This window comes from Suillus subaureus, assembly GCF_016647635.1.
Source record: "Suillus subaureus strain MN1 chromosome Unknown BJ212scaffold_42, whole genome shotgun sequence".
NCBI lineage: Eukaryota > Fungi > Basidiomycota > Agaricomycetes > Boletales > Suillaceae > Suillus > Suillus subaureus.
This window is the reverse complement of record NW_024538598.1, coordinates 1-119185: the sequence shown is the minus strand read 5'-3', so window position 1 is coordinate 119185 and position 119185 is coordinate 1. Positions and strand designations below refer to the sequence as shown.

The following is a 119185-nucleotide window of genomic DNA, read 5'->3' as shown; positions in this document are numbered from 1 at the left end:
CCAATCTGCCCACTCATCTGGTCCAGTCCACAACTCATCCGAATCCACAACCAGTGCTCATCTCCTTTTGGTAATCTCCTGACTCTGGTATTTCAGTTATCTGTATGTCCGTCCTGCTCACTGATCCATTACCTATGCTTCATTTCTGTTTCATTATTTGTGATCTGTTTCTACTTACCAATAGACTATCCATATGCTTCATACATAGCCTTGGACCCTGCTGATTGATCATTCCATTAGATACCTATAGTATATAACCTCCTGTAAATCTCTGTAACACCTCAGTTTGAGTATCAACTTAGTTCTGCTCATTCCTGTCCTCTGGACCTGAGTATCTCTACTCTTGTCACCCTCCAAGACTTAGGATTGATTCTTATAGTCTATCCATATCTGCCTCTGTCTACAACAGTCCACTACCATTAGTTTCTAGTCTGGACTCATCTGGATTAGCCTACAATACTTATCCTGCATCCGGAAGTCATCTGGACCCACTACACTACTCATCCAACCCTCCAGATGTATTAGTCTTGTCTTCCTGAAATAAGGGGCAATACTTGGGTAAGAAGCACAGTGCATGAGCTGAGGCCAAAGCCCTTAGGATCCATTTAGCCTTGAGTACAACCTTAACAAGTCCATACATTGTTGGACTGACTGCATACTGCTGATCTCACAGAACACCTTACTCTGAACATAGCTTAGGTATGACTGAACAGCTACCCACAAACAACCACATTATCAGTCATTGGTATTTGTCTGAATCACTGACTGTGGAGGTATTTGGTTTTATAGGTGTTTATCTATAGATCATCTATCTAAGAAAACACCATGTGGCTGGAAATGAGAAGACTCAGCTTGGATAGTCACTGATGGTCATAAAATCACCTTTGCACACCTCATCACAACAGGGATTTGACTTGACAATGGTTGAATGGTGTCATTATCATCAACCTTCTCAACACAAGCTCATTTTCATACATCAGCAACTGAAGAACTTCCTAAAGCCTTTTGCTTAGACTTTGAGCTGCCTTTGTTGTGAAGATGGTGTGCATTGGAATTGGTGTTACCACCACAAAGTGGGATGGTCTTCATAGGCAACACAGCTGCAAGCTGTTACACAGTTAGAAATAATCAAAGTAAGTCATTAGAAAAACTTGCCTCCTTGTTGGAGATTGAACAGATATCAGATTCCAAGCCTGAGCCTGATGAGGATGACTCAGAGCCAGAATCAGAGACTGTGAAATCACCTTCATCAGCATCTGAGACCTCCTCAACTGGGAGGCATGAAAATGAATTGTTGTTGTCAACAGCGACTGTTCTTTTTTTTGGTAGATGATGAGAACAGCATTGGCAGCATGAGGGCTGATCAGTGCTATTGATGTTGTTGCCTTCAGCTCAGATAAGAGCATTCATGTGCTCAACATTTTTGGGATGTCTCCCTCAACCCAGAACCTCTTCAAAGGCTTGACCTCTGATAGGTACACATGCATGTTCAAAGCTAGGACAAAGTCTCAGCAGGATGTGATAATCAATGCTAATGAATTCAGTCTACCTAGGACAAAGTCTAGGATACATGTCAGCAAGACTAAGTATGAGCAACAATAACATACATACAGTGGCTCAAAAAACTGTCCACATGTTTTGACATTTTTTACTATTTACAATATTGTGAGAATACGTAAAGACCTCAGTGACATGCTGATACCATATTGTAGTGCTGCTTCAGGGCTTTGGATTGAGCACCACATTGTGAGAATCAGAGGAGATATGGTAGAGGTACAAGGCTTACAAAATCATGACTCATGCGGACAGTTTTTTGAGCACATATTAAAACTATATAAATCATCATTTATGACACCATAACAATCATGCCACCATTAAATAAATTATAAAGTGGTGTCATTATGTCATTTTAAAACCATATCTAACTATACAAACCAAAAATTTCCATGTCATGGTTATATTCACCATGAAAGCCACCCCCCTGCTCAAAGGGATAATATCCTCTCTCTTTCCTATTCTGGCCTCTCTGCTTGTCAAATTTCCTCTAGAACTGGAGTATCCAAGTCCACTGTGGCCAAGTTCATCAAAGAAAGTCACAAAGACAAGGAAAACTTCTGTGAAGGGTGTCCATCCAAGCTCACCTCTACTGATAGGAGGGCTATTATTCAACATATCACTACAGGAAAGGCTGATAATGCTGTCCAGGTCACCTATTACATCAATTCCACCATCATATTCCCTGTCTCTTCACACACTGTGAGAAACATTCTCAAGACAGCTCATCTCAGGTCAGTAACAAGGAAGAAAAGGCTCTCCTCTCTATCACACATAAACAGAGATGACTAACCTTTGCCTTAGCCCATCAGAATTGGATTACATGGACTGGAAGCATGTTATATGATCATATAAGACCACAATAAATAGGATTGGGTCAGATGGCAAGGTATATATGTGAAAAAAGAAGGGTGCTAGTCCTCTCTGCATATGTGTGATAGAGAGGAGAGCCTTTTCTTCCTTGTTACTGACCTGAGATGAGCTGTCTTGAGAATGTTTCTCACAGTGTGTGAAGAGACAGGGAATATGATGGTGGAATTGATGTAATAGGTGACCTGGACAGCATTATCAGCCTTTCCTGTAGTGATATGTTGAATAATAGCCCTCCTATCAGTAGAGGTGAGCTTGGATGGACACCCTTCACAGAAGTTTTCCTTGTCTTTGTGACTTTCTTTGATGAACTTGGCCACAGTGGACTTGGATACTCCAGTTCTAGAGGAAATTTGACAAGCAGAGAGGCCAGAATAGGAAAGAGAGAGGATATTATCCCTTTGAGCAGGGGGGTGGCTTTCATGGTGAATATAACCATGACATGGAAATTTTTGGTTTGTATAGTTAGATATGGTTTTAAAATGACATAATGACACCACTTTATAATTTATTTAATGGTGGCATGATTGTTATGGTGTCATAAATGATGATTTATATAGTTTTAATATGTGCTCAAAAAACTGTCCGCATGAGTCATGATTTTGTAAGCCTTGTACCTCTACCATATCTCCTCTGATTCTCACAATGTGGTGCTCAATCCAAAGCCCTGAAGCAGCACTACAATATGGTATCAGCATGTCACTGAGGTCTTTACGTATTCTCACAATATTGTAAATAGTAAAAAATGCAAAAACATGTGGACAGTTTTTTGAGCCACTGTACCTCAGTGGGATATGATAAGCAATACTGAGGTAGAGGTATTGTTTGAACAAACATTAAGTATTGGATGTCAAGATGTCCAAGATGGAAAGAACCAGGAAAGAAGCTACCAGTGACAACAATACTGGTAGAGACAACATGTGGTGTGGAAGGTGCAAGATGTGATAATAGAGCGAGAAAGGAAAGGAAGAGAGCTCAGAGGGTAATCCTCCAGCAAGTCTGGTGACATAGCAACATGTGAATCTAGTATCATCAACAATGCACTGGTAGTGTTTGAAGCCATTGAGCAATAATATGAGGTCTGGAAGGGAGGAACTTGAAAGCAAACAATTAGTGGAGGGAGACAATGCCAGTATGTACCTTGACTACTAGTCCTTATCATTGCCCTCCTAGGATTGGGATGAGGATCAGAACACCACTGGCAGAATGTATCTTCTGGGTGACACAGAAAATGTTAAAGCTTGATTGATTGCAGATTTGCATAGTATGTCCTCAGGATTTAGTATTGAGCTCAAGTAGGTACAAATGATTTGAAAGATCAGGTCAAGAAAGTAATTGACTAGAATTGAGGTTATTGCTAGGTTGTGGTTGTCACCAGTAACAGATCTAAGTAGAACTGTATGTCCTGTATGACAGTACATATGGCCATAAACTTACAGTGTCATATGGTACTCGAATGACCATACACCATAACTGTCAATGAGAGCTCTAAAGCCCCAATGGTACAGGTACAGTACCCGTATTATGTCACCATACAGCCCCGTAATATGGCCTATGGTGGCCAGCCCTAGCCATGGTGAAGTGGTACAATAAATCTAACTCAACCCCGCTGTCACCACAGCCACCTGCATGGATTATATAATGTTTGTTGCCGTGTCGGCAGACTCAGCAGAGATGCAACAAATTTGCTGAGCAACGGGGTCATCACAGTCGACCGACATTTTTCAAAGTTTTTCAAACCCCAAAACTTTTCTGAAAAACGGGCGAAAAACGCCTCGCCAACACAACTCCGAACCCCCCTATTAATTTGTGCACTTGTAACATCACTCTGGATTTTCTCTTGTCAGTGCTCGACAGTGAGATGAGTAATAAATCGGGAAATTTCAAAGGAAAGGAAAAAGTGATATAATTCTCAATTAATCGTAACAGTCAACAACATGACAATACCATCTTGAGCGATGCCTGACAGTGACCCTGATGTCAGACGAGCAACTACTTAACCGATCAGGCTCACCATGGTTAATACCATCAGCGCCAGCTGCAAGGAGACCAGTGATGTTTTGGGCGGTGGTATTGTATTTGACTCCATGAAACCATGTTTCACCAACCGCAGCCGACACCAGCTGGTTGCTGAAACTGGATTGGTGACCCGTTCGTTACAACCACTGAGTTACTTACCGGCCAATATCGTACCCATCTGGCACGATATCATGATGTTCTGGTAAGGGCTAAGGGTGGCGTTCAGCTGTGCAACAAAACCCTGTCGAATCACAAAACCTCTTCTCGAGACACGCTGGCACATCAAGTAAGTTACTAGTAGAACAATAGACAAATTAAGGATGCTTACGCTAGGAAGAGAGCTCCACTGTCCGCCGCAGTGCCGTTTTGTACGAAAATACTGGACGAATATTATCATCACCCTGGATTACTAGTCAATAGATTTACCGAAAACGATTTCCTCCGACGAGGCTCTCGAGACAAGTTCCGCCTCCTGGTTTTCCATAGTCCTGGCGAAGTTCAATGGTTTGATTGACCCATCCATTTCCATCTCCCAAGTCGGCAGACATATAACCACCTAAGTGAATGCCGAAACATTCTTCAGAATTATCACGAGCAAATAAGTAAGACGCAGTTCACAATACTTTCTATGCTTACAATCCAATCGCGCGGGCAAAATTGATAGCTCCATCAAGTGTGAGAACAGCGGAAGAGCTAAGTCCAGAGATGATGACCTAAAGTTTGGGGGTCAGTCAGGCTATATATGCGAGGGCGTCACGGTGATGGAAGAGAAATACATTCATAGGTTCACCGTATCCATCACCAGCATTGATGAGCATCGATCCGCCTCCGGCAGTCAGGTTATAATAAGCTACACCACCCCGCTTGTCCATCCAGGGTGATGGCACCAGAATCAATGCTAGATATGGTGTCATAAAATCAAGTAAAGCATTCATAAGATGCATCTTGTTGGTGTATGATGAACAACGTCGATTCTTATGCGCGGACCAAGAGGGAAGGCATATAACCTAGCATGACACACCTCATTGATTTTATACGCGCTAGCTCGAAGGTGGGAATGACATGCGGAAGTAGCACGCACTCAGGCTAGGTTAGGCAACAAATGCAGCCGGTTCTGCAATTGTACTAAACCACAGTGCTATTGGCACAGCTATAAGGCAACCGTTTCATTTGTACACGAATGGTTTTCGCACACACGTGCATTTATTTCAATGGATCCAAAATCAAATCTAAGCATTTGTTCAGTACATATCACATAATCATGACCTTACCAGGACGACCGAAGTCCGACAGACAGATGGGCCGCGGCTTTGATGCCGCAGGATGCGGCCAAGAAGCTCGTGGGGAGGAGATCGAGACCTGGGCCAACCCTGGGCCGAACACCACGTACCTGTGCTGAAGAAGGGCATTTAAACTTTGGAGCTAGTGTTGAGTATTTGATAGGATGTAGAATCCACGAATGTAAGCACAACATCAATTGAGGCAATCTTGTGAAGACAAGCCCTCATAACTGGACCATTGACACCAAGGCAGGCAAGAGACTGGACACTATCAAAGCGCTCTGTGATATGGATATGGAAAGCTCACAAAAAAGGACTTCCAAGAAGCAGTCGGCGTCAGGGAATGAACGTTTGAATTTCTAACTACAGATTCCAAATATGGAAATATGTTATCGCAGTCTTGAGCTCAAGGCCAAGTCGAAGCTCGAGTTATTCTAGGCTGGGACTGAGTACTGAGCGCTGAGCGCTGAGCTAAAACATCTACAAGACAGATCATCGTCGAGGAAAGTAGCCAGTGCATCGCCGTACGACACACTGGCGCTAAACACTTGTTCACGACCAAAGTCCGCGTAGCCTCCGCCATTCAGCTACTGATCTACCAGGGACTTCGAGCTCTATACTCATGGCTACCACCACTGTAGTGCCTTTAGATTGACATATTTTTATGACATGAAAACGATTACAGAGATAAAAGACTGACTCAATCATGTCCGGAAAATTAATAACTTTGCTGACCTGTTTGATTTTCAAACCACCTTGACCTAAAAAGTAGCGTGACAACAAGTGTCACATACGCAAGTAAGTTCAGGTTTCGGTGAAGGCTGGATCGTTCTTTGCATGAGACTACCTACAAACAGCTGGCCACTCAGTCAGATCGCACAAAGTGTTGGATGATTTAAAACCATCACTATTTTTCAGTTTTACCACCGTCTCTGGAGCTCACACGGAATATTGTGAATATTGTAGGCCCTCGCAGCTTTCGCACCTCTTGGGTTTATTGTACGTATGTTCTTTCCTTATTCTGTTCTCGCCTCATCTAGTCGTTTACTAGCTGCAACCCCACCAACCTTTAGCATCCATTGCTTCCTAGGATACAGATTTTTTTGTCCAGAATTTTGCTCCGTATTTTTGGGGGCTTGTAGCTAGTAAAGCACCCCCACACAGCATGTCTGAATCACCCGATGGAACAGACTCTGTTGAAGATTTGAACGATGATGGACAACTGACCATCCGGATTCCCAATCCTAAAATGTTCATGGCTCGTCAGTCGCAATGGAAAGGACGCAGAGGGAAGCCACGGTGTGATCGCTGCCGGGTGAATAACTTGAAGGTGTGTCCCAGCTTGCTGCTGGCCTCTCCAAAAATCGCTAACAGCCGGGTAGTGTGATAGGGTTCTTCCAACTTGCAATCATTGCTCATATGCGAACGGGAGGGACTGCGAATATACTCCTTTACCAACACCTGCTCACCGAGGAATCCCGCGGTGTGATCGCTGTCGTCTCAGAAATATGAAGGTATGTTTATGCTTTGATCAAATAAGTGTGTGCACCTTATTTCCCTTTCGGAACAAGTGTGACCGTAACTTGCCGGTTTGCAACCATTGCGCGGAAGAAGAGAGTGCTACTGAATGCAACTATACTCCTAAGAAGAGGCATAAAGTTCCATCCGATCATGGTATAACGCGAGACAAGCAGATAGCTCCCTATGGCGCTAAGACGGCATCTTTCCTCGTCTCTGACGTGCCATCACCAGAGGAACACACCGCCTTCGCGCACAATGGTCCCAATGAGTCTAGAGATGGCCATAGTTTTTATGGACAGAACGTGGCGTCGTCATCGCGGAGTTGTGGAGCATCTGATTCATCCACGTCACATGTTAGGGGTGGCTCCCAAGAGGGTGAAGCTTCACTCCATTCGCATTTTGGTCGATTCACTCCTGACTACCATGGCCAAGGATGGCCCTCCACTTCTAGCTCAGGGCCTCGAAAAAATATTCCACGCACCCAGCCTAATAACTCAATCTCGTTCATTTCGCATTCCTTTCCTTCTGACCAAGAAACGGTAGTCACGAAGTCCCTCGTTGAATCCTGGATACATCCGTCGTTTGCGCCTTTGCCTGACGTGGTTTCCAAGCGGATCGGTAACGTCAATTCTGTTGAGATGCCCAGTCGAGAGTCCTTCGAGGATAGCCTTGCACAGTTCCTCCACGATTTGCCGCAGGACCTTCGTGAAACTGCTGCCTTTTCACCAAATATTTACGCCGCCACGTCGCATGCGTTGTCGAAAGGCAGCTTGGACGGTCTTTCGGATCGGCTACGCATATGGGTAACAATTCATCATGTACGACTGGGATCTGAGAAATATCACCTTCTCCTAATACCACGGGACTCTTTTTTCCACCTCGAGGCAGCAGAAGAAGAGGAACTGAGGAAAGACTATATTGGACACATAGACAACTGCGGAAAGACTTCTTCAAAAGTTGATGCTGTTGATCACGATTTCGGTGGTTTTGAGTGGACAAGAGCTTTCGAACGCATCCCCGTACAAACCCAGATCTACGATATCCTTGTTTACGCCCATCGAGCTCATGGCTCATCTTCTTCGATGCTCTTTGAGGCAAGGCGTATGGGAATGGTATGTGTTCTTTTATTTTGACTATCGATTTATCCAACACTCTATAGGCTACTATAACCTGGCCGATGGTCGAAATGTTCATTCGTCTGTGTCCCTTGTGCAACCTGCGGAGCAAGTCGGCTCCCAGTGTGAAACTCGAGCCTGCTTATCCCCCATACGACACGGATCGGATTAGCCAGTGATTGTCGTCGATATGGATACAAGATGATGTCTAAGGTTGACATTCACGCGTGTATCACGATGACTGGGAAGTATATCTTAAGGAAACTGCACAGTACTTGTTAGCAAGCATGGCATAGTGGATCACATTTTTGGAAATTTAAACCGTGGATAATGGATGATTAAGTCTCTATCGTAGGTCTAGAATAAATACGTACATACTGTAACATACTGCCAGGTACACTATCCCGAATATATCTACCGGAATCGCTGCACTAGAATCGTAATATCGTCCATCCATTTATCTTCCATTTCCAAGGTGAGATTTCGGGAAACAAGCGCTGTGTTATCTCCACCAACAGCATCCCGCAGGAGCCTGAGTGCTAAATTGCTTTGTAAATCCATGTCTGTGGTGGAGTGCATGTGATGTCCGACCAAACCCACCCAGCGGTCCGCCATTTCTTGGTCCGATAATTGAGTATCGCGATTGTCATACAAGTCCTGTAAGCCATCAGATGACAGGATAAGGAGTATTTCGTGTTGAGAGACGTCAAGGGAGTGGTGGTAGACCTCAGGGAGGTTGGATATATATGGAGGAGTAAGAATACGACTGGCATACTGTGCTGCCTGACGCGGCGGTAACCAGTCTTGCAAGTGCGACGCAAAAACGCGGCGAGTGTAAACCGAAGGAACCTTGAGCCATGTATCCCCTAACGCTAGCACAGAGTCTCAGGATTAGGATATGCCATGCAAAATATCTCAATTAAAGAAATACCTCGAGTCGGAGCCAGATATCCGAGTACTCTGTTGTCACACACACAAGCTTGCTCTGATGGATGCTCTTGTTGTATACGCTGACTTTCCGAGGGATTGTTACAATTATGTACAGAATTGACGATCATCGCGGACCATTTCCCAGATGGCAATGATCTGCTGCCGAGAACTGTGATAATGTCAGGAAGGAGATATGAGATGATAAGGGCTGCACTTACCCGCGATGGAATCTCCCAGATTGAGAATCCATACATTTTTCTTCAGTGGGTCGGATAAAGCCAAAAGTACCGTTGAGCCTTGAGTGCAACGTGTTGATATAACATTCCATTCAGAATAACGATGTGAGACATGTTGGTTGACTTGGACGTCGCTCATTTTTGTAAGGTGATCGTGGGGTAAGAAGTTCAAAAGGTCTGAACGAATAGACTGGTCTAGGTGCCTGACTGCACTACACAGTACCTCCGAGACGAATTCTGGCTTCAGGGATGTAGTAGGTGCGCTCTGAAGAAGAGCTTGCAGTGATGTCCTGACCATCGAGGGAAGCTGCTTGTGGACATAATTTACAGTGTCATGGCCACAATGACCTACAAAAATTCAGCCGTTAGCTCTGCAAGGGGTTACGTATGACGTTCATAAAGAATCTAGAGCACCATCATAGATTGCCGTGAATTGCCAAACTCCGCCAGGGAGCTCCCACTCCTCAATGCTGTACCGGTCTTGATTGAGATCGGCATAAGCCGCACATGGCTGAAAAGTGACGCTGTCTACAGATGTTGATGAGGTCGCATTGGACATGCGATGCAGCTCAACATCAAGTGCGGCCTCTGGCAGCATGTGATAGGTCCACCGTTCCTTACCCCCCCGTCCGAGATCTGTCGTATAGAAATCCTTGACTTCCTCAAGAGCCCGGAGATTTTCTGTGGACGTGGCCGCTTGAAGGTTGACCATATTGTAAACCATCGCTGGTGTGAAGTGCTGCCGCTTAAGCAGGAGCGGGAATTTGGGACATTGAAGCTAAATTTTTTGGATGAATTTATATGCAGATTGATGCTTCTGATACTCCTGAGGTTGGGGCATGTGGCAATGGATTCAAACCCGAAGACAGTTGGTCACGAGAATATCTCGACGTCCTCCTCGGTCGAAAATATTAGGAACTCAACGACGGATAATCCAGAACTGGGAAACCTAAGAGGCAATAGGCCTCGGCCCGCCGACTTCAGCACACGATGGCTGCTAGCGCGGTATTATCACCCATCCACGAATAGTAGCCAGATTAGTCCAAAATGCATAGACGCTAATTGGCCCAGGGCCACGCCGGTCACCCTCCCTAGTATAGTGCGTCATTTCGAGACCACAAACTTATGCGGACCCCCAGTGAAGTATGAGAGCATATGCTTGTCGTATAGATGGAAATGAAATTTCTCATGCCACAAACGGCCTCCCAAACTGCACTTGGGTTCTGTCGATTAAAAACGTGAGCAATAAAGAACTTTGTTCTGACACTTACATACTGGTGGTGTGCAGCGGAACGCTTAACATCCAGCAACCGTGGTGTTTTGTTCTCCAAATCTATCTTGGATCTCCCATGGGCATGAGCAATATCCCATGATATCGCGCTTCGGTATACGGACATTGCCGATAACCAAATACGCATTAGGACAGCATTAGGAATTAGATCTATTATATCAGACACCAGGAACCTTCAAAGCTTATGCCCTGAATATGCCCTGACCTTGTGAATCGAGAATTGTGCACCTGACAGTTCATAACAATCCAGGTAATGATGTTCAACACCATCATGTGTACAAGGTCGACAAACGGTAATCCGAAATCTGGGTCGTATAGCGGAAACGAAGGTAGCAAAAAGTAGATTGACAGGCAAGTACGAGCGCATCTAGATAAGAAAGATATCTTCAGCGTACAACCTAACACCACCGAAATGACATCTTCATCGAAGCTCGAAACTCGCAAACGCAAGATTGTAACCACCAAATTGATAATTAATCTTGTCCGTTCTCTTGTACAACATGCGATCATTTTGTTCACTTCCATCACCCGTTACCGAATCACCAGAAGAACATGACACAGGGCGTTGAGCTGTCAGAGCAGACTTGAAAGTCCGCTGAGCGACTTCAACAGCAGTCTCGCCCTCGTCCTCCTCGGCATTGTTGTTGGCGTTGGATATGAAAAGGGTCAGGCTGAGTCTTCCTGGCTGAAAGATGTCGACGACGCGTCTGATCAGCGTATGTAAATCGGGGATATTTTTGGCCGAAGAAGACGAAGAAGTGGACAGTGGCACGTTGCACTCGAAGCTGGCATATGACCAGCCTTCTTCAGGAGTCACATGGATTGTATAGTAGCCCTCCCCGCTGTGGCCATCCTCAATTCCGTCGCCCCATTTCAAGAGAGCGTTCGAGGAGTAACCACAAGGGTCGAACGCATAAGCATCCAATGTAGTAAGGTGAGGTGGGAAAAGATCTGAAATCCCAATGGTAGAGGACACAGTCCTCCCAATGACCGACGGAGACTCCGATGGGGCATCTTGTACTGGAGGAGCTAAGAAGAAGGACTCGCGAGCCTTATGAGACAGGTTACTCATGAGGATCTCAATTGTGTAATCTTGAGTGAATGGAGTGTCGGTTTCAACATTTTGAAGGGTCTGGTTAATCTCATTCTCCTCCCCATTCTCGGACTGAAGAGGTGACAATGAAAAGGAATTTGGAGAACTTGGAGTAGTTTCCCCATTCGCGCCATATTGTCCAGGGGTCGTTAAGTAAAGCAGCCAATGGTCTCCATTGACTTTGCCTACAGTGTAAGCAGCTCCATTTGGAAATATGGCGTCAAGGAATGACACTTCGTCCTTCCATTCTCGATGCGGACCGAGTTGGCGCTCAGGAAACATGAAGGATTTACGTGAGTAGAAGCATCGATAAACCGATGGAAGTGAGGCAAATTTATGCGCGATCTCGAGGATGCGCGGAAGGCCGAGGAGGTTTAATGTTGTGCCGCATGTCTTCAGGATAATGCGATGTGAGAACACAAACAGAGACGATTCGCTAAATTGAAGAAAATGAGCGATAACGATCTTCAACTGTGAAAAAGTATTAAATTAAGGGCTCTTCTAGCCATACAAGAAATAAAAAAGCGGGCGATGACCAATTCACATACCTCAAAAGATAAGCATCAGTTTCTTCGCCCTCAATAACACTGAGGACCTTGCATTTGACGATGTCCAGCATGTCCTCCCAGACTTGCTTTGGAACATTCCTCAGGCCTATACGGCCATTTTTTGGTGCATGTGCATCTGGCACACAAGCAGGGGAAGGAGCGAACCAGATTTCCAGTAATTTCTCTGGGCCTTCAAAAGGCGTCGATGTGTATGGAAGGTGGTAGTCACCAACGGCCATCGATTTCAGGAAGGGAGAAGAAACGGTTGCAGGATCTTGGGTGCTTTAAGCTATCGAGTTGCATCAGGAGTGGATTGGGGACAAGTAAGCTAAAGAAAATCTTTTAAAGCTTTGGACTTAAGCTCAGTATTCGGTGTTCGGCATTTTCCATTCAATCGAGTCAGTTACTAACGATCTTATGTACGATTTCTTATCTGATCCGGGCTCCGACTAGGATCTTTCCTACTCGGTGCTCTCTCCCTCAATATAAGTGCCAAATTCATCGTCCTTGGCAGAAATTGTTCCCCCCGTCGGATATCTCCAGACGGGCTCGTTGAATGGAATAATTTGCAGTCAATATCACTTAGTAAGTAACAGTTTGAGACAGTGCCACGTAACTTCTCGCTGTCCTACTAGCAGACCTCAGACATAAAGTAATTAATCCCTACAGCTTCCTCCACCGATTCGCAGCTTGACAGCGATTGGATTCTATAGGGAAGGTCATGCGTCATGCACCGACCTTAGCCTGTTAACTAAAGACAAGCCGTGTCTGCGAGGGGTCCTGTAACCAATATCGTTAGGTTCTTCGGTTTAAATTTGAGTAATATTACAAGGTCTTGCGTTCGGATTTGCTCACCTATCACGACCTTAGCAGAGATAATACAATGCAACACATAGGAGATACGACAGCTTAAAAACATAGGCCTGCAGTCCTTGAGAATCTGAGAATAGCCTCTCGGCACCAGCGTCCTCGCTGCTAGTAAAGATCCTCCAATGTCTCTTCCTCACCCTCGGGAACAACTGGAATTCATTTTAGAGTGAGCGCGGCTGATGCAGTGCTTGTTCTCGGAATACGTGGTCTCCACCCTTCCGTTTGGAGTACGACCCCCCGTAGACTTCGTGACACACTTCTTTCTCGCAGCCGACCGAATATGCAGTTAACCTTACGATGCGAACCGACTTGATTAAGCGTGAGTGTACGTCGCACCTCCGGCCGGCTACCTCAAGTCAATAATCGCCCCACAAGACAACACGTGTCATTTAACTACTGCCCAGATGAGTTAGTTGTTGAATGCCTGTTTTGAATGAGCCATTAGGTGTCTGCCTGACGCCCCTTCAAAGATAGGTTGCGAATTGGCTGTGTACGAATATAGTTCTGGTTTGAAATTAGCGCCATTGGCAATGAAGGGGGCCATGATTGCCGTGCAAGTAGTATGTAATTATGGTCTGAGTAGTGTGAATAAAATGACGTTGCAGTCTGCCTCTCACCCAGATCCGCCGATCGGCTAATTTTAATCCTTTCTTTGGATCCTGTCCCTCATGTCGCGAGCTGCTTTCCTCGCGCCCTCACTACCTGCCCACCCTCTTGTACGCAACCACCCCACCAATCTGGGAGTTAAAACGGCTGTCAAACCAACTCTGACAGGCAAAAATAGCGTTTTGTGGATGGTATAAGCCAATACCAAGGTGGCATACAAGCCCTCGCGGCTCGCATCTCCCGCGGAAATGCCATCCATTTCGTCCCGCCCAGGCTCTGGTGGTTTGGTATGGATGAACCCGATGGCGATCTCTTTAATGTAGGCAGCGGCAGATGCGACCTGCTCGGCACCCAACAAGTTAATTCCAGCAAACGCGACGGTGAAGTCCAGTGTAGAGAGGACGATATACACTCCAAGGGCATACCATCCATAAGATTTGATGAGGTGTTTTAGCCTTTGAGAGAGGGTAGCGTCTGGAGGTAACTGTGATGCTGGATCGTTTTGAGGTGGTGGAGTTGACGTAAGACGAGCAGGGACGTGGTGAAACAACCTCGGGCTCGACAAACGAGGAGAGCCGGTCAGGGACATTGCGGGTACTGGGCGAGCACTTAACCGCGATGATATTGGAAGTATGGGTGCAGATACTCGGAAAAGCGGCAAGCGTGGTAGTACACGTCTTAGCATGGTCTGGTTATGTGCGAGTCCTACAACAAATTTAGTTGATTTTTCTGCTAGAAAGTAATTGCATACTCTGGTAGAATAAGGGTTGTTCGAGGTCGAATGAATAGTATTAACGATCAACGATAATAAATCAGCACGAGTAAGAGCCGAAAATACTTGTAGAAGCATGAAACACGCAATTGTGCATGAACAGCCTGATCCGAACTTCCAAGTCCGCAAGTAAATTGCCGAGGCGGCACGAGCAACTCTATCCATAACCACAATGTCGCTGGCGAGAGCGAGCCTGCTTTTGCGCCAAAAGCACACAGTCGGGAGTGTTTCGCTCATTCAGCGGAGATTCGCATCGCACGATAGTCATGCTCATGATGAGCACCATAATGACACCCATTATTCACGCGAAGGTATGCTATTCCGGTCGTATCCGTAAACAAAGTCACAACTCATTTGCGCATTCTAATTAGCTGGGTTCTCCACACCTTTCTGGCGCAACACAGTCCTGCTTTCTCTGCTGGCAGTCGGATTTTACAAATGGGCACCGTCGCCAAACCAAGACGTATATCTGACTCGGTGGCTTGCTCAGTACATGACGCCGAGTGAAATCTGGGCAGCTATCAATGAGAAACACTTGTTGCTGTCACAACAAACTTCCGACAATACTATTTTGCAGGCCGATGCAAAGAGGCCAAACGTGCACCGCTATAGATATCCTCAGTGAGCGACTTTGATTGGACATGCGCCATAGTATACGACTGACGTTGTGCCGGATCACAATCAAATAGAATTCTAGATACAGGCTCTCCTCACCTACAGCCAGTCGGGACGCGTTGCCGACATGAGTTCAACTACTGCTAGATCTGGATGAGGAGTAGTAGAAGTGGGCACTGCTGTGCTCGGGTTTAGTTGATCCTCTCGATTGCTATGTAAAATTTTCTTGATACACTTCTTCCGGTTCGGAGATGGGTGCACAGACTCGGAAATGAGCTGCAAGTTTCTAATTTAACGGTCTGTGTGAGGACTTCGTGAGGCAGTCAAGGCAATTATAAAGTCCAGTCAAAAGTGTGGTGCACCGCCTAGGTCCATGACCTGGTCCACGTGGACGTGTTGGTTTATTGGAACGCGTTTTGATGGGAAGATTCAAAGTTTCAAACCGTCTTTCCTTTCAACGTCGTTGGGCTGATACTTAAACTCTGGTTTTCTGTAGAGGACTCTAGGTTCCATCAGGGTTTATACACCCTGGAACGTTACCGTGGGGACTACTGATACTCAAAATGCATTCGCAGTCATCAAATTCGATACGATGGCCCTTGACATTCTTCCTCGCAACTCTTCTCGCTAATCCCGCGTTCGCGTCACTACCAATGGTCGATTTCAGTCGTATGGGTCAAGTAGGCCTTGCAGGTGCATTTGCGGGTCTCAGTCTGTTCAACAATGCTACTGCTGTCACATTTGACCCTTCTGTGTCTTCTTTACTCGCTCGCACCGGCGAAGGCGCCCTAACTACGCTTGGCACTACGAATGCAGGCGGCTCAATTCAATCAGGTTGCGCTATCAATGATATCTTCTACTTCGCCGGATCCTTCTCATCTATTGGCAATACATCCGTGTCCGCTAGCAACATCGCATCATACACGCCTTCTTCTGGCGTATTTGCTGCGCTCGGCTCAAATGGTCCTAACGGTCCAATATACTCGCTTTACTGCGATGTATCCACCAGCCAGCTGTGGGTGGGTGGCTACTTCACATCACCCGGTTCATCTGTAGCTATATGGAACACCAAGTCCAACTCTTGGTCCGCACCCCCATTCAAAGGTTTTATAGGTGATGGCGGAGAAGTCTTTTCCATCACTTCTAACGCTTCAGAAAATAGCCTTTTCTTTGCCGGCTCATTCCTCACTTCCTTCGCCGCGAATGCCACTGCATTAAATAACACCAACAATCCTAATATTCCTTATTCTCCTGGGGCTACGCCGTTCTCTTCATCACTTGTCCCCGTTCCTCTTGAAGGCGCGGAAATATTGGGACAACCATCATCATCTGACCCTCAATTCAGCAACATTTCGAATATCCTGTGTCCTGCTGGTCCGGATGGACCTGGCAACACGTGGTTGGCTGCGAACGGAAATGGCGCTGTAATTACTGTTCGTGACTTCTCGTCTATCAATGCCTACGGTGTTCGCCTTGGCAACACGTTCCAGAGTGGATTTGGCACGACGACTTTTAGGTATGTGCTTTTCGATAGATAATTTGTGATCTCATTTTGCGTTTGTCAGTGTCACATCCATTCCAGACAATACAGTACAGACTTTGTCATATGTCAACCCATCAACTGGACAAAACATGACATGCACAACTACCTGTCCTCTGTCGACCGACTCATCAATCTTATACCAGGACTTCATTTTCACCGCTCCGGTGACGTTGACTGGTATACAGATCACTCTGTCGGGTTGGACGGGTGAAGCTCCCGGTTTGCACATGTTACAGCTGCTGTCCTCTGGCGCATTTGCATCTAGCAACGGGAATATGAAATCCTGCTTTTCACCTAATCCATCCAACACCACTAGTACAGGCCAGTGGACCACGAAAGATGCTGTCACCAATATCCCCGCAACACTCCAAACCGTCCTAGTCACCACAGTAGCTGTTGGCACATCCCCCTCTCAGGCTCCCAGTTTTACCTGGCAGCCCTACGTCTCTGCGTCTGGCCAGTATGACGTATACCTTGTCATTCCGGGTTGTACAGACTTCCAGGATTGCCCCCTCCGTACATCTGTCCAAGTCACCGTCTTTCCGGGCGGCGGAAGTCAACCCTGGGTTTCTACTGTTTCACAGCAGGTCCAGTCCGATACGACCACACTTGTCTACAGTGGTCCTATCATCCCCTCATCCACAGACTTTGTGACCACCGTATCCATGACGCTTGCAAACAACCCTGAAGGGACTGGTCAGGATGGGCAGTACGAACTCGTCGCCGGTGATGTTGCATTGGTGTTGACGTCAGCCAGCGTGACATCCGCTGCTGGGTCTGGGTCGTCTGGGTCCAACGCAACTAGCAGTTCACAGCATGGTTTCGGTTTCTTTGACTGGCCATTGAGCTCCAGTGCGAGCATTGATGCTACCGGAACTATTCCCAACACAAGTGAGACTTCTTTGAACATGATATCCATTGATCTCTATAACGCCCTGGGAGCTACGACTTCTACCACTACGTCCGTTACAGCTGTCGCACAGCACCCCTCTGGCACTGTTTACCTTGGTGGCAATTTCCAGCTTATCTCCGGCTCGACAAGCGGTGTCTCAAACATCGTTGCATTCAAGAGTGGATCGTTCATTTCCCCTCCTAATAATGGTCTGAATGGACCTGTGACCTCTTTCGTGTTGAGCGGCAACGAGCTCTACGTTGGCGGCTCTTTTACGGACACCAACACAGCTTCCACCCAGGGCAAACTCAATGGCGTTGCTATCTACGACATCAGCTCGAATTCATGGAAGGCCATGGGCGCAGGGGTCAATGGTGTGGTCAATAGTCTTGCGCTTGCCAATGGGCAAATCGTGGTTGCAGGCAATTTCACCGAGACCCTTAATTCGTCGGCTGCTGGTGTTCCCGCTGGTGGATTAGCCACCTGGAATGTTAGCACCGGTTCGTGGGTGAATAGTGGTGGATTTGTAGTGGGCAACATGACGTTCATCGGTAACGGTACTTTACCTGCTTCGGGTCAGAAGCAAACACAGTTCGTCACGGGCAATGTGCGTACTATGGCAGAGTACGGTTCCAGCGGCCTTGTGATGTTGTCCAGTGGTGGAAGCGCAGGCCCTCTGGTGACACCTATGGGTATCCAGCTTACCAGCAGCGTTGCGAATGTATCTTCCCCGACCACCGTAACGAAGCGTCATTCCCACGTCCGTCGCGGACCATCTGCATGGATATCTCACCTCAATATTGGAACCTTGTTTACTCGCCAGAGCGCAACTTCAAGCGCCCTGCCGCCCTCCCCGCCCGCTCCTGCTCCCGCTGTCCTTGCTGGGGCATTCTGGACGAATGTTTCCACTTCCCACCAGGTAGCCATAATTGGAGGCAACTTTTCATTTTCTTCCTCCTCTACGACTTCATCCGCCGTTGCCATTTATGATCCTGTTACGTCTTCAATATCTGCGCTCGCTGGCGCTCAGATCAATGGTGTCGTTCGTGCAGTCTATGTTGATCAGAAGCAACAGCTTTTCGTTGGCGGTGAATTCAACCTCACCGGAACCTCGGCGAGTGGATTGGCTCTTTATGATCTATCTGCTCAACAGTGGGATACATCATCCATGCAACCATTGCAACCCTCTGCAGGATCTTCGGTCGTCGTTCGCTCGATAACGTCGTCAATGTATAAGTCCGACGCTGTCATTGTCGCTGGTTCGTTCGCGCAGGCTGGTTCTGTGTCTTGCCAAGCGATCTGTCTATTTGACACCACCTTGAATCAATGGAGCCTGCTTGGGAGTGGTATTCAAGGAGATATTTCGTCTGTCTCATATGCAGGAGTAAGTACCGTTCCTATGGTCTTGGCTGGTATGTTATTGACTGGGTTTTGGTAGAACAACCAAGAAACCTTGATTGCTGCTGGATCTATCACATTGGGTGGATCGACCACCAATATCGCACAGTATAATTTTGCGAATTCCACATGGGCCACGATCGGCAACAGCGCTGAAATTCCAGGACCAGTTACGGCAGTGGCGGTCAACAATGGCAACTCTTCCAGCATCTTTGCAGCTGGTCGGTGAGTGGCACGATGTTACTGCTCATAGGCGCATTATCTGACTTATCTCGGCCTTCAGCACCGATGATGGTTCCTCACCGTTCATGATGTTCTGGGATGGTATTTCGTGGAGTAGTGTTGGATCTTCGCTTCAGGGCACCACCAACATTTCCCAGCTTGTCATGGTTCCCTTGCTGAACACACACTCGGCTAACAGCATCATTGAATCCGACCGGATGTTGATGATCTCGGGTGCGCTGTCCGACTCTTCGTTCGGTTCTGCGTCCTCTGTCCTCTTCGATGGCTCGTCATTTATTCCTTATATGGCCACTGTAACTGCTCAGGGAGCGCTGGGTTCAATTTCTTCACTGTTTTATTCACTCGCAAACTTCAGCTTCACTCAACAACGTAGGTAACTTTCATGTTTTCTCGAACCATAGCTCATGGATCTCTCACAGAGTTCCTCGCAACTGGTATTGTCATTCTCATCTCCATTGCCATCGCAGCTGGGGTTGTGTTCCTGTTGGCACTCATCGGCATTCTCTGGACCCTACTGTCTCGTCGCGATGATAGAGTAGCCAAGTATAATGCCAGCGACGATGACGACGATGATAATTCAGTTCAACACCGACCATCGTCATTACTAGAGCACATCAACGCGGCTACACGAACAACAATTCTTGGTGCCCCGGGCCCATTAAATATGATCGGCGCTGAGAAGGATGAGACCGCGAGAAAAGCCACCACTGCAGAGCCTGATCCATTTGGACCAGATGGTAGTAATTACTTGCGAGCAGAAACTCCCTCAGACGCGGTAGTGGGTACGATGGCTGCCGAAGAGGAGTTCACTCGCCCTGCACACGCTCGCTACTCGTTCGATGGGACAGGTGAGGGAGAACTACCTTTGACGGCTGGGCTCGAGGTAGAGGTGTTGGATGATCGGGACACTGCGTAAGAGATAACATTCAGCCTTATGGTCCATGTGCTCATATTCTTTCTCAGGTGGTGGTATACACGAAATCCACAAACAGGCCAGGAGGGCGTGGTGCCCGCGGCTTATCTGTATTAATTGATTTCCTTCTCGTATCTTGTCTTCTTGCTATCGGTCGTACATCATTATACCCTACTTAACCAAGATCGACCTTTTGGTCGCTCTTTCAATTCATTGATATCATAGCATTATTTCTTATGTTTCCGCCTTCTAGGGACGCTTTCATGAGACAAAATAAAAGGAAATAGTGGTTTTGGGAATGCCAAAGGAATATCATGCAGTTTACCATGCACAGTAAAACTCTGCATTTTCACTGAGGATGAGAATGAGCAACGATGAAGGATGAAGGATGGTCAGGTACAAAACACTGACCTGCAGAAGTGGGTCCCGGAAGTGTTTCTGACTGTTGTGTATGAAACCTACTCGTGTCTTGAAATCTTCCCTACGCTTCTGATCTCTGAACTCTCGTACATGCCTCCCCGCCTCTCTTGCCTCACCACGATTCCTCGCTTTCACAGTCTCCATTCCTTGCCCATGTGCGCCAAACCCACCCTTGCGGGGTACAAGGGCAGAATTCTTGTCTGCGAGCAATCTGCGGACAAGCGCGATCCCGGAGTTGCGGTCTTCATTACTCTGGACGCGCATAGGCTGCAGGGATTGTGCATAATAGCGCTTCATCGACCGATGGCCGATGCGTGCACCTGATGGGAGAACAAGCTCATACTCGGTATCGCCATAGGTAATCTGGTTCTCGGGTATGCTTTCATCAAAATCTGATTCAGAATCAGGAGGCTCTGAAGCAGCTTCATCGACGACCTCTTCAGCATCCCCACTGTCATCATCGGCGTCCTCCCACTCCTCGTCCTCCGTACGTGGCTGTTTAGACTTCTTCTTCTGTGTGTCAGCGGGATATGAAGTTGTGAAGTCGTAATAGTCTGACACCTCAAGTCGGTCGTCCTCGGAATCGTAGGCGATCTTGCAGTGAGCCTTATCTAACATGTGTTTCCGCACGGCCTCGAGCGTCCGAAGCTCACGTCCCTTGCCGTTGCAGTAAATGCAGACATTTCCAACTGCGATCTTCTCACCAAGGTATGTGATGAGACCAGGGAGATCAACGAGATAGTCAGCATCAGGGACGAAAAAGGAGTGCGAAGAAGACATGTGCGTTAGATTTTCTGAAAGGGTGGAGGAAGTATGCGTGCAGAACAGGCAATGCGCTGGAGAAAGACGTGAGCGGGCAGCAGCTATCTTGGCGTCTATGCTTTCGTTGATGTCGTCCTCAGTCGCGGCCGCGGGTACACCAAGGGTCGAGTCTCTAGGTATGGGAGTTTCGGAGATGACGGGGAGTGTGGATGACGGTGGGAGATCTACAGGGGCGCTAGCAACTTCGTCTGGATGGGCTACTGGTTGACTTTGCTGTGTAACAGTCTTAAGCTCGTTCTCTTTGTGCTTCTTGGAATTTATGTGGGATCTATATGCATTTTCTGTTGTGTATGTTTTCCTGTTCGTATGTTAGAGAGCTTCGATTCAAGAACTATATCGAGAAGATAATATCAACGCAGAAGAAAGAAAAAGAAAGCGGTTATTGTGATCAAAAGGAACGTACCCGCACACCTCACAGGCGCTCCCCTTCAGTGAGGACATGATCGCGGTCTCCTGACGCCGTTCGAGCACCTTTTGATTGAATATAGCAGCGCTAACTGGTGGCAGGGATGCGACGCGACGCTTCATGTTGTACCTGTGGTGGTCTGAGCGGTAGTGCGTGCCTGTGTGCCCATGCATTAATTCATCAAGTCAGGAGGGGGTGTCAGGACATACGCTGCTCCTCCGCGGAAAGAAAGGCTATCGAGCATGACAGGCAGGTGAACAGGGGTTGCTCGTTAGCTGGATCCATGGATGCTACTTGGTGTTTAGTTTCAACAGGTATCGTCCCCGTCGAAAATTATATTTCGGAGGTGTTAGTGACTCAGAATCGGCAAAGATTATTATTATCAGTAGCACAGCCGCAGCCGATGACTAAGTGGCGTGCGCGACGGGAAGCAGTGAGCACACCCGGGTCGTTTGTAAAGTGCTTTCTCAGGTCTTTGCCTCTCGCTCGCGTTTGCAGGAATGGCCCATTCGTTATCTCCAGAATGCACGCCGTTGAAGCACGAATATGATGCGTGCTTCAATACTTGGTTTGAGGGCTACCTCGAACCAGCTATTGCGAACGCCAATACCAAGGGACACTCACAAAGTCAAAGAATTGATTACTCAAAGCTAAAGAAGGAAGAATACGATCGTAAATGTGGAAGTATCTGGGCCAAATACAAAGATTGCGTGCAGGTAAGCTCCAGCTCTTTTCTCTACATTGCGGGGAATGATTTCCCGAGCAACATTCATTTCAATTCACTAGATTGTCTGCTCGTTCGATATTTGATCATGTTTCCGATGCTGATCTCTTCCAATATAGAAAGCTGTCACGGAGAAAGGTTTGGGTGAGCTACTTAGCCAAGCACGGCAAGAGAACCCGCTTCGCGAACCGCCCCCACAAGACGCATCTGGATCATCATGACGAGCCTGCCAGCTTTATATGTTGTAGCCCCGAGTTACATAGTAGAGAAGAAATGAAGCTTGGTCACGTTCAGCAATTATGACGCTGACATCCACTTGCGTGCTGCGCCAAGGAGCGATATTTCAATTCATAAAACCGACCAATAACCTCGCACATCGTGACGAATCGCACACCATGTGGCGTTATGGATACCGAGGGTACGGACATACTTTCCTGGTGCATTTTGTCATCAAACCCGCTTTCGGTAATGGTCAATGGGTGAAGCAGCTCTGCTGTGAGAAAAGAATGCATGTCCTGAGGCAGAGCTCTCTGACGATGAGCTGGATGACGTAGGGTTCCGCAATCAGTTTGGGAGTGGAGAAGTGTCGACAACGGTTGGGTTGCGAGGGTGAAAGGGCATTAAGATTTTCCGCGCCAAAGTTATTTCATTGTCCCTGATTAGTAGTATGGTAGAGCTGGTTTCTCCCAATTGCCAGCAGGACATGTGGTTAGCCGCAAGAAGTCTTGTTACAGTGCAAAGCAAGTGTGGGACATAATAGACCACAGTGCTACACCTATGATCCAACTGCCCATAGATATTATAAATGAGCTCCACGGACGTATTAAAGGGTCTGGACAAGCACGGTCGTATCATCCATCCACCGACAGGGTATCTCCACCGTGAGCATCTGTGTGAGGCGGTCTGAGTTATCCACCCCTCCGCCCATCAACGCGTGTCTGAGCAGTACTAGTGCTGCATTCTCCTTGTCCGCCTCGTCACTGACCTTGGCACTTATCCTGTCCATACGCTCGCCGAGCATATGGACCCATTGTGTGAGAATCTCCTCCAAGGTAGAATTCGTATGTTCGTATAGATCTATGAGACCATCTGAGCACAAGATCAAGAATGATTCAGATGTGTTAGCTGTGGTTGGCTGGAGAGCGACATGTTTAATATCGGCAAGAGCAGATAGGTAGGGCGGCGATTTGTTATGCGGGAGGAAATGTTCGAGTTTGGAGGAGACGGAAAAGCCGGGGACGCAGTTCATGAAAACCCGTGTGGTGTAGGATACCGGAAGCTTGAAGATGTGGTCTCCGATGGCTAGATGGTGGTGTGAATAGGTTTATGTTTGATGCAGCTTATGGGAGATGGGAATGAGAATGAGAATGGGGAAAGTACTTGCCTCGTGTGACGGCGATTGCGCCAAGAATTCTGTCGAATTTGATACATTCAGATTCGTTTGGATGTTCTTTGCGGATACGCGCAACCTCAGCGGGGTTCCTGCCACTGTGGTTTACACTGAGGATCGTTGCATCCCACGCACCATTGGAGTCTTTAGTGCCGAGCACTGCGCATAATATCAACCTGGTATGTTCAGGCGTCGTGGAAAGGGCACGCACCAGCCTGACAATCACCGAGGCTGGCTACCCAGAGATTCTCCTTCTTTGAGTCCACGAGCGAAACAAGGGCAGTCGTACCACGCATGCAGCGCAGGATCGTGAGATTGTTGGGGTTTGTGGGGCCGTTAATGATGGACTTGATTTGCTCGTCTGTGAGGGCGGCGAGGGTTGCTTCATCGGGGAAGAGGTGTTTGACTCCGTCGGTTAGGGCGTCATCAACGGCTTGGATAGAAGACTGCAGAAGGGTGGAGATGGCCGAGGGTGCAAGGGGTACAGTGCCTGCATTGGCCAGAGCCTTGGTGAGAGCTGCGTGGATTAACGAGGGGAGCTCCTGAACGACGTAGTCTACAGCCTCCTCCCCTCCATGGCCTGTTATAAGTATCAGAGACAGTTATTTCGGATCCAATTAGGTTACACATAGTACCATCAAACACAGCAGAAAACGACCATCCATCCCAGTCCAGGACGACAAAGCGGTCCTGGGAGCGGTCGTCTGGATCTGGGCTTGGCTGCAGGGAGACGCAGCCTGTCGTGGTTGTTTTACTGTTGATAACGTGTGCGGAGGCCAGACGTGCAAGCTCGGATGAGATCAAAGGTTCTGGGATAGCACGATAAGTCCAAGGACCATAGCCTGGGGGGAACTCAAGAAACTCAAGATACGTAGAACGCTGGGGATAGGACATATAGGACATGGTCGATGGGTGTGGAATGCAGTACTGTAAAGGGGCGTGGAGGTCGCGTTGATCAAGATGCTAGCTATAGGGTATGAGTACTGTTAGCCTCGGATTATGCATGTACTGCCGCCATCACCGATGATCCGGATCAACTTCCAATGTGTACAGCAGAATAACAGTGAGTATTCGAGTTGAGAGGACGAGAATACAACTTTAAGCCGTCTACATGATACACTCCAAAAAAGATATGCACTTATATACATGAACAACAACAGTGAGAATAAATAAAAGCTGTTCAAGAACAACAAGTCCAACAATACTTACGCCTTGCCCTAAATCAGTTTATGAGTGAATACAGCACTGACCATGAACATGGGACTTACGGATAGTGGCAAGCCAAACCGTTCAGCGCGTTTCCTCCTACGCTCCTGCTCCTCAGGATCAACGTTTTCGACAGGTGCTGTGCGCTTTCCTCTACCCTTGGCGACGGAAGCGACAAAACCAAACCGCTCTGCTCGGGCCTTGAGTATGTCGGGTTTCTACAAAGTAGAAAGTCATGAAAGAGTAGAAGTCGGTAGATGATGGTACTCACCTCGCCAGCAGCCTTTTTCGGTTGTTTCTGAACGGGTTCAACATAAGCTGTGCCAAAACGAGCTGCACGAGCTTTGCGTTTATCCTCTTCCGACTGCACGGCAGGTGCGGGTTCGGGTTCAGGTGCGGGTGGAGCGGCGACGGCTGGTGCAGGTGATGGAAGAGGCTTAAGTAAAAGTTAGAGATGATACACTCGGTTCAAAAAATAGGGCCAACCTGTTCAGATTCTTTGGGCGGAGATGCAGGTTCTACTGTAATAGACTCTTCTACCGTCCAGTCGATTCTATGGAAAGGGTCAGAGTGAGGACACGTGGGTATGTGACGACGTAATACTCTTCTGGAGGAGCGAGCTGTGTGAAAATTAGGATATGAAAGATGAATTAAAAAGAGAAAAACGCACGAGATCATCGTCAGTAGATGGAGGTGGTGCTGGTTTAGAGTTCTTTGGTTTAGTACCAGGATGAAGAGTGTGAAAGACGTCTATAGCAGGAGGGTTTGCTAAAATTTTATTGATAAGGTCCTGCTTCTTTGCATTTCCTGGAGGTATAGAAGCCTTTGAAAGGATTTCTTTCAGTTCTTGAACTTTTAATGCTCTCCTATAACGATGATATTAGTGAATTGTTAATGAATTTGATGAATATATGAATACAGTTTCGTGTCCATGTTGTTGATTTGAAGAAGAAAGAGTTTACGTAAAGTAACGTGACAGGATGTGGGGGTGTGACCGTTGTGGATTAGTTTGTTAGAGTCAACGCTTGTGCAAGCAGCCAATCAATGGGCGATCCTGTCGATCAGCTGCTCGATTCCGCTTACCATTACGCAGCTAGTCATCCTACTCATCCTTCTTCTCCCTTTTCTCGTCAATCTTCTGATATTTATAATCATCATTTTTATCATCATTCCCGAAACCCTTCCCCAGGTCCTTCTTCACCCGCTCTCACAACTCATCGCAACTCTCCTGCAGACGACTTATTCCTACATCATCACATCGAACAAGATCAAACTTCAACTCCAACAGATGATCACCAAGTAGATGAGGAACCCCTCTATGTAAATGCAAAACAATATTTTCGTATTCTCAAGCGTCGTGTCGCTCGTGCTCGTTTAGACGAAGTACACAGACTATCAAGGCAAAGAAAGGTAGATTCATTCTAGTCTCATATAACCAAAAATTTTATCCTATTTTAGCCATATTTACATGAAAGTCGCCACAAACACGCAATGCGTCGTCCCCGCGGTCCTGGTGGCCGCTTCCTCACAGCAGAGGAAATCGCTGCTCAAAAGAACCAGGTCGCCAATGCTCGTGACATTGCAGACGACGACGTAGACGACCAACCTCTCGTTGACAAAGAGGAGAATAACTCTCCTCCTACCATCGATGATCCTGTCCTACACGTTAACCCCTATGCTCAACCCCCCTTTTCTACCCAGCATCATTTTCAAGATCAGCCAAACACCACTGTCACAACCAATCCTCCAAAGCTCTCCGCCCCTTCTTCTGGCTCCGTTACCCTCCGTCCCCCATATACCCCCGCTCAAATGCACCATGTTCCCCACCCTCACGCCCACGCCAGGCACCATCATTCTCACCTCAACTACTCAGAAGGTCTATATCCTACTGAAGAGGGTCCCTCTGGGACCACTATGTTATCTTATGGTACCCGCAATCTTGACGCCCGTTGATTCAGAAGCTTTCACCTTTCTCTCTAGTTCTTCGTTCCTGTGCTTTGCTTGTTACCTACATAGATGGGCAGTTCTTGTTTTTCGTAAAGTCGATGTGTCGTTTTAGGATATTAATAAGTACCAAACCAAACAAATGAGTGGGCGCATCGTTCTACTCTATGTCCATCGCGTCTTCATCACGTTCAAGACTCGCAGCACCGGCCGTGGTAACCTCCTCTACCGACTCTGTTTGTTCATCGACTTGATGAGTGGGGGAAAGTGGCCGCAACGGCCGATACAACACAAGAGCACCCCCTCCCGTACTGGGCGACGAGATGGGAATAATAGGCTGCGGTGCCGTCTGGTGTTTTCGTAGGCGCCGAAGCAAAGGCGTCGATATCGAATAGTGACGAGTCGCCTTGATCTTGCCAGTGTCTGCGTAACCAGTCAGGACATCTGTGATAAACTCTAAAATATGCTTACATTCTCCCTCGTCCAAACTCTCCATGTTCACCTCGGGCGCCACCGCTTCAACTTCATGCGGCGGTTCCTCGACAGAGCTGGGGAGGACGATACTAGAAGGTGGAAATGTCGTAGATTCGGAAGATGAAACAGTGGAATTAATGGGTGTAATCACCAGCCCACTCGTTGAGTTGGGGTAGACCGGCGCCGATGCGAGCGTGAGGTGGGCAAACCCATGCTCCAGTGTATTGAACTTGCGTCGTTTGGCGCGGCTCGTGGGGCTTGGTGACGAGCGCTGATAGGGTGTTGCACGGCGCTCGTCATCCGCGTTGGACAGTTTACGCTTCGCAGGTAACGGATCGAACCAGGGATGGTGAATGGCCTGAGCCCAGGTGGTCATTGTTAGTTATGCCTACTTGCTGAATTCTAGACCAATGTAAATATATAATTCCAAGGTTACCTAAGCCGCCGCGAAGATTCCAGAATTACCTTTTTAGAATGTTACAGCGGTTTTCATAAATATGCGGAATCGCAAAACGCGCATCGGAAATATCCGACGAGGACCCCGTAAGCACTTCTAAGCCGCTGGCAGCGCTCTGGCTCGTCGCTATCACAGTTAAGTCTACAATGCCACCACGCGCTGTTTCAGCAGACTTGAAAGCTCGAATTCCTGTTCTATGTCGACTCAGGCATTCCATCAAGCATATATGTCATCTGCTTGGGGTTAAGAAGACCCTTGTATACAAAGTCTCACAACTCTTTCCCTTGGTTTCACAGTACCACTACAGCAGTCAAGGCCAGCATTGCAGCCTCACCATCAATGACATCACATTCATTACCACAATCCTTCATCACTGTCCTACCATCTATCTTGATGAGTTACAACATGAATTGTGCTCTTGCTGTGGTGTGTTTGTGTTGATACCAACACATTTCATTGGCTACACTTCCATCGCAGGTGTATTTCAGCCTATGGTCTCAAAAGGAATGAGGAACTTTTGCCATCTCTGCATTATCCTCATTGTTGTTGGCATCCATAGCTTCAGCATGGCTATAAAAAACCACTGTGGGATAAGATCAAGCCCTTGGATCACACAAAGATCACTTGCCCATGAGAATTGTCAAGGAGGTACTTGAAACTATACTTTTTCCTCTCAGTTACTAACCCCTGTATTGTGATTTGTCATGTTTTGCAAGGATGATAGTCAAAAAGTCAAGATAGTTGGGCTTGGAGATGTGGAATACAAGTTCCTTGACTTTCATAGATTTGGCTTCCTTGGACTTTGCTTTACCATTAGTTTCAGTAGTAGTCTTTGTGTATGTATCAAGATGGACTATGAATGTAGCCTTCAATTGAGGTATCTTGAGGGATGGAGGAAGATGCTGATGATGACATGGCCAACAGTAGATCCCTGCAAAAGAGACCCAGAAGAGAGCTAGGTCCTTCAACAGCACATGAAGGGACAGTGGTCCCACATGCAATTCCAAAGCCTCACCTGGTCAAGCCAGTGAAAATTGGTGCACTGCTGACATCATGAATGGGCAACCTCCTGGCTGGGTTGACTGATGGAGTCACCAGCAGTGTTGAGGAGGATGTTGCAATGGAAGGAGGGCACACGTCTCCAGCGCTAAAGAACATATGAGGAAAAAAGCAGTGATTGAGCCATTGGTGAGGACAACCTGGAGTAAGTCAATGCAACAGCCATTAGACAGTACCCCTCGAGTGACTAGAGCAAGGGGAAAGAAGTAATGGACTTATACTACACTGCCTGCCTTTATGTACATGTCAATGTTATTCAATCTCTATTTGATGATCAATACTCATGACTCAGTGATCCTCAGTAAAGCGAGAATTGAACTTCAGTGTTCAACACTCAGGAATTCCTCAGCCTCAGTAACTCAATTGGAAATGGAAGAGGAATGTGTTGCAAATTTGGTTGTTTACATGATGTGGGTATGTTAATGAAAATTTGGAAGTTTACATGTGATTTGACTACTATCAGAAATTTGGTAATTTACATTTGAATTTGATCTTCAAACCAATTGATCAGGGAATCTACTACCTTGAGCATTTCAATGCTCATCTGTTGAGCTCTTTGCAACCTCTGGAGGTCTGCATCAGCTCTTCTGAGTTTGTTGGAAGTTTTTGCCTAAGCCATCTGGAAAGGTTGCTTGGCCTTGAGTAGTAGTGGAATGGAAGGATCAGGAAGATCCCCAGTACAGCACTTGTAATCACCAAGTCAATCTTGAACAGATTGCACTTGTAGAAAAATTAGCACAAAGATAAATGATCTACTATGTCAGATACTCACACCCTGTGTGTTCATATGACCCAAATGGTTGGAACTCCTGGACCATCAAACATAAATCTTTGTTAGTGAGCTCCAGCTGTTCTGAATGAAGTTCAGTAGATGTTTCATCTGCTTGGGAGATACATTAAGGATCAATAATCCTCTGGAATGAATGAACTCACATGACATCGACACTTCTGATGCAGCCAGAGCATCAATCTCAGGATCAGCAGAATCCAGCAACTCATCAACATTGATGATATCATCCTCAGACCTGAGGTACAAGTCTGGATTGATGGGAAAACTTGGATGATCAGCTTGAGCTGGAGGTGATTGATCTGCAAGGTGTTAAGAACCATGTTGCTCAAGGGAGAGAGAGACTGACTCAGAGGGGCTTGGCCTCAGCTCATACACTGTGTCCCTTACCTGAGTATGTGCCCTTCATTTCAGAGGAAGTCTGATGATGGTCCGTGTTAAGAACCATGTTGCTCAAGGGGGAGAGAGACTGACTCAGAGGGGCTTGGCCTCAGCTTGTACGCTGTGCCCCTTACCCAAGTATGTGCCCTTCATTTTGTATGAGGTCCAATGATGGTCCAACAAAGTCTGGAGGACTTCTGGAGGCTGGCTACTCTGCTGGAGAGCACTAGAGGACTTCCGGAGGAGCGTGGGAAACGTCCGGAGGAGCGCGGGAGAGTTCCGGTGGAACACAGGAAGTGCTCAGGAGAGTTCCCACTGCAAGGTAATACTTCTACAGGAAACAGGATGGAAGGATAGGAGGTCTGAAGGTCTGGAGGACAGGAGGGCAGGAGGACAGGAGGACAGGATGATGGAGGACAGAAGGACAGGATGTCCGAAGGTACAGAGGGCAGGATGTCTGGGGGTTAGGAGGATGGAATGTCTGAAGGTACAGAGAGCGGAATGTCCAAAGGACAGGATGCCTGGAGGTACGAGGGACAGGAGGTCCGGAGGTCTGGAAGGAATAGGGGCTACATTGGACGAAGTCCGATGTAGAAGCAAACAGAGGTAGACTACCCTAAGGTAGAATTGGAGAGACAGGGGTTGGACCTAAGTCCAGAAAGAGGGTAAGTGCCAGAAAGGCGGAGCTCTGGCCTAGGGAATCAATCCCTAGGCCTGATGGTAGGACAGACTTAGGTGGAACAAGGTCCGAGAGAGGATTGGGCAAGTCTAAGATGATATTCAAACTGAGGAACTACAGGAGTATCTACAGGGGTTATATACTGAACAATATCTGAGGGGATCAGTAAGCAAAGGAGCAAGGCTATGTATGAGCATGTGGAAACACATTAGTAAGTAAGTCGGAACATAACTAAATGAACTTGGAGATGAAGACTCATACAAGGATCAATAAGCAAGATGGAAGAAGAGGTAACTGAATGCTGGAAAGGCAGAGATGCCTAAATGGGGATAGGCGCAGGATATTGGACAGAGGGTGGGAATAGGTCTGGAGATCTGGGGATCCAGAAGACAAGGTAGATACAGGACTGGGATATGAGAAGGTGGATATAGTCTGGAATCCAAGATGAGGTGAAGTCTGGATGTCTTGCCAGATGGAGTGTGCATAGGGTGGACAGGATAGGGTGGTATGGATCAGGCTAGCAGTGAGGATCCAGAGGTCCAGAGCTCAGGGGTAAATCTGGAGTGGAGTCGATCCTACTGAGGTGTGGAGCACACAGTGGAAGGGGATCTGGGAATGAGTTGGATATGAAGTGGGGTCTGGATGTAGGCTTGGAAGGTATGGGAATATGATGGAATGTGGGTCCAGATTGTGGGATATGACACAAGGGTTTAGTGAGCATGCATGGTGTTCCTTGATCCTAATGAATGTATAAACTTACTGGGTATTGCAGCCAAGACATCTGGTGATCCAGATGACACAGAATCATATTCTATGTCATCATCCAGCCCAAGGTATAGATCATCTAAGGGATATCTGGTAAATAGATAAGGCATGATAAAAATACAACATACCTAGTGATACCCAGGACACAGAGGACTCATCCACATCCATTGAATTGTAGTCAGTCACTGGAGGGTCATTAAATTGAATGGCTGGCTGTGGGCTCATGTTGTGTGAGGAATTGATTGATTTGTTGACTGATAATTGAAAAAAACTTCAAAGTTCAACACAAAACCAGCAATTGCTGAAAGTTGAACCATGACCAAACAAAGACAAACAATCAATGATTTTATAGATTGTCCATCAAATGTCTTGTTTCTTTTGAAACTTCATCCTTGTGATAACTGATTTCAACCTGATTTCAAGATCTTTAAATCTCTCAACTCAATTATCATGTCCACTCCAGGTTAACACCTCTTTGACCAGTCTCAAGGCATCCACTGCCCAGATCATGGCCATCATCAGTGGCACCTGGCAAATTGCCCCAGGTCCCAGCCACTTTGCTCTGACATTACAGGTCAGTTCACTTGTGATATGTAGCATTCTTTTTTTTTCTTTTTTTCTCTCTAACATCCAGGCAGGCTCATGTAGTCAAGGAGTATGGGGCTGGACCCCTGCCTGGCATTGTGCTTTTGTGCTCCAAGGAGCTAATGCATGTCCAGAGCATGACTCCCCAGGTCTGGCCCAACTGGCACAGCATTTGGTATGATGATTCCCATCTCTTGAAGCACATCTGGCACACTAAGCTCCTCACCTAGGAGGTCTTAGGTGACCATACCTTTGATCTCCCAGTCACTGCTCCTCCTTCCACAGGTCTGATTCCAGTTGACCTTCCCTCCCCACCTGTCCTCACCAGCAATGTCACTGGTCCTTCCACCAACACCACCACTGAGTACCAGGACAAGGGGAAAGGTGAGGCCATCATTGCTGACCTGGAGCCTAAGGCAGAAGGGAGTAGGAAGAGGAAGTCTTCCATGATTTTGGCACTCTCCTCCCAACTACTGAAGCCTGTGATGAAGACTTGCAAGCATGTGAAGTTGTCTTGCATTGTAAAGTCCAAGCCCATCATGGAGTCAGAAGATGAGGAGAACATGATTATTCAGGTATGTCATCTGGTTCATCTTTTACTTGTCTCACATTTTCTTGTAGCCATTTTTGGATGGAGTGCCAGAGGTCATCCTTCCCCAGCTCTCCCCAATTATTGCAAGGACACCTAATTTGCCTTGATCACCCTGGGTTCCAATGAAAAACTCTTTGACCCTGCCACAGTAAGTCACATTTATGTGTCTGGGACTCAGGTGTATGCTTACAATATAGCAGGTGATTGCCAGCAGTCACCCAGCAGTCATTGAGCCCTCCCAGCCAACTCCCAAAACCCTGGTGCAGGCACCCCCAGTCATTGATGCAGGTGATATTCTCATTCCCAGACTGGTGAGTACTTTGATTTATCTGAAGTGCATCCATACACTAACACAACCCACAGAACAACCCATGCTAGGCTTGCAAGAAGCTAGACTGGCCCTGCACAACTTGGTTGGACAAGAGGACCAGGAATCTGTGTATGTCATGCATCTACTGCATGACAAAGAAGATCAAGTGCATCTCTGTGACTCTGGGATCCCTGCTGAAACACATTCATGCTTCCTCTACCATCCAGAAGATAAAGTCCAGGATACCCTCCAAGGCTCCCTCCAAAGCTCCCCCTGCCTCTCAATCCAAGGCCCAAACTTGCAGTCAGTCTGATTGCCTGTCTGGAACTCTGGGTGTCACTGCTGTGACAACCCCAAAGACCCAGATGTGTGGTCACAGCAAGACCATCACTGCTGTCAAGGCACCTGCACCTGCACCAGCTTGTAAGTCACTCAAGTTTTTTTTCATCACCATCTGACCTTAATTTTCCCTTGTAGCACTTCTGTCTTTGAGTTCAGCAGTCCCTGCTGCAGCACTCGACATGCCCATGCTGGATCTCCATGCCATGGCAATTGCGATTCGAGATGGTGCACCTCAAATCACTATTCTCAAGGCTCATGTGGCAGAGCAGGATAGTAAGATTAATACCCTGCAATGCCTCAATGAAGGCCTTAGGCATGAAATCATCAACTGGCACCCCTCATTCCCAATTCCTGACCCTCCTGCCAATGCAACATCCTTGTGCTTGATCAGTCTATCTCCATGTCCATGTCACTCCCTGAATCTGCACTCCCTCCTCTCATTGATCTCTCAGTGGCAGGGATGGCACCCACACCCCTGAAATTCAAGGATGCCTCTGCCATTGAGGGTCTCCTGTTTGAGTACAACCAAGTTGTTCATCCAGAGGATCCAGATATGTCCAGTGAAATTGTGGACCTGGGTGATCTAAGCAACCTTGTCCCAGAATACAATTCTTCCAATGACATGGATGTTGAGGTGGATGTTGAGGTGAAGGTTGAAGCATCTTCTGAGGAGGTTGACATGGCTACATAATTGCATAGTGATAGACATATATACAACTTTTTCAATGAATGTTACCTCTACCAGTCCATTTATCAAATCACCGAGTTTCAAAGACCAAGTACCAAAACCCAAAACTTGAAACTTGCACATCAAAACTCATACATTTTTATGAGTTTTGAGTTTGAGTTTGAGTCTTGAATCACCAAGTACCAAGTACTGAGTACTGAAACCCAAGTACTGACACCTGAAATTTGAACATCGAAACCCAAAACTTGAAACTTGAGACTCAAATCTTGAATCTTGAGAGTTGAAAATCAAATCTTGCAAAAATGTATACAACATGAAACTTCGGGTGTTGGCATTTGGTACTCAGCACTTGGTGAAGAGTTTTGAGTTTTGAGTTTTGATGTTCAAGTTTTGGGTTTTGGTACTCAGGTTTTGGTACTCAGTACTTGATACTCGGTGATTCAAGACTTGAAACTTGAAACTTGTAAAAATGTATGAGTTTTGAGTTTCAGGTTTTGATGTTTGGGTTTTGGGACTTGGTACTCAATACTCAGTGATTCAAGACTCAAAACTCAAAACTTGTAAAAATGTATGAGTTTTGAGTTTTGAGTTTTGAGTTTCAGGTTTTGGGTGTTGGGTTTTGGTACTTGGTGAATGTCAGACATGGTGTATTCAGGCTTTTGGGTTTTGGGTTTCCATGGTCAATGGTAGGTATATGCACTCATATAGGGGTATGTACTCCAAGTCTTTGATTCTCTGGTGCTGTTAAGGTTGCGTGCTCAAGGGGGGTTGGATCACAAGGGCTTGGCCTCAGCTCATATGCTGTGCCCCTTTGCTGAGTATGTGCCCTTAATTTCCAGGGGCTGAATAGTCATCTGGAGTTTCCAGGTTTTGACTAGGGTGGACAACAGATGTCCGGGTATAAAATGTGAGATAAATCTGGTGGATGTCCAGATGTTGATTGGACAAGGAGGTAAGGCTAATCCAGACAAAGTCTGGACTAGAAACTGACAGAGGATAGACTACCCTAAGGTAGAACCAGAGATGTAGTCTAGGATATAATTCTAAGACTTGGATGATGACAAGAGAACTAACTCAAGTCTGGAGGGTGCAGGAATGAGCAGGAACTAAGATGATATTCAGACTGAGGACTCTACTGTAGTTGTACAGGGGTTATATACTAGAGGCTATCTGAGAGGATCAGTAAGCAAAGGAGTAAGGCTATGTATGAGCATGTGGAAACACATTAGTAAGTAGGACGGATCACCAATAATGAATACCAGAAATGAAATGTATGTAATGGATCAGTAATCAGAAGGGAAACATAGTTAACTGGAGTCCAGAGACAGGGGAAGTCTAAATGGGGTTGGGCACTGATATAAGGTTTGGATTCCAGAAGGGAGATAAAGATCCAGATCTCCAATGATCTGATCTATCTTTATCTTCCTTCCGGAATCCAAACTCTATATCAGTGCCCAACCCCATTTAGACTTCCCCTGTCTCTGGACTCCAGTTAACTATGTTTCCCTTCTGATTATTGATCCATTACATACATTTCATTTCCAATATGCATTATTGGTGATCTGTTGTCTTGCTAGGATGTGAAAGGCAGAAAAGTCACCAAATTCACTATCCTTCTATGGTCAATGGTTCAGACAAATACCAATGGTTGATAATGTAGTTGTTCGTGGGAGACAAGATTTTCTGTTGAACTTTTCAAGTGAATGCTAGTGACATAAAATGGGCAAAGAAGTGTGGAAATCAATAACTGGCTTGAGGCAGTGCTATGATCTCAAGTAAAGTCAGTAACTAGCATGATGCAGTGCTATGACCTTCAGAATAATATGTTGCAGCTGTATGCAATGACTAGAGCTATAATATATCCCTGTGGATATTTCTTACTTATCTTCAGCAATGGAGATCAAATTCACTAGTGAAATTGTCCCAATACATGGCCTCAAAACCAACTCTCTGCTGCTCAGGCACTCACTATGAGTATGACACAGTCCAGAACAGAGTACATCCTTTGATGTAGTCTTAAGTGGCCAAGCTCTTAATATTTGTTGACAGATTGTAGGTCTTATTTGTCTTCCCTAATTGATGAATAATATGTGTGATTCTCCCCACAGAACTTTTCCTGTGTCTAAAAGAGAACTAGAATGAATACTACTTGTGTAATCAAATATGGCTCAAGTGTGGCCTCAAATACTTCTGAATAATGTGTGAAGAATGTGGTAAAAGAATGGAGTAAATAAGCTAATATTTCTCCTAGTTGTCATTTGTTCACTTAGATAATAGGGGTAAAGAAACTTAGGGGTGTATGCACTAATCCCCCTTTGATTCCCCTAAACTTTGTCTCACCCTGATTGGATGATTGATACTTGGGAATGAAATTGATTACTTCACAAGAGGGGAAAAATGAGCCCCTTATATACTACTATACTAGTGGCTATGCTATTGATTACTAATGTACTTAAATTAAATTGGAGTCATATTGAGTCATGCTGAGTCAGTATGAATCATTATGAGAAAGGACTATAGAATGCTCTGGAATTTTACAGAATACTTGGTAAGAATGCTTGGCAAAGGCTGTGTTAGCACTGTCTTGTTGTTGTGCTTTACCAATCATCATCTTTCTAATCATAGTATCAATTTGTCAGGTTCCACAGCTTTGGATACATAGATACAAATAAAGTGGCATAAAATGTTGACACATATTTATTTCATTATACAAGAAAGATAAGTGTTTTACATGGACAGCTAAGCCATTTCTTGGTGAAACATGCTTTGAAATGTCCAAATAAAATTAATATTGTGAGAAAAATTCAAGTGACTTCATAGTTTGAAAAAAATAAAGTGACATAAATCATAATATGGTCATGACCATGTATGAAACAAGTTTTGTGCATGTCACCATCTTACTTACTAATAGACTTTGCATATGCTTTGCACATAGCCTTTGTGTTTGCTGACTGATTCCTATATGATACCTACAGTATATAAACCTCCTGTAACTCTTGGAAATACTTCAGTTTGAATATCATCTTAGTTCCTGCTCATTCCTGTGTCCTCTGGACTTGAGCCAAGTCTCTTGTCATATTCTGAGTCTTAGGATTGTATCCTAGTGTTAAGAACCATGCTCAAAGGGAGAGAGAGACTGACTCAGAGGGGCTTGGCCTCAGCTTAGTACGCTGTGCCCCTTACCTGAGTATGTGCCCTTCATTTCAGAGGAAGTCTGATGATGGTCCTGACAAAGTCCAGAGGACTTCCAGAGGCTGGCTACTCTGGTGGAGAGTGCGGGAGGACTTCTGGAGGAGCGCAGGAGAGTTTCTGGAGGGATGCAGGAAATGCTCAAGAGAGTTCCCACTGCAAGGTAATACTTCTACAGGAAAACAGGATGGAAGGATAGGAGGTCTGGAGGTATGGAGGATGGAACATCCAAAGGTACTGGAGGGCGGAACGTCCAAAGGACAGGATGCCCTGAGGTATGAGGGACAGGACGTCCGGAGGGACAGAATGTCCGGAGGTACAGAGACAGGAGGTCCGGAAGGAATAGGGGCTACATCAGACGAAGTCCGATGCAGAAGCAAACAGAGGTAGACTACCCTAAGGTAGAGTCGAGGGACAGGAAGTGGACCTAAGTCTGGAAAGAGGGTAAGTGCCAGAAAGGCAAGACTCCAGCCTAGGGAAGCAATCCCTAGACTTGGGATAGAGACATAGGGGACAAATCCGAAGGTCCAGAATTCCAGCCTAGGGAATCCTTCCCTAGGCCTTATGGAAAAGGATGAGACTCAGACGGACTGAAGTCCGGAAGATGATTGGCAAGTAGAACAGGATCTAAGATGAGAGAGCAGGAACTAAGATGATATTCAGACTGAGGACTCTACTGTAGTTGTACAGGGGTTATATACTAGAGACTATCCGAGAGGATCAGTAAGCAAAGGAGTAAGGCTATGTATGAGCATGCAGGAAACACATTGGTAAGTAAGACGGAACATAAGCAAATGAACTCAGAGATGAAACTAGTACAAGGATCAATCAGCAAGACAGAAACAGAGATAACTGAGAACTGGAAAGGTGGAGATGCCTAAATGGGGATAGGCAGGATCTCAGAATGAGGGTGGGAATAGGTCTGGAGATCTGGGGATCAGGAAGGCAGGGCAGAAACAGGACTGAGATATGTGAGGTGGTGGATGTAGTCCTGAATCCAAGAGGAGGTAAAGTCCAGATGTCTTGCTGGACGGAATGTGCATAGGGTGGACAGGATAGGGGATCCAGGAATGAGTTGGACATGGGGTCCAGAAACAGCTCCAGAAGACTGTGGGAATATGATGGGATCTATGTCTGGCATATGGGATATGACACCTAGACTACATCTCTGACTCTACCTTAGGGTAGTCTATCCCCTGTTAGTTTCTAGTCCAGACTTTGTCTGGATTAGCCTTATCTGCTTGTCCAAGTAACATCTGGACATCTGTCAGATTTATCTCATGTTTCAGATCTGGACTGTCCATTGTCTACCCTAGTCAAATCCCAGAAATTCCGGATGACTATTCTAGCCCCCAGAAATTAAGGGCATATACTCAGGAAAGGGGCACAGCATATGAGCTGAGGCCAAGCCCTTGTTATCCAACCCCCTTGAGCACACGACCTTAACAGTATATTCAAACTCACACCTTTCCAAGTATATTTACATCTATCATGGCTCCTACCAAAACAACAAACCCTCTCTGAGTGGCTGGACTAGTTTCTGCCTGCTGGGATTCTACTCCTATCATCGAAACCTTCAATAGCTTCTCTCAGCACCTGTGTTAGCCAGCATGCTACTGCTAGAAGCATCTCAGAACTCCTGAGTCATCAACACCTGGAAATCCCTACATGACTCCAGCCTTAGCCCCTATGGGCAAACCAGATCTGGATGACAATGACAATGATGATAATGATGATGATACCCCTGGTGGAAATCTGGACAATGATCCAGATGATGATGGCAATGATGATGAGAATGATGGCCTTGGTCCACAGGATCATGTTATGGTACTCCTATCCAGAGCTATCAACAATCTCGCCTGAAACAATCATCGCACCACCTTTTCTGAAGACCCTAAAGTCAAAGTCCGTGAGCCAGATGTCTTTGATGGCACCAAGCCCCAAAAACTACAAGCATTCTTTGTCCAGTGCAAGCTCAATTTCCAGAGCAAACCCAATGCTTTCCATACTGGAAGGTCTAAGGTCAACTTTGCCCAGTCCTATCTCAAAGGCATGGCCCTTGAATTGTTTGAACCAGACCTCCTTTCCAACGATGAATATTGATCATCTGGACTGGATGGATGATTATTCTGAGTTCATACTTGAGCTCCAGACCAATTTTGGACCCCATGACCCCTCCAGAGATGCAGAAATGCAGCTCAAGCAACTCAATATGCATGATGGACAGTGTATCAATAAGTACATTGTAGAATTCCAGCAGCTTGCCTCACAAGTCCACAGATGGGGCGATGGAGCCCTATGCTGACAATTCTATAACAGACTTCCAGCTTATATTGTTAAGAACCATGCTCAAAGGAGAGAGAGACTGACTCAGAGGGGCTTGGCCTCAGCTTGTACGCTGTGCCCCTTACCTGAGTATGTGCCCTTCATTTCAGAGGAAGTCCGATGATGGTCCGATGAAGTCCGGAGGACTTCCGGAGGCTGGCTACTCTGGCGGAGAGTGCAGGAGGACTTCGGAGGAGCGCAGGAAACGTCCGGAGGAGCACGGGAGAGTTCCGGAGGGATGCAGGAAATGCTCAGGAGAGTTCCTGCTGCAGGTAATACTTCTACAGGAAAACAGGATGGATGATAGGAGGTCCGGAGGTCCAGAGTATGGAGGACGGAACGTCCAAAGGACAGGATACCAGGACGTCCAGAGGTACAGAGGACAGGAGGTCCGGAGGTCCAGAGTATGGAGGATGGAATGGTCCGAAGGACAGGATACCAGGACATCCAGAGGTACAGAGGACAGGAGGTCCAGAGGTCCAGAAGGAATAGGGGCTACATCGGACAAGTCCGATGTAGAAGCAAACAGAGGTAGACTACCCTAAGGTAGAGTCGGAGGGACAGGAAGTGGACCTAAGTCTGGAAAGAGGGTAAGTGCCAGAAAGGCAAGACTCCAGCCTAGGGAAGCAATCCCTAGACTTGGGACAGAGACATAGGGGGCAAATCCGAAGGTCCAGAATTCCGGCCTAGGGAATCCTTCCCTAGGCCTTACGGAAAAGGACAAGACTCAGACGGACTGAAGTCCAGAAGATGATTGGGCAGATCTAAGGTGATATTCAGACTGAGGACTCTACTGTAGTTGTACAGGGGTTATATACTAGAGGCTATCTGAGAGGATCAGTAAGCAAAGGAGTAAGGCTATGTACGAGCATGTAGAAACACATTGGTAAGTAAGACGGAACATATGTAAATGAACTTGGAGATGAAACTAGTACAAGGATCAATTAGCAAGACAGGAAACAGAGATAACCAAGAACCGGAAAGGTGGAGATGCCTAAATGGAGATAGGTGCAGGATCTCGGACAGAGGGTGGGAATAGGTCCGGAGATAGTACAGTTAATATCCAGAGGTCAGAGATCTGGGAATCCAGAAGGCAGGGCGGAAACAGGACTGAGATATGTGAGGTGGTGGATGTAGTCTGGAATCTGAGAGGAGGTAAAGTCCAGATGTCTTGCTGGACAGAATGTGCATAGGGTGGACAGGATAGGGGATCCAGGAATGATTTGGATATGGGGTCCGGAAACAGGTCCAGAAAGCGTGGGAATATGATGGGATCTATGTCTGGCATACAGGATATGACATATATCAAAGATGAAATCAGCCACATGGGAAAGCCTGCTATGCTCCCAGAATATAAGACCCTTGCACAAACCATTGATGCCCATTATTGGGAATGCAAGGGAGAGATCTCCCACAAAACCAAACCCTCCTCATCCACTCCTCCTAAGCAGTCAGCCTCTGACCAGACCAGCTCCCACTCATCCAGATCCAGAAGTAACAAATCCAGAAATCAGAATTCTGGACATAAACCCAGAAAACCCACCACGTCCTCCACCTTGTCCACTCCAAAGGCCCTGGACCTTACCTCCAAGTTGGGTAAGGATGGAAAACTAACTTCCAAGAAGCACCAGAGGCATTTGGATAAGAAGCTCTGCTTATTCTGTGGCAGACCCAGACATACTGCCCAGGACTGCAACAAATCGATGTCACACGCTGCCAAAGGCTGCACTGCTACAGTCACTCTGGAAGCCAAACTGGAAGCCTCGTCTAAGGCAAAAAAATAGTCTGTGACCCTCCTGACTTCATATGGGATGGGGGTCGCATTATCTCAACCCATACAAAGGAGTTACATCTTAATGCTGTCTCTGTTTCTGATCTGACTTCACTCTGTCCATATATCACAATTCTGACATATCCCAGTATTTCCAAATTTCTGTCTCTTGTAGATTGTGGTTCTTCTCACTGCTTCATAGATACAAATTTCATCTGAAAATATAAAATCCCTACATATAGAATCCTTCTGCTTCCTCTCTGTTTGTTTGATGGTACTTGTAATAACAATGTTTCTGAAGCCATAGACCTCCCTGTCTGATTCCTGTCTGGTGTAGTTACCTCTGATACGTTTTATGTTACCCCTTTGGATTCATCTTGTTTTATTGTTCTTGGATATAGCTGGCTCACCCGACACAATCCATTGATTGACTGGGTTTTGGGCAGCATCAAATTCCAGATGACTTCTCATGGAATGCCATCAACCCCTCTGATGTCACTTCTGCCTCTGGAACCCCTTCCTCTGGCAGAAATCCCTCCTCTGACTACACCAGGACCCTCTGCTGATAAATCCAGTCCACATATTTCCCTCATTAATGCAGTTGCCTTTTGCCAGGCCTACAAGATGGAAGGATCCAAGCAGTTCAGCATCTATCTCTGCCCTTCCAGACTGGATCTCCAGTCCACCTCACTCTTGTCCAAAGCCCCTAACATTTCTGGAATACCTCTGGAATATCAGGAGTTTGTGGATGTCTTCAATAAGGGCAAAGCTAGTCAACTTCCTCCTTATTGTCCATATGATCTGAAGATTGATTTGGAAGAAGGAGCTAATTGGCCCATTGGAACTATCTATTCCCTTTCTCCTGTCGAGCTTGCAGCTCTCCGCAAGTTCCTTGATGAGAACATTGCAACTGGACTCCTCCAATTCTCATCCTCTCTGCACAGAGCCCCTGTTCTGTTTGTAAAGAAGAAGGATGGCTCCCTATGACTTTGTGTGGATTTCCGAGGTCTCAACCAGATCACCAAGAAAGACTGTTACCCCTTGCCTCTCATTTCCGACCTCTTAGACTCTCTGAGCTGCGCAAAATTTCACACCAAAATCGACCTCCAGTCCACCTATCATCTTAGGTGGACTGGAGGTCGATTTTGGTGTAAAATTTTGCACAGCTCAGAGAGTCTAAGAGGTCAGAAATGTCATCTTGTCCAGATAGCAGAAGGAGATGAGTGGAAAACTGCTTTCTGGATGCACTATGGCTCCTATGAATGGTTGGTTATGCCAGAAGGTCTTACCAATGCCCCAGCAGCTTTCCAGTGCTTTGTCAATAGTGTTTTTGCAGATATGCTGGATATATGCATTGTTGTGTATCTGGACAACATCCTCATTTATTCCCAAGATCTTGCAACCAATAAGGAACATATCTGAGAAGTACTATGTCGACTCTGGAAGCATCGCCTATATGCTAAACCGGAAAAATGCGAATTCCATTCCTCATCCGTGGAATTCCTTGGATACCTCCTATCTCTGGATGGCCTTACTATGTCATCTGAGAAGATCCAAGCTATTACTGACTGGCAGGAACCCCAGAAAGTCAAAGATGTCCAATCTTTCCTTGGATTCACAAATTTCTATCATCAATTCATCTTCAACTACTCGGATATTGTAGTCCTGCTCACTCGGTTAACCTGCAAGAATGTCCCTTGGAACTTTTCTGAGGACTGCCAGAAGTCCTTTGAAACACTCAAGAAAGCCTTCACTTCCGCTCCAGTGCTGATGCACTGGATGCCAGATGTTCCTATAGTTGTGAAAACAGATGCCTCTGATTATGCTATTACCAGAATACTCTCCATTGTATGTCCAGACTCAGAGCTTCATCTGGTAGCATTCTACTCCTGCAGCTGTATTAATGGATATAGAATGACTCTGGACTAACATCTTGACCGCACTCCCTGATGACCCTATTGCCTCTACATATCTTCTGGAATCCTCAGATCTGAGATGGACAGTGGATGTTGATGGTCTCCTCTGCTGTGACAACCATATATATGTTCTGGAATCCAATGATCTATGACTTTGCATGCTCTGGAATACTCATGACCACCCCCTATCCAGACATTTTGGTCAAAACCGGATGTTAGAACTCATCTGACACGAATATACCTGGCCCAGAATACACACCTATGTCAGGGACTATGTTAGATCCTGCACTACCTGCACCCAAGCCAAGGTTCCAAGACATAAGCCCTATGGATTGCTCAAACAGCTCCCTATCCTGGAAAAGTCATGGAACTTTATTTCCATGGATTTCATAGAGCAACTTCTGGACTCATCTGGCTTTACAGCCATCCTCATTATCATAGATTGATTATCCAAGCAAGCAATATTTGTTCCAACTCATGACACCATTCCCTCTCTGGACCTTGCACGCCTATTCCTGCTCCATGTATTCTCTAAGCATGGCATCCCACCCATGTCACTTCCAATCGAGGTACAGAATTCATGTCCCACTTCTTCTGGTCCCTAGGGAAAGCACTGGATATGGTTCCCCACTTCACATCTAGATATCATCTGGAAGGAGATGGACAGACAGAAAGAGCCAACCAGACCCTGGAACAATACCTCCAGATTTACTGCAACTACCAGCAGGATAATTGGTTGGAATTATTACCCTTGGCAGAATTCGCGTACAACAATGCTCCAAGTGCTATTACCAGAGTTTCACCCTTCTTTGCCAACAAGGGATACCATTTGAACATTTCCATTCATCTGGAGTGCAACCTCTCTTCCACCCATGCCCAGGATTATGCTGTAGATCTCAACAAGCTTCACCAATTCCTCCAAGAAGAAATGTCCCATGTGCAGGAGCACTATCAGGGCCCTGCAGATGCTAAGCAGAAACCCACTCCAGACTTCAAGGTTGGAAATCTAGTTTTCGTCAAAGCACAGTATTTTCAGTCCACTAGACCCTCAAAGAAACTCTCGGAAAAGAATTTGGGACCCTTTGAGACTCTAAACTTGACCACTGGAGACGACACTGTCAGCTTCTATACCTCATCCGGTGGTCTGGATATGAGGGAACAAATGAGGAAACATCTTGGCTACTTGCCATGGAGCTTGGAAATGCCTTGGAATTAGTATCTGGCTTTCACTCTGCATACAGGGGGCAAGAGTGGAAATCTGGAATCAGGCATCAGTCTCCATGTCACCTCCAGATCTGCCAGCCTTATTTCTGGCCTCCTTTTCTGCCTCTCCCATTCCCTCATCCTCCTGAGCACTCTCCTCTCCAGATCCAGAATCCTGGGATCCACCTTGGATATACTCCATAAGGGTGTTCTGGAACTCCCTCTGCTGATCCAGGAATCTGGCCATACCAATACTCATCTGGTCCACTGCAGCTCTACTCCCTTCCACCACCTGAATGCTCCTCTCCAGAAGTCCATTACTCTGAACCAACTCAGCCACTATGCTGTTGGCTGCGGTGACCCAAGCTTGATCATCATACTCCACATGTGCTTCTTCTGCCTCTATAATAGTAGCTGGATTGGAAATAATAGTCACCTCATCTCTGGAATCTGGATCCAGACTATGCTGACATCTCTTCCCCTTGCCTTTGGGAGAAGGGGTCCCATCTGGATGAGTCCTCTTCTTGCTGGAAGATGTGGATGAGGCCTGGTTAAAGTATTTCCAGTTCTCCTGAGGCCCCTTAGGATGTCCATAGCACTTTTCCTTGGTTTTCCAGCAGGCATCACAAGCCTTTATCTGTCTGGATGTCAAAATACCGGATCCAGACATCCAGAAAAGTCACTTACAGTGGACCTACTACCAGGCATATACCTACCATTGACCATGGAAACCCAAAACCCAAAAGCCTGAATACATCATGTCTGACATTCACCAAGTACCAAAACCCAACACCCAAAACCCAAAACTCAAAACTCATACATTTTTATGAGTTTTAAGTTTTCCGAGTATTGAGTATTGAGTCCTGAAACCCAAACATCAAAACCTGAAACCTGAAACTTGAAACTTGAAACTCAAAACTCATACATTTTTAGAGTTTTGAGTGTTGAGTCTCAAATCACCAAGTATCAAGTACTGAGTACTGAAACCCAAGTATCAACACCTGAAACTTGAACATCAAAACTCAAAACTTGAAACTTGAAACTCTTCACTGAGTGTTGAGTACCAAATGCCAACACCCAAAGTTTCATGTTGTATACATTTTTGTGAGATTTGATTTTCAAGATTTGAGTTTTGGGTTTCAATGTTCGAGTTTTGGGTGTCAGTACTTGGGTTTCAGTACTTGGTACTTGGTACTCAGTGATTTGAGACTTGAAACTTGTAAAAATGTATGAGTTTTGAGTTTTGAGTTTCAGATTTTGGGACTCAAGACTTGAAATTTGTAAAAATGTATGAGTTTCAAGTTTCAGGTGTTGGGTTTCGGTACTCAGTACTTGGTGATTTGAGACTCAAAACTCAAAACTCATAAAAATGTATGAGTTTTGAGTTTTGAGTTTCTGGTTTCGGTACTCGGGCCTGAAAACTCAGTGATTCAATAGATGGACTGGCAGAGGTAACATTCATTGAAAAAGTTGTATATATGTCTATCACTATGCAATTATGTAGCCATGTCAACCTCCTCAGAAGATGCTTCAACCTTCACCTCAACATCCACCTCAACATCCATGTCATTGGAAGAATCGTATTCTGGGACAAGGTTGCTTGGATCACCCAGGTCCACAATTTCACTGGACATATCTGGATCCTCTGGATGAACAACTTGGTTGTACTCAAACAGGAGACCCTCAATGGCAGAGGCATCCTTGAATTTCAGGGGTGTGGGTGCCATCCCTGCCACTGAGAGATCAATGAGAGGAGGGAGTGCAGATTCAGGGAGTGACATGGACATGGAGACAGACTGATCAAGCAACAAGGATGTTGCATTGGCAGGAGGGTCAGGAATTGGGAATGAGGGGTGCCAGTTGATGATTTCATGCCTAAGGCCTTCATTGAGGCATTGCAGGGTATTAATCTTACTATCCTGCTCTGCCACATGAGCCTTGAGAATAGTGATTTGAGGTGCACCATCTCAAATTGCAATTACCATGGCATGGAGATCCAGCATGGGCATGTCAAGTGCTGCAGCAGGGACTGCTGAACTTGAAGATGGAAGTGCTACAAGGGAAAATTAAGGTCAGAGTCCAGACCCCACTTCATATCCAACTCATTCCCAGATCCCCTTCCGCTATGTGCTCCACACCTCAGCAGGATCAACTATGCTCCAGATTTACCCCTAGGCTCCAGACCATTGGATCTCCACTGCTAGCCTGATCCATAACCCCCTGTCCCATCCACCCTATGCACACTCCATCCAGCAAGACATCTGGACTTCACCTCATCTCGGATTCTGGACTCTATCCACCTTCTCATATCCCAGTCCTGTATCCACCTTGTCTTCCAGATCCCCAGATCTCCGGACCTCCAGATATTAACTCCAGACCTATTCCCACCCTCTGTCCAATATCCTGCACATATCCACATTTAGGCATCTCTGCCTTTCCGGCATTCAGTTACCTCTTCTTCCATCTTGCTTATTGATCCTTGTATGAGTCTTCATCTCCAAGTTCATTTACTTATGTTCTGTCTTACTTACTAATGTGTTTCCACATGCTCGTACATAGCCTTGCTCCTTTGCTTACTGATCCCCCCAGATATTTTCCAGTATATAACCCCTGTAGATACTCCTGTAGTTTCCTTAGTTTGAATATCATCTTAGACTTTGCTCTACCTGCCCAATCCTCTCTTGGACTTTGGTCCAGCTAAGTCTGTCCTATCACATTGGACTTCATCTGATGTAGCCCCTATTCCTTCCATACCTTTGGACATCCTGTCTTCTGTACCTCCAGACCTCCTGTCCTTTGGATGTTCCACCCTCCATACCTTTGGACATTCCATCCTCCTAACCCTCAGATGTCCTATCCTCCTGCCCTCTGTACCTTTGGACATCCTGTCCTTCTGTCCTCCATCATCCTGCCCTCCTGTCCTCCTGTCCTCTGGACCTCTGGACCTCCTATCCTTCCATCCTGTTTCCTGTAGAAGTATTACCTTGCAGTGGGAACTCTCCGGAGCACTTCCTGCATTCCTCTGGAACTCTCCCATGCTCCTCTGGACGTTTCCCACACTCCTCTGGAAGTCCTCTAGCACTCCACCAGAGTAGCCAGCCTCTGGAAGTCCTCTGGACATCATCAGACCATCATCAGACCTCATATGAAATGAAGGGCACATACTTGGGTAAGGGGCATAGCATATGAGCTGAGGCCAAGCCTCTCTGAGTCAGTCTCTCTCTCCCTTGAGCAACATGGTTCTTAACATTCAGCAGGGATCCCAGAGTCATGGAGATGCACTTGATCTTCTTTGTCATACAATAGATGCATGACATACACAGATTCCGGGTCCTCTTGTCCAACTGAGTTGTGCAGGGCCAGTCTAGCTTCTTGCAAGCCTGGCATGGGTTGTTCTGTGGGTTGTGTTAGTGTATGGATGCACTTCAGATAAATCAAAGTACTCACCAGTCTGGGAATGAGAATATCACCTGCATTGATGACTGTGGGTGTCTGCACTGGGGTTTCAGGAGTTGGCTGGGAGAGCTCAATGACTGCTGGTGTCTTCTTACTTGAGGGTCTTATATAAGTTGAGGTGAAATACAATGACTATCACAATTGTACTTCAATGTCATATCTGCATATCTGGATCTCAGATCTGATCCTTATCTCATCTCAGATCTGATCCACATCTTATCTCTGATCCTATCCACATCTTATCCCCCTCCAACATCTCATCATCCAATCTGTCCACTCGTCCAGTCCAGTCCACAATTCATCTGAATCCACAACCAGCACTCATCTCCTTTCAGTAATCCCCTAACTCTGGTATTTTGGCTATCTGTATATCCGCCCTGCTCCCTGATCCATTACCTATGCTTCATTTCTGTTTCATGATTTGTGATCCATTTCTACTTACCAATAAGTTGGCTGAGATCTGGAAGGAAAGGGCTGAGAAGGCCCAGAAGGCAGAAAAGGTGAGTTTCCTGTGGTCTGGATTGGTCCAGAACTGAAAGTGTGCTTATCCTCAGATGCAATATGATCCGGAGGCATGCAGGAACTGTGTGACTAAGAGGAGGGACTGTTACTGGGTTGAGGACTCATATAGGGGTATGTACTCCATGTCTTCAATTCTCTGGTGCCTACATCAGCAAACTGATTTGTTTGTTATCCAACTATCTAAGCCCAGTTATGTTTATATGTGATAACAACTACCTTGGCCCACCCATCGATATAATATATATCACCACCTCAGCCTATATGTCCATACATCCATATAGTATACCAATACCTTGGCCCTTGCATCTATGGACCATCTTCTGAGGTATCACTGGATTCTGAGTTGACAGGGCACTTGGCTGTGTTGACTTTGATTGATGTTGACAGGATCTGAGTCTGAATGTCATTGATGACTCAGATCAAAACTAGTGCAACAGCATTGCTCATATGTCCATATAGTATACCAATACCTTGGCCCATACATCTAAATGATATGTATCTGGGCCCACCCATCTATATGACATTCCCCTATGTCAGCCCACCCATCTATGTAATATACCCCCAGGTCGGTTCACCCATCTATGTAAAATACCCCAGGTCGGCCCACCCATATATATAATAAAGATTTCACCACTCCCTCAGCCCACCCATCTATATAATGATATCTGCCTTACATCTCTCTTCAGCCCAGCTGTCTATAATATATGTCTATCCTACTCTACATACAGTGGCTCAAAAAGTGTCTCAATGTTTGTGACTTTTCATGTAATTGCTGTATTATGAGCCAGGGGATGAGAATATGACTAAGCCATAGGGAGGTGTGGGAAAGCTCTGCTTCTAAGCTTCATGTTTGATTCCTATAGTGTGTGGGAAGATTGTGTCATCAAGTGAAGATATGGTTGATTTAATTTGATGACTCATTGGGACACTTTGTTGACTTTTAGTTTGGCCAACACAATCTCTATGATTCTAGTACTTGGTGCTTCCTCCTGTTGCTCTAATTACTTCCACCACTCTTCTATGCATACTATCTATCAATTTGAGGCATTCCTCATCAACAATCTTGCCCCACTCTGCTGTAACTCTCTCCCACAGCTGAAATAGCCCCTATTATTATCCTCAGCTCTTCTAATCTGTATACCAGGCAGATTGCTACCAAAACTGGTCTGAGCAGGGTTACTATCATTAGGATCATAAAAAAGTCATGCCAGATAAGAAAAATATCAAACTAGATTGTCCTTTCAAGCTTACACCATATAACAAAAAATCTCTTGTTCATAATATTCCAACTAGGCAGGCTGCCAATGCTACTCAAGCCACCAAATTTATTAATTACATCATCTACACTGCTCTCTCCACTCAAATAGTCAAGGATACTCCTAAGGCAGCCAATCTTAAAGCTGTAAACAGGTAGAAAAAACCTTTCCTGTCTTCAGCCTATAGGAGAAGAAGACTAGCCTTGGCTTTAAAGCCTCAATATTGGATTGTTGAGGACTGGAATAGGGCTACCTGGTCAGATGAGACAAAAATCAAGAGGATGAGGTCAGATGGCTAGGAATATATGTGATGCAAGGCAGAAGAACTACTAGAAGAAAGAAAAGTCAAGAAAACACTAAAGTATGTAAAGTAGGAAACTTGATGGTATGGTGTTGTATGAGGTGGAATGGAGTAGGAATTCTCTGTGAGGTGTGGGGGAGGATGAATGCAGAGTAGCATATTTCAATTTTGGAAAACTATCTGCTCAGAAGCATGCAAGAATCAAGAATTATTGAATAAGACAGTACCTTCTATCAAGACAATGTCCCTAAGCATACTTCAAGTTGACCATAAAATGGTTTGAAAACTATGGTATCAGTGTGCTATTATGGCAAGTCCAGTCCTCAGGCCTCAACCCTATTGAACAGCCCTGGTAATTACTCAAGATATCACTTGCAGTCTATCAAGATCCTCAATAGGGGCTATTTCAGCTGTGGGAGGGAGTTGCAGCAGAGTGGGGCAAGATTGTTGATGAGGAATGCCTCAAATTGATAGATAGTATGCATAGAAGAGTGGTGGAAGTAATTAGAGCAACAGGAGGAAGCACCAAGTACTAGAATCCATAGAGATTGTGTTAGCCAAACTAAAAGTCAACAAAGTGTCTCAATGAGTCACCAAATTAAATTAATCATATCTTCACTTGATGACACAATCTTCCCACACACTATAGGGATTAAACATGAAGCTTAGAAGCAGAGCTTTCCCACACCTCCCTATGGCTTAGTCATATTCTCATGCCCTGGCTCATGATAAAGAAACTACGTGAAAAGTCACAAACATTGAGACACTTTTTTGAGCCACTGTATTACCCAGATGAGCCCACCCATCTCCATTGGTAAAAATATTTCTCCCAGCCCATCCACCATCATTGAGGATATTTATAACATCAGCATAGATGGGCCCACCCATCCCCATTGGAAATAATATCCCTCCCAGTCCACCCATCAACATCGAGAATATACATAACATCAACCCATAGTCCACTGGCCTGTTTTATATGGGATATTATGTAGGTCGGGTGACCTGTATAATACAGAGTTTGTCACTGAAGGGGCTTGAGGAACCTGGATAGTGTGAACACTCATCACTCACATGACACATTCCTGTCTTCAAGGTACACTGTCCCTTTGGTTATAAACTGATAGAATGCCCTAGAGTCCTCTGCACCATCATACTCAGTGGGTGGAATGAGTTTCAAGGTGCTATTCTTTCTTGGTGACTTTCTCTTTTTGCTGCTCTTGCACTTTTTTGAACATTTCCTCTGCTTCTTGGCAGTTGAATCAGAGGACTCAGACAAGTTGCTGGACTCACTTGACATGGAACTGTCTGTAGTCCCACTGGATGACAAACTCAGATCCTTGGGCAATTCTGACTCCAGAGAACTCAACAACAAAGAACTCATTGAGCCTTCACTCAGTGAGTCCTTAGCATCTCATCCTTTCCATTTCCTGGTGCTCTTTTTCTTAGGCTTAATCTGCTTGAAGGCATGCCCCAGGTAGCTTTTGGGGGCTATCTGGATAACTGCATCCATCGTAGGTGGGGTCAATCTTTCCCCATGTCTAGACAGTTTGCTTCCCATCTTTTCTAGCATCTCCTTTACAGGGTTAGAGCCCCTTGGCTCTTTTGCTGCTTTTGCTACTTTATCCTTCTTGGGAGGTCAGATCTTCACCTTTTTAACTGGTGGTTCCTTCCTTTTCTCGAGTTCCTGCTTTAGTTGCTGGATTTCACTTTTGAACAGCTTCATCATTCAGCTCTCAGTGGCTTTTACCACTGCCATTATTGAATTGATTAGGTCCTCCCTGTTCTCCTGCTCTGGAACTCTCCTAGACCATTCATGGGTCTGAGCCCAGTTTGCAAGTGCTTCTCTCTGGGCTTCCAGGTCTATTTCAGACTCATATAGGTTGGCATTCCCCCAATTGCATGGGTCAACTTCCTTCCCTTTGGGGTTAGAGGGTCCCTCCTCTTGAGATAACATTGTTTGATCTCAAGAGTCAGCATTTATTTCTATGTTCTTCCTTTCTAGGATTCTCTGTTTCTCCTCTGCAGTGAGGAGCCTCTCTGCTTCTCTTACTAAGTCAGCCTTAGGTGGCTGACTTTTCTCAGGTGCCTTCTTGGCTGCCCTTTTAGATTTCCTGTGATTGTGCTCAACTGTCATTCAAGGTGCATCCACCTCAGACTCATCTGACTCACTTGAGCTGATGAAGGGGTTATCTAGTATCTTAGTTGCAGAGGATGCCAAGTTTGGGGCAACCAAAGTCTTATAGTTACTGGGGGTATCCTCAGTGCCCAAGGTACCAGCAGATACAGCCTCAGCACCAGGCTGAGGTGTGTCTGCTCTCATCCTTACCACATAGTTGAATGAGCAGATGGGTTTCAGCACAGGTCCATCAACATGAGAGTCATTAGACTTCTCCACCATCAAGGTATTATGATTAGCAGGGACTGAGGTTAAGGAAGCTATGTATGAGCATGTGGAAACACATTGGTAAGTAAGACAGAACATATGTAAATGAACTCAGAGATGAAACTAGTACAAGGGTCAATCAGCAAGACAGAAACAGAGATAACCAAGAACCAGAAAGGCAGAAATGCCTAAATGGGGATAGGTGCAGGATCTCAGATGGAGGGTGGGAATAGGTCCGGAGATAGTACAGTTAATATCTGGAGGTCCGGAGATCTGGGGATCCAGAAGGCAGGGCGGAAACAGGACTGAGATATGTGAGGTGGTGGATGTAGTCTGGAATCTGAGAGGAGGTAAAGTCCAGATGTCTTGCTGGATGGAATGTGCATAGGGTGGACAGGATAGGGGATCCAGGAAAGAATCAGATATGGGGTCCGGAAATAGGTCCAGAAAGCGTGGGAATATGATGGGATCTATATCTGGCATATGGGATATGACACCTCTTCTCTCAATGATATCTCACGGAACATATTGTATTTTATGGTGCAGAATAAAATGTATAATCTATTCATGTTCTGAGGAGTATTGTCATATGCCATTCCAGACCCTCAACTCTAAATCCACTTCTCCAGACATCCAGATCCGAGATCTGGATCTCCAATGATCTGATCTATCTTTATCTTCCTTCCAGAATCCAAACTCTATATCAGTGCCCAACCCCATTTAGACTTCCCCTGTCTCCAGACTCCAGTTAACCATGTTTCCCTTCTGATTATTGATCCGTTACATACATTTCATTTCCAATATGCATTATTGGTGATCCGTCTTACTTACTAATAAACTTTGCATATGCTTCGTGCATAGCCTTTGTGTTTGCTGACTGATTCCTATATGATACCTACATTATATAAACCTCCTGTAACTCTCAGAAGTACTTCAGTTCAAATATCATCTTAGTTCCTGCTTATTCCTGTGTCCTCCAGACTTGAGCCAAGTCTCTTGTCATATTCCAAGTCTGTCATATCCCATGATCCGGACCCATGTTCCATCATATTCCCATGCCTTCTGAGCCTATGTCTGGACCACACCCCATATCCGACTCATTCCCAGATCCCCTTCTGCTGTGTACTCCACACCTCAGCAGGATCGACTCCACTCCAGATTTACCCCTGAGCTCTGGACCTCTGGATCCTCACTGCTAGCCTGATCCATACAACCCTATCCTGTCCACCCTATGTGCACTCCATCCAGCAAGACATCTGGACTTCACCTTGTCTCAGATTCTGGACTATATCCACCTTCTCGTATTCTGGTCCTGTATCTACCTTGTCTTCCGGATCCCCAGATCTCTGGACCTATTCCCACCCTCTGTCTGATATCCTGCGCCTATCCCCATTTAGGCATTCTCTGCCTTCCGGCTTTTGGTTACCTCTTCTTCTGTCTTGCTTATTGAGCCTTGTATGAGTCTTCATCTCCAAGTTCATTTACTTATGTTCTGTCTTACTTACTAATGTGTTTCCACATGCTCATACATAGCCTTGCTCCTTTGCTTACTGATCCCCTCAGATATTGTTCAGTATATAACCCCTGTAGATACTCCTGTAGTTCCTTAGTTTGAATATCAACTTTGACTTGCCCAGTCCTCTCTTGGACTTTGGTCCACCTAAGTCTGTCCTACCCATCAGGCCTAGGGATTGATTCCCTAGGCCAGAGCTCCACCTTTCTGGCACTTACCCTCTTTCTGGACTTAGGTCCAATCCCTGTCTCTCCAACTCTACCTTAGGGTAGTCTACCTCTGTTTGTTTCTACATCAGACTCTGTCCAATGTAGCCCCTATTCCTTCTGGACCTCCGGACCTCCTGTCCCTCGTACCTCCGGGCATCCTGTCCTTCAGACGTTCCGTCCTCCTAACCTTCAGACATCCTGTCCTTCTGCCCTCCGTCATCCTGCCCTCCTGTCCTCCTGTCCTTCTGTCCTCCATCATCCTGCCCTCCTGTCCTCCTGTCCTCCTGTCCTCCAGACCTTCGGACCTCCTATCCTTCCATCCTGTTTCCTGTAGAAGTATTACCTTGCAGTGGGAACTCTCCTGAGCATTTCCTGTGTTCCTCTGGAACTCTCCCATGCTCCTCCAGAAGTCCTCTAGCACTCTCCACCAGAGTAGCCAGCCTCTGGAAGTCCTCTGGACTTCATCAGACCATCATCAGACTTCCTCTGAAATGAAGGGCACATACTTGGGTAAGGGGCACAGTGTATGAGCTGAGGCCAAGCCCCTCTGAGTCAGTCTCTCTCTCCTTTGAGCATGGTTCTTAACAGTATATCCAGACTCATGCCTTACCAAGTATACTTACTTCTACCTATGGCTCCTTGTGATCCAACCCCCTTGAGCACGCGACCTTAACAGTATATTCAAACCCACACCTTACCAAGTATACTAATCCATTGCATCATACTTCATTCTGGTCTGACCCCTATCTCTCGGAAACTATGGATTCCTCTCCCAACTCCTCTGCATTTGCATTTCCAGACACCCTCCGGAAAGTCCGCATTTTTTCCAGAATTCATTTCCACTCCACTCCATCATCATGACATCCGCTCCTGAAGCCAAACAGGAATGCCACCCTCATGGCAGAACAAATAGGTCGCAGGATTTTACACCCTGCAACTCCCTGACTCAATTCCATTACATCCGATGTCCTCCAGTTCCCTCCAAATCCAAAACCTCATTCTTTCCGTCCCACTATGGCTCATCCTAGATGGATCTGCCTATGTGTTGCTTCAGACTGGCTCAGTCACCTCTGGAATGCTTCACCATTCAACTCCTTTGGATTCTCCTTGTGCCACTCAGGATATACACTTGCTTACCCACTATGATCTGTTGATCAACAGGGCATTAAGCAAAACCTTTTTCTGGGTGCTACTATAGGAAATGCCATTGACTTCCAACATCTCTTGTTCACTTTCCTGCAGAACCCCTATCTCTGTGCTAGCCATGTCCATTCCACTGGATTATGTCCAGACCATCACCCAGTTACCTTGTATTGGTTTCCATTACCCTCCTTGTAGAGAAATCTGTCTTTCATGATAGTTTTCTGCCAAGTGTTTGGGTTTGGTTTTCCTCTGACAATGTTTCCATTGGGTCCCTGCCCTTATTTCCACTCCTGCATCCTTTTCTGCTCCACACCTCTATTTCCACTCCATATCTACTTCCTGCTCCAGAACCCTTTCCCACGGTCCAGAGTACTCTCCATGTATTGTCCTGAACAATCAGAAATGTCTCCCATAAAGGGGGGATAGGGACTCTGCTGACTGCTATGTCCCATGCAAGTTCCTGACCAACTTCCGTCCTCATTCTCCTCATCTGATGTTTTATGCCTTTCCACCACTAAGCCTTCAGGCTCCAGAAAGCAAAAACCTCTGGAAAGTGTTTCCCACACTCTCCAGCAGTAGAACTTGGAAAAACCCTCTGTTCATCCAAGTCTCCAGAATCTTGTTGGTCCTTGCCAGCCCTTGTTCCTGCCCCTCTGAAGTACCAATTTTCCGACCATTTCCAGGACAGTCATACCCCTATATCTCCAGACCTCAACACCCCAGATTTCCAGTGGCTTCTTCATGAAGGCCTCCACTCCATACCTCCCCTCTGCAACTGCACAACATTTTCCATCCAACCTCCATCCTTCATCCTCTGTCCTTTGTCCTTTCTGCTGTGCAGTAGCAAATCCTGACTTCCATTCAACCCTATACCTCCGGAGCTCATAACTCTGGATTTCTGGAAGCTTCTTTGATGGATGCTCTCATTTATACTTCTGAACAACTCCATATCATCTCTGGACCTTTCCAGATCAGCATGGATATGCTTTGTGCTTACTCTTTGTTGCTGCTGATACCACTTCCACTCCATGTCCTATCCAGTATTTCCTCACCAATATGTTTTCCGGGATTCCCTCCAAGTCCAGGATACTCACTGGTGACACTTCCAGACCTTCGGAATTTTCAGCACCAAAGCTCCTGCTTTGCATTGCAGCTCGTCCATCCATTCCTGTCCAAATCTGCATCAAACCTCTGCCATCTGGTCCACTGATGATCTGTTCACACTATCCACTTCATTCCTCTGAACCTCTGTATCACACCTCTGCTCTGTACCTCTGCTTCAGACCTCCACTCCGAACCTCTGCCCCACACATCCGTCCTCATCCTCTGTCACTTTTCCACTCTGCAACATTTTCCGTCCGTCCTCTGTCCTGTTCCTCTGTAGTCCATTTCCAGCATCCGCTCTGGAACTCACAACTCTGGATTCCTGATTGTTTCCTTGATGGAAGCTCTCACTCCTACCTATGACACATCCTTCGTCTCTGGACCCTTCTGGATCTTAATGAATATGCTTTGCATTAGCTCTTTCCTGCCTTCATAATCATTTCTGCTCCTGTCCTGAATTCTCTCACCATGCAATAAGTGTCTTCTCTCAGATCCACTCCATGTCCAGAAAAGCACTGGTGACACCTCTGGAAATTTTTGTACCAAAGGCTTGCTTTGTGTCATAACTCCTCCATTCATTCTGTCCATTTCCGTGATGCACATCCAGTTTCTCCAAAAATCTGTCCATCATTCCACTCCACCATCCAGTCCATTGACATTCTAAAACTCCTGCTGGAACCCTGTGCCTAATTTCCTCCACCAATTTTTTTTTGGGACATCTCCCAAAAGGGGGGATAGGGACTCTGCTTGAGTATTCACTTTACCCCATTTCCACCTGGAATCACTTGCTCCATCCCATAGAACATTGTCCACCAGATCCGCTCTGGAAGACTGTGGGAAAACATGCGCATAGCATCGCACATCATTGGAATATGTCTGGACTCATCCATCCATCATCCACCTTGCATTAATAGTTTTCCAACAATTCCTGCATGACACCCCTAATGTTCTATTGCACTTGGTTGGATTTCATGACACTCTCATCCGAGATACACACCAATCTGTCTGCATCCACCATCTCCAGTGGAAATCCCACTCCAAAACTCCCCTGAGTCACCTTTGCTGATACAACCACTCTAATATCCCTAGTTAATGCAGTCACCTGTTGCAGGACCTGCAAGCTAGAGGGATCTGGTCCAGTTCAGCATCTTACTCCTATCTGACCAGTGTTGACTCCTGGACCACTCCACTCGCCTTGGAACTTCCTAGAACATTTCTGGAGTTCCATCGGAAAATCACATGTTTGCAGATGTCTTGAATCCATCCAATCCCTGGACCATCAAACAGCTCACTCCATCCTTATGAGCCTCTATACTAGCTACTCAGTTGCTCCAGCAGCTGTACTTATGGATATTGAATAACTCCGGAAAGACATCCCCTCTGCAAATCTAAATCCTTCCTCCATGTGTTTTCTGACCTCCAGATTTCTGACCCCCTGTGTTTTCTGTCCCTCCATGTTTCCAATGCTCCGCATATCTGACCCCCTGTGTTGTCTGACCCTCCAAGTCTCCTCCACATATCTGACCTTCCGCATTTCCAACCCCCTATGCTTCCGATACTCCTCTGCATTTCTGACCCTCTGTAGTTTCCAAACCTCTGCATTTCTGGACTCCCTATCATGTTGTCCAACCCACCCAAACCTCATAGACTCATGTGTCACATCACACTGATCTCCATCCACCACATCCACCTTATCATTGATTGTGAGCTGGTGTTAAGGTCGTACTCAAGGGATAACTGGATCCAAAGGGCTTCAGCCTCAGCTCATGTGCTGTGCCCCTTACCCAAGTATTGCCCCTTATTTCAGGAAGACAAGACTAACATGTCCAGAAGGTCGGACAAGTATCATAGCAGATCTGGATGACTTCCAGATGTGGGATAGGTATCATAGGGCTAATTCGGATGAGTCCAGACTAGAAACTAATGGTAATAGACTGTTGGAGACAGAGGTGGATATGGATAGACTATAGGAATCAATCCTAAGTCTCAGAGGGTGACGAGAGTAGAGATACTCAAGTCTGGAGGATGGGAATGAGTAGAACTAAGATGATATTCAAACTGAGGTACTACAGAGAGTTACAGGAGGTTATATACTATAGGTATCTAACAGAATGATCAATCAGCAGAGTCTGAGGCTATGTACGAAGCATGTGGATAGTCTATTGGTAAGTAGAAATGATCACAAATCATGAAATGGAAATGAAACATAGGTAGCAGATCAGGGAGCAGGACAGATATACAGATAACCAAAACACCAGAGTTAGGGGGTTACTGAAAAGAGACGAGTGCTGGTTGTGGATTTGGATGAGTTGTGGACCGGACCGGATGAGTGGACAGATTGAATGACGAGATGTTGGAGGGAGATAAGATGTGGATCTGAGATGAGATAAGGGTTGGATCTGAGATCCGGATATGCAGATATGACACCTATCCTGTCCACCCTATGCACATTCTGTCCAGCAAGACATCTGGACTTTACCTCCTCTTGGATTCCAGACTACATCCACCACCTCACATATCTCAGTCCTGTTTCCACCCTGCCTTCCGGATCCCCAGATCTTTGGACCTCCAGATATTGACTGTACTATCTCCAGACCTATTCCCACCCTCCGTCCAAGATCCTGCGCCTATCCCCATTTAGGCATCTCCACCTTTCTGGTTCTCGGTTATCTCTGTTTCTGTTAAGGTTGTGTGCTCAAGGGGGTTGGATCACAAGGGCTTGGCCTCAGCTCATACACTGTGCCCCTTTCCCGAGTATGTGCCCTTAATTTCTGGGGGCTAGAACAGTTGTCCGGAGTTTCTGGGATTTGACTAGGGTGGACAATGGACATCCAGGTCTGAAACGTGAGATAAATCCGATGGATGTCCAGATGTTACCTGGGCAAGTGGATAAGACTAATCCAGACAAAGTCCAGACTAGAAACTAACAGAGGATGGACTACCTTAAGGTAGAGTCAGAAATGTAGCCTAGGATGCAATCCTAAGACTCGGAATATGACAAGAGACTTAGCTCAAGTCCAGAGGACACAGGAATGAGCAGGAACTAAGATGATATTTGAACTGGAGTATTTCCAAGAGTTACAGGAGGTTTATATACTGTAGGTATCATATAGGAATCAGTCAGCAAACACAAAGGCTATGCACGAAGCATATGCAAAGTCTATTAGTAAGTAGGATAGATCACAAATAATGAACACTGGAAATGAAATGTATGTAATGGATCAATAATCAAAAGGGAAACATGGTTAACTGGAGTCTGGAGACAGGGGCAGTCTAAATGGGGTTGGGCACTGATATAGGGTTTGGATTCTGGAAGGGAGATAAAGATAGATCAGATCATTTGAGATCCAGATCTTGGATCCGGATATCCAGAGAAGCAGATTTAGGGTTGAGAGTCCGGAATGGCATATGACAGTATCTCCCCCTGTAGGCTGAACCCTTGAGGCACAGGGGGTCGGAAATGAGGGTCCAGAAGAAATGAGTGTGAGACAATGGAGAAGTCGATGGGGGATTCCAGGGGATGGATTTCACAGATATAGTGTTGCCAAAGTGTCCTATTTGATTCTTACCCCCCATATTCTTCCATCAGCTTATTCACTATGTCTAGCAACTCTTCAAATCAATCTAACAAGCCCAAAGCTGCCAGGGAGGAACTGGAACTGCGTCAGGCCTGGATGAGGGCGGAATTAGCTGAAGTGGAGGCCAACATCCGTCTGGCTGATGAAGCAGAAGAGCACCGGAAGGCAGAAGAGCTCTGGAGGGCGGAGGAGCAGAAATGTTAGGAGGATGAGGAGAAGAAGCAGAGGGAGTTGGCTGAGATCTGGAAGGACAGGGCTGAGAAGGCCCGGAGGGCAGAAAAGGTGAGTTTCCTGTGGTCTGGACTGGTCTGGAATTGAAAATGTGCTTGTCCTCAGATGAAATATGATCTGGAGGCATGCAGGAACTGCATGACTAAGAGGAGGGACTGCTGTTGGGTTGAGGCTGGTAGTAGGTCCACTGTAGGTGTCTATTTTCTGGATGTCCAGATCCAGTATTTTGACATCCAGATAGATAAAGGCTTGTGATGCCTGCCGGAAAACCAAGGAGAAGTGCTACGGACATCTGAAGGGCCCTGAGGAGAACCGAAAGTACTTTGACCAGGCCTCATCCACATCTTCCAACAAGAAGAGAACTCGTCTGGAGGGGACTCCTTCTCCCAAAGGCAAGGGGAAGAGATGTCAGTGCAGTCCGGATCTGGATTCCAGAGATGAGGTGACTATTATCTCTAATCCGGCTACTTTTATAGGGGCGGAAGAAGCAAATGTGGGGTATGATGATCAGGCTTGGGTCACCACAGCCAACAGTATTGTGGCTGAGTTGGTCCAGACTAATGGACTTCTGGAGAGGAGCATTCAGGCGGTGGAAGGGAGTAGAGCTGCAGCAGACCGGATGAGTATTGGTATGGCCGGATTCCTGGATCAGCAGAGGGAGTTCCAGAACACCCTTATAGAGTACATCTGAGGCAGATCCCAGGATTCCGGATCCGGAGAGGAGAGTGCTCAGGAGGATGAGGGAGTGGGAGAGGTGGAAAAGGAGGCTGGAAATGAGGCCAGCGGATCTGGAGGTGACATGGAGACTGATGCCTGATTCCGGACTTCTGCTCTTGCCCTCTAAATGTACTCATATATCTGCATGTATCTCAAAGTAGTGAAATGGGACTGGGTTTGTCTGGGTATGCAGAGTGAAAGTTGGATACTAATTCCGAGGCATTTCCAAGCTCCATGGCAAGTAGCCAAGATGTTTCCTCATCTGTTCCCTCATATCTGGACCACCAGACAAGGTATAGGAGCTGACAGTGTCGTCTCCAGCGGTCAAGTTTAGAGTCCAGAATTTCGGAAATTTCATACTCAGGCTCTCCGTCAACTTCCACTGGAGGTGGGGGTGCTTGGATGCGATTGGGGATGGTGTTGGGAGTTGTGGGTTCTAACTGGGAGACATGGAAGATGGGGTGGACGGATTTCATGGATTCCAGAAGATGTAGGGTAAAGGAGTGGGATCTGGGACAGGATATGATCTCAAAGGGTCCTAAGTTCTTTTCCGAGAGTTTCTTTGAGGGTCTAATGGACCGGAAATATTGTGCTTTGATGAAGACTAGATTTCCGACCTTGAAGTCCGGAGCAGGTTTCTGCTTAGCATCAGCAGGGCCCTGATAGTGCTCCTGCACATGGGACATTTCTTCTCGGAGGAATTGGTGAAGCTTGTTGAGATCTATAGCATAATTGCAGGCATGGGCGGAAGAGAGGTTGCATTCCGGATGGATGGAAATGTTCGGATGGTATCCCTTGTTGGCGAAGAAGGGTGAAACTCTGGTAGTAGCACTCAGAGCATTGTTGTATGCAAATTCCACCAAGGGTAATAATTCCGACCAATTATCCTGCTGGTAGTTGCAGTAAATCCGGAGGTATTGTTCCAGGGTCTGGTTGGCTCTTTCCATCTGTCCATCTCCTTCTGGATGATATCCAGATGTGAAGTGGAGAACCATATCCAGTGCTTTCCCTAAGGACTGGAAGAAGTGGGACATGAATTCCGTACCTCGATTGGAAGTGACATGGGACGGGACGCCATGCTTAGAGAATACATGGAGTAGGAATAGGCATGCAAGGTCCAGGGAGGTAATGGTGTCATGAGTCAGAACAAATATTGCTTGCTTGGATAATTGATCTATGATGACGAGGATGGCTGTAAAGCCAGATGAGTCTGGAAGTTGTTCTATGAAATCCATGGAAATGGAGTTCCACAGCTTTTCTGGGATAGGGAGCTGTTTGAGCAATCCGTAGGGTTTATGTCTTGGAACCTTGGCTCGGGCACAGGTAGTATAGGATCTAACATAGTCCCTAACATAGGTGCATATTCCGGGCCAGGTATATTCGCATCAAATGAGTTCTAACGTCCAGTTTTGACCAAAATGTCTGGATAGGGGGTGGTCATGAGTATTCTGGAGCACACGAAGTCGTAGATCATTGGATTCCAGAACATATATACGATTGTCACAGTGGAGGAGACCATCAACATCCATTGTCCATCTTGGATCTGAGGGTTCCAGAAGATGTATGGAGGCGATAGGGTCATTAGGGAGTGCGGTCAGGATGTCAGTCCAGAGTTGTTCTATATCCATTAATACAGCTGCTCTAAGAACCAGAGTTGCTAAGGATGAGGCTCGTAGGGATGAAGCTAGCTGTTCCATAGTGAATACTGGACAGAAATTATGAGGGTTAACTTGAGCGTAGTCCTTATCCCCCTCTTTGGGATAGATGTCCCAACATCTAGTGAGGGAATCTGGTTTAGCTCCAAGTTTTCTGGGACGGAAGTGGATAATGAGGTTGAACTGATGCAGGAATTCTGACCATTGAGCCTGACAGCGGGAAAGGAGTTTTGTGGTTGTGAAGTACTCAAGGTTTTTGTGGTCCATGACAACATCCACAGGCTCAGAAGAGCCCTCCAGGTAGTGTCGCCAGGTCCAGAAAGCTTCATAAATGGCTAGGAGTTCCTTGTCATGGGTGTCATAGTTGAGTTCCGGAGCAGAAAGTGTATGGGAGTAGAATGCTACCAGATGAAGCTCTGAGTCTGGACATACAATGGAAAGTATTCCGGCAATAGCATAATCAGAGGCATCTGTTTCCACAACTATAGGAATGTCTGGCATCCAGTGCGTCAGCACTGGAGCGGAAGTGAAGGCTTTCTTGAGTGTTTCAAAGGACTTCTGGCAGTCCTCAGAAAAGTTCCAAGGGACATTCTTGTGAGTTAACCAGGTGAGTGGGACCACAATATCCAAGTAGTTGAAGATAAATTGACAATAGAAATTTGTGAATCCAAGGAAAGATTGGACATCTTTGACTTTCTGGGGTTCTGGCCAGTCAGTGATAGCTTGGATCTTCTCAGACGACATAGTAAGGCCATCCGGAGATAGGAGGTATCCAAGGTATTCCATGGATGAGGAATGGAATTCGCATTTTTCTGGTTTAGCATATAGGCGATGCTTCTGGAGTCAACATAGTACTTCTCGGACATGTTCCTTATGGGTTGCAAGATCTTGGGAATAAATGAGGATGTTATCCAGATACACAACAACGCATACATCCAGCATATCTGCAAAAATGCTATTGACAAAGCACTGGAAAGCTGCTGGGGCATTGGTAAGACCTTCTGGCATAACCAACCATTCATAGGAGCCATAGCGCATCTGGAAAGCAGTTTTCCACTCATCTCCTTCCACTATCCAGACAAGATGATAGGTGGACCAGAGGTCAATTTTGGTGTAAACTTTAGCATGGCTCAGAGAGTCTAAGAGGTCGGAAATGAGAGGCAAGGGATAATGGTCTTTCTTGGTGATCTGGTTGAGGCCTCAGACATCCACACAAAGTTGTAGGGAGCTATCCTTCTTCTTTACAAACAGGACAGAGGCTCTGTGCAGAGAGGATGAGGATCGGAGGAGTCTGGTTGCAATGTTCTCATCAAGGAACTTGTGGAGAGCTGCAAGCTCGACCAGAGAAAGGGAATAGATAGTTCCAATGGGCCAATTAGCTCCTTCTTCCAAATCAATCTTCAGATCATATGGACAATGAGGAGGAAGTTGACTAGCTTTGCCCTTATCGAAGACATCCGTAAACTCCTGATATTCTGGAGGTATTCTGGAAAGGTTAGGGGCTTTGGACAAGAGTGAGGTGGACCGGAGATCCAGTCCAGAGGGGTGGAGATAGATGCTGAACTGCTTGGATCCTTCCATCTTGCAGGCCCTGCAAAAGGCAACTGCATTAATGAGGGAAATATGTAGACTGGATTTATCAGCAGAAGGTTCTGGTGTAGTCAGAGGAGGGATTTCCACCAGAGGAAGGGGTTCTGGAGGCGGAAGTGATGTCGGAGGGGTCAATGGCATTCCATGAGGTGTCATCCAGAATTTGATGCTACCCAAAGCCCAGTCAATCAATGGATTGTGTCAGGTGAGCCAGCTATATCCAAGAATGACAAAACAAGATGAATCCAAAGGGGTAACATAAAACATATCAGAGGTAACTACACTGGACAAAAATCGGACAGGGAGGTCTATGGCTTTGGAAATATTGTTATTACAAGTACCATCAAATAATGAAGCAGAAGCAGAGGGATTCTGTATGTAGGGATTTTATATTTTTGGATGAAATTTGTATCTATAAAACAATGAGAGGAACCACAATCTACAAGAGACAGAAATTTGGAAATATTGGGATATGTCGGAATTGTGATATATGGACAGAGTGAAGTCGGATTGGAAACAGAGATAGCGTTAAGATGTAACTCCTTTGTATGGGTTGAGATAATGCGACCCCCATCCCATATGGAGTCAGGAGGGTCACAGACTATTTTTTCGCCTCGGATGAGGCTTCCGGTTTGGCTTCCAGAGTGACTGTAGCAGCGCAGCCTTTGGCAGTGCGCAACATCGATTTGTTGCAGTCCCGGGCAGTGTGTCTGGGTCCACCACAGAATAAGCAGAGCTTCTTATCCAAATGCCTCTGGTGCTCCTTGGAAGTTAGTTTTCCATCCTTACCCAACTTGGAGGTAAGGTCTGGGGCCTTTGGAGTGGATGAGGTGGAGGATGTAGTGGGTTTTCCAGGTTTATGTCTGGAATTCTGATTTCTGGATTTGTTACTTCTGGATCTGGATGAGTGGGAGCTGGTCTGGTCAGAGGCTGACTGCTTAGGAGGAGTGGACAAGGAGGGTTTGGTTTCACAGGAGATCTCTCCCTTGCATTCCCAATAATGGGCATCAATGGTTTGTGCAAGGGTCTTATATTCCGGGAGGGTAGCAGGTTTTCCCATGCAGCTGATTTTGTCTTTGATACAGGCCAGAAGTCCATTATAGAATTGTTGGCATAGGGCTCCATCGCCCCATCTGTGGAATTGTGAGGCAAGCCACTGGAACTCCACAATGTACTTATTGATGTGTTGTCCATTGTGCATATTGAGTTGCTTGAGCTGCATTTCTGCATCTCTGGAGGGGTCATGAGGTCCAAAATTGGTCTGGAGTTCAAGCATGAACTCAGAATAATCATCCATCCAGTCTGGACGATCAGTATTCTCGTTGGAAAGGAGGTCCGGTTCAAACCATTCAAGGGCCATACCTTTGAGATAGGATTGGGCAAAGTTGACCTTAGACCTTCCAGTACAGAAAGCATTGGGTTTGCTCTGGAAATTGAGCTTGCACTGGACAAAGAATGCTCGAAGTTTCCAGGGCTCGGTGCCATCAAAGACATCTGGCTCATGGACTTTGACCTTCAGGTCTTCAGAAAGTGCTTCCAGCAGTAGCACGCTGGCTAACATGATGCTGAGAGAAGGTATTGAAGGTTTCAATGATAGGGGTAGAATCCTGGCAGGCGGAAACTAGTCTGGCCACTCGGAGAGGGTTTGTTGTTTTGGTAGGAGCCATGATAGATGTAAGTATACTCAGAAAGGTGTGAGTTTGAATATACTGTTAAGGTTGCATGCTCAGGGGGGTCAAATCACAAGGGCTTGGCCTCAGCTCGTACACTGTGCCCCTTTCCTGAATATGTGCCCTTAATTTCTGGGGGTGTTAAGAACCATGCTCAAAGGGGAGAGAGACTGACTCAGAGGGGCTTGGCCTCAGCTCGTACACTGTGCCCCTTACCCAGAAGTGGGGGGAGAAGAAGAGGAATGGAATTGTGATGTCATGGAACCAGAAGCTGAATGAGCAATTGTGCCCTGGGTAACAGATGGGAGTTCAGGAGGCAGCATCTGTGTTTGCCACCCTGAATGATGGGGCTGAACACCAGCATCCTGGGCCATAGCTTCAATATGAGGGGGTGGGAGAGAAGCAGGAGGGAGAGAAATGGGGTGATGAGGATGTGTGGGGAGAGGAAGAGAAGTAGGGGAAGGAGTGGCAACAGATGTCGCTGGCAAAAACACAACACTTTGCAATGTTGGGGTACCTGGTATACTTAGAATTCTCTCCAGACCCTGTTGCATAATTTTGAGGATTTCTTTGTGGGACAAGTCACATTCGTTGTGCAGTGCGTCCCCGATTGCCTTGCGCCATTCCTCAAGGATGGGGCAACAAGCTTTAAAGTATGGTGTTGGTTTGTAGGGCGGATGTTTCTCTGTGAGAAATTCTTTCTTCAATGACCCACTAGTCCCCAGACCATCTCCATCCATCATCAGGTAAGCCTTGCACCACCTAGGGGCATTGACAGGGTGCACTCCTTCGGCTGATGTTTTACCACTGGGTCCTTCATATGTGGTTGTGAATTCGAGGAGGATGTAAAAGAGAGACTCTAGGTCATCAGAGGCTCTGTGGTCAATTGTGGATGGACACGGAACATCTCCCATGAGCTTGAGAAGACAGCAGGAAATATAGGGTACAGTTCCCTTCAAGGTTGAAGCATATGAGATATGTATACATGAAGAATGTATTGAAATATAACTTACAGTACCACACAAATTGACTGCTGCATTGGTTTTGAGGAATTTGGCATGATTGAAGTCGATGAAGTAAGCCTTTCCATCGTGGATAATTAAATTGTTGGGACTGAGGTCACCATGTAGAATGTTCTGCTGGGTGACCATTGCTTTGTGAGCTGGTAGCAGCTGTCATTACAAAGAAAGACACTCACTGACAATAAGATCTCAAAAAACGTTGACTAGCTCAGGGAGGGACTTGAAGGTTGTCAGTGGAAGCCCGCAAGGGGTCAATAGCATGCGATGGTGAACCTTATTAGAGTATATCAGTGCTTCCGGAAGGTTTTCACTAATGTGTTCGCGAATCCTCTCTGTGCAATCTGTTTGTCTGGCATACTGGACATCCCAATATTTTTTGAGACTGACCACATTTGGAATGCCATCGACTGCCTGGAGGAGCATCACTTCATGATCCAGGTTTTCCATGTCGACCCAACAACACCTCACCGTCATTGTCCATCACCCAGCCTTTTGTTCCTTCCAGCATTTGATCTATACCCTCAGGAAGATCATTGTGAGAACCAGTGGAGCAGAGGTTGGTGCAAATGTGAATGGTAGGGTCGAACCCAAGGGAAGCTAGGTCTGATAGTGTGATTGTGTTTAAGACATCGACAAAACGCATGGCATTGGCACCAATTGGGAGGGGTTGAGAGATAATCATTCCAGAGCGGTCCATATAATGAGCACGGAGCTGGAGGTTTGCAATGCTAAACAAAATGATGAAATGGCACCATGGCTGTTCTTGCATTATAAGATATCCCTTGTTGGCGACCCTAAGAATATAGGGATATCTTTTCCTTGAATCAATTCCGACTTGGTGATCTTGATATTGGTGAGAACATCCCTTTTCAGCCGTAGTCCTAGGCAAATCAGCTTGGCTGGTCATTCGGAGACCGTACCTGTCTGGGACAACATTGAAGGGAAGGGGTTTTGCGTGAGTCTTGTTGGGAGGACTTGTCATTGCCTCCAGATGATGTTGTCACCTCCGCAAGGCATCCGGCTTTTTCTTCGATTCTTGACGGGATGTTGATGTCCGCATTGAATTCTGCGAGCTGTGTCTGTGTCCATCAGAATCCTCATTCATCTCCTCCAGGTCTGTGTCTGTCTCATCATTCCCCAACTCCCGCCGCCACCTTAACTTCTTCACAGGACCTGAAAAGGCACCATCAAGCCTCCACTCTAGACCAGACCGCAGTTTCTGTAATAAAGATGCTCCCTGTAAGAGTGCTTGACCTTTTTTTTTGATGTATTTGATGCCCAAGATATCTTTGGTTGTGAGGTCTGATCCTGGAATAAGGATATCCAGGATGGATGATTTCCTGCCTTTTATCCCCTCCTCCCATAAGACTCATCTGCCTCCTGCAAGCACGCCATCCCTACCCATAGGTAAGAGTTCGTTTTTCATCAATAAATCCATATCTTCCTTCATCCAAGGTAAAAAATCACCACCAGCAGGGATGGAGCTGGTAACTGTTGCCAGCAGATAGTGATTGGTGAAAGACTGTGTCATTGACATGTTTTACACAGCAATGTTGTGCTCAGACCTCGCACAATGCACAATGCACAATGATTCATGTTCATTCATGTGATAAGTAGGGCTTCTAAATTTGTCCCTTAATGGAGCAAAAATATTCTCAAACCAACTGAACAATTCAGTTCAACAAGCAGATATTGTGAGTACTTGTCATATCCTGTATGCCAGACATAGATCCCATCATATTCTCACACTTTCCAGACCTGTTTCTGGACCCCATATCCAACTCATTCCTGGATCCCCTATCTGCCCACCCTATGCACATTCCGTCCAGCAAGACATCCAGACTTTACATCCTCCTGGATTCTGGACTACATCCACCACCTCACATATCTCAGTCCTGTTTCCACCCTGCCTTCCGGATCCCCAGATCTTCGGACCTCTGGATATTAACTGTACTGTCTCCGACCTATTCCCACCCTCTATATCCTCTCAGATAGCCTTTAGTATATAACCCCTGTACAACTACAGTAGAGTCCTCAGTTGGAATATCATCTTAGTTCCTGCTCTCTCATCTTAGATCCTGTTCCACTTGCCAATCATCTTCCGGACTTCAGTCCATCTGAGTCTCATCCTTTTCCATAAGGCCTAGGGAAGGATTCCCTAGGCCAGAATTCCAGACCTTCGGATTTGTCCCCTATGTCTCTGTCCCAAGTCTAGGGATTATTTCCCTAGGCTAGAGTCTTGCCTTTCCAGCACTTACCCTCTTTCCGGACTTAGGTCCACTTCCTGTCCCTCCGACTCTACCTTAGGGTAGTCTACCTCCATTTGCTTCTACATTGGACTTCGTCCAATGTAGCCCCTATTCCTTCTGGACCTCCGGACCTCCTGTCCTCTGTACCTCCAGACCTCCTGTCCCTCATACCTCCGGGTATCCTGTCCTTCGGACATTCCACCCTCCGTACCTTCGGATGTTCTGCCCTCCATACCTTCGGACGTTCCATCCTCCATACCTCTGGACCTCCTGTCCTCCATACTCTGGACCTCCGGACCTCCTATCCTTCCATCCTGTTTTCCTGTAGAAGTATTACCTTGCAGTGGGAACTCTCCTGAGCATTTCCTGCATCCCTCTGGAACTCTCCCGCACTCCTCCGGACGTTTCCCACGCTCCTCCGGAAGTCCTCCCGCACTCTCCACCAGAGTAGCCAGCCTCCGGAAGTCCTCCGGACTTCATTGGACCATCATCGGACTTCCTCTGAAATGAAGGGCACATACTCAGGTAAGGGGCACAGTGTACGAGCTGAGGCCAAGCCCCTCTGAGTCAGTCTCTCTCTCCTTTGAGCATGGTTCTTAACAGTACTAATACTATTATCATGAAGCATAGTAAATGGCATCGTAGATCTCTTTATCAAAGTATTTATTCAAAAAAACAAGTGGGAGTAATGTGTAGACATTGCTTTCATTAATTGCGCATCCATCACATCCCCCAGTTGAGGGATAATGCTGATGAATGCACAAAGTTGATTCAACAGAATGAAATTACCAACAGGAGAGCCATCAGCATACTTCGTGCGTTTCAGTGTATGCATCCTGGTGGCTGGATCAATTGGCCCAATACTCAAACACTGTACATAGCAGAGATATTGATCTCGCCATTTAATGCAAGAACCTCGCCAAGCGATTGGACATATGATAAGATATAACTCGCAGATTGCATGACCTTCGAAGGGTGCATCAATTTTGTATAGGTGAATAAATATATGCAATGTGAATGTGCTAACCTGTTAGGCCTGATTTGGGCCATTCAGCAGCTCCGCCTATATTAACCAGGACAAAATCCCATCGGCCTTTGGGCCATCCAGGGCCTGAAGGAGAGGCATGTACAGTCTGGGCTGGTAATATGATGCTAGAATTGTGGAAGGATGTTTGCTGTAGACGAACTGAATGCCAGACTTGAATGTGATCAAATGGCAGGATTGGAGGACGATTGATCAATGGTCTCCTTCTTGAAGTGACCTCATGAACTACTCCTCTGCCCCTCGCATCATGCTGCAAGAAATCCGAAAGCAGGACATGCAATCCAGTATATTGTAGTCAACAGAAAAGTCCCCAACTTTGACTCCATTCCGAGATGGATCATAGTTGAGATGGATAGCAGTGGTACCACCTATAAACGTTCGAGGGGGGTAAGCAAGTTCTCTGCAGCTGAGGGTAGCAAATTGCTTGGCTTTGCTGAAATAATGTGTGGTAATGCATGTTTGATTCATCTCCTTGAGGAGGGCAGTCCATGGATCAGATGGCTCCCACTCATCAGGATCAATATCATCTTCTTCCCCTTCATTCTCCTCAGCAACATCTACAGGATTGTGACTTTGAGTGTTGTAGTGATTGTGAAACATCGCAGTTTCTCCTGACGATCCAGATAGCAACATATCTGTGGGTCATAATCATTATTGTTTGTGTGTTGCGCAGGGTCCTTAATTTCAGATACATGGGCATGTTCAGTTGCATCTGTGGACCACTGGATGAGGGCACCAACTTTGCGCATACTAGACGTGATGCTCTGCAGGAGCTCCAACTTGGGGATGAACCAATTGTCAATTGGTTTCTTTGCTCCCATCCATGCACCTAATGTCATGATGACATTCTTATTTTCATGAAATGTCAAAAGGGATTGGTCAATACATGACAGTAAGTCGTCATCAGGTGCAGGGCACTGCGCCAAGTACCAGACATCCATGAGGGCATGTATTGCAATCACAAAGTGATGAGGAGCTACACCAGATATCAGGCCAACAATATAGCGCTGAATGTCATGATGAACTCTGCCTGTGACCTGCTTGAGTTTTGAAATTCCACCTGTGAAGTGGTGATAGCCTGTGATGGGCTGTAATATAGAGAACCTGAAATCTAACTCCTGGGTGCCAACAACCTTGAGACACCACTGAAGGTCATGGTCATAAAATTCCTTATGCCAGTGATGTAGTGGTTCTGGCATCAGGAAGATGGAGGGATCAGTGTGGGGGAAGCCCTTCCAGAAAGGTGCATGAACACCATTTAGCTGGTGTTCAGAGCATGCCTCAAAATACACCTCGAGATCATTTGGATCAACTGCAATACTGGCAAGCTGAGCGAGAATTATTGCATGCGTACGAGCAGGGTGCCAGAAATGATCCCCAAACTGTAGATATGAAGCCATGGTGAAAGGAGATGTCTTCCCATGCATGCATGCAAGCATGGCTGCCTCTGGGGTATCAATGATGTACACTGCAAGAGGCATAAAACAGTGTCGAACATTTCCCACCAGATCAGACATCATGATGCCAACTTCCACCGCTATCATCAAGGGCTTCAGGACAATTGAAAGGCACTCATGCACCAGGCAGTCTTCAAGCACACCATGCATCCGTTGGTTGGGGTGTAGGTACTTCAGAATGGGGAGAAGAGCTGTGAGCATGAATGCTTTGGATGAGAGTTTCATCCAAGTATGCATATGTATGTTGGCAAGGCCAAGAAGAAGTGGATGGGCGATCCTGGCACCAGTCATGGTAGTGATATTTGTTTTATCAGAAGATAAAACAGCACTGAGGATCATAGCACCTCTAGGATATTGGCTCTGCAGGAATGATGGTAAGACAGCACAAAATGAGTAGACTGAATCTGCACATACCTGCACATCCCATGCAGAATTACCTGTCAACCATTCAGAATATACCCTCAAAAGCCACGCTGCCATTTTGTACATGCGACAAGGGACAAAATCGAGCTTATCATGAAACAGAGGATTGCTGAAAAGGCTTTCCAGGCATTCAATGGGATCTCGCCAGAATAAGCGGATAGGAAGTTTTGTAGGATGAAGTGAGGGAATGGTCTGGCATTTCCAGCTTGGTCTGCTGGGGAGCATCTTGGCATGACTATGCAATTCACTAGCATTGCTGCATGATAGTTGTAAATTTTGGATCTGAAAGATAAGTTATATTATAATAATCACTGTCAGAGTACAAATCCATACCATGTGAAGCTTCAAGAATTCATCAATTGCTGCCATACTCAGGGATGAGTGAAGGAGATAGTCAGCAACTTCCCATTCCTCCTTGGATGCAAAAGGGTAGAAGAGATTGTCCTTCCTGTACTCCACAAATTCATCAGCATCGAATACATCCAAAAAGGTTGACCCATTTTCCAAATAACAAGCCCCGGCACCCTCATACTTCTCCTCCAAAGACTCCCCAGCTGCTCCAAAATCATTGTTGAGTGAACTGAAGTCATTGCTGATGTTCCAAAAGTCATTAGATTGTTGTTAATCCTCAATGCGAGTATCTGGGTCAGGTTCTGGAGCTGAAGGTGAGACATCGCGCCATGGTGGTTGCACCTGTGTAAACTGAGAGATATCGACTATGTCATGCAAGTAGCTGTGGCACGACGTTTGGGGCTGGCTGAGATGTCAAGTAACACTGCTTTCCTTGGTAAACATTTTCCTGCACTTTGGACATGTTGACATCTGATTCAGACTCAAGAATTCACACAGTGTAATGCTATTGGTTTTACTCTATCATCATATTTGTCACTCGCATAGTAGTATCCATATCACTCATATATTGTTCATGAATGTTCTGAACTCTCACAGCTTCAACTTGGAAACCTCTCCTCTGTCATATCCACATATCCAGATCTCAGATCCAACCCTTATCTCATCTCAGATCCACATCTTATCTCCAATCCTATCCACATCTTATCTCCCTCCAACATCTCATCATTCAATCTGTCCACTTGTCCAGTCCAGTCCACAACTCATCCAAATCCACAACCAGCGCTCATCTCCTTTTGGTAACCCCCTAACTCCAGTGTTTCGGTTATCTGTATATCCGTCCTGCTCCCTGATCTGTTACCTATGTTTCATTTCTGTTTCATGATTTGTGATCCATTTCTACTTACCAATAGACTATCCACATGCTTCATACATAGCCTCGGACTCTGCTGATTGATCATTCCATTAGATTCCTATAGTATATACAGTGGCTCAAAAAACTGTCCACATGTTTTTGCATTTTTTACTATTTACAATATTGTGTGAGAATACGTAAAGACCTCAGTGACATGCTAATACCATATTGTAGTGCTGCTTCAGGGCTTTGGATTGAGCACCACATCGTGAGAATCAGAGGAGATATGGTGGAGATACATGGCTTACAAAATCATGACTCATGCGGACAGTTTTTTGAGCACATATTAAAACTATATAAATCATCATTTATGACACCATAACAATCATGCCACCATTAAATAAATTATAAAGTGGTGTCATTATGTCATTTTAAAACCATATCTAACTATACAAACCAAAAATTGCCATATGTCATGGTTATATTCACCATGAAAGCCACCCCCCCTGCTCAAAGGGATAATATCCTCTCTCTTTCCTATTCTGGCCTCTCTGCTTGTCAAATTTCCTCTAGAACTGGAGTATCCAAGTCCACTGTGGCCAAGTTCATCAAAGAAAGTCACACAGACAAGGAAAACTTCTGTGAAGGGCATCCATCCAAGCTCACCTCTACTGATAGGAGGGCTATTATTCAACACATCACTACAGGAAAGGCTGATAATGCTGTCCAGGTCACCTATTACATCAATTCCATCATCACATTCCCTGTCTCTTCACACACTGTGAGAAACATTCTCAAGACAGCTCATCTCAGGTCAGTAACAAGGAAGAAAAGGCTTTCCTCTCTATCACACATATGCAGAGAGGACTAGCACCCTTCTTTTTTCACATATATACCTTGCCATCTGACCCAATCCTATTTATTGTGGTCTTATATGATCATATAACATGCTTCCAGTCCATGTAATCCAATTCTGATGGGCTAAGGCAAAGGTTAGTCATCTCTGTTTATGTGTGATAGAGAGGAAAGCCTTTTCTTCCTTGTTACTGACCTGAGATGAGCTGTCTTGAGAATGTTTCTCACAGTGTGTGAAGAGACAGGGAATGTGATGATGGAATTGATGTAATAGGTGACCTGGACAGCATTATCAGCCTTTCCTGTAGTGATATGTTGAATAATAGCCCTCCTATCAGTAGAGGTGAGCTTGGATGGATGCCCTTCACAGAAGTTTTCCTTGTCTGTGTGACTTTCTTTGATGAACTTGGCCACAGTGGACTTGGATACTCCAGTTCTAGAGGAAATTTGACAAGCAGAGAGGCCAGAATAGGAAAGAGAGAGGATATTATCCCTTTGAGCAGGGGGGGTGGCTTTCATGGTGAATATAACCATGACATATGGCAATTTTTGGTTTGTATAGTTAGATATGGTTTTAAAATGACATAATGACACCACTTTATAATTTATTTAATGGTGGCATGATTGTTATGGTGTCATAAATGATGATTTATATAGTTTTAATATGTGCTCAAAAAACTGTCCGCATGAGTCATGATTTTGTAAGCCATGTATCTCCACCATATCTCCTCTGATTCTCACGATGTGGTGCTCAATCCAAAGCCCTGAAGCAGCACTACAATATGGTATTAGCATGTCACTGAGGTCTTTACGTATTCTCACACAATATTGTAAATAGTAAAAAATGCAAAAACATGTGGACAGTTTTTTGAGCCACTGTAACCTCCTGTAACTTTCTGTAGTACCTCAGTTTGAATATCATCTTAGTTCTACTCATTCCCATCCTCCGGACTTGAGCATCCCTACTCTTGTCATCCTCCAAGACTTAGGATTGATTCCTATAGTCTATTCGTATCTGCCTCTGTCTCTGACAGTCTATTACCATTAGTTTCTAGTCTAGACTCATCCAGATTAGCCCTACGATACCTATCCCGCATCTGGAAGTCATCCAGATCCATTGTGATACTTGTCCAACCTTCTGGACACGTTAGTCTTGCCTTCCTGAAATAAGGGGCAATACTCGGGTAAGGGGCACAGCACACAAGCTGAGGCCGAAGCCCTTTGGATCCAGTTATCCCTTGAGTATGACCTTAACATCCTCAATCTTCATTCTCTGAATACAGTTAGCATCACACTGTTCTTTTTAACACATCTCCCAATTACCTCAGATCCATTCAAAAACCTCACCAGTCAATGACCAATTTTTCACCACACACCTCATCAAGCTTGATTGGAGGGGAGGCTTGTTTTGCTATGGATACTCACCTTGTAAGCCTCAATTATTCACTGTGGTATATTATTATTCTTACCTGTCTTTGGTAGGATGTAAACTACTCTTTATTCAAGTCCAAAGGTGACTCTGACCTGTTAAGGTTGCGTGCTCAAGGGGGTCGGATCACAAGGGCTTGGCCTCAGCTCATACGCTGTGCCCCTTTCCCGAGTATGTGCCCTTAATTTCTGGGGGCTAGAACAGTTGTCCGGAGTTTCTGGGATTTGACTAGGGCGGATAATGGACGTCTGGATCTGAAACGTGAGATAAATCCGACAGACGTCTGGATATTACCTGGGCAAGCAGATAAGACTAATCTGGACAAAGTCCGGACTAGAAACTAACAGAGGATGGACTACCCTTAAGGTAGAGTCAGAAATATAGTCTAGGATGCAATCCTAAGACTCGGAATATGACAAGAGACTTATCTCAAGTCCAGAGGACACAGGAATGAGCAGGAACTAAGATGATATTTGAACTGGAGTATTTCCAAGAGTTACAGGAGGTTTATATACTGTAGGTAACATATAGGAATCAGTCAGCAAACATAAAGGCTATGTACGAAGCATATGCAGAGTCTATTAGTAAGTAGGACAGATCACAAATAATGAACACTGGAAATGAAATGTATGTAACGGATCAATAATCAAAAGGGAAACATGGTTAACCAGAGTCCAGAGACAGGGGCAGTCTAAATGGAGTTGGGCGCTGATATAGGGTTTGGATTCCAGAAGGGAGATAAAGATAGATCAGATCATTTGAGATCCAGATCTTGGATCTGGATATCCAGAGAAGCGGATTTAGAGTTGAGAGTCCAGAATGGCATATGACATGACCTCACCCTGGAGGCAGCTAAGGCGAAACAGAAAGTGTGCGAGGCAGAGAAACATCTGGCCGATTGTATTCTGGAACATCAATCTATACTCCTCAACCTGTGGCACTGTCGTGCGGAGGTAGCAAACTGCCATTTATTGAATGCAGATCTCAACATTGGACACATGCACATGGAGTGCAAGAAGAGTGGTATTGCAGCATTCGCTCACTCAGACTCAGGTTTAATGGTAAGTGCTCATTTGTTGGTTTCATTATAACTTATCGCCATTGAGATGATTGCAGACAACCTCTTGACATACATCTTCGTCACAAACAATCCTGGCTACATCAAGATATTTTTATTTTTCACACTTCTAGTATGATATTATCTCGAGCACTACTAGTACATACTTTGTTACTTTGTTTGTTTGTGCTGCTTGTATCGCTCTGTAGCTATTTGTAATGTCAAATGCTTGTCAGCTTGTGTTGTTTGTGCTGCTTGTATCGCTCTGTAGATATTTGTAATGTCAAATGCTTGTCGGCTTGTGTTGTTTGTGACACTTGTGTAGTTCTGTAAATGTTTGTTATTGTTGTGACACTTTGTCACGAAATCAGTAGTTTGCTGATGTTCGGCTCACCTTTTTAGTTGGAGACATCGAAATGGACTTCACCCTTTAACTCGTTCAGAGTTCTTATGTGCATTAGACCATGCTTCTGTCAAACTTGGGATTGCACCACTGAAAGGGCATGGATTACAGATTGGAGGTACTCTGGAGTACCTTTTGAGACCATGGAGTCAATGGGTAGATGGGGTGGAGATGCCTTTGCTGGGTACCTCAGACAGCATGTGGTTGTGCTGGCACCATATCTCCAAGACACTCCCATCCTCAAGCTGTTCAAGCGATATGCCCTACCTCCTGTCCGTTGAAAGAATTTTGTGAGTGTGCTACTCTCCCTGTGTTTGGGGGCAAGCCTTTGCTAGCTGTGTCGTTGTGCTCCTAACTTCAGGGAATCTCTGCTCATACTTGCCCTGTTTTGTCTAGGTCATGAAAGACTTGTTTCAGTCAATTGAACCTGGAAGTTTCCTTCCCCAAAAAACCCCCATTACCCTTACTCGTACTCGTTCCCACCTCTCGATAGCCTTGCGTGAAAGTTTATCAATTTGGAATAAAATATTTATAAACTTCTGTCTTGACTGAGCCAATCTTCGAGGTCAGAAAAACATAGACTTAATATTTTGGATTATGCACAAAACACTGACAAAATTTGAAGTAATGTACCCATATTTATGTCAGTTTAAATTTCAAAAATGTTCTTTGCATTCTGGACAACATTAAAACCCGTCTTAAATATCTCTAGCCCCGCTGTGACTGCCGATGGTTTAGAGTCTGGTGCTAGCCGTTATAATTTTATTTGTGGAGCAGAGTAAACAAAAGCAGTAAGGGGCACAAAATAACTCATGTAGACTCTAGAATCTCATCATGATCATAGCCATGGCCCATGAGGTTGCTGGTCTAGCGATCCAAAGGGTCTCACATGTTCATTTTGTTTCACGAAAAGCGTTAGATAGGGATAGACACATCTACAATTCTATCATGATACAGAGCGACCAACCGGTCGACTTTTTCCTTGCCAATCAAAGACGACCTCATACAACAACAATTTTATGCTGCAGCAGCAACAGCCTCTGGCTGCTGACGTTCTCTCGAGGTCTCACGGTGCTGCTGGAGCAATCGGTCAAGTGCCTCCTTTTGACCGACTGCAAGCTCTCCAGACTGGATGCCGGAGTGGTATATACGCAGCAGGGAGTCGACATCGTCCATGGATTGGGTGCGGACATCAGCGAGCTCCTTGATCTTGGCAGTTGCATCCTTGACCTATTACAATCGTATTAGTGAAGTGGGGAAGGGCAAGGCAAAGATAACATAGCAGACCTGGTCATCGGTGAGGTTGAGTCCGAGCTGCTCAACTCTTGACTTGACAGCATTCCAGCCGGTGAGACGGTGTCTAGTGGCAGACATCAACCTCTATCACGAGTCATGGACGACTAGAAAAGGTTCATACCCAATCGACACATATCGGGTGAGCCCAAAGTCCTCGGGCTTCAAAATTTCGTATGTGCTGGGGTTGTTCAAGATTGCCTTGGCATGGATACCAGCCTTGTGCGTGAAAGCACAGTAGCCGGTGATCGGGTTCATGAAAGGCACATTGACCTCTACTGCCTCTGCGACGAGGTTTTCAAGCTCGCGCAACATGGGGAGATTGTACTTGGCCTTGACGTATTCAGGGTTGGCAGCGTACAGGCATGCTACGAGACCGCCGAGAGGCGTAATACCTACACGCTCGCCAATGCCAAGGACCGCTGAAAGAGATTTAGCCGCTACCAGTGAGGAGAACACGAAGGTACGTACAGGTATCGATGTGTGTTGCACCAGCCTCCAATGCGCAGTAAGCGTTAGCGATGGCCATTCCGGTGTCATTGTGCAAGTGAATCTCAATATCACAACCAACGACACCACGGAGGGTACGAACGAGGTCGTAAACTTGTCTGGGGTTCGCGCATCCGACAGTGTCAGCTATACCCACACGGTTGACACCGATCTTGTCGACGGTCTGGTATATGGAAAGCAGATCGACGAGGTCGGAGCGGAAGGAATCTTCTGAGGAGAAGCGAACTTCGATGCCCTTGGACTTGACGAATGTGATGACTTCGATAGCGGTCTTAGTAATGTACGTCATGTCCTTGCCGTGGGAGAATTCACGCAGGAACGAAGATGTTCCAATCACAACGTCGACACCGTCGACACCTACGAGTACAAATAAATCAAAAAAATAGAGTGGAAGTGCTGTGGAACTCACCGGTTTCGACAGCGATCCGAGCATCGTCCATGTGGCAACGAATGTGGGTAAGAATCTTGGCCTTAAGACCAAGCTTGCAGATAGCCTCGCAGTCAGCGCGTGACTGCTCAGATGCAGCGGGAGAAGTGAGCTCGATATATTCAACACCGAATGCATCAAGAGCCTTGGCGATAGCGATTTTTGTTTTGGTATCGAAGAAGGCGTTGGCAAACTGCTCACCCTCTGCATCACCTGTTAAACTAGGCCACGGTGCAAAAAAAAACTTGCAAGACGTACCTCGAAGAGTACTCTCGATGATGGAGAAATTCGATATGTTGTTTAGAAAGTCTGATGCGCGCGGTCCATACGGATTCCTGTGCTGTGCTTCACCAGGGTGATTGTTATGTCCATTGGCACCGTTTGCCCCGTTGATGCCGTTGGTACCATTCAGGCCATTAGCACCATTCAAGCCGTTAGCACCGTTGACCTGGATCATCTGAGTCTTGTCAGGCATCGATAGGGATTCTGCATTTTTATGTGAGCAGGAGCAAGGCATTTTATAGTGTTGAGTGTATAATTCGAGGAGAGATCGTAAAGATATAAATAACAACGACAGTCAGAACGAGTCACGATCGATCACAAGATATAGCTGAATCGGAATCAGGCTCCTTCTACTGCCAGAGGGGTGGTCTACGAGTGCAAGAGAACCCGGAAACTTCCCGCAACTTCAAACCCAGCCCAACCGCCGACGTTTGTTTACAGATATTTTGTTCCAGCCACTGAGAATTTTTCAATTTGTCCCTGGCACCGTGTCCCTAGTCCCTGGTAGCTTGTTCTGGTCCCTTGTACCTTGTCCCGTGTCCCCTGTACAAATTATAGAGAGTAAATAAGTCTTGAAGTCTCGAAGGAATAGAGACTGCCTGGTCTCTCGATTTGGCTCACCAGCACTGCGTTGGCTGAAACCTTGCTCAAGCTGTTTTCATGATCTTCATTGTAGCGACGTGATCCAATACCCGACAGACTAATGGAAATCGAGCAAAAACGAACGAACGGTGGAAGAATATGACAAAAGATAACGAAAAGGATCTCTACGGTAGTGGCAGGCTCTGCATAGAACAAACACATTACACTTATCACACTTAGTCGTCATCGTCGATGTGATTGACGATGTTGGAATTACTGAAGATTGCGGACCCAAGCATTTTCCTCATCTCCAGGCTCTGGTTGTGATGGTAGCTGAGAAGAAAGCTGACTCCATGGAGCGCACCTTTGTGTGCAAGATAAGGAAGGATGTAACGAAATGTCAGTCCGTGACAATTACTGTGTAGTGTACGGTAATGGATAGGCTGCCCTTCGATACTCGGTTACAAGGAGTGGGTACAGAGTTGCTGCTACCCACCGCTGCATACCATTCTAGGTCTCCTTTGCAAATTTAGATTCTTATAGACATACCTGATCCGTTTGTAGGTAAGACCAGAGTCATAACCATGTCATGTCTGGGTTGAGCAAATTTTGGGATGTCGTTACACACTTAGCATAGGAATAAGGCGAGAGCAGGTTTCGTTCTAGCGTTTTTGCAGACGGTCCAATCTCCCGAGTGATTGTGTGGGTAGTATCATATGAGAGCAAACATAGAGGACATGAATAATGCAATAACACCTGTCTAACCCCGTTTCTTCGACACACCGACCGTTTTCCCGCGACGGCCTGCACCACGCTTCAAAAATGAGATAGCAGAGAGCGGAAACGAGTAACTTACCAGTAGTTTTTGTGTGCTGACCACGCACCCGCAGGCCCCAGAAGTGTCTGAGACCACGATGGGCCCGAATCTTCTTCAATCGCTCGAGGTCATCACGCAACTTCGAATCGACACCGTTGGAAAGGATCTGTGAGTCCTTGCCATCTACGATATCCTTCTGTCTGTTCAGGAACCATGTGGGAATTTTGAATTGAGTGGGATTTTGGATAATCGTGACAATACGCTCAAGCTCATCAGAGTTCAATTCACCGGCACTATACAATTATATGAGCAAGCTGCGTACCGCAGAGTGGAAGTACATACCGCTTGTTGAGATCAACATCTGCCTTCTTGCAAACAAGGTTGGAGTAACGACGTCCAACACCCTTAATCTCCGTCAGAGCGTACATAATCTTGCGCTTTCCGTCAACATTAGTGTTGAGCAGACGGAGAATGTGCTGTGGATGGCGTAAATCGAAGGAAGATACAAGGCCCAAGGTAAACGGACCTGGAACTGCTGGTGTGCTTCAGGAACAACGAGGGACATGGTGGTGATCTGCGGGTAAATATTCTATAAGTCTGTTATCCAAAGGGGAATCCATCCATCCAGCGGAAACCTGGTCTCAAAATCTTCTGATTCTTCCCGGCCAAGCCAAGCGCCTCCTAACGAATTGGTGCGTGCATGAAAATGGGCTCACCTTCGTTTTATCGTTCCTCAGGATAGCCTTGACGCTGGGTATGACAGTGAGCGATGGGTGAATGCTGAGACACAATTTCCCGGCAAATTCCGCTATCCGCGATCACGTGGCCTGTAGTACAGTCGCGTGTTGTCAGTGCGGCCATGTCACCGTGACGGGATTGGTTTGAACTTGCTCGTCACTTCATTTTCTAACCACATCCTCATTACAACGACCTGATACATGTCCAAGAGAAAGGTGGGAGATGAATTAACTGTCGTCCTTGCCACTCTCTTATATATCCAGCAGTGTAGCTCTCCAGCAATTTTGAACGCAGAACTTGAAGCTGTCCGTGGGAAGGTCTCCCTTGAAGAGACAGAGGAGTCATGGGATAAGATCGAGCAGGGCATTGTGCAGCTCACCCAGTGCTGCAATAACGGTGGATGCGACTTCGCCACAGAAATGGTTGCTGGTATACGTTCACTTTCCAGACCCATCAACCACGCTATGAATTCGGAACGCAGTAGACTGTCAGGTTCTGCTATTGAACTTGTGAATGCTCTGTTAGCCGGTTTGGGTTCCTCGTTTGAACCCCTCGTCTCGCTGTTTATGCCAACTCTTCTCGGGCTTTGTGGCAGGACCAACAAGGTATTCACAAGCCGAGCAAAGGCGTGCATTCTCGCTGCGATTGAAAATACCCAATCGCCTTCCATTCTGCCGTATCTCGCAGACTCTTTAACCCAAAAGTCAGCTTTTCTGCGTTTAGCGGCTGCAGAGGGTGTCCTCGCTTGCTTGAACTGCTTCAATCCTCCTGATATTGAGAAAGATATCCGCGCCCGACTTATCGAAGACGTTATCAAGTTAACTGCCCGGGATGCCAGCGCAGATGTTAGGAGAGCGGGGAAATTGATTTTTGAGGCATATAAAGCCCTTTTACCCGATCGCGTAGAAAGGTTGGTCTCTAAAGCTTCCACTCGTGACATCCATCTCTGACATACATAACTCAGTTTCATTGCACCCTTAACCCCTGTCATAAAGAAGTACTTAGATGTGCAAGGGACAGTTACTTCGCGGTCGGCTTCACAAGCACTTTCTCGTGGTCCTGCAGCGACAGGAAGAGTGACCTCAAGGCCAATCGGGTCCCTCCAGACTCAGAAGATGAGTTCTCATTCTAGAGCTCCATCCACGCAGTGCGCTGCCGCCACTCGTATTTCTGGGAAACATGCAGAGAGACCAACACATCCTCCTAGCTCTGAGCCGCCGCGGGAGGTGCCTGCAGCAAGGCTGCGGGTTGTGTCAAGTCAAACAACCTCTAGTGCAATTGCGGGGCCCTCAGTGAGGGAAACATCTCGCAAAGGTGCACTCCGTCCCCCGTCGGTGGAACCAGTTCCATCTACTATGCAGAGTGCAAATCGACGGAAGGATATTCCGTGTCCTCCAGCTCCCATTATACAGGGCCCTCAGCGGGTAGGCACTGTACTCGTGAAGTCGCACGACGAGAAGCCTCGTGTTGGAGGAGGAGCTCGAAGAGTTCTCATTCCCGCAACTCCTTTACCAGAAACTGATGATACCACGACAACGCGCGCGGTCTCAAGGACTGGTCCTTCAACCAAGCCGATTTCGGTTAACTCACTCGCACAATCTCTCGCTTCGAAACGAGATTCACAGAACGACCCCGTAACCACAAAGGTTCATTCAACTGCCACAGCTCGCGCTGCGTCGTCAGCGGCCACTACCACCACCAGACCGTCATCTCGAACGGGACCACGACCAATGACAAAATTAGAGCATCCGACGACCAAGGGTGCAATTTCTCGGCCTGGCCAGTCACGGTCACCGACCATGGGTGTTGAGCAACAGCAGACTTCCCGCAAACCGGTTGCTGAACCAGGTCGTTCTAGCCAGCAAGCTGTAGGTCAGAAAAAGCCGGTGTGGGGAGGACGGTCATCGGGCAAAGCATCCAAGCCCATCGTCAAGGGACTTTCGATACGTCCCAAGCCGGGCGGGTTGAAGAGTTCTGGTACTAGCAAGCCCGCACCGGAACACGTGCCATTGCCTCCCAGTCCCACTGTATGTCCTGCTGCAGTGCCTCTGCCATCTTCCCCAGTCTGTAGTCCCCGTCAATCACCCCAGCTCGAGCTACCAGCGTCAGAAGAGTTATCTGCGCAAGTCACTGACGATGATACAGGAGATGTTCGTCCTCCCTCCACCTCCATTGAAGCTACACCTTCACGCAACGTGAACTTTCAAGAGTCCCCGTCCAAAACACCCATAACAGCTCTCCTTTCATCCATTCAACGCGGATTCCTATTTACACCTTCATCACCGCTCTCACCTCCCCAAGCTTATGTAACTGAGATCATTGCTCACACATACCGCCCAAACAGCCCAACAGCTCACAAAAACATAGCCTGCGTTGATGTCATCCAGGACGGTACGGCACGACAGGCATTAGAACTGATGGATGTCAACTAGACCATATATAGTCTCATAGTACTCGACTTTAGATTAATGATATCCGTATACTAGATCACGGTGTGGAACTTTGGAAGCATCAACCGTAATACGGAAGGTTCGGCTGCCTTCCTCGTATTGGGTCTGCCTATGAGACCACTGCCTATCCTAGTTCGCTAATCTAAATCTATGGTCAATCAGTGTGTCTGAGACCAGAAGTGAAAGACATGCCATCCATCAATGACTCAAGAACCTGCGTCCCTTGAGTAGTCGTCTGGCTAGAATCTTTCTACCAGTTGCGGTCTTTTTCCGAGCAAGAAAGCCGTGCTTTCTTTTGCGCTTTCGCTGTGAAGGTTGGTACTCGGTACCACGGGAGGCAAAACGCCTCTGACCGAGCGCGTCATACAGTGAAGGTAGCGAGAGTATTTGTGGTCCAAGTAGTGCACGATTGATTAGAATAGAGCGCGACGCCGGAATGATTGAATTCACCGCAGTGAAAGACGGTATATTGAGTAACGGTCTACGAAGTGCTCCGAGAAGTTGAAGAAACATGTTGAAGACTCGAAGCGCTAAAATTTAGACTCACGGGCGATCATGCTCATCCAAGTCATGTGACCATTTAATAGTTCAGGGTTGTACTCAACAAGTGCTTACAAGTAACTTTGGATCCTTCAGAATGTCGACAACGCCAGGAAAACCCAGAATATCAGGTATTCCGACTCCTGGGAAGTCTAGCGGAATCCCTACTCCAGGCAGATTTCGTTCTTCATCGTCCGCCAATTCTCAACCTGCCTTTGACTCTGATGTGGAGTTTATGTCCCGTGCATTCGCAAACGCGATCAAGGCCAATGATCCTGCACAGCATCGCACCAGCACTACTTCGAATACTTCCCCTTCGTCATCTTCTCCAAATTCAAGTTTGGCGACATTGCAATCAGGCCGTCGTTCTGTAGCTGGTCGTCCTCCCTCGGTCGCTTCAACCTCTGCATTTGCACAGAGCAGAACAAAGACTCCTGCACCACGCGCTCCAAGCAGACAGTCAGATGTTTTTACCCGTAGCGTAAGTCGAGCCGGGAAAACATTCGAAGTCGGAGACAATGTCAGGATAGAGTCTTTGGGGTTCGAGGGCTGCCTGAGGTATATTGGAGAGATCGACGGTAAATCCGGCCTGTGGGCAGGGGTCGAACTCAGTGGTGGTTTTTCAGGCAAAGGCAAGAATGATGGATCTGTGGGGGGGTGAGTTTTCTGTTCCCTGTTGACTGCTAGTGCCCGTGTACAATAACAGCTGCAGAGTTCCTTGCTGAGAGTATTTCTGCAGGAAACAATACTTTGTGTGTCCTCCAAATTGCGGTGTATTCGTTGCTGCTATGAAGCTCTCTGCCCCCACAATGCCTTCAAGCTATCGGCCTCCCTCAGTCGCCTCCTCTCGCGGTGGTCGCATAACACCATCCTTTTCTGGTAGAGTCACTCCCTCGCATTCACTATCTTTTGGAAGTGGACGTATCACCCCGTCCAACCTCCTTAGCCGCTCCAACGCTGGCGCAACTCCTGCAGCTCGTAAAACAAAGCCAACTCCACAGTTAGGCTTGTCACAATCGCCAAGACCCGGATTAGACACTCAAATTACCTCAGGTTCGAGGGCCTCCAAATATATTGGTCTCACAGCCAAACAACTGAAAGCTAGTGGCGATGGTACCCCAGAGTATAGTCTTCGTTCTCCATCTTCGCCATCACGCGGACCCTCAGCTGTTGATTTGAATATACACCCCTCGGATTCTCCATTTACCACGCCAAAGGCTGGTGCTGCTCCTCGTGCCCCCAATGTGTACAGCGGCGCACTCACCCCCGGCCTTAAAGGCCGCACTTCTCTAAACACCCCACGCCCAAGGATACCCAGCGCAATTGCTATGCCACCTCCAGCCTCGCCTGCTCGATCAGCATCTTTTACGTCTACTTATTCCTTGAATGATGGCCCCGACCTCACATATGAGGACCCAACGTCGCGCGTTCGGCTGCGTTCTTCGATGGATCTGACTGCTTCTTCACAGGCTTTGCAGGATAAGATTAACCAAATCCTCTTAGGGCAGTCTATTTCGCCACCCAAGATCAGTGGCACCAGTCCATCTCGGCCGTCCTCAGTTGCCTCCCTTCGATCTGCTTTCCCCGACAATGACTTGCAAAAGGACGTTCTGCATTCTCGCCTAGAATCTCTCGAGCGCGAGAATGCCTCTCTTCGTGATGCGGCTGATGCGGCTCGTGCAGACGTTGCGCTAGTCCAAGTACTCGAATCTGAGCGCGATACAGCTCTCGCCTCTGTTACTTCTACAGAGAACCAGCTCCGCACTCTCGAGCGTAAACTCACTGAACGAGAGTCGAAGATTGAATCTCTTGAACGCGCTGCGCTGAAAACAACGTCTGAACTAGAACGTATCAAGAACGAGAACGAGGCCCGTGTCGCAGACTTGCAGGCCAAATTTGACACGAGCGAGTTACTCGTCAAGAGTCTCAAAGAGGCAATCGCGGTGAAAGAGGGCGTCGAGCACGATAGGGATGCGTTACTTAAGGCTAAGAATGACGAAATCGGGCTTTTAGAAGGTCGATTGGAGAAGGTGTCGGGCGAATTGGAGGCGGACAGAAAAGAATTAAACGCACAGATTGATGAACTACGTCAAGCCGGCCAGGTCAGCTATGTTGCATTTGAAACTGACATGAACTTTACCATTATCTTAGGAAACAATTGCGTTGTACGAAGAACGTCTCAGCACGGCAGATTCGCGCCGATACGAGCTCGAGGACCGAGTTATGTTTCTCGAGGACCAAGTCAAGAAAGCCTCGACTCCTCTCTCTCCAAGCGCCGCCCTCCAACGCGCCACTTCCGCTGCTGAAATCGATAACGAGAATCTTCGCGAGCAAGTGCAACACTTGCAACGCAAACTTGCCACGCTGGAGGACTCTCTCGAAGATGCTCATGCGGTATCTGAACGGGAGGAAGCTGCCGTGCGCGAGCGAATCAAACGATTCAAGGACAAGGAGGATGTGATGCGAAACGAACTCAACGAGGGGCGCAAGACTGTTGAACAGGTTCTCAAAGCCGAGGCCCTCGCTAAAAGTCGCGTCGAAGAGGTCGAGGAGGCCTTGCGAGAAAGTACTCTTGCCCTCGAAAACGCCCAGGCCGAAATCGAAAATCTGAGATCCGATGTCACTGCGAGTGGCTTGCTTCGAGCCACTTCACATCTTAACTTAGTCCATCAGGTAGCCGGGCTAGAAACAGACGGTGTTCCCGACTCGCAGAAACTCAAAGCTGATGAGCGCACGCGCCTTATGGAGGAGATTCAAGAGCTACGTGACGAACTCAATCAATTACGATCATCTGCAGCAGAATTTGCGTCGGCTTCCTCAACAGCTGATGTAAGAAACCACTCTGGTTTCATATATGGTCATTGACAACTGCGAGTGTAGGACGACACCAATTGGCAAGCGAAATGTGAGCAAGTGCAAAAGGAGGTGCTTGTTTTGCGCAAGGGTCTCGAGGAGCGTGCTTCGGAGCTCGACGCTATGAAGAAGAGACTTAACCGCGACATTCCTGTCAATGGCATCCAAGAGCCACCGAGGACACCAACCTCATCTAAGCAGGAATCTGCTGAAGTAATGGGTCTCAAGTCGGTTCTGTCCGTAAATTCTTCTTCTTGTGCTCATATTTCACTACAGGCACATTGTTCAAGACCTGCAACAAGAGACTTCAGCAGTGACTCAGCGAAATAAGTTACTAGAGTCTGAGAACAGACTCTTGGTGTCAGAGACCGATCAACTTCGCCAGGTACGACTCATGTGAAGCAACCGACGAACTATCCTTTACCTTTCATTGTAGGAACTGAAATTACTGGAGGAGAACATCGAACAGAGTTTGTTGCGTGAAGAGGCTGCTCTTGGAACACAAAACACACCGGCATCTGGTGACGAGCAGATGGCTCGGTTAGAAGTATGTCAACGCATAAGGTATCCAGCTTGTCGAACTGACTTGCATCTCAGAACGAACTGGAACAGTTGCGCAAGCGTTTAGCTGAAGCTGAGATAAAGACCGCCCGCGTCACACACGACGTACGTGCCAGTCTCTCCTGTTATACCCTCCTAACCAGTGTACAGCTGAATAAAGAGATTGGTGAGCTAGAGGCGCTTGTGGAGTCAAAGGTACGTGTCGTCAATGGATGTAGAGCAGAGTCTGATTCAATTTATAGATCTATCGCGAAGTAAGTTTCCGCAACATATAAGTACGCTACCATACTTATCTAACTTCTTGCAGGATGAACTCGAGCAAGAACTCGAGCGCCTTAAAGAGAAGCTGTCGCGGAACAACAAGAAATTGTCAAAGAATAGCCTCGAACCAACAGATTTACCTCCTCGCAAACGTTCATCCACCCCAAACAGCTTTAATCGAAGTTCTAGCGAAGACGTTTGTGAGATCTGTGAGAGACCGGGGCACGACATATTCACTTGCGACCTTTTGGGGGACGACACGACCTCCGCTCGTGGCCAAAACGCAGTCAAGAAGACGAAAGGAGATCCGTCAGACTTATTTTGCGTTGACTGTGAGGGGCATGGGCATGTAGCTGCTGATTGTCCACACTCATTGGATGTATTCTGAATTTCGTCAAACCTTTTTATGCACCACTGTCGTTTCTGTATAGGATACACCTACAGTACATACTAATCTGCCATCATATACCCTTGACGAGAAAGGCAAGTGTCTCCTATGACGCAGTAAAGTGACGTCATACTGCCTGCATTCCAAAAACATGAGACCTAACGTTTGAACCAACTTGGACTCCTATAATATGTCTTACGCCTCCGTTGTTGCTCACGATGCTCCTCCCTCGTCTGAGCAGGTATGTACTTGCAAAATTTAGAAGACTACTAAGTCGTGCTTACTATGACCCTCAGCCTCGTCCAGATCCTGCGCTCCTCACGACCGAACGCTCCGCTGCAAGTAATGTTATCGACGACACTTCTAAAGTAACCAGCGATTTTAAAGAGAAACCTGCCACATACACATCCGAAACATATGTTCCAGAAGATGTCGATGATGATCTCATCAATCCAGGCAGGAAACAGGTGAAAGGTAAAAGGAATAGGCGCCTTCAGGAGGCTCGGGCGGAAGGCACTTATTTGTGGGAGGTCACAAAACACTATTTGTTTCGCCCAGGTGTTGCTGGTGGTCTCATTGGCCTGGGTATGGTCGCTTTTGTCCGAATCTCTGTGTTGGTTAACGATATTATCCCAAAGTGAATGTCGGTCTTCTGTCTAGCGTGGGCTACAGATTCTACACGAAACCTAGTCTTCGTCAGAATCCCACTGCCATAAGCTCGGCAGCGGCAGGAGCACTGCTACTGATCGGGACTGAAGGTTACGCAGCAGAGAAGTATCGACAGACCCCTATCGGTCGCCAGGAAGAACGACGCGCACATGAGGAAGGCACCCTCATCTACATGCAACTTCGAGAGCACGTCTTTCGTCCGGGTGTCTTGGGCGGTTTGGTCGGACTAGGTCAGCGAAATACCATCTGCCAATTTTTTGAGATGTTCAGCCCCTCCTTGTTTTTTTTTAGTAAACACAGCGATCCTTGGAGCAGTAGGGTATTACAGCTATGCAAACTGGTACAAACCTAAGTGGAACCGGGATGTCGTCACGGCTGTTGCATTCGGCCTTCTCACACTTTGGGGTGGTGAAGGGTGAGCAGGTCCATAGTGCTGCCTTGCATCTCCTGATATTAAGATTTACTTGCAGGTATCTTGCAGAGCGCTATCGTGCAGAACGGCGGAGACAGTGATGTCAATAGGCTATATCTGCGGTTTGGAAGAGCACTTGTACACTATGTCAGCTTACTTTGACGATGAATTCTTTATGTACTGAGCGCCAAGTGCGTTCACTGGCAGACTAGACGAGTCACTTAAGAGAGATTTCCACAGGTCGCTATTGCAAGTCACCACTGAGTGCAGACATGTTAAAGGGCAAGGAATGGCTCACGTATCACTTCATATCGTACATAAAACAGAATTGAAAATTCAATGATATCAAGCTTGACGGTAGGGCTGGGGTTAGTGACAAGGTGGTGGGCCAGCACAGAACGTTGACAAAGGGGAGACAGGACATGAGAAAGCCTACGTGAGGATCACAATCTGCATAGGTCTTGTAAATCAGACGAATGATGTTCACATTGTCTATGCACTGTACACAGGCCATCCACCAAAAGTACGTGGTTCTGGCTGGTTAATCTTCGTCTTCATCGCTTTCTTCCTCTCCTGCACTGCCTTCAACATCGCCTTCGCTGTCTTCCGGCTGCGCAGCCCAGTCTGAAATGTCAAGCTTTTCGTGTCGCACTGATTCTGTCAAGAATGTTTAGTTGTGCTGTTGAAGTGAGCGGGACAGTGGGGTTCACCATTATCTTTTACTTCGTACCCGGCCTGGGTAACGCATCCTACCAACACTGCTTTCGATCCTACAGTAGTACTGTTACCCAAAATGCATCCATCCAGCTTCGCCCTGGAGTAGGGTATGTCATTGTCAGATAATAAATTGAAAATTACACACCCATCAGAAATCACACAATGGTCCAGAAGAACGCATCCCACAATCTTCACCATCTTTCCGATGACACAATGTTTTCCTATGGTAGATTTTTTAATAGTTGACTTCTCTTCGACACGTGTGAAGTCTCCAATGGAGGTGTCAGCTACGAACTGGTGCATCTCATTTTCAGTGACGATCTGATCAAGGCAGGAAGAAGACAGACGTGACGATTTGCTTCGAGGTATGCTGGCAGATTGTTGACGCGAATAGCGAACCCGTCATCCGCTCGGTGAATTATAATTCCTATTCGAATGCTCGTAGCATATTTTTCTCGCTTAGTTGATTGGTACTGCAATTTGCATAACCAAGGAAAGAAGTCTTCTCTGAGAGAGTCAAACCGAGTTTTCTGGGCCAACAAGTCGAGCACAGCGCGTTTACAGACGTAAACATGCGAGTCTAGCAGCCTCGAAGACAACTTCGCCTGTGGGTATCTAAGCAATTGAGTCGCCACACACGACTACGGAGCGATATAAATCACCTTGAGAGTAAGGACATCCGCAGCTCCAGCTCATCGCTATTTTTATCAGTTTCGTGAGGACTATCTACATATAACAGGGTGCCAGTGAGGTGATCCCATACAATCGGAGTTGGCTGTACTGGTGAACCCCACTCATCTGGAGTGGCTAGCTTGTCTGGTTTATGTTCATACCAACACGAAGTCACAATGGAACCATCCGATATCGTGTCCGTGCGGAACTTGTTGAGCAGCTTTGACAGGGGTAGGGAAGGTGGCGGTATGAAGTCGCAAGGGATGAGAATGAAATCTTCCTTGATGCGGTTGGCGAAATGGCGAAGTACGGAGCATGTCCCTGCACTTAGTTCCTGCGATTCATCGAAAGTCTGAAGGTCAATATGAACGGAAGAGAAGGATGCAGATGAAGACTGTGAGTGGATATAATGCGATATTGCAGGGCGGTGGGATGAAGGACAGATCAAAAGGACATCTGAGACTCGATAAGCTATCGTTGATCCGAACAATTTGTATGAAGTTATCAAGTCCACCTTTGATGCCAGATTGCTCGACCCATGACAAGGGATAGTCGAGCATAGGTTTATTTGAAATCGGAAGCAAACCCTTTGGACAGGGCTCATCACCATGTTCGCCAGTCAAAGGGAGTAGTCTACAAATTAATGATGATGTAGTCAATCCATAATTCACGAGTGTCAGGACTTACTCGTTCCCAAATCCTGCGAGGATGACCACTACGAATTCGCGAGTGACTACTTCAACTGGAGTAACGTCAAAGTTCATCATCGCACGCAGGGATACGAAACGAAAGGTTCTGACTCGGACTTGACAGATTCATTGTGATCAGAGTCATACATACCTTCCTGCTGTGACATTGTGACAGTCACGTACAATTGAATCCATAGGCTCCCTGTGACACCCTTAAGCTTCAACCCAGCCAGCCTCATCGATCATCTTCAGGACGCCTTGTCAGCGTTGTGGTCGTCCTTGCCGCAATGGCTGCTCAGCCAACCGTGCATCAGCTATTCAGACGTTTGGAAACTGTAGGCAAGGGTGCCTATGGTTCCGTCCATAAAGGCGTCCATATACCCACAGGAAATATCGTGGCCCTAAAAATCATTAACTTAGACACTGCCGACGACGACGTGGAAGCCATTCAACGCGAAGTGGCTCTTTTAACCCAACTTAGGGATGCCCCCAACGTCACCAAGTATTACGGTTGTTACCTTGACGGCCCGCGCGTTTGGATCGCCATGGAATTCGCCCAGGGCGGAAGTGTCCGCACTCTTATGCAGACCTCTAAAGACCGTGTTCTTGAGGAGCGGTTCATTGTACTCATCACCCGTGAAGTTGTCATTGGGCTCAACTACCTACATAAATCCGCCATCATCCATAGAGACATCAAAGCCGCTAACATCCTCATCACTGCCACTGGTAAAGTTATGATTTGCGACTTCGGTGTCTCCGCACTCTCTGCCACAACTACGAGCAAACGAAACACTTTGATGGGCACCCCAAATTGGATGGCTCCCGAAGTAGCACAACCAGTTCCAGCGTACGATAGCAAGGCCGACATTTGGAGTCTGGGCATCATGATTTATGAGATGGTGAAGGGCGCACCTCCTCACTCAGATTTGAGGGATGCAATCAAAGTCATGCAATTGATAACCAAAGTACAACCTCCTCAATTGGCTGAAGCGGATGGCAGCAAAGAAATGCGAGAGTTCGTATCGCACTGTCTCAAAGTCTCTCCAAACGAGGTGAGTTTTTGGCTTTTGATGTCGCCCTGATTGATGGCATAATTAATTCGAGGAACAAGCGATTTTCCGCTGATGAATTAATAAGAACGAAGTGGATGAAATCGGTGTCAAAGGCAAACGTGTCTACTCTGCGGGAGCTGATACTCCGGTATGATGCTTGGATGCAAAATGGGGGTACTCGCAATAGCTTAGTGGAACCACTCGACTGGGAGAATGAGGAGAAAAGAGAGTGAGTGCCATTTGTCCAGCGCTCCTAATTGCTTAAAGTTATTCCCCAGCTTGCAAGGCGTGGTAGATGAAGAGACGGACCTCTGGGAATTCGACACCATAAGACGTCGAACGTTTCAAGCTGCATTAAAGGAAGATTTATTGCCGGATACCTTTCCAGTTGACTCGGCACTATCAGTTCCTACTGTCAAACCTTCAGCACGGTTACCTACGTCATTGCGTGGCCTTTTTGATGATGACCCTGTACATCTTGGATTTGAAACCTTGCAGGCCCCAATGCCACCTCCACCACTACGTGATACTCCGAGCCCAACACCTCTAGCCCCTTCCTCTTCATCACCATCACGTGATCGTACACCGTTCAAACGTACATTAGCCAATGCAGACAGCACAGATGATGTTCAGATGGTCAAGTATAACGATTTCGCGTTTCCTCCCAGGACAGCTTCTCGAGCGAAATCGAAACTTTCTACCAATGTCCCAACTTCTATGAATGTGGAAATTAAAGAGGAAAATATGCCTCCAGAGGAGAGAGCCGAAGGTATATGCGTTGTAATTGACATCAGCTATTGTCGGCTTATTCTTTTCGCAAGCCTCTGTTACTGCCATGGAGACTACTCCGACCTCTCCTCTTTTGCCACCCGTTAGGCCTTTCGTGGTTCGGGAGAGGAGTGGCAGCTCGTCAAGCAAAGGCAGTGACGGCAGCAGCTCTGCAGCAAATATAATTCTGCCAGGACTTAAAGACGCAGTGAAGGTAGCAACGACGGTATATTATTGAATTGTTCGCTCATGTCATTCTAGGTGCCTACCATTACGTCGGAGCACCAGTTGGGTCTAACAGATTTGCTCCCGCCTTCGCCTATGGCCCTTGTCCACAATAAAAGCTCTTACGTCCATTCTCCTAGTGGATTTGGATCGCCCGCGATGACAAGCGAAAAGAGCTCCATCGGTCTTGGGTCCCTTCCTGCAGCGAACGCTTCCAGTGCTTCCCTTACACTTGCACGGAGTCATTCTCCCTCCGGGCCTTCTAACCTATCTCACTCCGCTTCATTATCTCACTCTGGTCCATCAGCACAATTGTCGACTGTTGGGCCTCAAGTATTGCCGCTGGATCTCTGTAATATCATGAGTCATGACGCCACGAATGTGCAGCTGGTACGGTCCGTGAATGATTTAACAAAATGGCTGTCTGTGATCGAAGTTGGTTTTACAATGATGCTCGAACAAGCCGCAGGGGACTCTATAGCGGAAGAGCAAGAAGAAGGTGCTATTGAAAGGGACTATTTTACGGAAGACACGGACACATGGAAATGGGATTCTGTAACTGATATCGTCTTGGAGTCCAGCTAGTTTTCAAAATTTGATCATCTTGATACCCTAATGGCATTCTATTTTCCTAAAATTTTAGCTGGTAATTGGTAGGTATATGAACTGTATTGATTCCTTTTTGCTGTCCTTGGTAACTACGAAATATAATCATGCTTGGTGAGGTATTCAATGATAACCTCAACTGCTCTTGTTACATCGCATTCGTCTGTTCTGATATGTATATCAGGTTTCTCGGGAGCTTCGTATGGCGCAGATATGCCAGTGAAATCTACGCATAAAATTTAAGTAACAGTGAGGATGTCGTGGGGTGACTTACCCTTGATTGTTCCTGCACGAGCTGCTTTATAGAGCCCTTTCGGATCACGCTGTTCAACCACACTGAGAGGAGCATCAACAAACACTTCGATGAACCCGAGGCCTCCTTTCTCATGTAGTTCGCGGGCTACTTGTCGATCTGCTCTGTAGGGCGATATAAAAGCTGTGATCGCGATGCAAGCAGAGTCCGCGAATAATTTGGAGACCTTCAAAGAAAGATGAGGACATAGCTGCTCCATAATCCTAAACTTCTATGCAGTACCTCGCCTATGCGCCTGATATTTTCCACCCGGGACTTCTCGTCGAAACTAAGGTCCTTATTGAGCCCTAAGCGAACGTTGTCTCCATCGAGCCGGTAGGTGAATTTGTGTAAGTGAAGTAGATGTTGCTCCAGAGCACATGCTATCGTTGACTGCGAGGGAATCAGCGCACCAGTGGTAAAATGAGAGAGTAACAGACCTTTCCGCTAGCACTGAGTCCAGTCAGCCAGATAGTTACGCCCGTCTGTTTGAGCAGGCCAACGCGTTCTCGGGCGTCAACAGATCCTATAAACCTTGGTATTTATTTCTGTGTAAAGACCATTCCATGAACACACCTGGATGGAAAGTGATGTTTGTTGACATCTCGGTAATAGTGGAGGATGGCTTGAATTCAGTGACTCACTGTGTTATATCCAGCTCTCGACTCCCGATTCCCCACGTAAGGTTTTGGGACATGTCGCAATCTAGGCGTCAGTATGACAGCATCACTTCATACATAGACTGGAGCTAAACATAGTCGCTTACTGTTCAGTGTTGTCTCAGCAGCAGTTGGGAAGATTTTTTCTACTGTATCATATTCACAACCAAGTGTTTCTACATACCACTTGTGGAGTGTACTAGGTATGGTTGCTGGATGTATCAAACATGACACCAGTAATGTTACTCTACTCATACTGCTTCACGCCTCCGAGGCGATGCACGTAAAATATCATCCACCCTGTTCACATCCAAGGTTAAATGACAGATCATGGTCCGGAGGGCGCACTGCATACCTTATTATCATCTCTGCTGCTTCACTTGCACTGAGCACAACCTGTCGCTTCAGTTTATAGCTCTCCGTAACACCTAATTGTCTCATCGAGCCAATGGTGCCCTGGTTCATATCTGAAGATCCTATAAGCTCAGCTCGCGCCTGAAAAGTACACAGTCATACCGAGTCCGGCATCTGACTGTCCCTCGTAATGTGCAGCTCTTAGCTTAGCGACAAGGTCGCTTGAGTCATAGCCAGCATTGTCCGCGAGGATAGTCGGTATTTGTCTCAGAGCACGGCTGAATGCCTCGGCAGCTATCGCCTTCTTGCCTTTGACCTTCCGCGCGGCCTCCTCTACGGCGCAGCTCATTAACATCTCGGAACATCCACCGCCCAAGACGATGCGTGTCTCTTTGACTGTTTGTGATAAGACAGAAAGCGCATCATGCAACGAGCGCTCGGCCTCGTCGACCATCTGATTGGTTGAACCACGAAGCACAACAGTGCAGGCTTCGCCCGCAGCAACACCAGAGAATTTTATAAGCTGTAATTCTTGGTCAACTCAAATCAGCGAGGAGACAATGACGCTAACCTTATCCTCGCCAATGATGATTTCCTCAATTAAATCGCACTTCCCAAGCTTCACCAGATCTGGTCTGTCAAACGTGCTTGCAATCTCACCACCGGTGACGAGTGATAGCCGCTCAACACCCTCAAAATCGGCGTGCTCAATCACCAAGATGCCTTTCTCTGCCAAGAGAGACTCGGGGTAATTGTAGATGAGCTGCCGGTTGACAAAGCAATTGATACCATGTGCGGCGATCGTGTCGACTTTGGCTTTCATTTTTTCCTACAATGCGTTGTTAGAAAATTAAGAAGACCATAAAAGCGTGCAAGTACCCGTTCAGCCCGTTCAAGCTCAGCAAGTTTTCCAGTCGAGTCCACTTTTACTCTGGCTCCAAAGATCTTGATTTTATCGGTGTCCATTGCTTTTGAGGAACTCTTTAGTCCTGGATCAATGCGAGATGAACCCACACGTACAGGTGTTCGCAATGAGAATTTTTGTATTCTCCATCCGTTTGGGCGAGTTCACGGCAATGGTTTTGTCGAGAATGAAACCTGTGAGGTACGTTCGTGAGATGGATAGGATTCATTGTGTCTCTCAGCCAACCTTCATCAAGGTATGAGTCTGTGAGTTTGCCTCCAACCTTCTTGATTACCTGAATATGCTCCAGATCCGTTGACCCCTAGAAAATAGTAAACACTAGCACTGTCATATATAGCGCTTACAATATACCTTTAATCGAAGCACAGCATCTACAGCTAGGTTGGCAAAGTAATCTTTTTCTTGTGATAAAACTTTTGATGACAGGGTCGTACGCGCAATGTTGAAAAGATCCTGGCGGAACTGGGCAACATCGGAGCTGTTTGAGAGCACAAACCAAGTCGTTCCCGTGAGAAATCAGAGAGCGACGCCAAAAAACGCGAAGACATACGCGTGATCGACTGCTGCATTTTCCAGTGCCGCAAGCGCAGCAATGCTTGCGATCCGGTATCCCTCCACAATCGTCTGAGGATGTATTTTCATTGCAACCAATTTTTCTGCTTCCCTTAGCAGTTCTGCCGCTAGCACACACACGCTCGTCGTTCCATCTCCGACTTCGTCGTCTTGGACTTTTGAGATGTTGACGAGGATCTTGGCTGCTGCATTGTCGAGCTGGATGGACTTCAGAATCGTTGCACCATCATTAGTCACCTGGATATCTCCTGAAGATGCCGATTGCAGAATCTTGTTCATGCCTTTTGGCCCAAGCGTTGATTTCACGAGGTCGCCGAGAGCGAGGGCGCCAACGAAAGAGGATAAACGGGCATTTTCAGCTTTCTCCTCCGTTGCCTGCAGAACACTAGATGTCACATGAAATGCAAAAACATCAAGCTGCCGGAGCCTACCTGTTGACCGAAAATATGCATGGACATGACTGCAGTTTGGAAATTGTGGGATGACAATCGTGCTCCACAAAGAAATGCAGATTAGAATCATGAAAACAAGATTTCCAATTGTTCCCAATGTGAACAACACCCCTGTCCAGTATTCATTTTCTATGTTCTACATATACTGGTGCAGAGATCGTGTACATCCCCGGTATTTACATAGTACTCCAAAGTCCCATGTCAGCTATGTAACTTTGTCGAGTTCCCCTCTACTCCCGTCACGGTCTGTTAATTAAGTAGACAGAATCGCGGACTTTGTTGCAGCCCCACACAACCAGATGACAGACTTCTTGATAGCTTCCGTTACCTCTTCTGTGCTCAGAGGCTGATCAACAGGTGGGCAATGCAGGAAAATGACTTTAGTGGTCGACTTATCAGTCTTTCCGCTTGCCCGTTTACTCTCAGCTAGGGAGCAGTAATAGATGAAGTCGCAAAGGTAGTGTCCTGCGTCCAGGGACGAATATATTTGCTTCCAAAACTATGTCAATATTGCTGACAAGATACATGCAGATCGCTCTCACCTCGATGCCAGACCTCTTGAGGTGATGTACAAGCTTCTCGACATCAATTTCTGTGAAAATCTCCTCGGGGAACGACTCGTATCCCTTTCCAAATCCACGTTTAGGTGGTTCTGTACCATCAACAGGTGGTTCAATGAGGTATTCACTTAAACGTGCTCTTTCCATCCTCTCCATCTCCGAAGGTTCTGATTGTCCGCGATTGGAATTAGAATTTTCCTCACGCGTCACGCGTACGATCGGCGCATGACTACCAGTGGCATCCTTCATATTATAACCAAACTTATGTCCAACCCTCTCCATTCGCAGTGGTCCTCTCCCAGCGACGCCTACGTGAAAGATGAGATCGAATCCATCTGCTGGCAGTATGGTATCTGGTAGGTCAGGATCTACAGGAGGAAGGACAGGTGGCCGCGCGTGTAGTCCGGGTACAATGGCAAGAACGTCTTCGTATGTTACGGGGACTTGAAGGGTCGATAGATAAATGTCGCGTGTGTCTTGGGTAAAGCTGTTTTCTTCGGCCGCGGGGTCTTGATCATCAATTATAACGGGTTCATCAAGCGAATCGATGGTCAAAACGGTGTTGTGAAGTGGCTTGACAGCCAGCCATGATGGATTGACCGCATAGCGAGAGAACGGCTAGGCTCACTGACAGTTAGGCGCGCGTTTGAAAGGGTGAGAGCGAGTAAGGCCCCAAGGCAACTCACACCAAAGCCAGTTATAAGAACATGATAAGGTCGCACTTCTGATGCAGGAATATCGTTTATATTGATAGCTGGCATCGTTAGCTCGAGATATGCGAATCAACAAGGATGAGGTGTATATCCTGTGATCGAGAGCAGTGCTTCGCCCACGAGCTGGGACCCGGGACACTGTCAAATGGTCTAGTGGGTCCAGGGTGACCCACTGGTTAAACGGAAACTTTCAACCTTTTGCTACTAACACGCACTTGACGGAATCTTGTTATTGAGCTTGAATTCAAGTTTGAAACCAACATTTCCGTAGAACTTTGAGCGCTGTATCTTGATTAACGTATCGACGCTTTGGCAGAGCTTTGATAGATCTGGCTTACCTCTGCTCTGAATGACCGCATGCCTTCAGGTGCGCTACCGTACTCGCCATCTCACTCACACCGACGGCTAATGTTCCTGACAGTATCTTGGTCAGTCATCCGATCTACCCTGAGCATCATACTCCTAACATTTTATTGCAAGTCCAATATGTCTACAACCTGTTTTGGAGGAGAACATCAATAAACATCTAGACAGTGGCTGTAGTATTCATGTGGCGCCTCAAGGGGAATCCTCCTCTCAACCCAAAAACATGGCACCCAAGAAGTTGGCGCCGATATTCAGCAAGACCCGTGACAAGCACACCAGCGCTCTGGCTGATGGCCCTTCAGTACCTCCATCGATGACCCAAGACACGCCCACTACCTCCAAGAAACGAAAGTTTGAGATGCCATCACTATCGGGTAAACGCTTCAAGGGCATGTCTTCTAACTTCAAGTCCGCCATGCCTCTTGCGGAAAGGCTTCGCCCACAATGCCTGGACGAATTTTTCGGGCAGAAGCACTTAATTGGCCCCGACTCTATTCTGATGAGTATGCTAGACAGTGGTATTATTGGCAGTCTCATATTATGGGGACCACCTGGGTGAAAGAATTTGACTATATTATCATTAAATTCGTTATTGACATTCTTCGAGCTGCGGAAAAACCACTTTGGCAAGATTATTGGCACGGCACATGGACTGCAATTTCAGAGAGCTAAGCGCGACTTCTTCTGGTACGAACGATGTCCGCGCAGTGTTCGAAGAGGCTAAAGCAACTCTCTCATTGACTGGAAGGTAATGCAGAACTTTTCTCGCATTTTACTTCGTTGACTTCACTTGTGCCAGAAAAACAATACTGTTCTTGGATGAGGTACATCGTTTCAGCAAGGCGCAACAGGTGCTATTCTTCTGAACACATTTGCAGCTATTTCTGAAGCGAATGAACAGGATGTCTTCCTTCCATGTATTGAGCAGGGCCAAATACAGGTATGTAATACAATGGAAGCTCCTCAACTATTAACAAAATAGAAGATGATTGGAGCGACGACTGAGAATCCGTCATTCAGGCTGACAGGTGCCTTGCTGAGTCGTTGTAGGTGAGTAAAGATGTTAGTTTTATTTCAAGCACCGACTTCTGCAGAGTGTTAGTACTTGAGCGCTTGACAAACGATGATATCCGGAGTATTATCACTAGTGCTGTGGAGCGAGTCTTGACATCCGTCCCCCGTGAACAACCAGAAGCTAATCCACTAGTGGGTACAGAACCCATGGCATCGCAAAATGTGCTGTCTCGGTCTCAACCTCAGTCTCAGTCCTCGCAGGCGCCTATCAGTTGCGATGGTCCATTTCAGCCGTACGCCCAACTCACAGACCGCGTCATGTCTTCCATTGTATCTCTTTCTACGGGAGATGCACGGACTGCGTTGTCTTTGCTAGAACTCGTTCTGGCTTCTAAACCTGATAGAGATGAACATACCCTTCTCGTATCATTACGCCAAAGTGTCTCTACTTCTTACGATCGAGTAGGGGAGAGCCACTACGACATGATTTCAGCGCTCCACAAGAGCATCCGCGGTAGCCACGGTAGTGCTGCGATGTACTGGCTAGCACGGATGCTGACAGTAGGAGAGGACCCATTGTATATCGCGAGAAGATTGGTTGTCTGTGCAAGCGAAGATATTGGGTTGGCTGATGCGCATGCCCTTCCTTTGGTATGTCAATCAATAACTCAAGGCAAATCCCAATCGAGCATTTCCAGGCAATGGCAGCTCTTCAAGCTTGCCAGGTTATTGGAATGCCCGAGTGCCGAATCAACCTAGCGCACTGTGTAGGTTATCTGTCAGAAGCGCCGAAATGTACCCGTGCGTACGAGGCATACAACCGGGCGGAGGTAGCGGCAAAGTTAGACCCGACAATGCCTGTGCCCATGGCGGCCCGTAATGCTCCGACGGCCCTCATGAAGGAGCTTGGCTATGCTGAAGGCTATAATTATAACCCAAGCTTTCGGTGCGTCAACGTTTTCGGAATGCTCACTGAAGTGTCGCTAAATTCACCTGTAACCATAGGCATCCCGTGCACAATGAGTACCTCCCGATTGCGTTTCGCGGCGATGAATTTTTAAAGGAAGTTGGAGACCTGTCTGACAAGGATTGGAATGAAAAAGAGTTATTGCGTTGGGAGCAAGAAGAGAATGGCGGACGGTTATGGGAAGGTCGCTCATCTGCTCAACAGCGTCGTTGAACTCTGTATCGTTTGGCTGCGGTTGATCCCTCCCTTAATAAGTTACTGTGCCATTGAACAACGAGTCTCTCGGATCTGCCGTTGCAAAGAATCACATGCCTCGTTCACACGTTTCATGAAATTCCTCGATGCACTAGGTGGCATATGTGAGCGCGGATAATCTTTTTAGTCGTACATGTACAATTTAGGGTTAAATCACAGAGATAGAAAGGTCGGTACTGTGTGAGTGTTGAAGCACGTGGTTTGCGGCCTATTGAATGACAAATGCAACGTGTATTCACCTTGATGCGACCCACTATGCACATGCGCGCATCCTCGGAAGTGAGAACAGTACCGTCAGTTCCATGCGAGTCTTACACAGGTAACTGATAGTTCGGCCGCCGGTATTGCCGCATTACAGACCCACCCATGAACCGGTGCCATCCTGCCGGAAAGATTGTACATGCGTAACGAAAACGTGATACCCTGCCAGCAAAACCAACATCATAAAGCCAACTTAGGTGCGCAATATTCAGTGCAAGATTGGCCCAAGTAACTTCCCCCAGGCACGTATACTATGTTATGGCACTCCAAATGCCGAAATAGACCTATTTTCGCTAGACTGATCGCTCCAAGGTACCTCCTTATCTTGATCACTACTAGACACGAAACACACATGGTCACGATACCACGCGTGCAGGTCCGTACACACCACAGACATGGCCGTACCGAACAGCTGGATTTCCAATTACGAGAATAGTCGCTTACCTGGTAAATACTTAATAGTCTGCTGAGTGCTGAAACTTCTCGCTTCTCTTGCAGTACTGTCTTATCAGTTACGATGAGTCTGACCACTGCAGGGGCGATCAGCGATCACGCTGTGCCCAGCGAGAAAGCTCTTAGCACTAGTGACAAATCCTTCGATGGGAAAGGCGACGGTGAAACTGCAACAGTTGATGTTGACTCGAACAGCGAGGAAGGCGTGCTCTCCAATGAACGTGATATTGCTACGCACGTCATCTCGGTGGACGATGACCCTTCTCTGAACCCGTGGACATTCCGTGCATTCTTTATTGGTCTTGGCCTCTCAACCTTTGGCGGAGTACTCGGTGAGCTTTTTTGACTTCGTTTTTAGCCAGTATGATACTCATTAATGTCAATTTGTAGCGGAAATCTATTATTTCAAGCCTGTGCGTAATAGAGCAAGCATGACGACTTTATGTGCTCATATCATTACCGCAGCAAACAGTTTTAGTGTCATTGATGTTCCTCGCGGTTGTTTCTTATATCTTGGGCGTCTTCATGGAGACTGTTATTCCTCGCCGCGGATTACTGCGCTATCTTAACCCCGTAAACTAATTCACCCACCGCCGTTGCTTCATTCTAAACATCTTTCACAGGGGCCGTTCAACAAGAAAGAAAATGCTTTCGTTGTGATCATGGCAAGCGCCTCTGCCAACTCCGCCTTAGGTACCGAGGTTCTTGCTGTCCAGCGGTCGGTGAGCCTTACTCATATTGATGGAATTTACTGATCTTTGCTAAAGGTTGTATTACAATATCACGCCCAATGCCGGTGCCTCAGTATTCCTACTCTTCTCATCTCAACTGCTTGGGTACGAGAAGTTTTGTTAAAGTTCTAGCGGACGCTGACAAATTTCTCAGTTATGGAATTGGTGGCATGATGAGAAGTATGTTCACAATTGAGTCTGTGTTTGAACCCGGTGTTCACATACCTCTACTAGGCATCCTGTTATATCCATCGAAGATGTTGTACCCCGGTGTGCTACCATTGCTGTCCATGTTCGATGCTCTCTATGAGGGTGGGATGGCAGCACGGAAGAAGCTCAGAGTCTTTTACATTGTGTTTGCTGCGTAAGTCCCTCGATTAAGACCGGCAATGATCAAACATGCTGATCAACCTAGTATCTTTTTTTGGGAGCTTTTCCCAGAATGGATCTTCCCGCTTCTGACCGGGTTTTCAATTATCTGTCTTGCAGCTCCCAACAATGCCGCCGTCTCGCGAGTGTTTGGTGGTACAAACGGTAACGAGGGTCTAGGGCTCCTGTCTATCTGCTTTGACTGGCAAGTAAGTGTGAACACGAACTTCGAAGTGGATCGCGTTACTGACTGGATCTGCGACAGTATATTTCTGGCGGGGTGAACCCTATGACTATCCCGCTTAAAGCACAGGTATGACCTCTTCTCAAATCCGTAGGCCAGAAGCCTTACATACTTTTTGAATAGGTCTCGAATTTGCTGGGCTACATCCTTTGCATGTGCGATCACTCCGCCTTGATTCAAGACCTTGCATTTACTTATGTCTAGGGTCGTGTTTGTGGCCGTATATTACAACAACATCTGGAAGGCCCAGAACTTCCCATTCGTTAGTCTACATTCATGTAGAATGGCATGAACATTGACGCCAACTCCCCACAGCTTTCTCAACTCTTGTTCTATGAAAACGGAACACAGTACGATCAAACACTCATTCTCAATGCCAACTATGAAGTCGATCCCACACTCCTTGCTGAACAAGGCGTACCTTACTATTCCAGCACTTGGATAGTGTACTTGCTTTCCTCAAATTGGCAAGTTCACCAAACATTAGTGAGACTCTGCGGACTGACAGCTTGAAATCTTAGGGTTTGGCGGCCACGTTCACTCATCTTCTCCTCTGGAACTGGGACGATTTGCGCTCTGCATGGAGTTGGATGAATTTGTCAAGCATCAAAAAAATATGGGCGAATTTTAACTGGAAGTTCTGGCAATCCGACGGAATGCGGAAGCAAGACGTCGACGATGAAGATATCGATCCCCACTACAAGCAGATGCTGAAAGTTAGTTTTACATTTTTCTGCATTCAGCTTACCAACATGAATATTTCTGTATAGTATCCCGATGCTCCCAATAGCTGGTACTTCGTCGTTTTCGTCTTGGCCTTTATTGTCGCCCTGGTCGTTTTATACAAGACCAATTCGACTTTGCCATGGTGAGTAGCTGTGATTGGAAATGTGGTTCAGGCTGATGAGCGGTGAAGGTGGGGCTTCCTTATCTCGCTCTTGCTGGCGACAATTTCTATTCTATTCTTCTGTGCACTCGCCGCGATTACAGGATTGATGTTTACCATCCAGCCGTAGGTCTTTGAATTCAATTTCGATCTTCGATATTTAAATTTGCATCAGGTTTGTCCAGATGATTGGTGGTTACCTTCACAAGGGGTTGCCAGGTGATTGCCTTGCTCGTTGTTGGTTTCTAATGTGCTTTGATTGACGAATGCGACAGTGGCAAATATGTACTTCGTTCTATATGGATATAGTATGTGTCAGCTTTGCGTTCCAAGAACAGGTCGGCTAACCCAATGTTACAGACACTGTCAGCCAAGCCCAACTACTACTCCGCGACCTCAAGATTGCTCAGTGTGCGTATATTTCAAGCGTGCTTGGGGGAGGACGGGGCAATCTGTATTGACCGTAATTTACAGATGCAAAGCTGCCACCTCGCGCTGCATTTACCGCCCAGATTCTTGGAACGCTGCTTGGTGCAGTATTGAACTACAGTGCGCACGCCGCTTGTTACATGACTACAAAAATCAACTGACATTGGACTTGCAGTCATGATGAATTCAATCATAGATAACCAACGTGAAATCTTGTTGTCTGTTCAAGGAACCAATATCTGGTCTGGCCAACAGCCACAGATGTACAACTCTCAGGCAATTGCATGGGGTGGACTCAGTCACGAACTCTTTTCCATAGGCCAAAGATACCAATGGGTTCCTTGGGCCTACGTAATTGGACTTTTCATACCTGTTCCTTTCTGGGTCATTCACAGGTACTGGCCGAAGCTTCGCGCTGATTATCTTTATACTCCAATTATCGCGTACGTTTAGTGTTCCTTAAATTACTGACAGTATGCTCACATGTTTCACAGCTACTTCATTGGATGGCTTTGTGTTGGGATCAATTCATCAATCCTGTCCTACTTTGCTATCGCATTCCTCTCGCAATGGTGGCTGCGCACGCGCTACCCTCGCTGGTTTGCTAAATACAACTACATCATCGGAGCTGGTGAGTATTCTTGAACGTCATTAGGGACCCTGGACTAATCAAGCGATGTAGCCCTTGACGGAGGCACTCAAGTCATGGTGTTCATGCTGTCGTTTGCGGTGCAAGGCGCTGCTGGGACCTCTCACCTGTTCCCTGCATGGTGGGGCGCGAACCAAGGAGGTAATTATGACCACTGTCTCATGTTAAACTGAGATCAGTGATCATTGGGTAATTATGGGACTTATCGCACGTATCATTACTAAGTGGCTCGTATCCATTGTGTATCAGGATATAGATCATATAAGAGAATGTACAGTATATATGCATGGTGCAGCACTATTTCCACGCCTTCAACTATGTAGCTGAGACGAGCGGCGGAGGAAAACGCCTCATTGAATGCGTGCCACAAGTGTGAAATATTGCACTGCCACCAATGCTTCTCACCCGATCACTCCTGCAACTGGCATGGCTCCGGCTAGTGTTGTTGGCAGAAGTCTGCCATTCTGCCAATGGCAATTGCCAAGCGGCAATTGCCGGCAGTAGGTCGAGGGCGTTGGGCAGAAGTCGGCAGAAGTCAACGTGAATCTTATTTGTATTATCATCAAATAGAATATGTTTGACTTCAAATAAGTGTATCTGAGCCTCCGTGCACGCCAATATGTCCTCGAAAAAGTCTACGGGCCGCCCTACTCGAAAAATCATCACCAACCACTTTATCCAAGATCAAAAAGTCCAAAATTCATCCAACCGTTATTTTTACAAATGCAACTACTGTTCGACATCTATAGAAGGTCGCGATGACAAACATCTCAAGCATATTCTTGACCGGAATATTTGCCCTACAGCTCCAGATCACGCTCGCACAGAAGTCCGTAACTATCTCGCTACAAAGAATGGAAATCAAGCACTACTACTCCCACCTATTGTGGATGCAGATTCTTCTTCATCCCCATCAACTTCAGGAGACACAGCTAAAGCTCCACAGAAATGGAAGAACCTCTTTGGATTTGTGGATCTTCCGGTCACTCCAGAGCAAGCAACATGTGCAAATTTCAAATTGTTTCAGTGAGTTCAAGTGTCACAAATCATTGACTGTGTACTGACTGCATGAATATTAAACTGTTAAGGTCATACTCAAAGGATAACTGGATCTGAAGGGCTTTGGCCTCAGCTTGTGCACTGTGCCCCTTACCCAAGTATTGCCCCTTATTTCAGGAAGGCAAGACTAGCGCATCCGGAAGGTTGGACAAGTAGCATAACAGATCCGGATGACTTCCGGATGAGGGATAAGTATCATATGGCTAATCTGGATGAGTCCAGACTAGAAACTAATGGTAGTGGACTGTCAGAGACAGAGGTGGATACAGATAGACTATAGGAATCAATCCTAAGTCTTGGAGGGTGACAAGAGTTAGAGGTACTCAAGTCCAGAGGACAGGAATGAGCAGAACTAAGATGATATTTGAACTGAGGTACTACAGAAAGTTACAGGAGGTTATATACTATAGGTATCTAACGGAATGATCAATCAGCAGAGTCTGAGGCTATGTACAAAGCATGTGGATTAGTCTATTGGTAAGTAGAAAATGGATCACAAATCATGAAATGGAAATGAAACAATAGGTAGTGGATAAGGGAGCAGGACAGATAACGAAATACGGCAGTGGGGTTACTGAAAAGAGATGAGCGCGTATTTGGAGAGGTGACGGAGGACGACGTGGACAGGAATGACAGATTTTGAAAGATTGGACAGAAATACCGGAAGTATAGATATGGGGATGATCAACGCAGAGTCTGAGGCTATGTACAAAGCATGTGGATAGTCTATTGGTAAGTAGAAATGGATCACAAATCATGAAACGGAAATGAAACATAGGTAGTGGATCAGGGAGCAGGATGGATATACAGATAACCAAAATACCGGAGTTTGGGGGTTACTGAAAGGAGATGAGCGCTGGTTGTGGATTTGGATGAGTTGTGGACCAGACTGGACGAGTGGACAAATTGAATGACGAGATGTTGGAGGGAGATAAGATGTGGATCTGAGATGAGATAAGGGTCGGATCTGAGATCCGGATATGCGGATATGACATAAACCCACAGATTCATTATTCATGCTAATATACCTTTCTTGGTTGCAGAGAACTGGTTTTTCCGTAACTTCCTTGATGAAATTTGGCCCTCATATCAAGCACCATCATGTTATGTGCTGTCACATTCAATTATGGATAGTGAAGGTGTGTGCATCCAAATTGAGGACATTGCATGTCTCAAGGAATGTAAAAAGCTTATGTATTTGCTTGATGGGTGGGAGGATTAAATAAAACAAAGCTTGTATGGGTCAGTTGGTGTTAAGAACCATGCTCAAAGGAGAGAGACTGACTCATAGGGGCTTGGCCTCAGCTCGTACACTGTGCCCCTTACCCAAGTATGTGCCCTTCATTTCAGAGGAAGTCTGATGATGGTCCAACAAAGTCTGGAGGACTTCTGGAGGAGCATGGGAAATGTCCGGAAGAGCGCGGGAGAGTTCTGGAGGAATGCAGGAAATGCTCAGGAGAGTTCCTGCTGCAAGGTAATACTTCTACAGGAAAACAGGATGGAAGGATAGGAGGTCCAGAGGACAGGAGGACAGAAGGTCTGGAGGTATGGAGGACAGAAGGTCTGAAGGTACTGGAGGGCAGAACTGTCCAAAGGACAGGATACCTGGAGGTATGAGGGACAGGACGTCCGGAGGTCCGGAAGGAATAGGGGCTACATCAGATGAAGTCCAATGTAGAAGCAAACAGAGGTAGACTACCCTAAGGTAGAGTCAGAGGGACAGGAAGTGGACCTAAGTCTGGAAAGAGGGTAAGTGCTGGAAAGGCAAGACTCCAGCCTAGGGAAGCAATCCCTAGACTTGGGACAGAGACATAGGGGACAAATCCGAAGGTCCGGAATTCCAGCCTAGGGAATCCTTCCCTAGGCCTTATGGAAAAGGACAAGACTCAGATGGACTGAAGTCCGGAAGATGATTGGCAAGTGGAACAGGATCTAAGATGATAAGATATTCAGACTGAGGACTCTACTGTAGTTGTACAGGGGTTATATACTAGAGGCTATCTGAGAGGATCAGTAAGCAAAGGAGGAAGGCTATGTACGAGCATGTGGAAACACATTGGTAAGTAAGACGGAACATATGTAAATGAACTCGGAGATGAAACTAGTACAAGGATCAATCAGCAAGACGGAAACAGAGATAACTGAGAACCAGAAAGGCAGAGATGCCTAAATGGGGATAGGCACAGGATCTCAGACAGAGGGTGGGAATAGGTCTGGAGATAGTACAGTTAATATCCAGAGGTCTGGAGATCTGGGGATCCTGAAGGCAGGGCGGAAACAGGACTGAGATATGTGAGGTGGTGGATGTAGTCCGGAATCCGAGAGGAGGTAAAGTCCGGATGTCTTTGCTGGACAGAATGTGCATAGGGTGGACAGGATAGGGGATCCAGGAATGAGTTGGATATGGGGTCCAGAAATAGGTCCGGAAAGCGTGGGAATATGATGGGATCTATGTCTGGCATACAGGATATGACAGTTGGCTGCTGAAGTCAATCAGCCTCCAGTCATGTTGAACCTTGAGGATATGACAGGGCACTGAGGTTCTGCAGACAAACTCCTTGACATCTCAGTGAAAGCTTTGGAAAGAATGGAGATCGGAGATGGACGTAACATAATCACAGCAACAACTGACAATCCCACCATGATGAAAGCATTCCAATGGAAGTTCCAAGAGAAATTTTACTGGGTTCTCATAAGATCTTTCCCCCCTTTAGTCAAAGTATTCCAATGAAATGACGAGTCTAGACCTTCCCATGCTTTCTCCATGGCCTCAATACAATCATCAGAGAAATTTGTGCACACCCATTTATGAAGCAGCATGTGACAAAAGCTACTTGGGTAGTGACATTCTTCAATGGGTCCCACTACTGGGGTGGTCAGTTGAAAGAACAGGCGAAAAAGGATGGCATCAACCATGGATTGAAGAAAAACTGCGAGTCTTGTTGGTATGCGCTTGTTCTCCAGTCAATGAGTGTCTGTGATCATAGGTGTGAAAAAATATAACTACTATCAGTTTGAGCAAAGAATTAAATGAACTCTAGACAATCACTTTCCCATTTATGTTTGCGGGAAGATGCACAGAAGAAGATCGGAGGCCTCTCACCTGTTGCCCCAGATGTTGTCACCATTGTCCTCTGCAATGCAGATTTTTGGCCCACCATTGAACAAGGGATCAAGGTTATGGAGCCAATTGTTGACCTTATTGGAGATGAGGAGTCCCACAATTTGTCACTCACTTCATGCATGCTTGGGCTAATTCAGCATGCGAAAACAATCTCTCAGTTGCCAATTGAAGGAGATAATGTTCACTTCTGGCAACACACAAAGGCTGTCTTCAACCAGCGTTTTTTTCGCAATGAACACAAAAACTCACAGTCTCACGCTATTCTTACACCCAATGTGCCAAAAACTCGTGATTTCGCAAGCCATAAATGGATGTTCATTCAAATTTATGGTGGAGGTAGCTTGTGACATTGCTAAACAGTGGCAATGGAGCAAACAGCTTGCAAAAATGCTTGTTGCTGACTTAAAGGATTATCACAAATGCTCTAGAGTATTTTCAGGAGGGCAGGCCGATGCACTTGATTGGTGGGAAACCCTCCCTGTCAGTGCCAAGCACTGTCCATTGAAGGCATTCACGATCATAATCCACTCAATTGTACCTCATGCTGCTGATGTTGAGTGTTATTTCTCGGGTCTGGGTGGGGTACAATCTGTGAAGTGCTGCAACCTATCAGTTCAGACTTTTGAGTCTCTGAGCAAACTCCAGGCAAGCTATGCAAATTTCTTGCACAAGGTGGATCACGAAGCCAGCAAGCCAGTACATTGCAAACATGCCCATATGCACACTCGGCCAGAGCATGGACTTGACACAGCCTTTGCAGACAAACTTCAAAGGTCATTTGCATGGGTGCCACCACTCGCTGGTGCCTCTTGTAACTCAGATGATGAATTTCTTGCAGGTCCTGAGTCAATTACAGATGAGGAGCTGCTTGAAGAATTTGACAGGTTTGAAAATGAGATGCTGGAGTCACGAGGCTTGCAAGAAGGTACTGGTGAAGTCCCAGATATTTTCAAGGGAGATATTATTGATTGGGATGAGCTGGAGAAAGTCAATAAAGGAATTACACCTGCAGGGTTTGTTGAAGAGATTGATGTGGTTGGCTGTGGGTCACAAGGCACGGAGGCAGGCTGGAACATCAATGCACTGTTGACGTCAGAGGGTGTAGCATCCATGCAATAGCTTAGATAATTTTTTGCTGTTATCTTAGAACACACAGAAACCCTCAGAACAATTCTGCTGACTTTTGCCATTCTGCCATTTTTTTGGCAGAACTCACCCCAAAATACTTCTGCCCCCTACACTAGCTCCAGCTTATTGCCAGAGTTAGGGTTAGCTGAACTAAGCATTAGTTCTGGCTTATATAATTTATGGCTCGACTTGGCTAAAATAGCCGCTCAAAGCCAGCTCAAAACGAAATACTGCAACACTTGTAGGGCTGCTCAATTCTAAAATGTTGTTGTCAATGTTGACTGAGTACTGTACATGAACATGATTGTTGTTGCTTATCCAAGGCACATGCTGATTGCCAAAGTTCAGTTAGTCATTGTTGGACCCTGTTGAACTGACTGCTGATTCATACATAGTATTGCTTATCATCAATCAACGTCATTGTTGACTGCTATCACTCCCACACAGACAAATGCCTTGTGTGTGACTGTGAAAGAGAGATCTAAATGAGCTTATGAGCTTACACTCTGTACAGGCTAGTGCACTTGCAGTATCCTGGTGTGAGCAAGGCCATTTTGAGCAGCCCTTGAACAGGCAAGATCACAATGAAGATGAAGATAATCATACCTCGTGTTTTTTCTCACCCACATGAGTGCAGGGCTTCATGCACTGTCCATTATATTATCAACTCAATCCCATGGCCCTTACAATCAGTGGCAAAAGTGCACTGAGTTTTTCAAAATTTTGATGTGCTGGCCAGATTGTGATTTCCACCATGAGTATTGGTGTGGACATTTTCCTGTCTGTCAAAATGTACTGACACTGAGTCATTGTAATATCAGCCACCCTACTTTTGACCACTTGGTACATCTTTGAGAGTGAAATCCCATCTTTGAGGCCTTCATTTTTGCTGTACTCTTTCACTTAGACACTTTTGCACTGGCAGGAGCAGACTGTTTCAGGGGTGACTTGATTTCTGAGTCTTTCTGTGGCTTCTTGTTGTCCTTTGGTGGGTTATTCTCAATTTCTTGGATGTTCTGCCTATCCTCATGACTGTAGTCTGTGTGAGGTTCATGTTTGCATGCACCATGACTGAATGATGCCACTGGTTGGTAGATTTGTGGAAGCTTTGACAGTTTGACCAAAACTTGTGAGTACATCCATGTATTTTCTCAATGGCTACTGACCTGCAGACATTGCTGACTTGGATGTGGTTGCTCAACTTGCTCTTGCTGAATAACATATTGGTTCTCCCTAGTGTGAGGGACCTATGTGTTTTGACTGTGTTGAGAATCAGTGCTGACTGCAGTTTGAACATGAAAAATACCTAGTACTGTGCATCATACCAGTAAGCATCTTGGTGCACAGGGTTTATTTGCCACTGTTGCCACTGATCATCAGTGTATCCAGTCATGAATTCCTGTGGTCTATTTCCACCTTTCATGGACATGTAATTTAAACCAGCAAATGACTGCTGTTCTCACTGACTAGGGACTGCAAGGCCATTTTGTGAGGCCTGAGGAACTGGACTGTAGGGATGATATCCAGCATTACTATGAGCAAAGTAGTTCTTCACATAGTGTCAACTACAACTTCAAGCTTGTTCAACTTGTAATAATATTAAGCTACAGCAAAGGAATGTGGTAGTGGACAAATCAGGAAAGGTTTAGGGTCTGTCTGAGTAATTTATGAAAGGTGACTGTAAGGCCAAGTTGACATTGACAACAACATTTTAGAATTGAGCAGCCCTACAAGTGCTGCTGTAGCTGTAGCCTACTCAAGAATCAGAATCTCAGTGTTGCTGCTGAGGCAAATCAAATCAAATTGAGGTAAAACATCAACAGCTTGGACTAATGAGTTTGGGAGTGATATGGACCAGTAGTCCAGCCAATAAGAAGCTGGCAACTCTGCATGCCAACAATGACAATTACTTGCAAGTTACTGGTACACAACCAGCAGATACTGTCATATCCCATATGCCAGACCTAGATCCCATAATACTCCCATGCCTTCTGAGCCTATGTCCAGACCCCACCTTCAACTCATTCCCAGATCCCCTTCCACTGTGTGCTCCACATCTCAGCAGGATGAGCTCCACTATGGATTTACCCCTGAGCTCCAGACCTCTGGATCTTCATTATTAGCCTGATCTGTACACCCCTATCCTGTCCACCATATGCACATTCTGTCCAGCAAGACATCCAGACTTTACCTTCTCTTTGATTCTGGACTATATCCACTGTCTCACATATCTCAGTCCTGTTTCCACCTTGCCTTCTAGATCTCCAGATCTCCAGACCTATTCCCACCCTCCATCTGAGATCCTGCACCTATCCCCATTTAGGCATCTCCACCTTTCTGGTGAAGGTTCAACAACTCTGCTGGCTTGCAGAGCTAAAGAAAGAAAGATGGGCTCTCACTCTGGGGTGAGAGGAAAGCCTACTGACTCTCTAGGTGTTGGTCAAAGTGTGCCAAGTGATATGTTTGACCCTTAGGGTAAGCAAGGAAAGCAAGTATTCATGAAGTGACGCCAGGCCAACTCTGGTGAAGCATGCTGGGAGCACACACATGGGAATGTTGAGTGCGTACAGTGGCTCAAAAAACTGTCCGCATGTTTTGACATTTTTCACTATCTATGATATTGTGTGAGAATGAACAAATGCCTCAAGGACACGCTTATAGCACATTGTAGTATGGCTTCAGGGCTTTAATTTGAGCCCTACACCGTGGGAATCGGTGGAGATATGGTGGAGATACAAGGCTTACAAAATCATGACTCATGTGGACAGTTTTTTGAGCACATATTAAAACTATATAAATCATCATTTATGACACCATAACAATCATGCCACCATTAAGCAAACTATAAAGTGGTGTCATTATGTCATTTTAAAACCATATCTAACTATACAAACCAAAAATTTCCATATGTCATGGTTATATTCACCATGAAAGCCACCCCCCCTGCTCAAAGGGATAATATCCTCTCTTTTTCCTATTCTGGCCTCTCTGCTTGTCAAATTTCCTCTAGAACTGGAGTATCCAAGTCCACTGTGGCCAAGTTCATCAAAGAAAGTCACACAGACAAGGAAAACTTCTGTGAAGGGCGTCCATCCAAGCTCACCTCTACTAATAGGAGGGCTATTATTCAACACATCACTACAGGAAAGGCTGATAATGCTGTCCAGGTCACCTATTACATCAATTCCACCATCACATTCCCTGTCTCTTCACACACTGTGAGAAACATTCTCAAGACAGCTCATCTCAGGTCAGTAACAAGGAAGAAAAGGCTCTCCTCTCTATCACACATATGCAGAGAGGACTAACCTTTGCCTTAGCCCATCAGAATTGGATTACATGGACTGGAAGCATGTTATATGATCATATAAGACCACAATAAATAGGATTGGGTCAGATGGCAAGGTATATATGTGAAACAAGAAGAGTGCTAGCCCTCTCTGCATATGTGTGATAGAGAGGAGAGCCTTTTCTTCCTTGTTACTGACCTGAGATGAGCTGTCTTGAGAATGTTTCTCACAGTGTGTGAAGAGACAGGGAATGTGATGGTGGAATTGATGTAATAGGTGACCTGGACAGCATTATCAGCCTTTCCTGTAGTGATGTGTTGAATAATAGCCCTCCTATTAGTAGAGGTGAGCTTGGATGGACGCCCTTCACAGAAGTTTTCCTTGTCTGTGTGACTTTCTTTGATGAACTTGGCCACAGGTGACTTGGATACTCCAGTTCTAGAGGAAATTTGACAAGCAGAGAGGCCAGAATAGGAAAGAGAGAGGATATTATCCCTTTGAGCAGGGGGGGTGGCTTTCATGGTGAATATAACCATGACATATGGAAATTTTTGGTTTGTATAGTTAGATATGGTTTTAAAATGACATAATGACACCACTTTATAGTTTGCTTAATGGTGGCATGATTGTTATGGTGTCATAAATGATGATTTATATAGTTTTAATATGTGCTCAAAAAACTGTCCGCATGAGTCATGATTTTGTAAGCCTTATGTCTCCACCATATCTCCACCGATTCCCACGGTGTAGGGCTCAAATGAAAGCCCTGAAGCCATACTACAATGTGGTATAACCATGTCCTTGAGGCATTTGTTCATTCTCACACAATATCATAGATAGTGAAAAATGTCAAAACATGTGGACAGTTTTTTGAGCCACTGTAGGTGCACAAAGCATGGGAATAAGGCACGTGCTGTGCACAGACATATAATAGACTGGTAGAAGGCATGAGGACGTGAACTGAGGCTGCTGAGTGGTAACTGGTGATAATAATGGACTGCTACTGAGGACTAGGGTGACGACTGATGCATGCTAACTGAAGATAGATTCTCACTCTAGAGACTAACTGACATGATGGTGGTAGGTGTATTATGTATGAAAAACTTCCTAGGCAACAGGTAAGCTGTGCCTAGGCACACTCCCAGGGCTTGGAAGCGAACAGGGAGCACTCTATGTATGTAAGTGATGTAAGGACAGGGTCCATAATGAAATAATGTCATACATATGCTAAATATGGTCTGATGGTGAGAATAAACGAAAAGGGACTCACTAGGGGACTGGTTGGACGATGGATGAATGCTCCAGGATGCTGTGCAACAAAGTGTGACCAAGCACAGGAAGAGTGCACTAAGCACATGTGCGTGAATGTGTTGTGTAGTGCGGGAAAGTGTTGTGCCTCTGGCGCGTTTCATGGGAAAGTCATAGCTAGTGAGTTGCACACTGTACCAATCATCATGAGTTGAAATATGGGCAATCTATGCCTGGAGAAATCTCATTCTCTACACCGGTTCTCAGTTATCTCTGTTTCTGTCTTGCTGATTGATTTTTGTACTAGTTTCATCTCTGAGTTCATTTACTTATGTTCTGTCTTACTTACCAATGTATTTCCACATGCTCATACATAGCCTTCCTCCTTTGCTTACTGATCCTCTCAGATGTCCTCTAGTATATAACCCCTGTACAACTCCAGTAGAGTCCTCAGTCTGAATATCATCTTAGTTCCTATTCTCTCACCTTAGACTTGCCCAATCTTCTTCTGGACTTCAGTCCATCTGAGTGTGTCCTTTTCCATAAGGCCTAGGGATGGATTCCCTAGGCCAGAATTCTGGACCTTCGGATTTGTCCCCTATGTCTCTGTCCCAAGTCTAGGGATTGCTTCCCTAGGCTGGAGTCTTGCCTTTCTGGCACTTATCCTCTCTCTGGACTTAGGTCCAATTCCTGTCTCTCCATTTCTACCTTAGGGTAGTCTACCTCTGTTTGTTTCTACATCAGACTTCATCTGATGTAGCCCCTATTCCTTCTGGACCTCTGGACATCCTGTCCTTTGTCCCTCTGGATGTCCTGTCCTCTGGACCTCTGGACCTTCAGTCCTCCTGTCCTCCATACTTCCAGACCTCTGGACATCCTGTCCTCCTGTCCTCCTATCCTTCCATCCTGTTTCCTCTAGAGGTATTACCTTGGGGTCTCTTCACTTTCTGTGTAGTGAGAACTCCTCCAGAACTCTCCCATGCTTCTCCAGAAGTCCTCCCGCACTCCACCAGAGTAGCCAGCTTCTGGAAGTCCTTTGGACTTCATTGGACCATCATTGGACTTCATCTGAAATGAAGGGCACATACTCAGGTAAGGGGCACAGTGTATGAGCTGAGGCCAAGCCCCTCTGAGTCAGTCTCTCCCTCCCTTGAGCATGGTTCTTAACAGATACACTAACTATGTCATATGCCATTCCAGACTCTCAACTCTAAATCCGCTTCTCTGGATATCTGGATCTGAGATCTGGATCTCAAATGATCTGATCTATCTTTATCTCCCTTCTGGAATCCAAACCCTATATCAGCACCCAACCCCATTTAGACTGCCCCTGTCTCCGGACTCCGGTTAACCATGTTTCCCTTTTGATTATTGATCTGTTACATACATTTCATTTCCGGTGTTCATTATTTGTGATCTGTCCTACTTACTAATAGACTCTGCATATGCTTCATACATAACCTTTATGTTTGCTGACTGATTCCTATATGATACCTACAGTATATAAACCTCCTGTAACTCTTGGAAATACTCCAGTTCGAATATCATCTTAGTTCCTGCTCATTCCTGTGTCCTCCGGACTTGAGATAAGTCTTGTGTCATATTCCAAGTCTTAGGATTGCATCCTAGACTACATTTCTGACTCTACCTTAAGGTAGACCATCCTCTGTTAGTTTCTAGTCTGGACTTTGTCTGGATTAGTCTTATCTGCTTGCCCAGGTAACATCCAGATGTCCATCGGATTTATCTCACATTTCAGATCCAGACGTCCATTATCTGCCCTAGTCAAATCCCGGAAACTCTGGACAACTGTTCTAGCCCCCGGAAATTAAGGGCACATACTCGGGAAAGGGGCACAGTGTATGAGCTGAGGCCAAGCCCTTGTGATCCGACCCCCTTGAGCACACGACCTTAACAGTATATTTGAACTCACACCTTTCTGACTATACTTACATCTATCATGGCTTCTACCAAAACAACAAACCCTCTCCAAGTGGCCAGACTAGTTTCCGCCCACTGGGATTCTACCCCTATCATCAAAACCTTCAATAGTTTCTCTCAGTGTTGTGTTAGCCAGCGTGCTACTGCTGGAAGCATCTCAGAACTCCTGAGTCGTCAACATCTGGAAACCCCTACACAGACTCCAGCCTTGGCCCCTCTGGGCAAAGGAGATCCAGATGACAATAACAATGATGATAATGATGATGATACCCCTGGCGGAAATCCACCGGATGGGAATGGTGGAAATCCAGACAATGATCTGGATGATGATGACAAAGAAAACAATGGCCTGAATCCGCAGGACCATGTCATGGTACTCCTATCCAGAGCTATCAACAACCTTGCCTGAAACAATCATTGCACCACTCTTTCCGAAGACCCGAAGGTCAAAGTCCGTGAGCCAGATGTCTTTGATGGCACCGAGCCCCAGAAACTTCGAGCATTCTTTGTCCAGTGCGAACTCAATTTCCAGAGCAAACCCAATGCTTTCTGTACCAGAAGGTCTAAGGTCAACTTTGCCCAATCCTATCTCAAAGGCATGGCCCTTGAATGGTTTGAACTGGACCTCCTTTCTGATGAGAATACTGATCGTCCGGACTGGATGGATGATTATTCCAAGTTCATGCTTGAACTCCAGACCAATTTTGGACCTCATGACCCCTCTGGAGATGCAGAAATGCAGCTCAAGCAACTCAATATGCGCGATGGACAGTGCATCAATAAGTACATTGTGGAGTTCCAGCGGCTTGCCTCACAAGTCCGCAGATGGGGTGATGGAGCCCTATGCCAACAATTCTATAATGGACTTCCAGCTCGTATCAAAGATGAAATCAGCTGCATGGGAAAACCTGCTACCCTCCCGGAATATAAGACCCTTGCACAAACCATTGATGCCCATTATTGGGAACACAAGGGAGAGATCTCCCGTGAAACCAAACCCTCCTCATCCACTCCTCCTAAGCAGTCAGCCTCTGACTGGACCAGCTCCCACTCGTCTGGATCTGGAAGTAACAAATCCAGAAATCAGAATTCTGGACATAAACCCGGAAAACCCACTACATCCTCCACCTTGTCCACTCCAAAGGCCCTGGACCTTACCTCCAAGTTGGGTAAGGATGGAAAACTAACTTCCGAGGAGTGCCAGAGGCATTTGGATAAGAAGCTCTGCTTATTCTGTGGCGGACCTGGACACACTGCCCAGGACTGCAACAAATTGACATCGCACGCTGCCAAAGGTCGCACTGCTATTAGTCACTCCAGAAGCCAAACTGGAAGCCTCATCCAAGGTGAAAAAATAGTCCACAACCCTCCTGACTCTGTATGGGATGGGGGTCGCATTGTCTCAACCCATACAAAGGAGTTACATCTTAACACTGTCTCTGTTTCTGATCCAACTTCACTCTGTCCATATATCACGATTCTGACATATCCCAGTATTTCCGAATTTCTGTCTCT

General features: G+C 46.3%; 33 protein-coding genes across 33 annotated transcripts; 14 read left to right on the top strand and 19 right to left on the bottom strand.

The window, feature by feature from the left end:
- Window positions 1–4336: 4336 nt before the first annotated feature.
- On the bottom strand, window positions 4337–5357 carry BJ212DRAFT_1449249 (uncharacterized protein; the record flags this gene model as incomplete). Its single annotated transcript, XM_041338667.1, has 9 exons — window positions 4337–4386; window positions 4439–4554; window positions 4603–4652; window positions 4702–4717; window positions 4772–4822; window positions 4870–4999; window positions 5062–5065; window positions 5127–5156; window positions 5220–5357. 9 exons carry the CDS (start codon window positions 5355–5357, stop codon window positions 4337–4339), a joined length of 585 nt encoding a protein of 194 aa, XP_041188168.1.
- Window positions 5358–6888: 1531 nt separating this feature from the next.
- BJ212DRAFT_1281630 (uncharacterized protein) lies at window positions 6889–8538 on the top strand (the record flags this gene model as incomplete). Its single annotated transcript, XM_041331630.1, has 4 exons — window positions 6889–7053; window positions 7106–7237; window positions 7295–8356; window positions 8404–8538. The coding sequence occupies 4 exons, from the start codon at window positions 6889–6891 to the stop codon at window positions 8536–8538; spliced, it is 1494 nt and encodes a 497-aa protein (XP_041188167.1).
- A 138-nt stretch (window positions 8539–8676) lies between these two features.
- On the bottom strand, window positions 8677–10439 carry BJ212DRAFT_736871 (phosphatase 2C-like domain-containing protein). Its single transcript, XM_041343950.1, has 4 exons — window positions 9940–10439; window positions 9508–9873; window positions 9291–9458; window positions 8677–9231 (listed from the first exon to the last, which is right to left on the bottom strand). The coding sequence occupies exons 1-4, from the start codon at window positions 10247–10249 to the stop codon at window positions 8774–8776; spliced, it is 1302 nt and encodes a 433-aa protein (XP_041188166.1). The 5' UTR covers window positions 10250–10439; the 3' UTR covers window positions 8677–8773.
- Window positions 10440–10957: 518 nt separating this feature from the next.
- On the bottom strand, window positions 10958–12960 carry BJ212DRAFT_1386224 (S-adenosylmethionine decarboxylase). The gene is made up of 3 exons (XM_041336829.1): window positions 12912–12960; window positions 12458–12856; window positions 10958–12345 (listed from the first exon to the last, which is right to left on the bottom strand). Exons 2-3 carry the CDS (start codon window positions 12694–12696, stop codon window positions 11238–11240), a joined length of 1347 nt encoding a protein of 448 aa, XP_041188165.1. The 5' UTR covers window positions 12697–12856; window positions 12912–12960; the 3' UTR covers window positions 10958–11237.
- Window positions 12961–13967: 1007 nt separating this feature from the next.
- BJ212DRAFT_1281737 (uncharacterized protein) lies at window positions 13968–14522 on the bottom strand (the record flags this gene model as incomplete). The annotated part of the gene is made up of 1 exon (XM_041331637.1): window positions 13968–14522. One exon carries the CDS (start codon window positions 14520–14522, stop codon window positions 13968–13970), a length of 555 nt encoding a protein of 184 aa, XP_041188164.1.
- Window positions 14523–14845: 323 nt separating this feature from the next.
- On the top strand, window positions 14846–15713 carry BJ212DRAFT_1386213 (uncharacterized protein). Its single transcript, XM_041336828.1, has 2 exons — window positions 14846–15016; window positions 15077–15713. The coding sequence occupies exons 1-2, from the start codon at window positions 14878–14880 to the stop codon at window positions 15328–15330; spliced, it is 393 nt and encodes a 130-aa protein (XP_041188163.1). The 5' UTR covers window positions 14846–14877; the 3' UTR covers window positions 15331–15713.
- Window positions 15714–15883: 170 nt separating this feature from the next.
- On the top strand, window positions 15884–20426 carry BJ212DRAFT_1485481 (cortical protein marker for cell polarity-domain-containing protein; the record flags this gene model as incomplete). The annotated part of the gene is made up of 6 exons (XM_041340989.1): window positions 15884–16836; window positions 16886–19139; window positions 19194–19378; window positions 19437–19765; window positions 19816–20308; window positions 20360–20426. The coding sequence occupies 6 exons, from the start codon at window positions 15884–15886 to the stop codon at window positions 20424–20426; spliced, it is 4281 nt and encodes a 1426-aa protein (XP_041188162.1).
- BJ212DRAFT_736460 (C2H2 type zinc-finger-domain-containing protein) lies at window positions 20360–22357 on the bottom strand. The gene is made up of 4 exons (XM_041343946.1): window positions 22167–22357; window positions 21955–22114; window positions 20721–21849; window positions 20360–20661 (listed from the first exon to the last, which is right to left on the bottom strand). Exons 1-4 carry the CDS (start codon window positions 22240–22242, stop codon window positions 20659–20661), a joined length of 1368 nt encoding a protein of 455 aa, XP_041188161.1. The 5' UTR covers window positions 22243–22357; the 3' UTR covers window positions 20360–20658.
- A 100-nt stretch (window positions 22358–22457) lies between these two features.
- Window positions 22458–22875, top strand: BJ212DRAFT_1207360 (mitochondrial distribution/morphology family 35/apoptosis; the record flags this gene model as incomplete). The annotated part of the gene is made up of 2 exons (XM_041329171.1): window positions 22458–22673; window positions 22801–22875. Coding segments are annotated over 2 exons (291 nt in total), but the record flags the coding sequence as incomplete, so codon positions are not given.
- Window positions 22876–23348: 473 nt separating this feature from the next.
- BJ212DRAFT_736674 (phosphatase 2C-like domain-containing protein) lies at window positions 23349–25125 on the bottom strand. The gene is made up of 4 exons (XM_041343948.1): window positions 24707–25125; window positions 24283–24651; window positions 24066–24230; window positions 23349–23983 (listed from the first exon to the last, which is right to left on the bottom strand). The coding sequence occupies exons 1-4, from the start codon at window positions 24972–24974 to the stop codon at window positions 23505–23507; spliced, it is 1281 nt and encodes a 426-aa protein (XP_041188159.1). The 5' UTR covers window positions 24975–25125; the 3' UTR covers window positions 23349–23504.
- Window positions 25126–25276: 151 nt separating this feature from the next.
- BJ212DRAFT_1485477 (uncharacterized protein) lies at window positions 25277–26210 on the bottom strand (the record flags this gene model as incomplete). Its single annotated transcript, XM_041340988.1, has 7 exons — window positions 25277–25288; window positions 25340–25495; window positions 25549–25713; window positions 25764–25830; window positions 25881–25897; window positions 25948–26143; window positions 26197–26210. The coding sequence occupies 7 exons, from the start codon at window positions 26208–26210 to the stop codon at window positions 25277–25279; spliced, it is 627 nt and encodes a 208-aa protein (XP_041188158.1).
- A 354-nt stretch (window positions 26211–26564) lies between these two features.
- On the top strand, window positions 26565–26831 carry BJ212DRAFT_1200946 (CCAAT-binding transcription factor (CBF-B/NF-YA) subunit B-domain-containing protein; the record flags this gene model as incomplete). Its single annotated transcript, XM_041329072.1, has 2 exons — window positions 26565–26687; window positions 26736–26831. Coding segments are annotated over 2 exons (219 nt in total), but the record flags the coding sequence as incomplete, so codon positions are not given.
- Window positions 26832–27305: 474 nt separating this feature from the next.
- Window positions 27306–28201, bottom strand: BJ212DRAFT_736513 (uncharacterized protein). Its single transcript, XM_041343947.1, has 2 exons — window positions 28161–28201; window positions 27306–28097 (listed from the first exon to the last, which is right to left on the bottom strand). The coding sequence occupies exon 2, from the start codon at window positions 28069–28071 to the stop codon at window positions 27382–27384; it is 690 nt and encodes a 229-aa protein (XP_041188156.1). The 5' UTR covers window positions 28072–28097; window positions 28161–28201; the 3' UTR covers window positions 27306–27381.
- A 4130-nt stretch (window positions 28202–32331) lies between these two features.
- BJ212DRAFT_1485473 (uncharacterized protein) lies at window positions 32332–34343 on the top strand (the record flags this gene model as incomplete). Its single annotated transcript, XM_041340987.1, has 9 exons — window positions 32332–32397; window positions 32458–32583; window positions 32639–32983; window positions 33030–33053; window positions 33201–33315; window positions 33364–33476; window positions 33538–33733; window positions 33788–34054; window positions 34105–34343. The coding sequence occupies 9 exons, from the start codon at window positions 32332–32334 to the stop codon at window positions 34341–34343; spliced, it is 1491 nt and encodes a 496-aa protein (XP_041188155.1).
- Window positions 34344–52005: 17662 nt separating this feature from the next.
- Window positions 52006–52677, bottom strand: BJ212DRAFT_1485467 (uncharacterized protein; the record flags this gene model as incomplete). Its single annotated transcript, XM_041340986.1, has 2 exons — window positions 52006–52220; window positions 52449–52677. 2 exons carry the CDS (start codon window positions 52675–52677, stop codon window positions 52006–52008), a joined length of 444 nt encoding a protein of 147 aa, XP_041188154.1.
- A 3449-nt stretch (window positions 52678–56126) lies between these two features.
- On the bottom strand, window positions 56127–57219 carry BJ212DRAFT_1303340 (uncharacterized protein; the record flags this gene model as incomplete). The annotated part of the gene is made up of 6 exons (XM_041333399.1): window positions 56127–56417; window positions 56525–56560; window positions 56622–56705; window positions 56813–56905; window positions 56942–56988; window positions 57099–57219. 6 exons carry the CDS (start codon window positions 57217–57219, stop codon window positions 56127–56129), a joined length of 672 nt encoding a protein of 223 aa, XP_041188153.1.
- A 9065-nt stretch (window positions 57220–66284) lies between these two features.
- BJ212DRAFT_1485463 (uncharacterized protein) lies at window positions 66285–67863 on the bottom strand (the record flags this gene model as incomplete). The annotated part of the gene is made up of 3 exons (XM_041340985.1): window positions 66285–67025; window positions 67086–67234; window positions 67563–67863. 3 exons carry the CDS (start codon window positions 67861–67863, stop codon window positions 66285–66287), a joined length of 1191 nt encoding a protein of 396 aa, XP_041188152.1.
- A 3082-nt stretch (window positions 67864–70945) lies between these two features.
- On the bottom strand, window positions 70946–72769 carry BJ212DRAFT_1281805 (uncharacterized protein; the record flags this gene model as incomplete). The annotated part of the gene is made up of 3 exons (XM_041331646.1): window positions 70946–72205; window positions 72260–72550; window positions 72602–72769. Coding segments are annotated over 3 exons (1719 nt in total), but the record flags the coding sequence as incomplete, so codon positions are not given.
- A 3985-nt stretch (window positions 72770–76754) lies between these two features.
- Window positions 76755–77497, top strand: BJ212DRAFT_1303337 (uncharacterized protein; the record flags this gene model as incomplete). Its single annotated transcript, XM_041333398.1, has 4 exons — window positions 76755–76817; window positions 76863–76946; window positions 77023–77044; window positions 77328–77497. The coding sequence occupies 4 exons, from the start codon at window positions 76755–76757 to the stop codon at window positions 77495–77497; spliced, it is 339 nt and encodes a 112-aa protein (XP_041188150.1).
- Window positions 77498–77989: 492 nt separating this feature from the next.
- On the bottom strand, window positions 77990–80098 carry BJ212DRAFT_1386172 (homocitrate synthase). The gene is made up of 6 exons (XM_041336827.1): window positions 79705–80098; window positions 79429–79650; window positions 78981–79376; window positions 78634–78931; window positions 78504–78576; window positions 77990–78446 (listed from the first exon to the last, which is right to left on the bottom strand). Exons 1-6 carry the CDS (start codon window positions 79961–79963, stop codon window positions 78234–78236), a joined length of 1461 nt encoding a protein of 486 aa, XP_041188149.1. The 5' UTR covers window positions 79964–80098; the 3' UTR covers window positions 77990–78233.
- Window positions 80099–81070: 972 nt separating this feature from the next.
- On the bottom strand, window positions 81071–81692 carry BJ212DRAFT_1485460 (ribosomal protein S13; the record flags this gene model as incomplete). Its single annotated transcript, XM_041340984.1, has 4 exons — window positions 81071–81114; window positions 81167–81420; window positions 81470–81603; window positions 81654–81692. 4 exons carry the CDS (start codon window positions 81690–81692, stop codon window positions 81071–81073), a joined length of 471 nt encoding a protein of 156 aa, XP_041188148.1.
- Window positions 81693–82006: 314 nt separating this feature from the next.
- On the top strand, window positions 82007–84462 carry BJ212DRAFT_736345 (clasp N terminal-domain-containing protein). The gene is made up of 3 exons (XM_041343945.1): window positions 82007–82080; window positions 82129–82775; window positions 82830–84462. Exons 1-3 carry the CDS (start codon window positions 82066–82068, stop codon window positions 84295–84297), a joined length of 2130 nt encoding a protein of 709 aa, XP_041188147.1. The 5' UTR covers window positions 82007–82065; the 3' UTR covers window positions 84298–84462.
- A 51-nt stretch (window positions 84463–84513) lies between these two features.
- Window positions 84514–84828, bottom strand: BJ212DRAFT_1281709 (ribosomal protein L34-domain-containing protein; the record flags this gene model as incomplete). Its single annotated transcript, XM_041331635.1, has 1 exon — window positions 84514–84828. One exon carries the CDS (start codon window positions 84826–84828, stop codon window positions 84514–84516), a length of 315 nt encoding a protein of 104 aa, XP_041188146.1.
- Window positions 84829–84952: 124 nt separating this feature from the next.
- BJ212DRAFT_1485458 (uncharacterized protein) lies at window positions 84953–88918 on the top strand (the record flags this gene model as incomplete). The annotated part of the gene is made up of 10 exons (XM_041340983.1): window positions 84953–85512; window positions 85595–86957; window positions 87007–87684; window positions 87736–87935; window positions 87985–88093; window positions 88145–88255; window positions 88306–88374; window positions 88420–88464; window positions 88512–88523; window positions 88577–88918. The coding sequence occupies 10 exons, from the start codon at window positions 84953–84955 to the stop codon at window positions 88916–88918; spliced, it is 3489 nt and encodes a 1162-aa protein (XP_041188145.1).
- A 190-nt stretch (window positions 88919–89108) lies between these two features.
- On the top strand, window positions 89109–90091 carry BJ212DRAFT_1207441 (uncharacterized protein; the record flags this gene model as incomplete). The annotated part of the gene is made up of 5 exons (XM_041329173.1): window positions 89109–89159; window positions 89215–89503; window positions 89557–89817; window positions 89879–90002; window positions 90058–90091. Coding segments are annotated over 5 exons (759 nt in total), but the record flags the coding sequence as incomplete, so codon positions are not given.
- Window positions 90092–90540: 449 nt separating this feature from the next.
- Window positions 90541–92152, bottom strand: BJ212DRAFT_1449234 (nucleotide-diphospho-sugar transferase; the record flags this gene model as incomplete). Its single annotated transcript, XM_041338666.1, has 7 exons — window positions 90541–90656; window positions 90710–90813; window positions 90862–91037; window positions 91064–91331; window positions 91379–91844; window positions 91903–92021; window positions 92076–92152. The coding sequence occupies 7 exons, from the start codon at window positions 92150–92152 to the stop codon at window positions 90541–90543; spliced, it is 1326 nt and encodes a 441-aa protein (XP_041188143.1).
- Window positions 92153–92260: 108 nt separating this feature from the next.
- BJ212DRAFT_735928 (kinase-like domain-containing protein) lies at window positions 92261–94837 on the top strand. The gene is made up of 5 exons (XM_041343944.1): window positions 92261–93129; window positions 93189–93358; window positions 93408–93898; window positions 93951–94111; window positions 94159–94837. Exons 1-5 carry the CDS (start codon window positions 92365–92367, stop codon window positions 94705–94707), a joined length of 2136 nt encoding a protein of 711 aa, XP_041188142.1. The 5' UTR covers window positions 92261–92364; the 3' UTR covers window positions 94708–94837.
- BJ212DRAFT_1449232 (adenylylsulfate kinase) lies at window positions 94821–95624 on the bottom strand (the record flags this gene model as incomplete). The annotated part of the gene is made up of 5 exons (XM_041338665.1): window positions 94821–94954; window positions 95003–95207; window positions 95264–95413; window positions 95461–95546; window positions 95597–95624. The coding sequence occupies 5 exons, from the start codon at window positions 95622–95624 to the stop codon at window positions 94821–94823; spliced, it is 603 nt and encodes a 200-aa protein (XP_041188141.1).
- A 306-nt stretch (window positions 95625–95930) lies between these two features.
- On the bottom strand, window positions 95931–97989 carry BJ212DRAFT_1386124 (chaperonin Cpn60/TCP-1 family; the record flags this gene model as incomplete). Its single annotated transcript, XM_041336826.1, has 10 exons — window positions 95931–95979; window positions 96035–96146; window positions 96196–96556; window positions 96605–96862; window positions 96913–97001; window positions 97054–97131; window positions 97184–97259; window positions 97310–97436; window positions 97509–97906; window positions 97963–97989. The coding sequence occupies 10 exons, from the start codon at window positions 97987–97989 to the stop codon at window positions 95931–95933; spliced, it is 1575 nt and encodes a 524-aa protein (XP_041188140.1).
- An 83-nt stretch (window positions 97990–98072) lies between these two features.
- On the bottom strand, window positions 98073–99440 carry BJ212DRAFT_1386118 (uncharacterized protein). Its single transcript, XM_041336825.1, has 3 exons — window positions 99230–99440; window positions 98526–99161; window positions 98073–98473 (listed from the first exon to the last, which is right to left on the bottom strand). Exons 1-3 carry the CDS (start codon window positions 99302–99304, stop codon window positions 98237–98239), a joined length of 948 nt encoding a protein of 315 aa, XP_041188139.1. The 5' UTR covers window positions 99305–99440; the 3' UTR covers window positions 98073–98236.
- Window positions 99441–102030, top strand: BJ212DRAFT_1467916 (uncharacterized protein). Its single transcript, XM_041338989.1, has 10 exons — window positions 99441–99623; window positions 99678–99684; window positions 99737–100177; window positions 100230–100370; window positions 100422–100473; window positions 100524–100562; window positions 100605–100672; window positions 100717–101287; window positions 101335–101582; window positions 101642–102030. Exons 1-10 carry the CDS (start codon window positions 99614–99616, stop codon window positions 101814–101816), a joined length of 1752 nt encoding a protein of 583 aa, XP_041188138.1. The 5' UTR covers window positions 99441–99613; the 3' UTR covers window positions 101817–102030.
- A 399-nt stretch (window positions 102031–102429) lies between these two features.
- On the top strand, window positions 102430–106285 carry BJ212DRAFT_1386080 (OPT oligopeptide transporter protein-domain-containing protein; the record flags this gene model as incomplete). The annotated part of the gene is made up of 22 exons (XM_041336824.1): window positions 102430–102904; window positions 102963–102985; window positions 103038–103145; window positions 103196–103290; window positions 103340–103408; window positions 103458–103483; window positions 103538–103667; window positions 103719–103881; window positions 103938–103985; window positions 104040–104071; window positions 104121–104178; window positions 104232–104383; window positions 104437–104632; window positions 104687–104784; window positions 104833–104928; window positions 104978–105021; window positions 105078–105110; window positions 105163–105213; window positions 105277–105351; window positions 105407–105674; window positions 105726–105862; window positions 105914–106285. Coding segments are annotated over exons 1-22 (2305 nt in total), but the record flags the coding sequence as incomplete, so codon positions are not given.
- A 4165-nt stretch (window positions 106286–110450) lies between these two features.
- Window positions 110451–111182, top strand: BJ212DRAFT_1485448 (uncharacterized protein; the record flags this gene model as incomplete). Its single annotated transcript, XM_041340982.1, has 1 exon — window positions 110451–111182. The coding sequence occupies one exon, from the start codon at window positions 110451–110453 to the stop codon at window positions 111180–111182; it is 732 nt and encodes a 243-aa protein (XP_041188136.1).
- Between the last annotated feature and the right edge of the window lie 8003 nt (window positions 111183–119185).

Bases quoted from the DNA above. Each gene is read 5' to 3' on its own strand.
- BJ212DRAFT_736871 (XM_041343950.1), bottom strand. From the start codon at position 10,249: ATGGTTTACAATATGGTCAACCTTCAAGCGGCCACGTCCACAGAAAAT. The intron at 9,459-9,507 runs GTAAGTGCAGCC...ACATTATCACAG, and splicing joins TCTGGGAGATTCCATCGCGG to TTCTCGGCAGCAGATCATTG. The intron at 9,232-9,290 runs GTATTTCTTTAA...ACTCTGTGCTAG, and splicing joins ATATCTGGCTCCGACTCGAG to CGTTAGGGGATACATGGCTC.
- BJ212DRAFT_1386224 (XM_041336829.1), bottom strand. From the start codon at position 12,696: ATGGCCGTTGGTGACTACCACCTTCCATACACATCGACGCCTTTTGAA. The intron at 12,346-12,457 runs GTATGTGAATTG...TCTTCAATTTAG, and splicing joins ACTGATGCTTATCTTTTGAG to CGAATCGTCTCTGTTTGTGT.
- BJ212DRAFT_1386213 (XM_041336828.1), top strand. From the start codon at position 14,878: ATGTCGCTGGCGAGAGCGAGCCTGCTTTTGCGCCAAAAGCACACAGTC. The intron at 15,017-15,076 runs GTATGCTATTCC...CATTCTAATTAG, and splicing joins CACCCATTATTCACGCGAAG to CTGGGTTCTCCACACCTTTC.
- BJ212DRAFT_736460 (XM_041343946.1), bottom strand. From the start codon at position 22,242: ATGGATCCAGCTAACGAGCAACCCCTGTTCACCTGCCTGTCATGCTCG. The intron at 22,115-22,166 runs GTATGTCCTGAC...ATGGGCACACAG, and splicing joins TCTTTCCGCGGAGGAGCAGC to GCACGCACTACCGCTCAGAC. The intron at 21,850-21,954 runs GTACGTTCCTTT...ACATACGAACAG, and splicing joins AGCGCCTGTGAGGTGTGCGG to GAAAACATACACAACAGAAA.
- BJ212DRAFT_736674 (XM_041343948.1), bottom strand. From the start codon at position 24,974: ATGTCCTATATGTCCTATCCCCAGCGTTCTACGTATCTTGAGTTTCTT. The intron at 24,652-24,706 runs GTACTATGTGTA...TACTTATAACAG, and splicing joins GTTTTCTGCTGTGTTTGATG to GCCATGGAGGGGAGGAGGCT. The intron at 23,984-24,065 runs GCAAGTACTTTC...ACCACCATCTAG, and splicing joins CGCAATCGCCGTCACACGAG to CCATCGGAGACCACATCTTC.
- BJ212DRAFT_736513 (XM_041343947.1), bottom strand. From the start codon at position 28,071: ATGACCACCTGGGCTCAGGCCATTCACCATCCCTGGTTCGATCCGTTA.
- BJ212DRAFT_1386172 (XM_041336827.1), bottom strand. From the start codon at position 79,963: ATGCCTTGCTCCTGCTCACATAAAAATGCAGAATCCCTATCGATGCCT. The intron at 79,651-79,704 runs GTACGTCTTGCA...CAGGTGATGCAG, and splicing joins CATCGAGAGTACTCTTCGAG to AGGGTGAGCAGTTTGCCAAC. The intron at 78,577-78,633 runs GTATGAACCTTT...GTCTGCCACTAG, and splicing joins ACCCGATATGTGTCGATTGG to ACACCGTCTCACCGGCTGGA.
- BJ212DRAFT_736345 (XM_041343945.1), top strand. The intron at 82,776-82,829 runs GTTGGTCTCTAA...TACATAACTCAG, and splicing joins TTACCCGATCGCGTAGAAAG to TTTCATTGCACCCTTAACCC.
- BJ212DRAFT_735928 (XM_041343944.1), top strand. From the start codon at position 92,365: ATGGCTGCTCAGCCAACCGTGCATCAGCTATTCAGACGTTTGGAAACT. The intron at 93,130-93,188 runs GTGAGTTTTTGG...TCGAGGAACAAG, and splicing joins TCAAAGTCTCTCCAAACGAG to CGATTTTCCGCTGATGAATT. The intron at 93,359-93,407 runs GTGAGTGCCATT...GTTATTCCCCAG, and splicing joins GAGAATGAGGAGAAAAGAGA to CTTGCAAGGCGTGGTAGATG.
- BJ212DRAFT_1386118 (XM_041336825.1), bottom strand. From the start codon at position 99,304: ATGCCAGCTATCAATATAAACGATATTCCTGCATCAGAAGTGCGACCT. The intron at 99,162-99,229 runs GTGAGTTGCCTT...CAGTGAGCCTAG, and splicing joins TTCTTATAACTGGCTTTGGT to CCGTTCTCTCGCTATGCGGT. The intron at 98,474-98,525 runs GTGAGAGCGATC...TAGTTTTGGAAG, and splicing joins TCAAGAGGTCTGGCATCGAG to CAAATATATTCGTCCCTGGA.
- BJ212DRAFT_1467916 (XM_041338989.1), top strand. The intron at 100,178-100,229 runs GTGAAAGAATTT...ACATTCTTCGAG, and splicing joins ATATTATGGGGACCACCTGG to CTGCGGAAAAACCACTTTGG. The intron at 100,563-100,604 runs GTATGTAATACA...TTAACAAAATAG, and splicing joins TTGAGCAGGGCCAAATACAG to AAGATGATTGGAGCGACGAC.